Below are 143,497 nucleotides of genomic sequence, written 5' to 3'. Positions count from 1 at the left end.
TCTATTTTATTTTCATTCTATCTATTTGTATTGTTTATGGAGAGAATTATGTAGCATTGCTTATTTTGTCATTCTGTGCCAATGTTATTTTATTTGTTGATGAGTGGCAAATTGATACACATTTTGATAATGTACAGTATTAAACAGATTTTTCAGCACCTAGTTTAATCAGTTCAGATTTGTCAAATTGTTATTGATGGCTACCACAGTAAACTACTATCTCGGTCAAATCTTTATAAGTGCATCCTGTAACCAATCATATGGCAATGTTTTTTACTCCTTGTGTATTTGTGAAACAGTGAAATGTACCATTTCTAGCCTGTTACCTGCTGACCCAGTAGACATAAAGTCTATGTTTATGAAGGAAAAGTAAAGCCAATACATATTCTGAGGCCAGAAAACTCCCTCCGGCCCAATATCTGATGAATTATTAGTGGGGGAAAATGCACCAACTAATCAACCTGAATTCTGGATTTATGTATGTAATATGAATGTATATTTACCCATAGAATCACAATTATTTTATGAAGGGACATAGCTCTCAGTAACGTGATAGGCTACATCCCAAAATAAATACTGAACAAAAATATAAACGCAACATGTAAAGTGTTGGTCCCATATTTCATGAGCTGAAATAGAAGATCCCAGATATTCTCCATATGCACAAAAAGCTTTTCTCTCAAATGTTGTGCACAAATTTGTTTATATGCTGTTAGTGAGCATTTCTCCTTTGCCAAGATAATACATCCACCTGACAGGTGTGGCATGAAGAAGCTGATTAAACAGCATGGTTATTACACAGGTGCACCTTGTGCTGGGGGCAATAAAAGGCCCCTGTAAAATGTGCAGTTTTGTCACACAAAACAATGCCACAGATGTCTCAAGTTTTGAGGGAGTGTGGAATTGGCATGCTGAATGCAATAATTACTTTCTCTACCATAAGCCACTTCCAACATCGTTTTAGAGAATTTGCGAGTACGTCCAACTGGCCTCACAATTGCAGACCACGTGTAACCATGCCAGCCCAGGACCTCCACATCCGTTTTCTTCACCTGCAGGATCAACTGAGACCAGCCACCCGGACAGCTGATGAAACCGTGGGTTTGCACAACCAAAGAATTGCTGCACAAACTGCCAAAAACCGCCTCAGGAAAGCTCCTCTGCATGCTCTTTGTCCTCGCCAGGGTCTTGACCTGACTGCAGTACAGCGTCGCAAATGCTCACCTTTGATGGCCACTGGCACGCTGGAGAAGTGTGCTCTTCATGGCTAAATCCCAGATTCAACTGTACCGGGCAGATGGCAGACAGCGTGGATGAGCGGTTTGATGATGTCAACGCCCCATGTAGGCGGTGGGGTTATGGTATCGGCAGGCATAAGCTATGGACAACGAACACAATTGCATTTTCTCGATAGCAATTTGAATGCACAGACATACCGTGATGTGATCCTGAGGCCCATTGACGTGCCATCACCTCATGTTTCAGCATGATAATACATGGTCCCATGTTGCAAGGATCTGTACACAATTCCTGGAAGCTGAAAATCTCCCAGTTTTTCCATGGCCTGCATACTCACCAGAACATGTCACCCATTGAGCATGTTTGGGATTCTCTGGATCGACATGTCCAACAGCGTATTTCAGTTCCCGCCAATATCCAGCATCTTCGCACAGCCATTGAAGGGGTGTGGGACAACATTCCACAGGCCACAATCAACAGCCTGATCAACTCTATGCAAAGGAGATGTCGCGCTGCATGAGGCAAATGGTGGTGAAACCAGATACTGACTGGTTTTCTGATCCACACCCCTACTTTTTTTTTAAAGGTATTTGTGACCAACAGATGCATATCTGTATTCCCAGTCATGTGAAATCCATAGATTAGGGCCCAATGAATTTATTTCAATTGACTGATTTCCTTATTTGAATTGTAACTCAGTAAAATCTTTGAAATTGTTGCATGTTGGGTTTATATTTTTGTTCAGTGTACTTATTACTTTGATCAAAATGCCTATCTTTGTGTTCCAAAAATGTACTACCTTGATGGATTATTTTGCGGTTATGATATTTAAAATATAAGCGAATACACATTTAAATAAGTTTTACAGAAATCTTGTGAACCATACGCTGTTCGTACCCATTTCCTATATCTTTCATATTTCACTATTATTTGTAAATCTGCTCGATACTGTTTCAATACTGTTGTCCTGCTCCATCTTGTCGACCATGTGTGATGGGTTGATTTGCCAATTCTGTCTTCGCTAGGCATATATTTGTTGTATCTTCACTGGGGAGCACCATGCCATAAAGATAAACAGCTGTAAACTGTTTACACTTTAAACCGCCAAATAAAAAAGAGAATCCTGTTTATCAGACTATTTCATAGAAACAGAAAGATATTTTATATTTTTAAGGAGAATGGAGTATCAGTATTTATTTATGACTTATTGATCCAGTGGGAAGTAGAGAAGGAAGATGGAGTGACATATCCACAACAGGATGTCTCCCACAGAGAGCAGGTACAGGTGCATTTATATCTAATTTATCTTGAAGATATGTATCTTTAGTCTTCAAAGAATAAAGGGTAGACAACATCTGGAAAAATGCCTTTCATGTTCTATTTAGATATCTAAAACCACTGACATCTGAAGTGAAAGATGAAACATTTCTCTAAACAATGAAATATGTTGTCAAACACCACCCCCTAGTGGCGGTCAAATGGCACAGACCAACTACAGTTTACCATTGCCTGGTGAGGATAGGTTGGATAGCTAACCATAAGTACTTCAGGGACTTCACAAAGACTGAACATAACTATTTATCAAATTTAAATATACCCCATTGATAGCTAGATTTATATTACATATTGCAGACGAAAGCTATCTCTGTATGCCTGTAAATTAATTGTATTTTTTCTCCAGTGCATGTCAAATGATTCGATTTGTACGGAAGAGTTTTAGGGCCAAGTGAAGAGAAGAAAAAAAATGGCAAAAAATGGTGGAACTTGGATTAAAAGTGGCAATATTTCGAGAATAAACTCGAAATGTTTTTCGAGAATAAAGTCAAAATGTTGAGAATAATGTCGCAGTTATATTTCAAGATTAAAGTATGGGATTTGGTTAACAGCATGTCTCCCTGGCTTCTTGGTGCTTTGCGCGCCACCATTGAAATTGCCTGCAGTTATACGACCTGGTGAAACTATACTTAGGACATCCTTTCTCTTTTAACACATAATAACCATATTATTATAAAATAGGCCTATTAGGACCTGGAAGAGGTTGTGCCACATATTATTTTCAGAAGGAGAAACCACACGGATTTGGATGAGGTATGCTGGTTTGCGCATGCAGGAGTGGAGAGTTGGTCCTTGAGTTTCCTCTCCTCCCACAGACACTTGATTAAAATCCTTGCTGCTTCATTGTTCATTCCTCCCTCAAGCTTTGGATAAACCTATAATTGACTTTAATTTGCCCACTGTAATGTACGATTTGCCTACAGGTTATGGTACTCAATCTAGTGGGCAGCTATAGCTTTATAATTGGCTGCAAAATAGAGGTGTAGTAGCGAATTTGGAGAGCAGCTTGACATGGGACATACACACGCATAACCCCCGGTCTCCGGCATCCTAAAATAACTCGGTTTTATTGGGTGTGCTCACGTAGCCTACTAGCCGTTAAAAGCATAGTTGTGATAAGAGGGAAAAACTCTGTTAGTAAAGCACCATGGATAAAGTTGTTACTAGTGCCCATTATACATAGATTTTTTGCAAGGTGTTCTGCTACGAAGTAGAACGTTGTTGCGAATTCGGAGGGCAGACTGACAGGGACCCCCCCACTGGTTCGTGGTAATGTCTGAAGTAGAATGGTATCAAACAGGTATTTTTTGGTCTGTTCCGGCCATTATTATGAGCGGTACTCCGCTCAGCAGCCTCCACTGCTAATGACACTTATGTATGTAACCACGGTTCCTCCTTCTGAAAATAATCCGAATACATAATAATAGGGTTATTATGTGCTAATAGAGCACAGATTTCCCTCTAATAAAGCCAATTCTCAAGTATTGTTTCACCAGGTCCTGAGTGGCACAGTGGTCTAAGGCACTGCATTTACTAGAGGCGTCTTTACAGCCCCTGGTTTGATCCCGGGCTGTATCAGGGGGTCCTGTGACCGGCGTCCCATATGGCGGCGCACAATTGGCCCAGCGTCGTCCAGGTTAGGGGAGGGTTTGGCCGGGGTAGGCCGTCATCGTAAATAAGAATTTGTTCTTAACTGGCTTGCCTAGGTAATTTTACTCAGGCATTTCAACGGTGGTGGCGCACAGTAATAGGGAGTCAGGCACATATGCCTTTCACCAAATCCCCAATGTTAATCTTGAAATATAGCCAAACTGCTACCTTATTCTCGAAATTAAATGTCGAGTTTACTTTCGAAATATTGTCACTTTATTAACTACATTTAATTTCGACTTTATTCTCGAAATATTGCCACTTATTTTAAAGGACTATCATGCAAAAAAAATATCCAAGTTTCACCCCATGTCGCAGTTTTTTAAATGTTTCTCTTTACTTGGATTTGATACTCTTCCGTAGATTAGAGCACACCTCTAATACTTTGAAATTTAAATCTTACTCCGTGAGGCATTGGCATTACTCCGTGAGGTACAGGCATTGTATCGGGCAGCCCTATCACCGGTAAGAGGTTGAGTTAGGACCCAGCATGCCAACCCAGCAGAAGTGTTGTTCTTTAGTGATATTAGATTATTCTTGCGGTTTAATCAATTGAAGTTTCATCACAGAAATGGAGACCGATATTATTGACTCACTGGAAGATCTGGGGTAGGTTTAAATAGTTTTCTATGAGAATAGTCTTTATTTAGTTTCTGATTATATTTTAACTAGCTAGCTCAACTGGTTAATTTAGCTAACGTTAGCTGATACGTTGACTGTCTGTCATCGGACTACTGTCACAGCCAGAGACAGCTGAGCAGTAATCTAAACTCTGCAGGCTCTTTCATACATTTTTGTGGCATCTAGCTAGCTACTATACATACGGCTTTATGACTTACTTTAGATTATATTGTGAATGTAAAAGTGACCTATCTATTTAGTCTGAAATTACCTATCATGCCAACCGTTTGATGTTTATTCAGCCGGCACAAACAGAGGACAGGCACCGCCTTAGTGTTATGAATACACTGAAGCTGGAAAGGTCCCACTTATCTCATGACTGGTTGCTATTCACAGTAAAAATCAGTTCAATAGAGCTCGCCGGTTTGTAGTCGTAAAACCGGAAATTAATTAGCTACGGCTGTTTCGTTCAGCCATTCATATGGGGGAAAAGAATGGGGTTTTGGGATAAGCGCCGAAAATAAAGTCTGAGATTAACAGAGGATATCTTGTACGTTTTGTTCTATGAGATAATATCAGTCCTTTAACATGACCTTTATCAATTCTGAAGACGTTAGTTATGTGCTTTATGTAATTTTATTATGTGCTTCAAAATTCACAAAGTGACGTTAGTTGATGTAGTGATGCAGTGATGCAGATTATCTCATAGAACAAAACGTATACGATCTCATAAACCTGAGTTTACCACAGATCTTATAATAAAAAATAAAATAAAACATTTATCAAAAAAACAAACATTAATTTTCCCATAGGCTTTGTCCAACGAACCACGACGGAGATAGTGCCTACAAAAAGACGCCATTACTTGTCAATTGAAACAGGGCATTTCCATAGAAAAGGACCCATGAGCACCAACTTGTGAAGTTCATTTAAGTGTATAAAATTGGGTGTCAAATGAAAGATAAGAGTCGCTATATTTTTGGGAAATGAAGGCATAGATACATTTAGTCAAGTAAAATACTATGCTTTCAGGCTAAACAGATGGAAAGGGGGTCTTAGAAAACATCTACCAGAAAGTCTTAAAAGGTATCAGAAATACATCAAATCACAAAATTGTTGATGTAAAGACCCGTGTCAACTAATATCAACACTTATGTTTAGTTTGGGAAAACTGTATTCTATTGTACTGTGCTCTGCTCTGTAACGCTGTGATGTCAAACTTGTGAAAAATTAGAATGACATTCATATAATTATACATTTATGTGTATGTAACAGTATAACTTTAGTCCGTCCCCTTGCCCCGACCCCACCCACGAAGCATCTTTACCCGTCGCTCCACAAAAGCCGCGGCCCTTGCAGAGCAAGGGGAACCACTACTTCCAGGTCTCAGAGCAAGTGACGTCACCGATTGAAACGCTATTAGCGCGCACCACTGCTAACTAGCTAGCAATTTCACATCGGTTACACTCACCTCCCGTTTAACCTCCTCTTTTTCCGCAGCAACCAGTGATCCGGGTCACGGCACCAATGTAACAGTATAACTTTAGTCCGTCCCCTCGCCCCGACCCGGGCGCGAACTAGGGACCCTCTGCACACATCAACAACAGTCACCCACGAAGCATCGTTACCCATCGCTACACAAAAGCTGCAGCCCTTGCAGAGCAAGGGGAACCACTACTTCAAGGTCTCAGAGCAAGTGACGTCACCGATTGAAACGCTATTAGCTTGCACCACCGCTAACTAGCTAGCCATTTCACATCGGTTACATGTATTACAGATTATGGGACACATGATGTAATTCTGTTACCGGGTGTATATCCACTTCACATACTGTAGTTCAATCATGAAAATAGATTTCTTCAAACTCAAGGTGCCATGTCATAGCTGACACCCCATTCTTTCTGCAGACATCTTTGAATCTTAATTCGGAGCAGATATTTAAGAGTTTTGGGATAAACCTAGTAGCATAAAAATCTGAGAGACATTTTACTATTATCCTGTTACCAAAGTTTTAATTTACACAATTTCTCCATTATATTTGCTTTTGTACAATTTTCAGGGGGAAATTGTTAAAAGTCATCTTTGTGCATAGAGTTGTATGGTTTGTTGAACTTTGAAATCAATAGTTTTTTTGTTTGGCATACATTTTTAAAGTGACAAAATGGAGTAATTCTGTTTCCGTCGAATTGCCCAGCATGCACAGCTCCTTTTGATAGGTACATTTTTGGACTTATACGTTAATAATAATATCTGATGGGGTATGACAGTTGAACTAAGCTCATTATGTATCCATTTATTCTTGAAGAATATAAAAGAAGCTCATGAGGCATTTACAACTGTCGTACCCCATCAGAACCCCAAATATAACTTGTTTTACTTCCAATGTTTCTAACAAAGTAAATGTAAACAAATAATAAATACCCTCAAAAATGATTTGTTGGTCTGATGTGATTTAATGAGGAGCATTCAGACGCTGCACTTGATGAATTTATGAAATTGCTTCTTACAACTATTGATAAACATGCACATGTTAAGAAACTGACTGTAAGAACTGTTAAGGCTCCATGGATTGATGAGGAATTTAAAAACTGTATGGTTGAAAGAGATGGGGCAAAATGAGTGGCTAACAAGTCTGGCTGCACATCTGACTGGCTTACTTACTACAAATTGAGAAATGATGTGGCTAAACTCAACAAAAAGAAGAATGAACTGTATTATGAAGCCAATATCAATGATTTAAAGAATGATGGAAAAAAACTTGAGTACTTTAAATGAAATTATGGGCAGAAAGACATTCAACTCCATCTTACATTGAATGAGAGCTTATTCATCTCAAAACCATTTGATGTTGCCAATTATTTTAATGATTATTTCATTGGCAAACTTAGGCAGGAAATGGCCAACAACAAACTGTGAGCAATTGTATTCATGCATAACAAAACAAATAATGAAAGAAAAGCATTTCAAGTTAGAATTTTGTAAAGTTAGTGTGGGATAGGTGGAAAAATTGTTATTGATCAATAAGGACAAACCTCCTGGCATTGACAACTTAGACAGAAAGCTACTGAGGATGGTAGCTGACTCTATAGCCACTATTATCTGTCATATTTTTAATCTGAGCCAAGAGGAAAGTCTTTGTTAGGCCTAAAGGGAAGCCAAAGTAATTCCACTACCCAAGAGTGGTAAAGTGGCCTTTGCTGTTTCTAACAGCAGACCTATAAACTTGCTGCCAGCTCTTAGCAAACTGTTGAAAAAAAATGGTGTTTGACCAAATACAATGCTATTTCTCTGTAAACAAATTAACAACAGACTTTCAGCATGCTTATAGAGAAGAGCACTCAACATGTAATGCACTGACACAAATGACTGATGATTGATTGAAAGAAATTGATAAGAATAAGATTGTGGGAGCCGTACTGTTAGATTTCAGTGCAGATTTTGATATTATTGACCATAACCTGTTGTTGAAATTACTTATGCGTTATGGCTTTTCAACCTCTGCCATATCGTGGATTCAGAGCTATCTATCCAATAGAACTGAGGGTTTTCTTTAAGGGAAGCTTCTCTAATGTCAAACATGTAAAGAGTGGTGTACCGCAGGGCAGCTGTCTATGCCCTCTACTCTTTTCTATTTTTACCAATGACCTGCCAGTGGCATTAAACAAAGCATGTGTGTCCATGTATGCTGATGATTCAACCATATATGCATCAGCAACCACAGCTAATGAAGTCACTGAAACCCTTAACAAAGAGTTACAGTCTGTTTTGGAATGGGTGGCCAGTAATAAACTAGTCCCGAACATCTCTAAAACCAAGAGCACTGTATTTGGTACAAATCTATCCTTACGTTCTAGACCTCATCTGAATCTGGTAATGAATCATGTGGCTGTTGAAAAAGTTGAGGAGACTAAATAACTTGGCCTTGCCTTAGATTGTAAACTGTCATGGTCAAAACATATAGATTCAATGGTTGTAAAGATGGGAAGAGGTCTGGCCGTAATAGAGATGCTCTGCTTTTTTGACACCACACTCCAAAAAGCAAGTTCTGCATGCTCTAGTTTTGTCTTATCATGATTATTGTCCAGTTGTGTGGTCCAGTGCGGCAAGGAAAGACCTAGTTAAGCTGCTGCTGTCACAGAACAGAGCGGCACATTTTGCTCTTAATTGTAATCAGAGGGCTGACTTAAATATTATGCATGCCAGTGGCTAAGAGTTTAGGAGAGACTGACTGCATCACTTCTTATTTTTATATAAGAAACATTAATGTGTTGAAAATCCCAAATTGTTTGCATAGTCAACTTACACACACTTGTCCCACCAGACATACCACCAGGGGTCTTTTCACAGTCCCCAATTCCAGAACAAATTCAAGAAAGCATACAGTATTATATAGAGCCCTTATTGCATGGAACTTCCTTACATCTCATATTGCTCAAATAAACCGTAAACCTGGTTTTAAAAAGACAGATAAAGCAACATCTTGCAGCGCAACGCCTCTCCCCTATTTGACCTAGATAGTTTGTGTGTATGTATTGATATGTAGGCTACGTGTGCCTTTAAAAAAACAACTATGTAGTTCTGTCCTTTAGCTGTTCTTGTCTATTGATGTTCTGTATTATGTCATTTTGTATTAAGTTTTGTGGGGACCCCAGGAAGAGTAGCTGCTGCTTTTGCAACAGCTAATGGGGATCCTAATAAAATACCTAAGCATGGTTAAAACTATAATTTTTATATCAATGTTTATATCATTGATGGTCAGTCCTTGCACCATAGCTCTATGAATTTGATTGGTTACATTTTTCCAGCTCCATCCCTCAGCTTTTTACCAAAACAGGGGTGGGGAGGGGGCTTTATTCTTTCAACTGTTGATTGCTGCTTTAATGACTAGCTAGATTAACTGGTAAGTATAGGTTTTTAGTGAAAGTCTTATGAGGTTACTGTCTTTATTTTCTCAGGTACCAAGGCCCTCTGTTGGAGGATGGAGCACTGGAGGCTGCGGTGAGCGGGGGAGCAGCAGCACCAGAGTTCACCAAGGTGTGTGCCTGGATCGTCTCAGAGCTCAAGCTCTACTGTCACCTGGAGGAGAATGTCCATGCCACCAACTGTGAGTCGGTTTTATTCTTAACTCATCTCAGTGCTTGTGAATTGAATAATAAAAGAAAATTGTATTTCTCTGGGTTGTCATTGCACCAACTCTCCATCTACCCCACCCAGGTCCCAGTGAGGCAGAGGGGTTCCAGCTCGAGATGAGTGGTCTTCTGTCTGAGCTGGCCTGTCCTTACAATGTCCTCACCACAGGAGATGTCACCCAGAGGCTGCTCAACAAGACAAACTGCCTACTGCTCATCAGTATGTGAACAGCATAAGTCAACCTTCTCCCTGTGTTGTCAGTTTCCCTATCATTTATAGAATTCATATTAATACAGTATGATAATTGCCATTTGAATGATATGCTCTCTCTCAGCCTTTCTGATCTCGGAGCTGGAGGCCTCCAGGATGATCCTGGTCAACAAGCCTCAGAAGGCAGCCCAGGAGGCCGGAGGCAGTGTTGTCTTTATGGAGCTGAAGGGAATCTGTGTGTCCCTGGGCATGTCCAAACCCCCAGCCAACATCACCATGTTCCAATTCTTCAGTGGGATCGAGAAGAAGGTCAGTCCATGTCACACCAGGCTATGTCAGTATTATGTTATGATAGGTATGTGTCTTTTTGTTGAATACAGCTATACTTTAGCTAAGGTTTAGTTCTCTCAACATTAATATTCTCTCCTTTTTTCCTCAGCTGAAAGAAGCTCTAGCCAAAGTGCCATCAACTCATGTTGGGAGTCCTCTGATGAAGAAGGCACTTGGACCAGTTCACTTTGTAATACCCTTAAAAACAATAAAGATGTGCATAGCGGAATACATTTCCCACTGCAAACCAAAATATATGTTACATTCTTAAGCAGCGTACTATACTGCAGTCCACTTTGTCCTGCATTGTTGGAGCTCGAATCTCCAAGAATTTCACTGTACCCTGTAATTACATCTGCAACCCTGTACATGTGACTATTAAACGTTCTAATTCACATTTCTCTTTTACAGGAAAAAATCGAAGCCATCAATCAAGCACTTGTGAATGAGTATGAAGTCCGAAGGAAGATGTTGTTGAAACGTCTTGACGTGACAGTTCAGTCCTTTGGTTGGTCTGACAAAGCTAAGGTGAGAACTCTGTACTGGGAAGATTGTTATAATTATTCAAAGTGTAACTGGTTGTGGTTGTAGTCTGTGTTATTCATTTACAGCATATTTGCAATCACAATGCATTTGTACTGTAAACAATTGAGTACTGTATGTAGAAATTGAATTTCTATTGTTACACAGAAACATGCTGAAAAGCTGGCCAATGTATACCCGCCTTTGCGTTCAACCCTCGCCACAAAGAGCAAAGTCTCGGTGGCTCACCTCTTTGCTGCACGAGAGGACCTCTCCAAGATTATGCGCACAAGTAGTGGCAGGATAAGGGAGAAGACTGCTTGTGCCATTAACAAGGTAGAGAGCAGATTTGTAATTCTCCACTTGCTAACTTTTAACGTTTATCTCAATACTACCTTGAGAGCTGCTGTCACATTCTGTTTTTTCATACCTCATGTCAAGAAAATATTTTTAAACTACTTTGGCTGTGCTGTCAGAAAACACCCCTTGGCTTGTACACGTTCTGTTGATGAACTTTTTTTATTTACATTTTTGTTGTGCAGGTTCTAATGGGACGTGTGCCAGACAGAGGTGGGCGACCCACTGAGATTGAGGCCCCCCCACCAGAGATGCCCACCTGGCAGAAGAGGCAAGACGGTCCACAGGGAGGTGGACAGTATGGCGGTGGTGGACGAGGAGGCAGCAGGGGGGGCTACGACCAACACTCTCAGGGGGGCCGAGGGGGTTACGAGCGAGGAGGAGGAGGGGGTTATGAAAGGGGCGGGAGGGGTGGAGGGGGTGGCAGAGGGGGCAAGGTGCAGGGAGGCTGGTCGGACGGAGGAGGAGGAGGTGGTGGTGGTGGTGGTGGTGGTGGTGGTGGTGGTGGTGGTGGTGGTGGTGGTTACCAGGGTCATAACCAGGAAGGAGGTGGCCACCAAGGGGGTGGGGGGAGAGGAGGTTACGGGGGTGGAAAATTTCAAGGGGGCTTCCAGGGCCCTGGTTACCCTGCAGGAGGGCATCAAGGCGGAGGAGGTGGTTACCAACATGACAACCACAATCAAGAAGGAGGTCGCCACCAGGACAGGGGTGGCAGAGGGGGTCGCGGGGGTAGAGGAAGAGGTGATAGTAGAGGAAGAGGTGATGGTAGGGGAAGAGGACAGGGGGGAGGTTGGCGAGGGGGTCAGAATTTGAACCAAGGAGGACAGTTTGAACAGTTCTTCCAGCAGGGTGGCCAGCAGTACAATCAAGCAGGCTTTAGCCAGGGGAGCAAAAACTACACTAGTTGAAAAGAAAGTGCAGGCCACTGAAGCAGGGATCATGCAAGAGCCATGAAGTGAAAACGCCTTATTTTCTAAATGTGAATATTAATATAAAGCATGGTTATTATAATTTCTTCCCTAAACCGAATAAGAATGTGGAGAGTGACCATGTCTCCAACAGAAGAGAAAAAGTCCCAAGTCATGCATGACATGAGAGCTCAAACAAACCAGACTTTTCCACAATTCCATGGCTGTTAACAAATGACTGTTCCCATGTGTTCTTTTGCATATGTGAGTGCTTGTGTTTATGCTGTGTTCCACTATCTTGCCACATGAAAGTTGAAGCCAATGTTTGCCATTGTAACACCTAAATTATAAAGCCTTATTTTGAAGATTATTTGAAAAAGGAGTTGAATGTCATGTAACTACATATGATAAGGTGACAATTGTGGAAGTATTGTAGTCCATCCTTAGTTAATTTAATTAATACTTGAAAAGAAACAAGCTTTATTTCTCCAGTGGTTTTTTTGTAAGCTTTGGTTTACATTATTGTTACTAGGAATGGGTTAAAAATAAGCTTGAGCCTCAAAAATGTTTTGCTGTTGCAAATAGTTTTGACTGGTATCTCCTCTATTACTTATTTAAAATATGCCACCTAATGATGCTTATAAACAAAATTGTGTACATACTTGGATGTAAGAAAGACTACTTGGAAGTGTGAATGAATGAGGTGAGCAATAAAATCTAATTGATTTAACATGCCTGTCATCTTTATTTGGTCATACTTTCAGCTTAATTGTGACCACCAGTATTTTGTACACAATTTGAAAACCAGTGGACCCACATTAGCTCCGCATATCAATTAATGCTTGATCATAATGTAATCAAAGATTATAGTTTAAAAACGTGCTGTAATGCTATTGCTAATCCTTGGTGGGCTTTTATTTTGAAATGCAGGATACCGGATGTTGTACACTTTACAGCTTGAAGGTCTTCCGCTTTCATTCACCCGCCAGCTACTTCAAAGCAAGCGAACTAATGAGTAAATGTTTGTTTTGACATTCGGGGTTTCCCTGATAAGTCTTGATATCTAGCATTAATGTAATTGCCGTCATCATTTGACGGCTACAATGTTTCGTGGTTTTCACCATCCCGGAGAACTTCCTCGGGGCCCTGCTCCCTTAGGCCACCCATCCCATGTACAGCCACCCGGTCCCAGCTACGGAGGGCCCTTTGGCCCGCCACCCCACGTTCCAATGCCTGGACACTTACCTCCTGGATCTTGTCATCCTTTCTTACCTCCCGGATCGGGAAGTGAATACCTCCACAGGCCCATGAGGGAACATTATATCAATGTACGTAGCTAACGTTGTCAGCTAATGTGCTTCACAACAAATCCATAGCTAGTCGATATATTCTTTAGTTTGTTCCTTGATAAAATGTATTAATGCTTAAACTAGGATACTGGTGCACTCAGCCAAAACACCATAATGTTAATGATTACAATGGTCAGCTATATAGTATGCTGATATTTACATGTTGTTTGTACCTCAACCAGACTCCACACTGCAGCAGTTACTCCATTGACCGCAGCACAGTGATCAGTCTGGGTGGTCAACAGATTCTCCCACCAGACACACAGCATCTTCAGTTGCCACAGTGGCCCGCCAATCCTTTGGAATCATGTCAAAGAGACAAGAGGTGGAGAAATGTCAAGATTCAAGGATTTTGTGATACATAGCCTAGTTCACAACCTCTTTCAGCTATGGCTAATCTAAACAGTTTTTACTTGTATTTCAGTGAGAACATGACAGCTGGGGAAGAATTCCTCAGATGCCTTGCAGCTAATAAGCCAGTCCCTGACTTCCTCAAAGGAGTCAACCTGTTGGACGCAGGGAAGGCAGTCAAGACTCCAGGTGTACCAGAAGACCGGGGTTATGAGAGGCAGAGACTCCGGAGCAAATCTCGCAGTCCAGCGAAGGAAAGCAGGGGCAGGAGTAAGAGCCGAGCAAAGAGCCAGGTAAGAAGCAAGAGCCGGGCAAGAAGCAAGAGCTGTCCGCGCAGCAGAAGTCGTACCCGAGGGAAAAGCCGGGCAAGAAGCAGGAGTCGCAGTCGTGGAAAGAGCCAGGTCAGAAGCAAGAGCAAGGCTCGTAGTAGGAGCCGGAGCCGAGGGAAAAGTCGGGTGAGAAGCAAAAGCAGATCAAGGAGTAGGAGTCGCAGCTATGGAAAGAGCCGGGGCAGAGTGGATCATCATTCCGACCACAGGGAAAAAAGGAGCCCCATTCGGAGCTGTAGCAGCAGGATCAGTAATCACTCCTCCGTACACAATGACCTGCTCGAGGGCCTGAAACGGGTTATGAACAGCAAGCAACTGGAGGACAGTATGCCTTCCATCAAGAATGCCATTCTCACAATACAGGTATAGTATGAGAAAGTCATGGGTTGTTATGGGGTATGTTTAGTTAATGATGTTCTACAAACATGGTGAGACCCATTTTTTATTTATATCTGCAGTGAAGACTAGACAATCTAACAAATGTAAAATCAAACCTCAATAAAACCCATTGATGTCTTTTGTGTTTGTTCCATAGGCCAATAACTTTAGCAGAGATATCCAGAGCAGCAGAGCAATCCAGAGCAACTGTCTTCCATGTGGACCAGTCTTGGCCAGCAGACAGGAATTTCTTCAAGCCTCAGATGGGCCCAAGCCAATCAGCAGGCAGGAGGAGACCGACAGCAATCTTCTCCCCCACGAGAGAGTGGGCTGTGACTTCTCCTGGCTGCAGGGCACCAGGGAGGTCTCGCCTGTTCAGAAGCTGGAGGAGGTTGAGGATGAGGAGAACTTCCTCTATGGGAATGAGGATAACCAGTCAAAACAACGCCCTGCCACCCTGCTTTTTGCACCGTCCACATCCATTACCCAGCAGAGCGATGCAGAGATCTCCCCAGCAGGCCCACCCTACTATCAAAGCCAGCCTCTGTTCGGGAACCATGGTGAAGTCCTGGAGTTCAAGATGCCTCCTCAACCGGTCCAGTCCAGTGTGAGGCCTGAGCAGAGGGTGCAGCCTGTTCCTGATGTGAAGCCCGCCCCCACTGAGAAGGAATGTGAGGAGTTCAAGACCATGTTGAAGAACATTGGACTGAATCTGGGCACATCAGAGATCAGTAAGATGATGGTCAAGCTGCAGCAACAGAAGGAGGGGAAGATGCCAGAGCAGAAGAGGGAGGAGAAAGTGCCATCACCAGCACCAGTGCTGCCTCTTCCTCTTGTAATTGGGGCATCACAGGAGCCCAGACTTGCCTCGCCAGCACTTGGGACAGCACCAATACGACAAGCATTGGAGTCATTACAGTTCATTATTAAAGGTTAGAGCAGTCATATATAAATACATTTGTTTTGATGTATGTACTTTATTTTTTAAATAAGCATTTTGTGCATATGGAACATTTCTGGGATCTTTTATCTCAGTTCATGAATTCATATGTTATATATATATATTACATACACACAAAACCCATTCACTCTTGCAGGAAAAAAATTAATATATACTGAACAAAATATAAATGCAACAATTTCAATGATTTTACTGAGTTGAAGTTCATATAAGGAAACATGTCAATTAAAATAAATTCATTAGACCCTAATCTATGGATTTCACATGACTGGCCAGGGGCACAATCATGACTGGGCCCGGGAGGGCATAGGCCCACCCACTTGGGAGCCAAGCCCACCCACTGGGGAACCAGCCAATCAAAGTGTTTTTCCCCACTGAAGGGCTTTATTACAGACAGAAATACTCCTCAGTTTCATCAGCTGTCCAGGTGGCTGGTCTCAGATGACCCCGCAGGTGAAGAAGCCGGGTGTAGAGGTCCTGGATTGGCGTGGTTGCATGTGGTCTGCGATTGTGAGGCCCGTTGGCCCAAATTCTCTAAAATGACATTGGAGGCAGCTTATGGCAGAGAAATTAACATTACATTTTCTGGCAACAGCTCTGGTGGACATTCCTGCAGTCAACATGCCAATTGCAAGCTCCCTCAAAACTTGAGACATCTTTGGTATTCTGTTATAATCTCCACCCCACATAGCCTGGTTCCTCTCTAGGTTTCTTCCTAGGTTTTGGCCTTTCTAGGGAGTTTTTCCTAGCCACCGTGCTTGCTGTTTGGGGTTTTAGGCTGGGTTTCTGTACAGCACTTTGAGATATCAGCTGATGTATGAAGGGCTATATAAATACATTTGATTTGTTGTGTGACAAAACTGCACATTTTAGTGGCCTTTCATTGTCCCCAGCATCTGTGTAATGATCATGGCTTTTAATCAGCTTCTTGATATGCCACACCTGTCAGGTGGATGGATTATCTTGGCAATGGAGAAATGCTCACTAATAGGGATGCTTCTACACCTGCATTGCTTGCTGTTTGGGGTTTCAGGCTGGGTTTCTGTACAGCACTTTGAGATATCAGCTGATGTAAGAAGGGCTATGTAAATACATTTCATTTGATGTATGTCCTTTATTTTTTTAAATAAGCATTTTGTGCATATGGAACATTTCTGGGATCTTTTATCTCAATTCATGAAACTTGGGACCAACACTACATTTTTGTTCAGTATATATTAAGGATGCGACTAATTGCATTTTTCTTCCTTTCTTTAGCAACAAGGGAGAAAAGGGCCAATAGTGATCCACATGATGGCAACCATTCCCAAAGGAATTCAGACAAACAGAAGGTAACATTTACTTGGCAGTGTCATTCCAATCACACTCTTTTTTTCCTCTGAGACAGACCTCACTATTACTGATGATAATTACTCCTGATGTTTGTTGTGTCACAGCATGTTGTGATGTCTAAACTAGAAAACACTGCATTTTTACAATGTGATGAAATGGGACTTTCTAGAGCAAAGATGACGAGGAGAGTCAGAGGAGATCGAGACATGACCAAATGAAAAGGAAAGAAACTCTTGTGAAGGAACTGGAGGAATTGCTAAAGCAGGACGGTATAGTATTGTTCATTATAGATCTGTCTTTCTACCCAGTCATTCTCTATCTACATAATATAAATGACTGGTAGGCCATCATTGTAAATAAGAATTTGTTCTTAACTGACTTGCCTTGTTAAATATAAATAAATATAAGCGTTATTTTTGTTGCCATCATTACTTGGTAATAGAATGACACCAAATGCCTTTTCATTCGTATATTCAGGGTCTACCTTTTTGATTCCGGTCATCGGGTTCTACTGTCAGAGGTGTGAGGAGTTCTTCGGAGACCTGACCACTGCTGAGGGCCATGCAGCAACCCACCGGCGGAATGAGCCTAGCATGGCATGTACCTAGCTACATTCTCTCGCCCCACACAGTAACCCAACTGTATACACTGCATTGACCAAAGAAACAGCATAGTTAAACCATTGCGTTGTTCAACCTAGATCACCCCTCAGTGTAAACTTTAGGTTCCTTTCCAGTCCACTTGTCTTCGGCATCCATAGAAAAGTCAAATTCCCCAAAAGATTTGTGGTATTATAATCAAACTGTAGCTACTTGTTTCACCTTGTCTATAGCAGCAGCATGGAGACAGACGACCTGGAGAGGACCGAAGACACCCTAGCCATTACATTGGGCACCCCCTGGGTCCAGAGTGGAGGGACCAAGGAGACCCAAGAGATCAGAGGTTTTGCAAACTAGACGAGGGCCCAAAGGGTTACAGGAACGACAGGGAGAAGATCTACGTGAAAGAGGAACGCCCTGGAAGCCCCAGGATAAAGATGCCGATGGTCCGCGGGCACACCCCACCAGGTCTGCAGAAGGCCAGGGGGAGAGAGGAGGGGAGGGTGGATAAGGGCTCTTGTGCTGCTTCCTCTGGCCATGCCAGTGGGAAATATGGTAGGGTCAAACTGGAGGTAGTGGAGACTAAAGGAAAGCCCAACGTGGAAGTATGTGACAAAAAGGACAAAGATAAAGGAGAAAGCAGTTCTAACAGTGATGACGAGAAAGACAAATCTCCTAAAGGCAACAAAAAGAAAAAAAAGAAGGAGAAAAAGAAGAAGGAAAAGAAGAAGAAGAAGAAGGAAAAGGGTTAGGAGTAATAGCTGCTGTACTGCATGTCCTGGTTTGATTGTACTTTATCTCTGGAGGACCTGGCCTTGGGTCATTGTTTGGCATCATTGCAGCTGTTTTCAGAAGTTGGTGCTTTTAATGTTAAAAAGAAGCAGTATTCCTCTGATTCGTTCTCTCCATTTGGGGTTGTCTTGTTTTTCAACAAACTGTGTTCCTCTGTGTTGTAGTGGATAACAGCACATTGTCATTGAATGCTGTTGGAGGACAGGCCGTTCCAGGGTGCATATGCAGCATTTATGATGTCCAGAATTGTTTTGCTGCCAGCCACTGATCCTATTGTTCAGACCTTTAGCTACTGTAGATGTTTATTAAATAACCCTCTTTATATTGGGCCATGTTTGTGTATATTTCACCCGGTACAAACTTGATTTAGTGCTTTGAGTGTTATCAAATGTACTTTTTCCATTTAAAGGTCAACTGCCATTTGAAGCGTGTGCTGTTTTTCTTCCTAATGTTAAACCGATGAGATGGAATTATTCTGTAATGAAGACATTCTTATACATTGTCCTCTTATAATCTAGTTCTCTGCAATTGATGGCACAAGGCTATTTGCAAGCGCACATGATCTTGCCAAAGTCATTGGATCCTATCAGGATAGGAACAGTTGACATGTTTTTGTAAGGTGATCACTTTTTTTTCTGATTATATACATTGTTTTTGTCTGCTGTTACTTACTCTGACTTCCTCTTTCTCACACATTAGGCATTTCCATTGATCCAGGTTTATTTGACAAAAGCAGGGGGGAATAATATTCTGACATAATAGAAACGGCAGATATGAGACATTTTAAAGCTCGACAACATTTTTATCCGTTCAATAGGGTTCTATTTTTCTTTTGTTGAACTTGCAACTAATTTTTTTTATTTTTTATTATTTCACCTTTATTTAACCAGGTAGGCTAGTTGAGAACAGGTTCTCATTTGCAACTGCGACCTGGCCAAGATAAAGCATAGCAGTGTGAACAGACAACAGAGTTACACATGGAGTAAACAATTAACAAGTCAATAACACAGAGAAAAAAAGGGGAGTCTATATACAATGTGTGCAAAAGGCATGAGGTAGGCGAATAATTACAATATTGCAGATTAACACTGGAGTGATAAATGATCATGTACAGGTAGAGATATTGGTGTGTAAAAGAGCAGAAAAGTAAATAAATAAAAACTGTGGGGATGAGGTAGGTGAAAATGGGTGTGCTATTTACCAATAGATTATGTACAGCTGCAGCGATCGGTTAGCTGCTCAGCTAGCTGATGTTTGAAGTTGGTGAGGGAGATAAAAGTCTCCAACTTCAGCGATTTTTGCAATTCGTTCCAGTCACAGGCAGCAGAGTACTGGAACGAAAGGCGGCCGAATGAGGTGCTGGCTTTAGGGATGATCAATGAGATACACCTGCTGGAGCGCGTGCTACGGATGGGTGTTGCCATCGTGACCAGTGAGCTGAGATAAGGCGGAGCTTTGCCTAGCATGGCCTTGTAGATGACCTGAAGCCAGTGGGTCTGGCGACGAATATGTAGCGAAGGCCAGCCGACTAGATCATACAAGTCGCAGTGGTGGGTAGTATAAGGTGCTTTAGTGACAAAACGGATGGCACTGTGATAAACTGCATCCAGTTTGCTGAGAAGAGTGTTGGAAGCAATTTTGTAGATGACGTCGCCAAAGTCGAGGATCGGTAGGATAGTCAGTTTTACTAGGGTAAGCTTGGCAGCGTGAGTGAAGGAGGCTTTGTTGCGGAATAGAAAGCCGATTCTTTATTTGATTTTCGATTGGAGATGTTTGATATGGGTCTGGAAGGAGAGTTTGCAGTCTAGCCAGACACCTAGGTACTTATAGGTGTCCACATATTCAAGGTCGGAGCCATCCAGTGTGGTGATGCTAGTCGGGCATGCGGGTGCAGGCAGCGATCGGTTGAAAAGCATGCATTTGGTTTTACTAGTGTTTAAGAGCAGTTGGAGGCCACGGAAGGAGTGTTGTATGGCATTGAAGCTCGTTTGGAGGTTAGATAGCACAGTGTCCAATGACGGGCCGAAAGTGTATACAATGGTGTCGTCTGCGTAGAGGTGGATCAGGGAATCGCCCGCAGCAAGAGCAACATCATTGATATATACAGAGAAAAGAGTCGGCCCGAGAATTTAACCCTGTGGCACCCCCATAGAGACTGCCAGAGGACCGGACAACATGCCCTCCGATTTGACACACTGAACTCTGTCTGCAAAGTAATTGGTGAACCAGGCAAGGCAGTCATCCGAAAAACCGAGGCTACTGAGTCTGCCGATAACAATATGGTGATTGACAGAGTCGAAAGCCTTGGCAAGGTCGATGAAGACGGCTGCACAGTACTGTCTTTTATCGATGTCGTTTAGTACCTTGAGTGTGGCTGAGGTGCACCCGTGACCGGCTCGGAAACCAGATTGCATAGCGGAGAAGGTACGGTGGGATTCGAGATGGTCAGTCACCTGTTTGTTGACTTGGCTTTCGAAGACCTTAGATAGGCAGGGCAGGATGGATATAGGTCTGTAACAGTTTGGGTCCAGGGTGTCACCCCCTTTGAAGAGGGGGATGACTGCGGCAGCTTTCCAGTCCTTGGGGATCTCAGACGATATGAAAGAGAGGTTGAACAGGCTGGTAAATAGGGGTTGCGACAATGGCGGCGGATAGTTTCAGAAATAGAGGGTCCAGATTGTCAAGCCCAGCTGATTTATACGGGTCCAGGTTTTGCAGCTCTTTCAGAACATCTGCTATCTGGATTTGGGTAAAGGAGAACCTGGAGAGGCTTGGGCGAGGAGCTGTGGGGGGGCCGGGGCTGTTGGCCGAGGTAGGAGTAGCCAGGCGGAAGGCATGGCCAGCCGTTGAGAAATGCTTGTTGAAGTTTTCGATAATCATGGATTTGTCGGTGGTGACCGTGTTCCCTAGCCTCAGTGCAGTGGGCAGCTGGGAGGAGGTGCTCTTGTTCTCCATGGACTTCAGTGTCCCAGAACTTTTTGGAGTTGGAGCTACAGGATGCAAACTTCTGCCTGAAGAAGCTGGCCTTAGCTTTCCTGACTGACTGTGTGTATTGGTTCCTGACTTCCCTGAACAGTTGCATATCGCGGGGACTGTTCGATGCTATTGCAGTCCGCCACAGGATGTTTTTGTGCTGGTCGATGAGGGAAACTGATTTTGAATAAATGTTGATTGTAAAATACTTTAAGGTATGCTGGGCATGTGATGTCATCACATAACTAGGCTCCACTCCTAAATGCCTACTGCTTGCAAAATAAGTTCATTTTAAGCTAACATGGAATTGTTTTAAGATGGTCATACCATGGATCATTTAGCTATTTGATTTGGAATTTTATGACCCCTTTGGGTATCAAAAATATTTAGTGATTTGATCAAATATTTAATTTCACCTCTATTACTATAGCACATAGAAACACATTGAATAACACATTAATAAATTGCATAAAAGACAGTAAAAAAAATAGATCACATGGAATAAGGTTTTAAAGTGTCTGTCCTAGATATACGAAAGCTCAAGAAATAGTTTAGTTTAGAAAGTATTCATTCCCCTTGACTTATTCCACATTTTGTTGTGCCTGAATTAAACAAAACAAAAAATTCTCACCCGTCTACACACAAACCCCATAATGACAAAGTGAAAACATGTTTTTAGAAATGTGCAAATGTATTAAATTAAATACAGAAATGTCTCATTTACATACACTACCGTTCAAAAGTTTAGGGTCACTTAGAAATGTCCTTGTTTTTGAAAGAAAAGCACTTTTTTGTCCATTAAAATAACATCAAATTGATCCGAAATACAATGTAGACGTTGTAAATGACTATTGTAGCTGGAAACGGCAGATTTTTAATGAAATATCTACACAGGCGTACAGAGGCCCATTATCAGCAGCCATCACTGCTGTGTTCAAATGGCACGACTCCAGGATGCTGGCCTTCTAGGCAGAGTTCCTCTGCCCAGTGTCTTGTTTTTCCCTTCTTAATCTTTTATTTGCCAGTCTGAGATATGGATTTGTCCTTGCATTTCTGCCTAGGCCAGCATCCCTGAGTCGCCTCTTCACTGTTGACATTGAGACTGGTTTTTTGCGGCTACTATTTAATGAAGCTGCTAGTTGAGGACTTGTGAGGTATCTTTTTCTCAAACTAGACACTAATGTACTTGTCCTCTTGATCAGTTATGCACCGGGGCCTCCCACTCCTCTTTATATTCTGGTTAGGGCCCGTTTGCTCTGTTCTGTGAAGGGAGTAGTACACAGCGTTGTATGAGATCTTCAGTTTCTTGGCAATTTCTTGCATGGAATAGCCTTAATTTCTCAGAACAAGAATAGACTGATGAGTTTCAGAAGAAAGTACTTTGTTTCTGGCCATTTTGAGCCTGTAATCGAACCCACAAATGCTGATGCTCCAGATACTCAACTAGTCTAAAGAAGGCCAGTTTGATTGCTTCTTTAATCAGAACAACTGTTTTCAGCTGTGCTAATATAATTGCAAAAGGGTTTTCTAATGATTAATTAGCCTTTTAAAATGATAAACTTGAATTAGCTAACACAATGTGGCATTGGAACACAGGGGTGATGGTTGCTGATAATGGGCATCTGTACGCCTATGTAGATATTTCATAACAATCTGCTGTTTCCAGCTACAATCAGCATTAACAATGTCTACAATGTATTTCTGATCAATTTGGTGTTATTTTAATGGACCAAAAAATGTTTTTCTTTCAAAAACGAGAACATTTCTAAGTGACCCTAAACGTTTGAACGGTAGTGTAAGTATTCACACCTGAGTCAATACATGTTAGATTCACCTTTGGCACCGATTACAGCTGTGAGTCTTTCTGGGTAAGTCTCTAAAGGCTTGTTCACAAACAGTTTGAAGTGACTCATCCGTTATTTTTCCTGCAGTCTGAACAGCCAAAAAGCACATTGGAATTGGATATTTCAAGCCACACAAGGGTAGTATTAAGTCAGAGAAAATGGATTCCTGGCCATGTGACTTGTCTGAATGGTCAAATCTGATTCATTTCTGGTTTTTAGAATGCTATTCAGCATATCTTGTTGATGTTTGCTACTCTGTTGACAGTTTGACAAGAACATGTGGTAGCTAACTAGCTTGATAATTGTTTACAACAAATTAGTGAATGTGCTTTATAGCTAAACCGCTGGCTAGCTAGTTTACTACTGTGGCTAACCAAAAAGGACTTGTTTTGAAAGTTGAATCATCTTATCCATTGAGGCTTTAAAAATGTTCTTACCCCATGATTTTGAAGATTCAAAGCAACTGGGAAATGTCCATGGCAGGCATTGTTGTCATGTTAACTTGCTGCATAACTTTTGAGTGACAGGAAGCAAAAGCACAACCACCAATCAGCCTGCACCACTGCACACCTGGCTAACTATGATAACTAGCCTAGACTTGTTTTTATTTAAATTGTTTCTATTTAACCTTTATTTAACTAGGCAAGTCAATTAAGAACAAATTCGTATTTACAATGATGGTATAGCAAGGGTCAAAAGGCATCCTGCGGGGACGGGGCTGGGACTCAAATAAGAAATGTAGTATAAAACACAAGCGACAACACTACATAAAGAGAGACATAAGACAACAACAGCATGTCAGTAACACATGACAACAGCACGGTAGCAACACAAATATAGTACAAACATTGTTAGTCACAGGCAAAAGGGTAGAGACAACAATACATCACATGAAGCAGCGACACGTGTCAGTAAGTGTGTCCATGATTGAGTCTTTGAATGGAGAGATGGAGATAAAACTGTCCCGTTTGAGTGTTTTTTTACAGCTCGATCCAGTCGCTAGCTGCAGTGAACTGAAAAGAGGAGCGACCTAGGGATGTGTGTGCTTTGGGGACCTTTAACAGAATGTGACTGGCAGAACCGTTGTTGTATGTGGAGGATGAGGATTGCAGTATGTATCTCAGATTGGGGGGAGTTTTATAAATAAGCATCAACCATTTGGTCTTGCGTCAGGAATACAGATGGCCAGTTTAGAGTATAGAGTGCAGTGATGTGTCCTATAAGGAGCATTGGTGGCAAATCTGATGGCCGAATGGTAAAGAACATCTAGCACCCTTACCTGCCGATCTATAAATTACATCTCCGTAATCTAGCATGGGTAGGATGGTCATCTGAATCAGAGTTAGTTTGGCAGCTGGGGTGAAAGATGAGCAATTACGATAGAGGAAACAAAGTCTAGATTTAATTTAGCTTGCAACTTGGATGTTTGCTGAGAGAAGGACAGTGTACCGTTTAGCCATACTCCCAAGTGCTTGTATGAGGAGACTACATTAAGCTCTAACCCCTCAGAGGTCGTAATTACACCAGTGGAGGGAGGGGCGGGGGGATTCTTCTCACCAAACGACATAACCTTTGTTTTGGAGGTGATCAGAACAAGGTTAGGCGGATGCATTGAAATTGAGATGCAGCCCATACAAAAAAAACAGATAGAGCTATCTTAAACCAAAGATGATGGATATACTGACAAGATATACATGTCTCTCCACCCTAACAATGAGAGTTCTTGTACACAAAGCGGCACGGCGGGCTGTCTAACTCCCACCCATCCTTTCTTTAGATTGGTGGATACATCTCATTATTGTAAACCTTTTTGAATTTTCGATGAGGGCTGTTGACGTCAACCGCCTGTAATTCAAAGGAGAGATATGCTATGCTACTAGCCTCATACCATGAATATGCATAGCCATATCGAGACAACTCCGATATGAAAGTGTTTTTCTCAAAGTTGGCGGGTTGTCACGTGTCCTACTTATATCAGTACACTCATAACTTAAGCATTCCGAAACGTATATTCGATAAAATAAACCTCACGTAGCAAATAAACCACAAATGTATGTTGTTGACCAAATTCAACACTCGTTGACCTCCATACAAATACTCTTTGCTTGGTGGGCGAAACAACAACAAAAAACACCTGCTGGAGGAAGACAGATTTTCAGAAGAGTTGGGTGTCTCTACCTCTACTTAAACTGAATTATTTAAATGAATATTCATTAGATTGATGCACGGGTGAGTCAATAGACTCATAAGGATGAATTATTTTGTGTCGATAAAAACAGCTGGATGTAATGGCGTCACACCTATAATAATAATAATAATATATGCCATTTAGCAGACGCTTTTATCCAAAGCGACTTACAGTCATGTGTGCATACATTCTACGTATGGGTGGTCCCGGGGATCGAACCCACTACCCTGGCGTTACAAGCGAAATATACATTTTTCACATAAACCTACAGACAAATAAAAATGTTGTGTTTTTGAAGTGTTTCCATGACTCATTTAGGCAAATTGCACATTAATAAATTGATGACAGTCTGTTTGCCCTCCCACCTATCTGTTTCATGTCTCAGGTAGCCTGTGTGCCCTCCCACCTATCTGTTTCATGTCTCAGGTAGCCTGTGTGCCCTCCCACCTATCTGTTTCATGTCTCAGGTAGCCTGTGTGCCCTCCCACCTATCTGTTTCATGTCTCAGGTAGCCTGTGTGCCCTCCCACCTATCTGTTTCATGTCTCAGGTAGCCTGTGTGCCCTCCCGCCTATCTGTTTCATGTCTCAGGTAGCCTGTGTGCCCTCCCACCTATCTGTTTCATGTCTCAGGTAGCCTGTGTGCCCTCCCACCTATCTGTTTCATGTCTCAGGTAGCCTGTGTGCCCTCCAACCTATCTGTTTCATGTCTCAGGTAGCCTGTGTGCCCTCCCACCTATCTGTTTCATGTCTCAGGTAGCCTGTATGCCCTCCCACCTATCTGTTTCATGTCTCAGGTAGCCTGTATGCCCTCCCACCTATCTGTTTCATGTCTCAGGTAGCTTGTATGCCCTCCCACCTATCTCTTTCATGTCTCAGGTAGCCCGTAAAAGCCAACATGTATAGAATGCAATAATTTACGAATATTTACCTAATTCTCATGTGCCAATGTACTGCCATGGTCCGTGCCCTGGTGAAACTTGCACTCCTGTATATCTGAAATAATTGGATAGTAAAACATGCAGTGGTGTGTATTCATGGATGCCAAGGGAAGCCAGGCTTCCCCTCCAAATGTACCAATAAAAAAATACAAATCTCTGGGTTTCATAGTTTTCCTTCAATTCCCGAGAGGCTGAATGTATCTCACTGGAGAAAGCATCCGAGCGAGCGAGACAGCGTCCCTCTGTCTCTGTATGTGTAGCCAATCTAGCTGATGTTTTTTGGTAAAAAAGAATATGATATTGTTTCCGCCCGTAGCATTTGGCCTCCCTTGTGAATGGTCCTGCCACATCCAAAAAAGTGTCAAGGGAAGACAGTTTGGATTTGGCTTCACACCAAAAAATACAATTGTTGCATCTAGTAGTAGTGTTGTCCTCCGGTGACTAGCTCGCTAGCTAAAATTGGCCCTTTCCTAAATTAGTCATCAACGGAGACAGGGATTTGGACTTATGGTTTTACTTAATTCTCTATAGTGGCCAATGATTATAATGGCGATTCTGATCCAACCATAAATGCATACATTGTGCTGCTGGCCTGAGAGGATGGAAGTTCTATATATAGCTAAATGTAGTAGGCTAATGTTAACTAGCAGGCTAATCGTTGCCCAAGAAAGGAAGTTAGGCTAGCGAGCAAGCATTTTAGCCAAGTAGCCTAGGACCACTAAAACTAAAAGCTTGTACTGTATGACAGTCATAGACCATTTCGGCAACATGAAAGAGAGGGTGGCATTGGCGTTTCTCTCCAAGTAAGTTGAGTCAACACGTTATTTCTATTTATGCACAAACACACACACACACAGAAATCCGTACCATGCAGTGGCGATTTTAGCATGTAAATCTTGATGGTGCTAACTCCCACTTTTTTTTGACACATGCCAGCTATGCCACTACACAACGTAACACTAAACAATACATTAATTGTACTATAATGGTGACAAACGATGACCACAAACTGTTAGGGCCTACATAAAGCTGTCCCAAAAGCAGAGCTTTCATTCAGAACCATGGAGTGAATCCTTACCACCGCTACACCTGACTATCAGCGGAGCCTTGTCTGGCAGAAAAACAGTTAATTGAGCCTCATTTACTGCCTTAAAAAAAACAAAGCTCACAGTATTCTCCCGGTACACCAAGTTAGAACTGTAGGATAAATAAAGGGGGCACATAAGCAGACAATATTCAATGATTACGTTTCTCTCAAGACAACTGGGAACACGGGAAAAAACAAGGTTGAATCATGACGTCAGTGATCTTCAGGTCGGAGCTCTAGAAAGAGGCATAAGTACCTGACTTGGATTTCAAAGTTGGATGACCTTCAAAACGTAATTTTCCCAGTCGGAGCCCTGAAGTCTGAGATATCCTACTTCCGAGTTTCAGTTATTTTGAAAGTGGCAAAAGCCATGCTGGATTGACAGCATGGCCAATGAATTCAATCTTTTCTAGCCCATGGCATGTGAATGTTTATCATTTTAAGCTTGGTAAAGAGACCCATAAACCCAGACTTGGACCACAACGCTTGCAGTTAGCCGCAGATTCCTTCCAAACCCCTAATTTTTTATTTGCGATTTCCAACTTGTGTAATGTTTATGTTCAATTCCATTGTTAAAAGAGAATAGTCTTAAATTTAGAACAGTGCTAAGGTTGTCTATCAACTATAAAAATGTAGCGCAACAGAACAAGTTACAACTGAAGTATCTGCTCATCAATGAATTCGACAAAAAAAATGTGTTTAACACAGTAGCCGCATATCATCATGTAGGCCTTTATGCACTTGTAACCTTTTTTCATTTGGGAAACTATCATTTTCTAATTTATTCTATTTTATGATATTCCATGATATTGTTGTTAATTTTTTTTATTTGTGTTGACTGTGATTAGGGCATGGGAATATAAGAGCTGTTGAAATGTATAACGTCATAGTGACAGAATCACACATTACTTTCCATTAGATGTTTTTCAATCTTAATAAGTTAACAAGGGGTTGCCTATGCTTTTAGTCATTTTCTTTAACAAAAGCAACAGTTAACTCATCTACCACCTCAATTCGAGCCCTGGTTCTATCTTAACACACTGACATGAAGATATTTAAGGAGTGCATGGTGACATGGCTAACAAAATCTATGGATAGTAGACTATAAAGTCAAAGAGGTAGGACTACCTCTTATTTCTTGAATAAGAAGAAATATGCTCCAACACAAAGCCCTCTTAGTGTTAGGAGCCTAAAGTCAAATGAGCTGTTTAAATGAATTAGACCTTCTCGAATTAGCCTACTTTCAGCACCCATGCGCTGTCCATCTCTGCGGGCGCCGTGTCATAATAAAGTAGCTTATGTAAATTTCTCGAATAGGATTTATTGTGAGGTCAATAACTCTGATAAATAGCTTCATTATGGGCAACAAAACATTATTTTTTATTGAAATCAATTGAAGCAGAAGCAAGTTTAAACTCCGGTCCTCATCTTCACGCTCTCCCTCTCAAACTGAACATGACATCATTAGGCGCGCACAGATGTTGCATTTTGTTTTTACAAATGTTTAGATTTTTTCAGAAGAAGCCTTTGACTTTCCTCTTGAAGTTCCACTGTGAGGCCGTCGGTAAAATTGAATAAAGGCAGAGTCAGGCGCAGGACACAGTTCTGAGTAATAATCCACGATTTACTCAGTAAATGGTAAGATTCCAACAAGGACCATATACAATAAACTAAAGCACAAACAATTAGAACCCACATGACAAACAATAACGCACAAACAGAGAAGGAAATCAGAGGGTTAAATAATGAACATAATTAATGGAATGGAAACCAGGTGTAAATAATCAAGACAAAACGAAAATTAACGCCACGTTACACCACAGACTGTCCTCATCAGGAGCATGCCCAGGCGTTGTAGGAGGTCATACAGGCACGTGGAGGCCACACAGGACATTACATCAAAGTTGGATCAGCCTGTAGTGTGGTTTTCCACTTTCATTTTGAGTGTGACTCCAAATCCAGACTTCCATGGGTTGATCAATTTGATTTCCATTGATCATTTTTGTGTGATTTTGTCAACTATGTAAAGAAAAAAGTATTTAATAAGAATATTTCATTTAGCTCTAGGATGTGTTATTTTAGTTTTCCCTTTATTTTTTTTGAGCAGTGCATATATACACACACACTGATTTTAGCGTTGGCAAAATGGCTTCGTCTCATTGTGAGAAGCCTATAAAACGTTGCTAGATTCACAAACATATTTTTTGCAATTCTGAAATGTATTGGAATAAATTACCAAACTATAAAACTAGCTAGCCAGCTACGGGCAACTGTAGCTATACTGTAATGACCTGACTAGATCATAAAGGAACAATTGTCCAGACAGAGGCTTGAGTTTACGAATTGGCGGTTTATTAAACCAACTTTATACAGGTTACTGTTTGGCCGTAGCCCACGCCAAATACATGAAAGATAACCCACAAGCCAATCGTGACCTTCTCTTGTGAAGCCCAGACGTAAGAGAAAGAACAAAGGCATCAACCTGGTCTTAACTTCCAATGCTCCATCCCCCCTCCACGCCAACCACTAGGATGCCCGGCATCAGAACATTCCAGGCATTCCCGTGATTGGCAGATAGCAGGTTGATTGGCATGTCGGACCCCGCGAACACTGGGTACTGGTAAGTACAACACAACCACCTACTAGCCTAACACATAACACACAGCTGTCTGTGCGGGTCGCTACAATACGTTAGCTCACTAGGTACATTAATAGCTTTAGGTTGGTTGTTTTTAAACCCAACTTCAAGATTTCCGCCAAAGACGTTGCCTCTGACCATCACTTTCCCTCGCTTGGGCAAGGGACATTTAAGGTACACTCGGATGTGTCGATGTTAAACGTATTTCAAGTGGGCTGAGGGTTTAGGGCTGAGAGCTGTCTACTTTGAGTTTGAAACGCAGCCAATGAGTGAATAGCAGTCAATTGGGCACTAGCTAAAAATTCAAAATTAATTGTCAACAATAAGTACAACATTACAAATATTTTCCAATAGATAATTAACTTGCTATCTATAATATTGCATAGCTTTGGAATCGTGACTTTACATACATTGGCATTCCCTGATTTTGAGAAGAGATTACGTGACGATAGGCTTAGCAACCACGTGACGCAACATGACAACGTGAAAGCCATTGGTCGACAGTGTGCTGGGGGGCGTTATACGTTCCTACGTCAATTGTCCATTGGGATTTCTATCTCCTCCTTTCTCTAATATCTCTGACTCTATTTTTGTCACGAAGGTCCCAGTCAGAAATTCATAGCTGTCCGGATGAAATCATTATAATGTCATTTTTTTCTAGGTGAATGCAATTGCATTTAAAATATTTATTGTTTTTACCTGTGTTTTGTTTTAGACATGTTTGACGTAGTGGTGTAAATTGTTGATTGCTGATCATTTGTATAATACATATATTTGTAATTTGTAATTAAAATAAAATAGCTGTTCTGATGTTAACTCGCAAATAGTCCACCCATATTTCTTATGATTATAAAACATGCGTGATTTCTACCAGTATGTTATATCAATTGTATAAAGTTGAATAAATTGAAGAATCCTCTGCTTCTGGCATTTGTCCACAATTTCGAACAGGCAACATCTTGGACAGCTCCGTATAAAAATCTGAAGTTTCACGTGGAGTACAAACTCGTGCTAACTGTAAATACTTTTGATCTGTTATCTACAATCGTCGTTGCTTGTTCATCAACTGCTATGTACGATTATTACAAAAGGTACGTGCCTAGAATTAAACGTTATCTGTTTAGAGTACATACACAGACAATCCTATGGTATAGCGACACTGTTAGCTAGCATCCTACTGCTAGAGACATTAACGTCTGCACATACTTCCCCTTTCATCCCACTGAGGTAAATATATCGGTTTCATCTAGCTATACTACTTTAGCTACTGGTAAATATATATTTTTCCCGAGATAAACTAATGCTAGTTAATGTTTGCAGGTGACAGGAGACATGAATAACAGACGTTGCGGAGTGGACAACCGACTCAAACAGAGAGTTGAGCAGGTACATTTTTAGTCTACTTATTGACAGTATCCACCAACTGTCGCCTGTCATATTGACTGATTTCTATTTTGTAACACGCTAGCTAACATAGTAACACATTACTGTCATTTTTGGGGGGATCTGTTCAAATTTGTCTGATAGTATTTGAGTAACCAGAGTGGCCAGTATGTGGACATTACTTCAATGGCACATGATCTTCAGAGACTCTACAGGTGAGTTTGATTTATCATAATTTCCCCCTGTATTCTTTCTACAGCCTTTCTGAAATCCTTCAGGGTTTATGCATGCAGCTTAATATTGTATCTTCCTCAGAATGGACTATGGCAGGCGAAACAAGACTGCATTCAGGATTCAGGTGGAAAAAGGTGAGTAAAAACTGTTACAAGTACCTCATTTATCGCCATGTGCAGTCCAGCAACAAGGCATCTGCCAATCATTTCACTTGTTATTAAAGCATGTTAGCCGGTTTCTCCAAGAGCAAACCAGATCCTACAATTCCTTGTGCATTTTTACACCTTCAGTCCATGGAGTGATATGCGATGAATCTGGACTGAATGATCTGGAGAACAAGCACTTGGCCAAGAGAGCGAGACACACTGACAAGGATGCTGGGTAAGGGCCACGCCATCTGCTCATAATCTTTTGTTTTGATTTGTAAATGCCCCGGAGTTGAGTGATTATACAGTGCATATTCTGGTCTTTTACAGGGATGGCAGCAGTAACTTGGATGACACTACTGATAGTGATGAGGACCTTCCTGAACAACCGGTACATCATTCTCTACTACCTCTTTCCACACATTAATTTGTCAGGTTTACCATCCTTATGTGTTGCTTATTACCATGTGAGTCATTGTAATATAATACATGCTTCAGAACAATACGCTAATAGATTAAACTTGTTTTTACTTCTGATTATCCTTTAACAGCCCATCAACCTCATGAATAACTCCCTGATGTCCCTGTACAAGAAGGGGAACCCAGAGAGTGGGGCATCTCCCAGGAGGGACAAGTCTGCATCAGACAGCCCTGCCCCTGAGGCTCACTCCACCCCTCAGAGTGTTGGTACCAAGGTGTCTGCAGGGGGCTGGTTCATAGACAAGGGCAGAGGCCTGGAGCATGACAGCATCCTCATTGACCTGTGTGAAGAGGAGGCAGCCAGTCCTGCAGGAAATGTATGTCTCACATTTTCTATGTTGTCTTTTGTCAGTGGTGGATGACTACATCTCTCTTTGTCTAACAATTCGCTACAACAATTTGAATGCTTATATTGACTTCACCAGAAGCAGACAGATGCCTCAATGCTTGAGCCTGAGAAGACACCAAAAAAAGGCACATTTAAAAAATCTAAACGGCAGAAAGAGGGAGCGTCAAAGGGCAATGATGGTGACATCGAGGCCAGTATCATGAATAAGAAAGGTAAACGCTGCTTCCCACCTTGCTTTGCTGATGTTTAAGAAGTTTAACATTGCAACCAGTCAAGGACACAAACAATATAAATTAAACAGCCCTCAAATTCAAATCTGGACCACAAAGCCAGTCCCACTGCTTTTTTTGTCTAATCGAGGACTGATTTACACGTAGGACACCAGGTGGGTGTAATTAAATATCAAGTTGATCAGAAAACCAGCAGTAGTCCTGACCTCGTAGGGAAAGATTTGAATACCCTGTTTTACAGTATCATTTGAAGTCAGAATGGTTTGTGTTTTGTAAACTAAGTTTTCCTCTGATCGTTCTAGCGAGGACTAAATCCATTGAACTACAGTATTCAACATTAAAGTTTGAAGATGTTGGAGGCAATGAGGACACATTGACGGTACGCTTGTTACATTTACATTTCTGTTTGGTCAGTTTTAGTGTTGTCAGTGTTCTTAGCTGTCAAACCTCATTTAGATGTGTTTGGTATGCACGAAACGGGAGAAAGCAGACGAGCTCATACCTGAACTTGTCCAATAAGAATACTCCTATTCATTTCCCGTTTTTGAAAATGTTTTTTACATTTTTTACATTGTATCCTGCTGAACATGACCTATGCACTGAACTGTAATGGCTTGTAGATTGAATTCTTATCTGGCTCTCTGTCACTGAAGGAGGTGTGTAAGCTGCTGATACATATGCGTCACCCAGAGGTGTACCAGCAGTTGGGGGTGGTCCCTCCACGGGGGTTCCTGCTCCATGGCCCCCCTGGCTGTGGAAAAACCCTGCTGGCCCAAGCTGTGGCTGGGGTGAGTCTGGATGGTGTCTATGATGGTATCCCACTTTACATATAGAGAGTTTTTCCTCACTAATCTTATTCCACATTTTTCCTCACTGACATGTTTCCACCTTTCCTAATTTAGACAAGTTTTTTTTTCTCGGTGAAAAATACTTTATTAATTTCCCTCTGTATGTTAAGGAGATGGAGCTGCCCATGCTGAAGGTGTCGGCGCCAGAGCTGGTGTCTGGGGTGTCAGGGGAGTCTGAGCAGAAGCTGAGAGAGCTGTTTGAGCAGGCTGTGGTAAGTGTCACTCCTACACAGGTCGCTGTGAAATTAAATGAATAACATTTGATAAGAATGCCCCCTCAAGGACATCTCGCTCAAATGAACCATTCTGGTCCTGTTACCCTTGCAGTCCAGCTCCCCTTGCATCCTGTTCATTGATGAGATTGATGCCATCACTCCTAAGCGAGAGGTGGCCTCCAAGGACATGGAGAGACGGATTGTTGCTCAGCTGCTCACCTGCATGGATGGTAAGAGATGTCATTTTAGCAGACTCTCTTGTCCAGAGCAACTGAGCGCACACACATTCGTCCTGGTCCCCCGTGGGAATTGAACCCACAACCCTAGCATTGGAAGTGCGCCATACAGGACCCACGGGATGTATGCTCGTGCAACACATCTGGTTGATTTCATGACTTTTGCGTTGATGATTACGATACATCTATTTTATTTATTTATAGGAATATCTCCTTTGAGTACTTAAGATGAAGAAATCAATTGAATATATTTTGTTGGCAGGGTTGGGAGATTATCAATTCACCTTCTCTGGTACTATTGGATAATGTTAATCTTCACTCTGTCATCTATGTGATTCTCTAGACCTGAACTCATTAGCGGTCACAGCCCAGGTGATGGTTATTGGTGCCACCAACCGGCCAGACTCTCTGGACCCAGCGCTGCGCCGGGCTGGACGCTTTGACAAAGAAATCTGTCTGGGGATACCTGATGAAGCAGCTCGTCTCAGGTGAGTGGGCTTGTCTCCTATAATAATAGTGGTGTTGACATTAATGTGGTTGCTAGCTCTGGTGTTGCAACCGTGTGTTGATTCCTGCTCTCAGAATTCTGAAGACCTTGTGTCGGAAGCTGAAGCTCCCTGAGGACTTTGACTACCGGCAGCTGGCGCGTCTTACCCCGGGGTACGTGGGAGCTGACCTCATGGCGCTGTGCCGCGAGGCCGCCATGAGCGCCGTCAACCGGGTCCTGCTGGAGAGGCAGGACAAGAACCAGGGGCTGGTCCCCATGGCGGAGGAGAGAGCAAAGTCCGAGGGGCCTCAGGGCGCAGGTCCTCTCCCACAGGGCCCAGAGAGATTCCAGGCCTCAGCAGACACAGTGATCCAGGAGATGACAGACCTTAGCCACGGACCACAGGGAGACGAGCAGCAGCTGCCTCTGGCTACTGAGACAACCTTCAGGGTGATATATTTGATTCCATCAATGTATGCTAGCTGTGTTTTTCACTAGGGAAGTATGCTGTACATGGTCTTGGATCTACTGTTCCCTCTGAATCTGGTGAACATCCCACCTTGATGGTCAGTGGTGTGAAAATGTTCCACTTCTGTCTTTACCACAAGGGGGAGCTTTGTCGCCTGCTGTCCCTGCTGAAGAGCAGTGAGTCGCTGTCTGAGGAGCAGCTTGCTGGCTTGTGCATCCTCATGTCAGACTTCCAGGGTTCCCTTGCCAGCGTACAACCCTCTGCAAAGCGTGAAGGCTTCGCCACGGTGCCAGGCGTCACCTGGGAGGACGTGGGGGCCCTGCATGACATCCGCGAAGAGCTCACCATGGCCATCCTGGTGGGTATCGCCTCAACACAGCTGATGTTCTATCTGATATGTTGGGCTCAGTGTTAGCCACTGCAAAACAACATAAGGATTTGGACTTGTTGTATTATAATTTGGGCCAGGAGTTTCTTCTGTTCAGGTCACGTGGTCAGGAAAATTATAATTGACCAGTTCCTTTTCTCTCGTAGCATTTAAGCTCGTAGAATAACCTCTATCACGGTTAAGACATTAACTATTTATTCCAAAAACGTAACACCATACAACAATTGTTCCCACCCTAAACGTATTTTGTCATCAGAAAATGGTACCTGTTGTGTGATTGGAGCATGTCATTCAGAACAACAGTGGTTGATTGTAGGAACTTAACCATATATAATAGACTACCATGTTGTTGGTAAGGAAACCTGACTCGACTGCTATGGTTGAATAAGTAGCAACACAAGGAACCAGGTTTTCTTCAGGTTAATTTAACAACAGCATGATGTGTCAGTCAATGTACACTGTCAATGGCCACAGAGTTACTCTATAACATTTACAATGTGCCATTAACGTTGTATTTCTGTCAGCTCTATCTAACTCCAAACTCATCCAGATTCAAACTGGATCGTAGGGTGTACTTTGTTGACTTCAGAATGAATACTGCCATTGTGCAGCTTAGATGAATAAGGGCTGTGTGTGTATGTGTCCTCAGGCCCCTGTGCGTTCTCCTGAGCAGTTCAAAGCTCTGGGTCTCAGTGCTCCTGCAGGGGTGTTGCTAGCTGGGCCTCCCGGTTGTGGAAAGACCCTGCTGGCCAAGGTACTATTCGCCAGCTGCTAAAATCAGTGGAATGTTGAAGACTTGTGGTGGTTTTAGTAATTCATCAGTTACAACAGTATACCGTGCTGTGTGTCCCCGATTTCAGGCTGTTGCCAATGAGTCAGGACTTAACTTCATCTCTGTCAAGGGGCCAGAGCTGCTGAACATGGTGAGTCAGCTATACAGATTCCTGGAATGCCTCGACATGACTTTGCCCTGTGACACGTTGCCCAGTAATATTAACTCTGTGTTGGTAGATCTGCTGAAATTATATTTGTAACTGAAGTGCCCCACTGAAATCATTGCGTTCTCATAGACGGTAAGCACAAGTGATCCAACAGCCCTGTGCATTATTTACTTGGCGAGGGCTCAGTTACCTTTAGTCACAGCTATCTATACCCTTAGGCATTATATCAGACCCTTCACACTGTGAGGTAACACTCCTAAATCACTTGGATGCATTTTAATGGCCACAGACTTTATATAACTTAAAACACAAAAGAAACAGACTTTGATTCTGGGGGCCTGAATGATTAATTTAGCATTATGTAGGTTAGACATATGTGTGTCTGTTTTTCGAGCTGTGCGTTTCGACATGTTACACAGCTTCGTGTCTCTTGTTCCTCAGTATGTGGGAGAGAGCGAGCGGGCCGTGCGACAGGTGTTCCAGAGAGGACGGAACTCTGCCCCTTGTGTCATCTTTTTCGACGAGATCGATGCACTGTGCCCCCGCCGCTCCGGGCATGAGGTGAGAAGGGCTAATAATCCGCGATCTGAGGGTCACCATCTGAATGAAATGGAGGTGAATGATGATGATGAGAATAGTATTGTTGACATGAGGTTAATGGTGGCGGTGTGTCCTCAGTCTGGAGCCAGTGTCCGTGTGGTCAACCAGCTGCTTACTGAGATGGATGGACTGGAGACCCGGCGGCAGGTCTTCATCATGGCGGCTACCAATAGACCAGGTGGGCTCCTCGCATCATTTCACTCCCTCGTTGACATAGATATTCACCAATCGCAAAACTTGAGGGAGATTATTTTTCAATGTTATGGTTTATGTTGACGCATACAAATCTGTGAAGTTATTCACCATGGTTGACGCTGTCCCTGTAGATATCATTGATCCTGCTGTGCTGAGACCAGGTCGTCTGGACAAGACCCTGTATGTGGGCCTCCCACCTCCATCAGACCGGCACGCCATCTTACTCACCATCACCAAGGTAATGTGGAATGCCATGGATGGAAGCTCACAATTCAACAGTCCATGAGCCTCGTCTAATGTCTTAGTTAGTGGCTGGTGTTGCTGTGAGAAGGGTTGTTTCATGATTCTGTCTCATAGGGGGGCAGCAGGCCTCATCTGGAGCAGGATGTGAGTCTGGAGGAGATGGCCCATGACGTGCGCAGTGACTGCTTCACGTGAGTGTCCCAGAGAAGGAAGGAGCAGAATCAATCTTAACCTACAGAGCTCCAGACGTAACCCTTTACCCTTGTGCCATTGTTGCCACTAACATTTTCAGTTGGTGGCACCAGCCCATGATATGGTCACACCCAAATGCTGCTGAGGGGTCACACAATAGAAAAAACGAGTAATCCTCTTATATAATCATTCCCAGTGCTACTGAGATAGATAAAACAACTTTTATTTCTTTAATCATACTAACATGTCAAGCAGCAGGATTATTCATACATTTTGGGATGACAATTAGGCTATTGTTGCTAAATCAAAATGGCTCTAGAATTGGTCTCTGGTTCAATAGAGATTAATTAGCTTACATCTTTGTGTACTAGCATCACATAGGCTAATTCATTCGGGGCTAATTTGAGTTACAAGTTTTTATTGTCACATGCATAGGATACAGCACAGTGAAATGCTTAACTTGCAAGCTCTTTCCAAACGATGCACAATAGAGGTCGTAATATAAGTAAGAAATAAAACACTTGAAGTGTGAGAGAATAAATCAAATGAACAAGAGAATGTAGTTCTATACAGGTCAGTGCAGTACAGGTACCGTTAATACAATGTGCAGGGGTGCTGGAGTTATTTGTTTTTCAGGAAGGAATGTACATGTAAAAGTAGCAGGATAAATACTAATGCTAATAATATAATCTTAATAAACAATATAGCAGCAATGAATGGTAATATTTATCACTATAATCAATCAAGACAGCAGCATATGTGGTGCTTGCATGGTAATGAGAGTATATGTCAGGTGTCAGTATGCGTGAATGTGAAGAGTGACCATGTGGCTGAGTGGTGAGGATGGGAATAGAGTCCATGCAGATAGTCTTTGGGAGAGAGGGAGGGCTGGGGTAGTTGACTATTCAACAGTCTTATGGCCTATCCACCATCTAAGGAATTGGAAACTCAAAACTCATTAGCTAGATAGCTAAATAGAATATACTGCTAGTTAGCTGTATAACTGATTCATCTAATAGTAAATTGAATTACCTAAACGTTGCAGCATACTACCCAAGGATGTCACTATAGGCCTATGCAATCAATGCCAATGGCCTTCTCTTGCTTCCCGCTCGCCTTATCTCAAAGCAATACCAATTACTTTGGTTGTGTAATGGTGCTAGAGAGCTCAGTATTGGGAGTTGAGAAATAAATATCACACCTCCAGAAAGCGGAGGCCCTCTTCTCAGCTGTTGTTGCTTTTAAAACAGTTTTTACACCCTATTGCATTTAAAAAAATAGTTTGCAATCAGAACACACATTTTTTGGGGGGGGAGAGGGGGTACACGCGTGGCTCGCTCATCACAGCTCGAAACAACCACAGGGGCAGGCCCTTTGATTGCAGAACTGTACTCTTTGACCAAATCAAAACCTTACAGATGTTCCCGTAGAGCCTGCAACACAGTGGATATTGTGTGTTTGTTGTTTCATGCAGTGGGGCAGACCTGTCTGCGTTGGTGAGGGAAGCCTCTGTCAATGCTCTGAGAGCCTACCTCCTGACCCAACCCAACCCATCTTACACAGGTAATACACAGCCTAAAGACTTCTAGGTCTTCTCTGCCTCTTGACTCTTTAACAGAACACTGCAACGTTGGTTGATTGCTCTCATACATTTAATTTATCAAGATGGATTTCTGTTTACACTTTCTAAGGCAAGATAAGTACCATACCCAAGGTCATAGTAATTGTACAGTATCCTCCACCAGGTTGTCAGTCCACTTCCTCTCCATCTGAGTCTGTACTTATTAACCCCTCAGGTCACAGCTACTCCAACGGCCCTGTGGCCGACATCCGGGTCAGCAAGCAGAACTTTGAGGACGCCTTCAAGAAAGTACGGCCGTCTGTGTCTAAAAAGGTGAGATGCATTTTGGGACGTGGACAAATGAATGACTGCATGTAACCAAACCCTGAATCCCCGTAGACAGTCTGACATGTATCATTTACCCAGTGAGTGACTCGCCTCAAATCCAAATGGTTAGGAATTAGACAAGTCTTAAGTATTTAGGCATGTTTCCAGAATCCAGTGTCTGGTATTGGCTTGTTTTGATTTGCCTCAGTTGTCATTGGGAGCAGCATTGTTGTATGTGGTAATTAATAATGACGTAGGTTAGCACATGATTGCCCCCCCCTGTCTTTAATCTCTCCCAGGTGAACCAGTCTTTCTTGTCCCTGTCAGTAAACACTGCATTCTCATAAATATAATCTTTAATTTATTTGTTGTGTACACCGATCTTCCAGGTGTTACAGCAAAATGCTTATGTTAAACATGTAGGTTCCCACACAGCCTCAGGGGTTTATGGTCACTGGGCACTAACTGTTCCACCATTACTATTTCCATCCATATTTATTATTTCCATCCATATTTGCATGCTAATGTAATCCTAAATTAAGTCTAAAGTAAACCGGGTCTAGTCATAGTCAGATAATGAAGTTGTGTGCTTTTATTTGCTCATTCGCCAGTTGTATGGTGTTACGGGTTTGTGTGATTGGTTGTAGATAGGAGCAGGGTCCCTTTTAGGCTTCACTACAAAGAGGAAGAGACTGAACAACAAACAAAGCATGTAAGGATTTTGAATGACTCACACAAATGCTCTTCATTTCCCCCTCTACAGGACCAGCGTATGTACGAGCAGCTAAAGGAATCTCTTACAAGGTGAGAGGATTTGACCGGTCCTTCAGAATGAAGGATATCAATGCTGATAAGAAGACCAATATCTCAATCTACAATAAACATTTATCAGACAAGAGTCCAAATTCTGAGTGATGTTTCAAAGGTTAACTCTGCAAAGATTTACCAGCGGAATACATGTATGCATTCAATACAGTGCGGTGTCCACTTACACCCTTGGCTCTCACTCCCTCCCTTCCACAAAGATGTACTTCAGTACTCATTACCAATGATCTCTCTGTGCGTATCACAGGACTTCATATCAGTCAGGAGAGGTGAGTTATTGGGAGTAGACATTAAGACAGACTATTTTGGATTGTTTTGTAGTCCAAACCACATTAAGACATGTTTATATTCGTATAAAATAAGTAAACCTTGTGAATTAAGTAAATGTATTACTGTATCTATTGACTGTTTTATTAAAAATATGGAGATGTATGATTTGATTACAATTTGTTCTCATTGATATGGGATTATAATGACTTGAGTTTGAATGTTGTGGTTGCACATTGAGATTAGTGGTTGCAAGTACGATTCTTCAATTTTGCAAGTTTGTATTGTGTGAGACTTAACGGTTGCAAACGTAACTTGACATGAATACATTCAATGAGATCTGCAAGTATAATTTATTTTCAGAATAATTGGAATAAGTCCACTTACGAGTGAATATCCTGCTGTGAATCAAAAATACTTAAGATATTGAATCTGCGCGTACTTGGAGTTCTGTCGTTTTACCAAGAGATTTGTACAATTTTAATTAATATGGAGATGGTCCCCCCCCTTGCTGCTATATCAGCCCCAACGCTATCATGAGGCACTCTGTTCACAACATCAAACCACTTGTCCACACAATGCCATACATGCGGTCCGCCATCTGCCCGGTACAGTTGAAACTGGGATTCATCAGTGTCTCAGTTATGACACTGAACTGCAGTCAGGCCAAGACCCTGGTGAGGACTTTTTTTTTCTTCTAATGCCTTAAAGTAGTCAAAGTAACTGAATGTAATCAGATTGTTAATTTGGGTAATCTGTTACATTAATGATTACACGTGACAGGTAACTAACGGATTACATAAAAGTAACCTACCCAACCCCAGCCTTAATGCAATTACCAGCTCTAGCCTATACCCGATAGATCTGACCTGCTATTCCATTTTATGACAGGACCTTATAGTTAACCATCAAAAAGGATGAAACAAAACAAGGTCAATTAGTTTAATAAAATCATATTGGATGCAGTTATGCAATCATGACTCTTGCTGCAGAATATTCCAATTTAAAATGAGTTGAATATAAACATTCTTTCACCCTTAGCATGAGTTCAGTTTGTTTAATACTGATGTAGATGTAACCAACAACTCCTCTACCTTGTCAGAGGCCCCCTGAATCGCAAATCAACCCTAGATACATCTGTAATAGATTGGATAAGTGTGGCCATATCGAATAGACCTAATCTCCCTCCACGCCTATCAGAGGGCAAGATGGAACTATTACCAATCCAGGTCTACATGGAGTATAAGGGTCAATTTGTGATTCAGCACCAATGTCAGCAAGTTTCCAATCCACTTTGGACAATATCTATCCACATCATGGTTTGGCTATGTGATACACCAATTGGCTTTCTCTCCCTCAGTGGTAGCTACTTTAAAGTGACATATTTGAGAGGCTTTCAAACTCAATGACTAAGGGTGTGGCCCGGTTCTTGAGGTCAATCATCTTAAAATAAGCTATTTTGTCTCACAAATTAGGCTACTTACGTCATTGCAAATGTTAAGGACACAATTGGAAATAATCAACTTTCAGAATCTAGTGGAATTGTAACAACAATCATACTGTACATGGAACAAAGGACAGACTTAAGAGTTACTCTTATCTAGATTTGGTTTCAATTCATTTGGCCTTTGGGTTTTCATAAGAGACTGTCAGAATAGTGATTGTTGAAAGACTCATTGTCTAAAAACAAAATTTGCTATAACATTCAGATTTTTGATGTGCATTTAGAGTTTTTAGTCCTGACAAGTTGGTGTTGAGCGCATACATAAGCTATAGGCTAGTCCTTTTGTATTTCCACCATCTGACAAGATATGAACGCAGCATCTGCATTACAGTCATTTACACATAAGGCCACATTGTCTTTCCATAAAAGGGGCAAACATAAATTAAACAAAACAAGTGAATGTTTGATCTAATGCCATTCTATCTCCCAATTGTGTCAAATTAAATGTAAAATTGGAGCAATAACCGATTCAGACAATCAGCTATTGAACAGAGGTGTTGGCAAGCACAATACAAAATGGCACTCCAATCTAAAAAAAACTAAAATAAACTCAACTTTAGCCAATATGTTCATTCTACACACACTGTGATATGGTAAGTGTAGTAGTCTACAAGAAAGGACAGAACTCAATATTTTACGAGTGAAATGAGAACATAACATTTCTAGCATGGAATTTACAACTCCCCTCAGACACGTAAGAGAAGTGATAAGCTAGGCTTCTAACCCCCCCCCCCCCAAAGCAGCAAAAAAACTGTTTAGGTGGCCTGATCTCATAACTTGTGCAAGAGTATCCTCCACCCTTTCCAATAAAACTTTTTCACAATAAGATGTGGTTGTATATTGCTACACCTCTTTCAAAGAGATTAAATAAAACTGATCATAAAATAAACTATACAAACAGGATCTCAAATATTCAACACATTCAGCAACTGATGCTGAACTCCTAAGTCAGAGTTAAATTATTCATATAAATAAAAAATAAACATTTGTGAATAGAAAAATATTCAGACTTGCCGTCATCCCTATTACAGGTTTCTAAAATGACCACAACTGCAATAAATGGGCTTTTCAGGAAAAACAAATAGGAGAAATTACAATCTTGTGTAATAAGGACTAATTGGAATGCAAGCAGTAATGGTTGTAATTCTGCTAGAGAAGACTATATATTTCAGTTGTTCCTGAGGAGGAAAACATTAACACATACATGTCACACATACTGTCCACAGACACTACACATTCTGTTCAAATGTCTATTCATATGCAAAAGCTGTTAAGTCTTGGTGGTTAATTGGGGCTAGTGTCAATATACTTCAGTTTTTTTGTTAAGAGTAAGAGAGAGGGTGGGGAAGGATTTACTCCAGCTTGACAACTCCCTTTAGCCTCCTCTTCACACGAGAGTAGGGGCTGAGCCGGTCGTCCATAATGAAGTCATACAGGACCTTCACCCATGATGTGTACTGGGGCAGGTCATCGTAGTACTCCGATGCGATTTTCTTCACCTAGGTGAAGGGAGAAAACAAACAGTGTGTTCAGCATAAAGCTGCAATATGTACCTTTTTGGGTCGACTAGACAAAAGCCACATAAATTGAGTTCTAGAGCTGTCAATTCTCAATGAAAGCAAGTCTAATTAGGTACATTTGTTCTGTCTGTGCTATTTCTATGCTGCCCATTCTTAGGTGTAGTTTTTGCATCTTTTACTTTTGGTTTTGTACAGCTGCTTTAAACAGCTGAAAATACAATAATTTTGGTTATATAAAATATATTTCAGTGATTTAGATGGTACTGGGATTCTCTACACAATGACTGCTTGTTTTGTCACAAACTGAAATTAGGGAAAACTATTAGATTTTTTTGCAACAAGGAAATGGTTGGGCGATTGATGCATATTGCATCGTCAAGCGTTTCTCTAAGTTCCAATCAAAGCAAAATTGCAGCGTCCTGAATCAGAAGAATAATCAATGCAACAGTTTTCCCCACAAACCAACATATAGGCTAGACGTTCTTTGTACAATGATAATCTTTTAAATCATTTACATCTCCAAACATAGAATGTGCAATGAAATAGAGCTAGAGTCAAATGCTTTTCTGCTGCGCCTAGACGTTGGAACAGTCTGCCTAAACATATTTGGAGGAATATGGTTGTTTTACAGATGTCCTTATTTTTATTACCCCTTTCTTTATTACTTAACCTGTTTCACCATGCACTTCTGGCTGCAAATGTAAGCTGTATACAAATAAAAGTTAATTACTAAGCACTTCAATAAAGGAGCTATGGAACTGTCACTAAGACTATTACAACTACTGCCCCTGCCCCCAAATACCAATTGCCTATTGTTTATTTAACAGTTAGAATGCTAAAATTGATTCGATAACATGTCTTTCCTCTCCATAAAGCCCCAATGTTTTCAACAGCTATATCGTACCAGAGGTAGCCTACGTCCTGGGATGCTGGGGAAGTCGTGGTGCTCGTTGTGGTAGCCCACGTTGAAGGTGAGCAGGTTGAGGGAGCCATAGTACGAGTACGTCTCATGGCCCTTGAGGAACATGTAGTGCTCAGCGATGAAGTGTCCAGAGATGGGGTGCAAGCCCATTCCCAGCAAGGAACCTGCCATCATGTAGACCACAGGCTTGGCTCCACACAGCCAGTAGAGGGCCACATTGAAGGACAGCTGCACAGCCACGTTGGCCACCTCCAGCCTGGTGATGGGCTTGGGGTTGATGCAGAGAGGGCGGATGGCGTAGAACAGAGGCTGAAGGATGATCCAGACAAACTTACGGAAGCGTGTGCAGAAGAACCAGCCCTCAAATTCAGTGGGGATGTCCACGTCCACGCCATCTCCTCCCAGGTAGCGGTGGTGGTCCAGGTGGTAGCGCTTAAAGGAGGCAGAATACGGCAGCCCGATGGGCAGGTTGGCAAACATGGCAAACCAGCGGTTCCACATGGCCCTGCTGTTGCCAAACGCCGTGTTGTGGGAGATCTCATGGATGGCCAGGGTCATGGAGTGGTTGATACAGCTGCCAAAGGCATAAGTCCAGAACAAGACCCATTTCCAGTCTAGGTCTTTGACCAGATAAAATGCTAAAAACTGGATGAGTACCATCATGCAAACAATCCACTTCAGCCTGGGATCAGGCCCCATTAGGGTCTTTATTTCTGGGTACTTTGCTGTTAGAGAAGAGAAAGAATATCATTTTGGTTAATTTATTTGTTAAACGTTGCCTACTTATTTGGCAAAGCACTAATCAAAAAAACACTGATACACAACTCCTTACGTCATGTCATTCTAATTCATAACTTTAAATTGTTACAATCACAATATAAAAGACTATCAGCCATTTCCTACAATTTGTAACTGTTTGCAAGCCCTCAAGCACTAAAGTTTTGCATCATTGCTACTTCTGTCAAATGGTCCCTTAAAAAGCTCAGTCAGGACAGGCCCAGAGGTACCAAACTGTCAACCACAAACACCATTGATAAAAAAGTGCCTGCAGGAATGGTCTGGCAATTGCCATTCAAAACAGCACTAAGTTATACTGGTATCTTATTTGACTGGCAGCCACAGCAGGACGAGAGACCATAATGATTCATGTACTTTTAAAGAATAAGGGCAATGCAAATAAGATGACCAAATCCACCCTCCATTTGCAAATAAATCAGTCTGCAAGTCACAATTTACATTTTGTGACAATGTCATGTCACCTTGAGAACTTATCTTAAATCTCTCCTGACTAAAAAGTAACCTAATGTGCACAAAGGGTGGTTTCAGGTTAGGCCTAGGTCCACTAGGGCCCAGCCAATGAGTGACAAAATCAAAGAAGATGGTTTGGCCTACAGCATGATCAAAGTTATCACACAGCATCAAAATAATGAAATGCTGGTTGATGCAGGCCTATCAGGTTATGTACCACCTAAATAGAATTTCACCAATATGGGTTAAGGTAAGCAACACCAAAAAAACACTGTCATCCTTATGACTACCTTGATTTCTCAGCCGATGGAGAATGGGTGAAATGTGGGACTTTACCACCCTCTCTTCCAAACCAGTTAGAAAAGTTTTGGACGGGGCCTCCCGAGTGGCGCAGCGGTCTAAGGCACTGCATCGCAGTGCTAGAGGCATCACTACAGTCTCGGGTTTGATCCCAGGCTGTATCACAACCTGCCTTGATCGGGAGTCCCATAGGGCGGCGCACAATTGGCCCAGCGTCATCTGGGTTTAGGGAAGGGTTTGGCCGGGGGGGGCTTTACTTGGCTCATCGCGCTCTGGCGACTCCTTGTGGCGGGCTGGGCGCCTGCAGGCTGACATCGGTCGTCAGTTGAATGGTGATTCCGCCGACACGTTGGTGCGGCTGGCTTACAGGTTAAGCGAGTGGGTGTTGGCGGGTCATGTTTCGGAGGATGCATGACTCACCCTTCGCCTACAAGGCCATTGGGGAGGTACAGCAATGAGACAAGATCAAAATTGGGGAGAAATAATCAAATAAAAAACACATTTTGGACACACAAACATGGGGGTGTACAAAGGAATAGGGAAACCTTTATCAGGTAGGTGGAACAGTCAATTGTAACAATGCACATGGTGATATAGCCTGATCCAATCACAATTGCTGGGTCCCATACAACATTACCAGCTTGTAGTGGTCTACTTTAAAACGTTTGTTTAGGTGTTAGTAGCACCTGCAGTGGGCAGAAGTTGAGTATTGTGTGTGTAGGCCTATATTAAAATCACTGGGATTTATTAAACTAGGCTATAAGCTAGAAAGTGAAAACCAGGCCATGTTGACCTTGAGTTTACTGTGTTACTTGTAATGGATTTGGTGACAGACAGGACTCATGTGGACAGACTGTTTAGCCTGCGACTCACTGACTGCTTCTTGACTAATGACCATTCACCTTTCTAACCATGGGAATGGGTGGTTTATCAAGGCACTATTATAACCAAATCATACTCAACAATTGAAGTTGTTGGCTTTCTGTCCTATCACAGCATAACACACTTTGGTTAGTTTCATCAATGCTACTGATATATAAGGATGATAAAGGCTGACAGAGAGGGAAAAAATAAATCAGGTGGAAGGTGGCTATAGCTGACAATAGTCCAGCACTCTCATCCAATTGCACAACTTGTCACTTTGTGGAGTGATCAAATCAATAGTTAGATTTTGGAGTGATGTCTGGAGTAATTATTATAAAGTCGGCTTAATTAATTTTACAGACAAAGAGCCCACCTTTTGTAGCATATTTTGTTTTGTCGACATTTGTGAAGTTTACCGACAAATGTGCTGTTTCCATCAGGCCTGTCGTGACATTTTTCTATCCGACATGTACATCCCTCGCATTAAAAGTTTGGATGGAAACCTGGCTAGTGACAAAGGAATCTTATCCTGTCTGAATAACTTGTAAGCTATGGGAGTACAGTCGTAACCAAAGGTTTTGAGAATTACACAAATATTAATTTCCACAAAGTTCGCTGCTTCAGTGTCTTTAGATAGTTTTGTCAGATGTTACTATGGAATACTGAAGTATAATTACAAGCATTTCATAAGTGTCAAAGGCTTTTATTGACAATTACATGAAGTTGATGTAAAGAGTCCATTTTTGCAGTGTTGACCCTTCTTTTTCAAGACCTCTGCAATCCGCCCTGGCATGCTGTCAATTAACTTCAGGGCCACATCCTGACTGATGGCAGCCCCTTCTTGCATAATCAATGCTTGGAGTTGGTCAGAATTTGTGGGTTTTTGTTTGCCCACCCACCTCTTGAGGAATGATCACAAGTTCTCAATGGGATTAAGGTCTGGGGAGTTTCCTGGCCATGGACCCAAAATATCGATGTTTTGTTCCCCGAGTCACTTAGTTATCACTTTTGCCTTATGGCAAGGTGCTCCATCATGCTGGAAAAGGCCTTGTTCGTCACCAAACTGTTCCTGGATGGTTGGGAGAAGTTGCTCTCTGAGGATGTGTTGCTACCATTCTTTATTCATGGCTGTGTTCTTAGGCAAAATTGTGAGTGAGCCCACTCCCTTGGCTGAGAAGCAACCCCACACATGAATGGTCTCGGGATGCTTTACTGTTGGCATGACACAGAACTGATGGTAGCGCTCACCTTGTCTTCTCTGGACAAGCTTTTTTCCGGATGCCCCAAACAATCGGAAAGGGGATTCAGAGAAAATGACTTTACCCCAGTCCTCAGCAGTCCAATCCCTGTACTTTTTGTGGAATATCAGTCTGTCCCTGATGTTTTTCCTGGAGAGAAGTGGCTTCTTTGCTGCCCTTCTTGACACCAGGCCATCCTACAAAAGTCTTTGCCTCACTGTGTGTGCTGATGCACTCACACCTGCCTGATGCCATTCCTGAGCAAGCTCTGTACTGGTGGTGCCCCAATACCGCAGCTGAATCAACTTTAGGAGACGGTCCTGGCGCTTGCTGGACTTTCTTGGGCGCCCTGAAGCCTTCTTCACAACAATTGAACAGCTCTCCTTGAAGTTCTTGATGATCCGATAAATGGTTGATTTAGGTGCAATCTTACTGGCAGCAATATCCTTGCCTGTGAAGCCCTTTTTGTCCAAAGCAATGATGACGGCACGCATTTCCTTCCTTCCAGGTAACCATGGTTGACAGAGGAAGAACAATGATTCCAAGCACCACCCTCCTTTTGAAGCTTCCAGTCTGTTATTCGAACTGACATGATGTCAGCTGGTCCTTTTGTGGCAGGGCTGAAATGCAGTGGAAATGTTTTTGGGGGATTCAGTTCATTTGCATGGCAAAGAGGGACTTTGCAATTCATCTGATCACTCTTCATAACATTCTAGAGTATATGCAAATTGCCATCATCCAAACTGAGGCAGCAGACTGAAAATTAATATTTGTGTCATTCTCAAAACTTTTGGCCATGACTGTACAGCAGCACCAGGAGGCACAGAGGGACACTGCTAGTTACTACTGTTGAGACTGGCTAGTATTGCAGTCTGGTGATGTATTTTAGGGTTTATCAGTGTTGTTTTCCCCTATATTAACTGCAATCCTTATGGCTTCGCCTTCTCAGTAAGTAATACAACAATACAAACCTAAGCACTCTTGAAATATGAATAAAAGCACAGTATGATTTCCTAGAAGTGAAAATGAAGCTGTTTCCCAGCACTGGCAGAAATAGCCCTAAGGTAAATATTTTGTAAAGGTGGCTCTGTTTTGTCTTGGAGATTCCTCAAATTTCTCACACATTCTCTCTCCCCGGAGGAATTGTGAATTCCCAGATCTTATCAGGTGAACAGGTAAAGCAGACTTCATAATCATTACTCCAGAAGTGAAAACGAAACTCTGTTTCCCGGGAACTGTCAGAAATAGCCATATGGTAAATATTTTGCAAATATGGCTCTGTTTTGTCTTGGAGACTACTCAGATTTCTCGCAGATTCTCTCTCCCCAGAGGAATTGTGAATTCCCAAGAAGTGTCAGGTGAATAGATTAGCGAGAAATAGTGGTGTAAATGCTTATGCGCAAATATTTATATAATAACCATCATATTGAAGTAAACTTCAGAGTCACATGATGATATGTTGTGTGGTCGTTCCACATGCCGTTTATTCCGGATGCAGTTGATTAGGCTACAGCTGAAACAAGTTATGATGAACTTCACAGGGTGGGGAAAGTGTTCCGTATTTTATCTAACGGGTGTTATCCATAAATCTAAATTACATTGCACAACCTTCAATGTTATGTCATAATTACGTAGAATTCTGGCAAATTAGTTTGCAACGAGCCAGGCTGCCCAAACTGTTGCATATACGCTGACTCTGCGTGCAATGAACGCAAGTGACACAATTTCCCTAGTTTAATATTGCCTGCTAACATGAAATTATTTTATTTAAATATGCAGGTTTAAAAAGATATACTTCTGTGTATTGATTTTAAGAAAGGCATTGATGTTTATGGATAGGTATTGATTTTAAACCTTTATTTAACTAGGCAAGTCAGTTAAGAACACATTCTTATTTACAATGACGGCCTGGGAACAGTGGGTTAACTGCCTGTTCAGGGGCAGAACGACAGATTTGTACCTTGTCAGCTCGGGGATTTGAACTTGCAACCTTCCGGTTACTAGTTCAATGCTCTAACCACTAGGCTACCCTGCCGTATATTTGGCAGGGTAGCCTAGTGGTAATGGTTTTGATGGTAATGGTTAGGTACACATTGGTGCAACGACAGTGCTTTTTTCTCAAATGCGCTTGTTAAAAATCTGGAGCTGTCATTTTGTGACTGATGCTTGTAAACATGTTGATTGCTAGGCATACAAATAAGATTATTTCTTGATGCATTTGAAACGAGGTCTAGGTGTGGCCGCAATCGGACTAGATCTTGCACAACTCTTGGCGAAATGCATTGCTCGACTGCCGTGAGGGTGATAAGCACAATATCGTTTGTGAACTGTATCCCCCCCATGTGTCCATTATAGCATTCATTCTTATAGCATTCATTCTTATAGCATTCATTCTTATAGCATTCATTCTTACAATGAATTATCAGTTCTCAACATGTTGTTCTCCTCCATGCTGCCAGCAGCGTGATCTGCTTTCCTTTGAGCATATATAACAGACAGTTGTTGGTCGGAGCATGTCTCATTGGAGCCGCTGAGCCGAGAAGTGTGCAATTGCGACCCGCAATTTGGGCATTCCCTTTATCTGCAGGAAGCCCTCCTTATACTTCCAGGCGGGTGAGCTCAAGTACAGTAGGTGGCATTAATGCACAATAACGGTGGATGCCAGCCGCCAATAAGCCCCACAGAAGAAGCGGTGACAACGGTAGCTAGCTAGTTGTACACCGGTAAATAGTGCCTTTTGCCCTCGCCTGTCTGGCTCACTTTTCCTGCAGGTTTGTTAACGACGGCAGGTGTTCGGCAGGCAGGAGCGAAGGACACTGTGTGCTAGCTTAGCTGGCTAGTCCTAAGCAGAACTCCGGTACACAGCAGGCGGGAGTGAGACCGAGTGCTAGCACACAGTGACGCGAACTATCAAACTAGCTACAGTGGTTCTTCCTTTAAAACTTGCATCATACTGCGCCACACCTCGTGCATGCTGCCGCAGCATTCTGTGGCACGTCATTTAATTCTCAGGCATTTTTTCCTGTTACTGCAAGTTATAGCTAGTTTGACCACCAGATGGTATCTTTGAGAATCATTTGATCATCTTCCATATTGCAGACGCGCCGGAGACCGGGGTTCAATCCCCCAATGGGGAGGAAGGAGCAGGATGTTCTTGTAAGAATGAGTTCTTAACTGATTCCATGTGTGTTATTTCATAGTTGTGATGTCTTCACTATTATTCTACAATGTAGAAAAAAGTAAAAATATAGAAAAATCCTGGAATGAGTAGATGTCCAAACTTTTGACTGGTACTTGCTTAATTAATATTATGGTGTTTTTATTCCATAAAAAAAACACAAAACCCTTTGGTTAAATTCAGACCGTTTTGCTCCCGGAGCGCACATTGGACGTTCGGGCTGAGGCAGTTAAGCACCCAAGCTAATGTTGGCTACCTTGCTAGCTACTTCCAGACACAAATGAGACTACTCTGACCATTTTACTCACCCTAGCAGAGCTGGTTAGGCAGTTTGTGTTAACCAAAGCGTTGGTGACTAACTGTGCTGCTGGAAACAATTTAATTATGCTTTTTTTTGCCCATGTTTACTGTGTGACGACCCTCCCACTGTCTGCCATATTCTCTATTTGTTCTTGTTTGTTTATTAGGATGCCGGTGGGCGGAGTTGGGAGGGTCGTCAGGTACATGGGAAACACCTGGGCCCGGTGTGTCCCAGGATAAATACACCACTTCCCCATTCATGGAAGAGGCTCTCTCCATGCAGACACCTTTACATATTTTGTTGTGTATTTTGGTGGCCTTTTTGTGTTTCTTTGTCATAATTATTTTTTAATTGGTGATCTTTTTGGTTGTTTGCATTGGCACCTTTCAACACCCCGCATTATCACATTCATGCATGCAAAACACTCACTTACACTATTGATTACACACACCATTGTATATTGTACTCAGTTTACTTTATTTAATAAATATATGTTTTGTTACTCCTTATCTCCACGTGGTCTCCCTTTTGTTACGGGCTTTGAGCCGGTTCGTGACAAGTGGGAGCTCATCCGGGATCTTTGAACGTATTGGTTTGGGAGAACGTGGAGGTAATGTTAAATTCTGTATGTGTTTGGTTTGCTCATGCATTTGTTTGAGTTTGATAGGCCCAGTATTGGTTGCCTTTGTTGTTTTGGTTTGTGTGCTGCATTTTGAGTTTAATGGTTAGTTTCCAGGCCCTGCCCAGCCTAGAAACTCTTCTACTTTCCGTTGGGACATTGGTCTGAGGATGTGAGTAAGTCGGTTGTGTACCTTGGTGGGAGATTTGGGTAGGGTAGTGGAACTTGCTACCCGGAGCTATAGCCTTTTTCCCCTGATAGGCTTAGCGACGTGTTTCATTTTTGGAATATGTTGGGCATGGTTAATGTTTGTTTTTGTGTGGTGTCTGGACTGAGCAGTTGTCTCGTGGCCACATCCGTGGCTTGGTGGAATTTTCCAGCATGCTGGGGAGTTTTATTTCCTTGCTAGCAGGCTACAGTGTGTAAATACCCACCGCAAATCCGCACAAAGACTAGGGTTGAGTTATTGTAGGTTTTGGGGAAGCTCCGTATCTCATCTCTTCTGTGGTACTCAGGGTGATTGTCATTTCTCTGGTTGTGGTCTGATGTGCTCAGCAGAGGTGTTGAGCAAGATTATTTACTTATGACTATGGCGTCTTATGTAGATTAGTTCATTCGCTTTCCATTAGAGGAACTGTTAGAATGATGTATTAAAGAACAGCTATTGAAGATGAATGATTGAAAATAGTGAAATTCTGTTACGTTGGGAAGTGACTATGAATCGTTGGGAGTTGTTGAAAAATTAAGGACCCTGATGTTCTTTTCATTTGAGTTTCTAGCTGATTCAGTCTCTTATGCCCTGTTCCTGATTCTTTACGTGACTGGCCATTGTTTGGTGTTGTCATGTTCTATCTTTCCTGTATGTTCCCTCCTGGTCTTGTGTTCTTCTTTCCTCTTAAACATTGCTTCCTGTGTGCAAAGGTTGCTGAGGTCTGGGGAGGAGGTTGGCTGGTGCAAGTGGCGGTGTGAGCACGTAACCCTTCATCAATTTGGGGACGCAGAGGCCGGTATGTTGTTCCGGTGTTATTGTTGGTCCCCAGTTTTATGGGGGGGAGATGTGACGACCCTCCCACTTGTCTGCCGTATTCTCTCTTTGTTCTTGTTTCTTTATTAGGATGCCGGTGGGTGGAGTTGGGAGGGTCGTCAGCTACATGGGAAACACCTGGGCCCGGTGTGTCCCAGGATAAATACACCACTTCCTCATTCATGGAAGAGACTGTCTCCATGCAGACACCTTTACAGATTGTGTATCTTGGTGGTTTTTGGTTGTTTGCTTTGGCACCTTTCAACACCCTGCATTATCACATTCATGCATGTAAAACTCACTTACACTACTGATTACACACACACCATTGTATATTGTACTTGGTTTACTTTATTTAATAAATATGTTTTGTTACTCCTTATCGTCTCCCTTTTGTTACGGGCTTTGAGCCGGTTCGTGACAACTGACACCGGCCATATTCAACGGGCCATATTCAGAGCTCGTAAAATGAATTATTCTGCACTCAGACGAGAGTGCTCTGAAATCAGAGTAGATGGCCAGAGCGAATTTACGAAAGCACCCGAATGTCCATTGAGGACACACTCCGACTAAACCATTTAGCTAAGCTAAGAATGACAAACGTTGGGTAGTTAAGAGCCTATAGTTAATATTTGCAATCAAATATTTTGTAATAGAGCGCAAAACTTTATGCATTTTATTCCCCAATTTATTTGAAAACAAAACTAATTAAATTTGACTACCATCCTCCATTTGGCCATTTTTTTTTTTAGTGTCAGTTTGGCTACAACCAATACTGTTCAGCCTTTCTTTCAGACAAAAGGAAGTCATAGTGGACACCGAAGAAGGACTGTGCAATGATGGCATCTCAGGTAAGCAGCACTGGGCGTTCTTCCATCCAAGCTTTACATAGCTCCTACGATTCAGTGTCGGTTCATAACATTGTACTATATTACATACATACCGTAGAATGATAAATCATGCAATTAAAGCATTTAGCTACGAATGCCTGTTCTCGTCATTTTCAGTTGCATTAATCTAACTTTCTTTCATGGCAACTCATAAGCAGGCCATGTCCTATTTGTTTCATAGTCAATATAATATTTCATGACAGTGTGACGGTTAGCTTTGTTTACAGAAGGATGAAAGAACAATGTCTGTCAGGGAATGCTATTCTGATATGTCAGATGAGTTATACCAGAAAGTCAGCACCATTAAGGCAAGGATGCTCCATGGGGGCTTATAATGGTCAAAGGAAGTCTCAGAGCAATGGCCCATTGTGTACAATGGCGAAGAATCTTTGCAGCGTGTAGATGGTGCAGGTATCATTGCCAGAATGATCAAGCTTCGTTACATTGCTCGGCAAAAATACTCTGCACCCGTCTCTCGTCCACATTGATACAAATAAATTGATAAGGTACTAAGATGTATAATGTCTCCAAATCTAAAAAGTTAACTTTTTCATTCCTAAACAAATTTTCAATGTATGAAACTGGAGTGTTTCTTCAACTGGTAATACATAAATAATGAAGCAGGTTAATAGGTTAAACATTTCACTTTTAATTCCAATGCTTTAAGATACAACTGGTAAGTATATTATTTTGTATACATGTTGCATATTTCCCCATCCCCTAATGAACCACAATACCAGTCTGGTGTTAAGCTTTGTGCTGTTTTGACGTCTCCTGAAAATGACATTGCTGCTTTAGATTGAACAGTCATCTCAGTTATTGTTTTCATAGCTACAAAAAAAAGCTATTTTCTTTACTTCAGAGTGCGAGCTGATCAAGGGGTCAAATGTAGATAATGCCAGATGTTCACTGTGAGGATCAGGCCGTGGAAGCTTTATTGCTGGAAAAAGAGTCCATAATCAGAGGTAATTAAACTGTTCGGTGTTCTTTTTCCTCTTCCTGTCTTGTTGTACATGGAACCTGTCTCACATGCACAGTTTGGAGGAAGAAGGATACCTTGACCTGTCATTCTATCCACTTATGTTCCTACCTCGTCTGCGGGTAGATCTGAAACATTTCAGAGTTAGAATAATCACCCTCTGTACTTAGAGGCAAACCTGACACCTCACCAGCTGTGGCATATCAGAATGCTCCAAACACCTGTGCACATTGGTTTTGCCTTAGCACTATACAGCTGATTCAAATGATCAAGTCATCAAGCTTCAAGTGGTATTTATGTCTAATAATGACATTATCTTCTATTGTTTGTCTGCATGTCTGTTTTTCAGCATAAACTACTCTAACCACAGTGTGGACACCAAGTGAGACCACACACACACTTACTTCATCCCTCTCCCCCTTCTCCCTAAACCCTCTAGGTTATATCAGCTGTGTCGGTGAACCCCTCCCTCATCTGAACTGGCTGACAGAGGGCACAACATGATCATAGGTGAGAGGTCCGGTCAACAGGAAGCATTATTAAAGAGGTGCTTTAAATTGAAAAACAACTGCCTCGTCTGCAGGTATGTTTTGATGCGAGAGAGGAAACCAGTCCCATCAGCCACCTCACCCGCTCTGAAGATAACCTTCGGTCCAACTGGGGGCACAAGGCTGGTTAGGAGACACCTATAGAGACTAACTGAGAGAATATTCGGGTAGCACTGTAATTCATTAATCATATGCTGTCTGCCTCTGTTCATACCTCTTTCCCTTTCTGTCTTACATTTACATTTAAGTCATTTAGCAGACGCTCTTATCCAGAGCGACTTACAAATTGGTGCATTCACCTTATGACATCCATACCCCTCCCCACCTCATTTCTTCTACATTTTATAATGCACACCATATGTGCATTGAAGTACAGATTGAACTTCTATTTATAAAACCTGGATAATGAACTTATTTCAATTAAGTGTTTCACATTCTCCACTGGTTGAAATCTCATTGAAATACTATCCTGTGTCCTCAGATTAATGCAGATGAAGGGTTAGATATGCATAGTTTTTTTTAAGTGTACATGCAAACACAGCATCGTTCAAAGAATGGAGTTTGATACACCTGCTTTTGGATATGACTAAAAAAAGAATGTCTCAGATTCCTACCTGAACCACACCTTTATTTGCCAAGGAAGAGTACATGATCAGTGAATATATTCAATGTACAGGCTACAATGTGGGGATCTCATTAACGCCATTCAGACTTGAAGGTGATACAACAACTATGATAGCTGAGGATCATAGGTTCTGAACTAATATTCATACCAAATGTTTTACACAGATCGGCTACATACTGTAGCTAGCTACACAGCCATACAGTTATTTTTATCCTCCACTACACAATAAGCAAGTAAATAGCTAGCTATGTTACTTCAGCTGCATTGCAAGGCATGCTTACACAATTGTACATTCAATTTGCAGTAAATGCTTTAGCTAGCTAGATTCTCTACATCCACTGTTTCCCAGGAGTTCCTAAAACATTAAACATGAATTACAATGTCATACTGTACTCGTGTCATAACACCAGCTAGCTGGCTAATATTAGCTAGTCAGTTAATTGCGATTTAGCAAGTTTGTCAATTAACTTCAACAAAAAAATATGCACAATCGTTTGTCTCTACATTAACGAACATATCTCTCAATTATACATTTTTAGCTTGACTCGTTATTACATTTGCTTCCCCAGTAATGTTTTGTCAGCCAACTTTGTTGAAAACCACCAGGGACAGGTGGCTAGCGTCAAATTCATCCTTGGAATCACTCGATATTATTGGTCATATAAAAACCTTGGGACCCAAATGCATAACGAGTGCTCTAACTCCCCCTTGTGGTGGTCTGGAACAGTGACGCTGGGTACCTCTAAGCCCCGCGGTGTATGCTCGCAACTTTAAAAAGGAGGAACCACTGTAGTACAAAGTGTCAACACAGACCGAACAATGAGCCAGATATTTCACTGGATGAATAAATTTGTAGTATCCAGTTGGCGTTTCCACTCACTACCAAATATGGAAATGAGATGTGGCCAGCAGTGGGAGAAGGCTGGAGAGAAATGGATGTTGGTCGACATTCAGCTAATTTTCTCATCGATTAAACATTTGATCTCCATACACCTTGTTTCCAAAGCTAGAATCTGTAAAAAAAAAAAAAAACAGTGGAGTGCATTTTGTAGACTTTACCCTTTGCCAAAGTTAATTTTATTTTTTAGGTGTGCAAGGGCAAATTGTACATTCACACTTCAGAGTAGGCGTGCCCTAACAGAAATATGCAAATAAATGCTAGAACGTGCCAATCAGACCTCACTAGCTTGAGCTTGGCTCTGCACACCTCTTGCTTGCTCTACACACTATGATTAATTTGCTCCCATTGGAAATGACAGGCTCTGGTCTATCTTGGGTTCGTTATTTTAAAAATCCTTGGCATTGGACCGGTAGACAGTTTCCTCTGCCCCCGCCTGTTGGGCACGGTTTCCTCCGGTACACTGGAGGCGGGAGCGACACTGTGTGCTTGCTATCTAGCAAGCTAGCAAGCACAGTGTCGCAGCCTCCCGCCTGGTGTGCTAGCGGTATATAATTGGTCTTTCGCCCTGCCTGTCGGGAACCGTTTTCCCCGCAGTTCTGTTGATCTCTAGGGTAGGGGGCAGCATTCTGAATTTTGGATGAAAAGCATGCCCAAATTAAACTGCCTGCTACTCGGGCCCAAAAGATATGATATGCATATAACTGGTAGATTTGGATAGAAAACACTCTAAAGTTTCCAAAACTGTTAAAATAGTGTCTGAGTAGAACAGAACTGATTTGGCAGGCAAAAACCTGAGAACCTTTTTTTGTTGGTTTTGTAGTTTTCTATTCAATGCCATTACAGTATCCAGTGACTTAGGACTCAATTTGCTGTTCCTATGCCTTCCACTAGATGTCAACAGTCTTTAGAAATTGTTTCAGGCTTGTATTCTTATAAATGAGGGAGTAAGAGCAGTCTGAATGAGTGGACTCTGACATGTCACAGAGCTTTTTCATGCACAATCCCGAGAGAGTGCATTTCTTGTTTACCTTTTATATTGACGTTATTGTCCGGTTGAAATATTATAGATCATTTAGGCTAAAAACAACCCGAGGATTGAATATAAACATCGTTTGACATGTTTCTATGAACTTTACGGATACAATTTAGATTTAATTTAATATAATTTAATTTATTTTGACTGCATTTGAGCCTGTGGATTACTGAAGAAAATGCACAAACAAAACTGAGGTTTTTGGATATAAAGAGACTATCAAACAAAAGGAACATTTTTTGAGGAAATGAATGTCTTCTGAGTGCCACCATATGAAGACCATCAAAGGTAAGGGATGAATTTTATCACTATTTCTGAGTTTTGTAACGCTTCTCCTTGGCTGGTTACTATTTGTAATAACTTGTCAACTGGGCTATGTTCTCAAATAATCGTACGGTATGCTTTCGCCATAAAGCATTTTTAAATTATGACACCGTGGTTGGATTCACAAGAAGTTAATCTTGAAACCTATAAAATAGGTTTTGTTTTCTGAATTTTAATAATGAGTATTTCTGTATTTGAATTTGGCGCTCTGCAATCTCACTGGATGTTGGCCAGATGGGACGCTAGCATCCCACATACCCTAGAGAGGTTAATGACGGTGAGGACAGGTGTTCGGCAGGTGAGAGTGAAGGACATGGAATATCGGTGTCGCTCCTGCTAGCAACCAAGGAGGACACCGGGAGGTGGGTGCGAAAACTCAAATTTTATTTCCCTTTTGTCCCACATTTTTTTTAAAGTGTGTCACGACCATGAAGATGTCGAACTCTACTGAATGCCTAAATGAAGGAACACCCTGAATTGCGGAATGCAGTTGCACACCATTGGCTGAGCTGGAGAAGTGTGTATCAATCCTGTTATATAGGATTCATAGCGACCAGTATTGGGAATTTTCCAGCACGTGTGACATCTTAAGAGTAAAATAAGTGCACTCTGAGTGTCTAGGTCATTAGGCACCATTAGACATGCACCTGTCTGGGGAGTGGGCATGTCGGTTAATTTTTGCACCATTACTATGGATTAATGTTTCTAAGCCCTAATGGGAAACCAAGCTAAAATTAGTGCAAGGCAAAAAGATAATGGTGACTAAATGCCAGAGGGGATGAATCATTATCATAAAGAGGAATTACTATGTGTGTGACGCAAGGATGAAACCTATATAAAAAGTGTTTGCCAAGGCTGGAAAGGGAGTTGCTTCATGAACCAGCTCAGCTTCTGTTACTTTGTGATAAAGTCTATTTGAACTCACAAGATCCAATATTTGAGAAATATTATTGACGGAATATTTCCATGACACCAGCAGGTCAAAAGGAACGACTGAAATTAACGAGTCACTCAGAAAACTAAAATCGTAGTTAATTAAAGAACGAAGCAGTTAAACTTTGGCATGGTGCTTTCCATCTCGTGGTCACTAACTTTTCAGATGTAACTAATTATTTTTAAAACATTATCCTCATCACCATTTTTCAATTCTAAACTTTCAAATTCAGATATTACACACGTCAGTGTTTCCGCTGAAATAATTGTTACATATGAGTTTCATAAGGCCTGGTTATTTATGTAATAAGGTATCTGTTTTACATTTTTGCAAACATTTCTAACCCTGTTTTCACCTTTGTCATTATGGGGTATTGTGTGTAGATGAGGGGGAAAAAACTATTGAATCAATTTTAGAATAAGGCTGTAACATAACAAAATGTGGAAAAAGTCAAGGGGTCTGAATACTTTCCAAATGCACTGTACTTGAGGCACTGTTCGTTCAGATAGGAGAGAAGGGCCATTGCCTGTTGCGCACTGCAACATCACCCACCTTTGAAACCATTTAACCATAAACATAATTGTCATTTTATTGGACATGTTCCAACCATAGGAATGTTAAGGGGATTATTTTATAAACACTTCCTCATATGCCATTGAAACCACTCTCTCTCTCATGTTCTCAACTTTCTTTCATTATCCAGCAGCCAAAGATACAATCCTAGTCATATTAACAACCCATGTTTGTTGTTGCATCATTAGATCCTCCCCACTTTTAAAGGATATTTTCATCTCTGTTATAATATGAAACCACTTGCAAAGACACAGTCTACAGGTCGCCCCTTGCTAGCTAGTACACACTGAGGTAGAGTGTACTTCGCCCCCGCCTCCCACCCACTGTGTACCGGAGAAAACTGTGCTTGACAGGCGGGAAACCAGTACCCGACCAGTGGGAGCGAAGGACGCTCTACCCCGGTGTGTACTAGCTATAGCTAGCTAACGTTGTTCCCCACCCCCCTCTTGTGGGGTTTATCGGAAAAGCTGACAACGACTCCATTTTGTTGCTCCCTGCCTATAGACAGAGACTAAAACAGGAAGCTCAGGTCTGTTCAGCGCTGGTCCGACCAATCTGATTCCACGCTTCAAGATTGCTTCGATCACGTGGATTGGGATATGTTCCGCATTGCGTCAAACATTGACGAATACGCTGATTCGGTGAGCGAGTTTATTAGCAAGTGCATCGGCGATGTCGTACCCACAGCAACGATTAAAACATTTCCAAACCTGAAACCGTGGATTGATGACAGCATTCGCGCGAACCAGGGCAAGGTGACCGGAAACATGACCGAATACAAATAGTGTAGCTATTCCCTCCACAAGGCAATCAAACAAGCTAAGCATCAGTATAGAGACAAAGTAGAGTCACAATTCAACGGCTCAGACACAAGAGGTATGTGGCAGGATCTACAGTCAATCACGGATTACAAAAAGAAAACCAGCCCCGTTGCGGACCAGGATGTCTTGCTCCCTGACAGACTAAACAACTTCTTTGCTCACTTTGAGGACAATACAGTGCCACTGACACGGCCCGTGACGAAACCTGTGGACTCACCGTTACTGTAGCCGACGTGAGTAAAACATGTAAACGTGTCAATCAATCCTTATCCCAGTCTGCTGTTCCCACATGCTTCAAGAGGGCCACCATTGTTCCTGTTCCCAAGAAAGCTAAGGTAACTGAGCTAAATGACTACCGCCCGTAGCACTCATTTCCGTCATCATGAAGTGCTTTGACAGACGAGTCAAGGACCATATCACCTCCACCCTACCTGACACCCTAGACCCACTCCAATTTGCTTACCGCCCCAATAGGTCCACAGACGGCGCAATCGCAACCACACTTCCCTAACCCATCTGGACAAGAGGAATACCTATGTCAGAATGCCTTTCATCGACTACAGCTCAGCATTTACCACCATAGTACCCTCCAAACTCATCATCAAGCTCGAGACCCTGGGTCTCGAACCCGCCCTGTGCAACTGGGTACTGGACTTCCTGACGGGCCACCCCCAGGTGGTTAGGGTAGGTAACAACATCTCCACCCCGCTGATCCTCAACACTGGGGCCCCACGAGGGTGCGTTCTGAGCCCTCTCCTGTACTCCCTGTTCACCCATGACTGCGTGGCCATGCACGCCTCCAACTCAATCATCAGGTTTGCAGACGACACTACAGTGGTAGGCTTGATTCCCAACAACGACAAGACGGCCTACAGGGAGGTGGTGAGGGCCCTCGGAGTGTGGTGTCAAGAAAATAACCTCATACTCAATGTCAACAAAACAAAGTAGATGATCATAGACTTCAAGAAACAGCAGAGGGAGCAGCCCCCTATCCACATCGACGGAACAGTAGTGGAGAGGGTAGTAAGTTTTAAGTTCCTCTGCGTACACATCACAGACAAACTGACTTGGTCCACCCACACAGACAGCGTGGTGAAGAAGGCGCAGCAGCACCTCTTCAACCTCAGGAGGCTGAAGAAATTTGGCTCGTCACCAAAAGCACTCAAACTTTTCAAACTTTTCAAACTTTATCACCGCCTGGTACGGAAACTGCTCCGCCCACAACCGTAAGGCTCTCCAGAGGGTAGTGAGGTCTGCACAACACATCACCGGGGGCAAACTACCTGCCCTCCAGGACACCTACACCACCCGATGTCCCAGGAAGGCCATAAAGATAATCAAGGACAACAACCAACCGAGCGACTGCCTGTTCACCCCGCTGTACTGACCTCATCCAGAAGGCAGTACAGGTGCATCAAAGCAGGAACCGAGAGACTGAAAAACAGCTTCTATCTCAAGGCCATCAGACTGTTAAACAGGCACCACTAACATTGAGTGGCTGCTGCCAACATACTGACTCAACTCCAGCCACTTTAATAATGGAAAAATGTATGTAAAAAATGTATCAAGAATAAAGGTATGACTCAGTACATAGGCGGGAGGCGCTCCAGTACAGTAGATGGCCGTAATGCACCATAACATTAAAGAACCACTTTAAACAATGTCACTTAATATGTTTACAAACCCTACATTACTCATCTCATATGTATATGCTGTACTCTATACCATTACTGCATCTTGCCATCTTTATGTAATACATGTATCACTAGCCACTTTAAACAATGCCACTTTTATATGTTTACATACATTACTCATCTCATATGTATATACTGTACTCGATACCATCTACTGCATCTTGCCTATGCCGTCCGGTACCATCACTCATTGATATTTGTATGTACATATTCTTCATACTTTACACTTGTGTGTATAAGGTAGTTGTGAAATTGTTAGGTTAGATTACTCGTTGGTTATTACTGCATTGTCGAACTAGAAGCACACTCGCATTAACATCTGCTAACCATGTGTATGTGACAAATACAATTTGATTTGATTTATCAGTGGTTGGTGTGGGATTCTGTATTTTACATTGTAGCCATTACCATATATATGATTACATATTATCTGATGTTGGTTGTGTGAGGTGTCTGCACATGTGCACTGGAGCATCATTATGTGATTAAACAACTGCTTGTTTAATCCAATGTTATGGTGCATTACGGCCATCTACTGTAGCGCCTCCCGCCTATGTACATTTAACATTTAACATTTAAGTCATTTAGCAGACGCTCTTATCCAGAGCGACTTACAAATTGGTACTGAGTCATACCTTTATAATGGACGATATAAGTATAAAGAGGGGTTCCTGTAGAATCGATTTACATAACAATTGGTCTGGCTAGCTAGCTAGATGACGAATAGTGTAGGTAACAACAGCAATGGTTGCAATTAGATCAGATGCTATCCAACTCTCCCTGCCTGCCTCACAAGGAAACTAGCCAGCCACCCATATGAAAAATGTATGCACGCATGACTAAGTCGCTTTGGATAAAAGTGTCTGTTAAATGGCATATATTATTATAGTTATATATTATTTAGCTATCTATCTATCATTAGCTAGATAATTATATATTAATCCGTGGCTGCAGTGAGCAACTACTAGTTACATAGCATATCTGAAAGGGAATTATAGTTAGTTAGCTAGCCAACTTTAGCTAGTTAGCAGCCAGCTTTGATGAAAGACAAAAGGAACACTTATAGCTAACAAGCGAAATCATTCATGACCAGCAATACAAACTGACAAGCTAATGTTAGCTTCTATTGCGGTCTATGAGGAGAAAGGAAAATACTCACCCAAAATGTCTTTCCTCCTGTCTGCGTGTGGCTGATCTGTATAAACCCATTCGTAATCCTCACGAGGGACACGGTTCCCCATATTTATTTGGTGTAATGAATCTCAAACCATTTATATTACTAGCTAAAAGTATTAAATTAACTTCAACTTCTCGGTTACCTAACGGACTCAAGCCACCCTGCCTGGTGTCAACGCAGGATCTGATTGAAATAGAGATCGCATACACCGATCTGCGTAACAAACAAACGTTTTGGATGCTGATTCGCAGATTCTCTCACATAGTGCGCTCAGAGCACACGTCGTAAGGTATGGTCGACGAGTAGGGTTGATCCGAGCGTTCTGACCTCACAACAACGGTAGTCAAGCAAGCTAACTGGCCAAAGTTGGCTAGTTACTTCCAGATACAAATGAAAGAACACCTCACTCTGACCATTTTACTCGCCCTAGCATAGGTGGTTATGATGTTTTCATGTTGTCTAGAGCGTTGGTGACTGTAATAGATGTGAGTTTGAATTCCATGAAAATAGATATCATTGTGGGTGCGGCAGAACGGTTCCTGGGACTGAAATAATTATTTGCGGAGGAGTTGCATGGAGTATTGTCACAAGACGTACCACCCTCTGAGGTCATATAGCCTGAGAAGGGAGATATAGAGATTGAAGGAATACGTGGGAGTTTTGGGGTTTAGGTTTTGTCAATGTGGTGTTAATTGTTTTATTTTAGGTGGATTAAGTTAGATTGTTATTTTTAGCTTTTTTTCAACCTAGTCCAGTTGGTGGCAGTAATGCACATTTTGTGGTTGTAGTCTGCCGTAAAAGCCACAGAAGAAGAAGAGTTTGAATCAAGCGGTGCTTCTAGCGAAGTTGGTGAAGATGAATGTCCTAAATGGACAACAGCAGAGTCAAAAACTGGAACAAAAAAAGGAAAGCAGATGATACATCTATGAATGATAATGAATTACTTTTTGTTGGGATGCGTTGGTTGAGTAAAGATGCGCTGGGAAAAGTGGATTCGGTAAGAGGGGTATTATTTTGATTAATTAAATTTCTGAAGAACAGGAAGATTGCAGTGGGCCTCAAAATAATCCTGACAACATAAGTTTCTTGCTTTGAATTTGGGAGTAGAGCACCTTTTAAAAAATATATATTTTATTTATTAACAACAAATCAATACATAAAGCACATGAGGGAACACAAGCATACATAGATTACAAACAATGGACAATCGAGCTAGGGGGTACAGTATCACATTACAATTACACAAGGACCTTAAGGGACATGCATATACTTACAATTCTAACAGCTTTTTTGTTAGTAGAGCATTTAACCGTCTTAAAATACAGTTCAATTTCTTTTTGTAGGATACGAAAATGTGGTTTTCTGTTTGTAAATTTACATTTATGTATATGAAATTTGGCCAAAAGAATAATGAAATTAATTACATTAAAATGATTCCGCTTATTTCTATTGTATGTAAAGAATCCAAACAGTACATCTCTCCACAATAGTGTAAAATCTTCATAAATGTGTTCAATTATAAACCTACTGATGTCTTGCCACAGTTTTCTTACATGCATACAATGCCAAAAAAGATGCACAACTGTTTCTGGGTGGTCATTACAAAAGGAGCAATTTGAGTTGATGTTTTCCTTAAACTTCTTCATATAGTGGTTGGCAGGATAATATTTATGAATAATTTTAAAGGAAACTTCCTTAATTTTGTTAACAAGTAGGTATGTTTGTGGCAACATCCAAACTTTTTTCCAACATATATTATCAATAAATCCATTCCAATAAGGCATGACATAAGGTATAGATACAACATCCTGCTGAAACAAGGGTCGTATCGCTCTGTTGTTGAATGGATCAAAAGAGAAACAAATCTTTCCTACTGATGAGTCAACAGGGTCAATAGAAGGTAGGCTCTGAGGGTCAGGTCTTGACATGTTCCTGAATAACATAGCAACACCTGAGGGAATGGCATCTCAAACAATTGCAAAATCTTTCGGTGTTACAGGGACCTTGTAAAGTGATAAGAATTCTTTATAACTGAGTAAAAGACCCTCTGCATTTACCAGGCTCACCAATAGGATATTATTTCTGAACCAATATTCTAAAAACAGAGAGGTATTTTTATACAATATATCCCGATTATTCCATATATAATATCTGTGTGGAGAAAAATTGTGTTTATAAATTAAGGACCATGACAAGAAAACCTGCCGATGAAAAGCAGAAAGTTTCACTGGAACTTTGTCAATATTATAATTGCAAAACAACATGAAGTTAAGGCCACCAAAAGTGGAGAAGACATGATGAGGAATAAAATTCCAGATAGAAGTGGGTCTTCTTAGGAATTGTTTTATCCAATTGATCTTGAAAGTATTATTTGAAGTAGTAAAATCCAGAAAATTCAGTCCACCATTCTCATAAGTGTTCATTACAACAGTTTTCCTAATGTAATGGGTACGGTTTCTCCAAAGAAAGTTGAAAAGCATCTGGTCTATCTCCTTGCTTATTTTACGGTCAAGATATAAAGATAGAGCACCATATGTTAGTCTAGTGATACCTTCAGCCTTGGTTATTAGGACTCTACCTTTTAAAGATAAGTCCCTCTGTAGCCATTGATTTAGTTTCTTCTGGGTTTTTTTAATAAGAGGGTTAAAATTTAGTAAGCCTCTAGACTTCTGATCCTTTGTAATGGTTATGCCTAAATATGTTAGTTCTTCTTTTACTGGAATACCATAATATGAAGGTGTCACACAATCTTTGACAGCCATGAGTTCACATTTCTTAATGTTAAGAAATAGACCAGACGCTTTGGAAAAGGATTGTATCACATTGATCGATATGGGAATTTGGTTAGCGTCTTTCAGAAAAAGTGTAGTATCGTCAGCCAGCTGGCTTATAATAATTTCTTTACCAGCTATGGAAATACCTTGTACAGGACTATTATTTAAAGAATTTGCAAGAAGTTGGGTGATTAATAAAAACAGGTACGGAGAGATAGGACAACCTTGCCTAATTCCTCTCTTTAACTCAAATCTAGGTGAGGTGCCATATTTCAATTTGATAGAGCTGTTACCATTTGCATAGAGAGTCTTAATAGCCTTACAGAAAAAATAGTAGAGCACCCTTCAAAGGGGTCATCTCAGGGGTGACGACAGATGTTCAGGTTGAATACATAAAGATAATTCCTGGTGTTGTTGGTGCTTGAAAAGGCTAACTATGTATGTGAAGCTTGGTTATGTAAGATAGGCTTTAAGAGCTTTCTTTCCATAACCTACAGTAAGAACTGTAAAGGATGTGGCGATGTTTCAAGTATGCTCACATGGACGCATACTGTTTTTGTAGAGAATCATTGTACCATCTAAACCGCTGTGAAATATATTTTCCATAACCAAAAATATTGCATAGTCAGCTGTTTGAAGTTGGTGTGCAAAGTCGAAAGTTAAAGATGCAAAAATGAAACTTCAGAACGGGAAGCATAGAAATAGGACACATGGAACAGATCTTCCGCTTCTTAGACTTGCTTTCAACGGGAATGAAAGATCTATAACTCACATTTATATGTGAATTTGGCAGGTCGCCCAAAAAGTTACATATTGTCACGTTAACGGCCTAAACATTACAAAACGTGCATTTGATCAAATAAGCCTCACATAATTTGACATTCTTAGATAGGTGGGTTTTGTTGCTAAACGTTTAGCAACAAAAACTACGGGCTTAGATGACATGTTTTCAACAAACTATACTGAACAAAAATATAAGCACAACAATATAAATGCAACATATGTCGATCCCATGTTTCATGAGCTGAAATAAAACATCCCAGACATTTTAATTAAAATGTCTTTAAAATTTTGTGCAGAAGTTTGTTAGTGAGAATTTCTCTTTGCCAAGATACTCCATCCACCTGACATGTGTTGCATATCAAGAAGCTGATTAAACAGCATGATCATTACACAAGGTGCACCTTGTGCTGAGGACAATAAAAGGCCACTCTAAACTGTGCAGTTTTGTCACACATCACAATGCCATAGATGTCTCATCCGGCCTCACAACCGCAGACCACGTGTAACCACTTCAACCCAGGACCTCCATATCCGGCTTCTTCACCTACGGGATCGTCTGAGACCAGCCACCTGGACAGCTGATGAAACTGAGGATTATTTCTGTCTGCAATAAAGCCCTTTTGTGGGGAAAAACTCATTCTAATTGTTAGTAAGACAATCATGCAGTACAGTGTACAGCAAGCAGTTTTGCAGTTACACCGGCAGGCAATAAATTAACAAAACCAAAAGCTTACCTTGACTTGGAAGAGTTCCAGTGTTGGATAGCCTTAGCCAGCTAGCTAACATAGCATCCCTCTCTGTTTGAGTTGAGTGTTTGAGTAGGCTAAATTAGCTAGCTGCATTCACTAAGTGAACATGAAACAAATACAACCAAAATAATAGCTAGCTCTCTCTCCCTCTTGCTTCTCCTAAATGTTTGTATAATGAAATTTGTTCAAAACTGTTCAACTACTGTTTTTCTCTTTGAGTCAACTACTCGCCACATTTTATACACTGCAATGCTGGCTAATTGTAGTGTATGCTTTCAGTACTAGATCAATTCTGTGATATTTTAATTGGGTGGACAACATGTCAGTTCATGCTGCTCTGATAGGTTGGAGGACGTCCTCCGGGTAGTCGTCATAATTACTGTGTAATTCTATGGAAGGGGGTGAGAACCATGAGCCTCCTAGGTTTTGTATTTAAGTCAGTGTACCCACAGGAGAATGGAACTAGCTGTCTTCTGGCTACACCATGGTGCTACCCCAGAGTGCTGTTTAGTCTACTGTAGACCTTTATTGCAAAACAATGTGTCCACTGTTCCCCGGACGACAAAGACAGGGATGTAGATTAAGGCAGCCCCCCGCACCCCTCTGATTCAGAGGGGTTAGGTTAAATGCGGAAGACACATTTCAGTTGAAGGCATTCAGTTGTACAACTGACTAGGTATCCCCCTTTCCTTTTCCCTTAATCAATTATTTGGTGACATTCCCCTCTTTTATACCCAGAACAGCCTCAATTCGCAAGGGCATGGGCAAGGGCACAAGGTGTCAAAAGCATTCCACAGGGATGCTGGGCCATGTTGATTCCAATGCTACCCACAGCGGTGTCATGTTGGCTGGATGTTGTTTGGGTGGTGGACTATTCTTAATACATATGTGAAACTGTTGAGCATGAAAAACCCAGCAGTGTTGCAGTTTTTGACACATACTGGTGTGCCTGGCGCCGATCCTACTCAGTTCAAAGGCCCTTACATGTTTGTGTCTTGCTCATTCACCCTTTGAATGACACGGGTACACAATCCATGTTTCAATCGTCTCAAGGATTAAAACTCCCTTCTTTAACCTGTCTCCTCCCCTTCATCTAAACTGATTGAAGTGGATTTAACAAGTGACATCAGTAAGGGATCATAGCTTTCACCTGGATTCACCTGGTCAGTCTACGTCATGGAAAGAGCAGGTGTTCTTAAATGTCTTGTATACTCTGCGTATGTCATACAGTACATTTCCATAATTCTTCCTGCATACGGCTGTGTAAACTCAACTCAGTCTTCAAAGCAAATAAACTTGGTCTTGAATACAACACATGTCTACTTATTTCCTACATTGACAGACTAATCTACTATTTCATTGAAACATGTTTACTTGACAACAAATTAAAGTAGTAGTTACTTCCAAAAACATTTTATGAGTTTCACAAACACTTTATTGATTTCTGATGCAGCTAGAATCATTTAGTCACTTGTCAATACACTTGTAAAAAATATGATATAAATCATCTAATATGAAAGATATGTACAAGAGCAATATACACTACCGTTAAAAAATTTGGGTCACTTACAGTTGAAGTCGGAAGTTTACATACACTTAGGTTGGAGTCATTAAAACATGGTTTTCAACCACTCCACAAATGTCTTGTTAACAAACTATAGCTTTGGCAAGTCCGTTAGGACATCTACTTTGTGCATGACACAAGTAATTTTTCCAACAATTGTTTACAGACAGATTATTTCACTTATAATTTACTGTATCACAATTCCAGTGGGTCAGAAGTTTACATACACTAAGTTGACCGTGCCTTTAAACAGCTTGGAAAATTCCTAAAAATTATGTAATGGCTTTAGAAGATTCTGATAGGCTAATTGACATCATTTGAGTCAATTGGAGGTGTACCTGTGGATGTATTTCAAGGCCTACCTTCAAACTCAGTGCCTCTTTGCTTGACATCATGGGAAAATCAAAGAAATCAGCCAAGACCTCAGAAAAAAATTGTAGACCGCAAGTCTGGTTCATCCTTGGGAGCAATTTCCAAATGACTGAAGGTACCACGTTCATCTATACACACAATAGTATGTGTATAAACACCACAGGACCACGCAGCTGTAATACCGCTCAGGAAGGAGACGCGTTCTGTCTCCTAGAGATTAACGTACTTTGGTGCAAAAAGTGCAAATCAATCCCAGAACAACAGCAAAGGACCTTGTGAAGATGCTGGAGGAAACAGGTACAAAAGTATCTATATCCACAGTAAAACAAGTCCTATATCGACATAACCTGAAAGGCCACTCAGCAAGGAAGCAGCCACTGCTCAAAAACCACCATAAAAAAATCCAGACTACGGTTTGCAACTGCACATGGGGACAAAGATCGTACTTTTTGGAGAAATGTCCTCTGGTCTGATGAAACAAAAATAGAACTGTTTGTTCATAATGACCATTGTTATGTTTGGAGGAAAAAGGGGGAGGCTTGCAAGCCGAAGAACACCATCCCAACCCTGAAGCACGGTGGTGGCAACATCATGTTGTGGGGATGCTTTGCTGCAGGAGGGACTGGTGCACTTCACAAAATAGATGGCATCATGAGCCAGGACAATTATGTGGATATATTGAAGCAACATCTCAAGACATCAGTCATGAAGTTAAAGCTTGGTCACAAATGGGTCTTCCAAATGGACAATGACGCCAAACATACTTCCAAAGTTGTGGCAAAATGGGAGTGGCCATCACAAAGACCTCAATCCCATAGAAAATTTGTGGGCAGAACTGAAAAAACATGTGCGAGCAAGGAGGCCTACAAACCTGACTCAGTCACACCTGCTCTGCCAGGAGAAATGGGCCAAAATTCACCCAACTTATTGTGGGAAGCTTGCGTAAGTCTACCCGAAAAGTTTGACCCAAGTTAAACAATTTAAAGGCAATGCCACCTAATACTAATTGAGTGTATGTAAACTTCTGATCCACTGGGAATGTGATGAAAGAAATAAAAGCTGAAATGAATCATCACTCTACTATTATTCTGACATTTCACATTCTTAAAAAAAAGTGGTGGTCCTAACTGACTTAAGAGAGGAAATTTTTACTTGGATTAAATGTCAAAAATTGTGAAAAACTTGAGTTTAAATGTATTTGGCTATGGTGTATGTAAACTTCCGACTTCAACTGTACATCTGCATCAGATAAAATGCCTGATACTAGTTCTCATACTACAGCTACCCTTTATGAAAATGTTATGGATATGAAGAACCATATCCGAGGAAAATGCCACATACAATACCAGTCAAAAGTTTGGACACACCCACTCATTCAAGGGTTTTTCTTTAATTGTACTATTTTCTACATTGTAGAATAATAGTGAAGACATCAAAACTATGAAATAACACACATGGAATAATGTAGTATGAAAAAAAGTGTTAAACAAATCAAAATATATTTTATATTTGAGATTCTTCAAAGTAGCCACCCTTTTCCTTGATGACAGCTTTGCACACTCTTGGCATTCTCTCAACCAGCTTCATGAGTTAGTCACCTGGAATACATTTCAATTAACAGGTGTGCCTTGTCAAAAGTTAATTTGTGGAATTTTTGTCCTTCTTAGTGCATTTTAGCTGTGTTGTGTTGTGCTATGGTAGGGGTGGTATACAGAATAGCCCTATTTGGTAAAATACCATATTATGGCAAGAACAGCTCAAATAAGCAAAGCGAAATGACAGTCCATCATTACTTTAAGACATGAAGGTCAATCTGGAAAATTTCAAGAACTTTGAGTTTCTTCAAGTGCAGTCGCAGAAACCATCAAGCTCTATGATGAAACTGGCTCTCGTGAGGACTGCCACAATCAGGCCTTCATGGTCGAGTTGCTGCAAAGTAACCACTACTAAAGGACTCCAATGAAAAGAGACTTGCTCGGGCCAAGAAACACGAGCAATGGACATTAGACCGGTAGAAATCTGTCCTTTGGTCTGATGAGTCCAAATTTGAGATTTTTGGTTCCAACTGCTGTGTCTTTGTGAGACGCAGAGTAGGTGAACAGATGATCTCATGTGTGGTTCACATCGTAAAGCATGGACGAGGAAGTGTGATGGTGCTTTGCTGGTGACACTGATTTATTTAGAATTCAAGGCACACTTAACCAGCATGGCTACCACAGTTTTCTGCAGTGACACACCATCCCATCTGGTTTGCGCTTAGTGGGACTATCATTTGTTTTTCAACAGGACAGTGACCCAACACACCTCCAGGCAGTGTAAGGGCGATTTGACCAAGAAGTGATGGAGTGCTGCATCAGATGACTTGGCCTCCACAAGCACCCAACCTCAACCCAATTGAGATGGTTTGGGATGAGTTGAACCACAGAGTGAAGGAAAAACAGCCAACAAGTGCTCAGCATATGTGGGAACTCCTTCAAGAATGTGGTAAAAGCATTCCAGATTAAGCTGATTGAGAGAATGCCAAGTGTACAACGCTGTCTTTGGTAAAGACGGGATACTTGAAGAATCAAAAATATATTTTGATTTGTTTAACACTTTTTTGGTTACTACATGTGTTATGTCATAGTTGAGTTCTTCACTATTATTCTTCAATAAAAGAAAAGCCTTTGAATGAGTAAATGTCCAAACTTCTGAATGGTACTATATGTTCCTCATTTGGATCGTGCTTTGTCACAATGCAGTCAGGAATTAGCACATTTTAATTACAGTAAATAAAGTTATACAAAACTAAACACAACGATATCTGGATATGTTAACTTCTTTTAATGCTTCATTTGTAACAGTAATGTGTGTAACAACCCATACAGTTAACCCCAAATAGGCCAATTTACAAGATTTGTCTTAATACATACAATAATGCAATCTACACTTTTGAAGTACATGAATTTTACAGTACACTCATTTCTAAACTGAGACGCAGTCTCAAATTAAGCCACTAGATAAGTGTTTCCTGCCCAGTGCATTTATAATACACACTTGAGTCCACTCAGTTGTGAACTGCATTACCCAGTATGCCTCAAAAGTTTCATGCCACAAGTAGTGGTCACTAACTAATTTCCAGCCGCAATATGGGCTCACAAGCTAGCCTCACAAAAAATGAAAACCTTTTCACTCCACTTCGATACAGCTACGACCAGAAGTTACTTTTTCGTAGCAGGTTAAGAGAACTTACGCAGGTTAGGATAATTAAGGTAGCATGTTAGGACAATGAGGTTAAGGGTAGGGGGTATAGCAAAAATGTCCTAATCGGCTACGAAGAACAATACCGGTCGTAGCTGTATCAAAGTGGTATGAAAAGAGTGTCCCCAAACCTCACGAGGCAAAAGAGAACAGTGAGTGCAAAAATATCTTAAAATGGGATGGGTGATGTTGTGCAAGAGAAATGTACTTTTTGTAGCAATTATGGAGTAAACTAAGACTTAAAATCCTTGTCACTTTGTTGAACTCCTTTCACAATTTCTTTAGTAGGGCTTCAAACATCATTGGTAAACCTCAACTGTAGTTTTTTGGCAAATCTGAATGCTTCTTAAACAGATTCATCTTGGTGTTACATAGGACTCAACTTTTTTGGTGTACAAAGATAGCATAACAATGAGTTCAATATACAGATGCTGACCTAGATGACAACTGCAAATGACACACTGGAGTGGAGACATTGTGCCAAATTTACCTTTGACTACTAAGACAGAACCACCAGTCTGGTCAATTGATTCAGGTGGCAATTTCAACTCCTTACATAAAGCTTTGATTCATCTTCCCCAAAGAGAGCAGATACTTGACTGCATACAATTCCCCTTTTACACAGACTAGTATAAACATGGGGTTAGTATTTGAGCTAGCATAATTTCAGCCATTTGATCGATGAAAGTAATTTCAAAAACATAGTCAATGGTGGAGCAAAATTACTGTAGCACTGAAGGAAAAATTATCTCTGAAAAGTATAAGTCTTGTGGGCTCCTATAGCAGTCCTTCCATTGCCTAATGTAAAGAGTCCCTTTCCTCCATTTCCCAGGCACCATGGCTTTAGAGACGCTACCTCGGCTGCATGATCAATCTACACATTAGCCTGCCTGTCTTCAACTCAACAGGGCGTGCTAAAGACAGCATATGTTCATGTGGAACACAGGAATGCATTTCAAATCAACGGCGTTTTCCTTTCCCTAACTGAACACTTACAACAGGAACCCCTCAAAAAACCTCTCCATTGCATTATGTGAAATCTCACAAACCAGACTAAAATAGACAATTTGCTCTGGGCAAGATGATATTTTTTGGGGAGAGTTAACTTAAGTAGTATTAAAAATAAAGAATAACTTCCTTAAAAAAGAAAAAAAAAAAAAACATTTTATTGCACCATATGTTCAATGGGAAGGGCAAGTAAATGTAATATCCCCCCCAAGGCAGGAATCAAATCCTTTTTTAAAGGGATGGTGTAAGATTTATGTCCCTGCGTGCAGTTTGAAGTTAAAGATAGCTTCTCGAGCCATTGCAAAGTAGCGTTAGCGTAATGACGAAGTCTAACAGAACAGCTAGCTTGTAAACTACCTTAAAACTGCACGCACACAAAAATGGTAATTGCCAAAATCTCACAATCTACTAATTTAGCCGGTCTCAGAAAATAAAGAAATAAGATGGTATCCCTATCAGGGGACAGTAAAGGGTCAACATTGAGCAAGGATATTTTGAAGCAATCCAACCTGGCAAAGACAGAACAAAACAATTAGAATCTTAAACTAAAAAATGTTATTGGAGTCAACCAAATTGGTTCAGAGGCAGAACACCCCCACGAAGTGATCTCGTCTAGACAATATTTTCAATGCATTTTCCCCACCCAAAGTCAACCTCTACAGTGGTTATTCAATGCACATTAGAAAACTCTGATTACTTCTCATCTTCACAGCAAAGACTCTTTCCTGACTAGGAGCCAAAACCCTAATGTGGATTGATTTTTGTTGATGGACAAGCAAGAGTGAACACAAAGATTGAGTGTTTTAGACTTTAACCTAACCCTCACCCTTTAACTAATGTGCAAATTCTTAGTGGCTTTAGAGTCAGTGGTTAAACTGTGGAGACTACAAGCACTCTTGCCCAAATATGCTGGTCTAATCAGCATAAAACATGTCCATGGTTGTTTGTGTGAATTTGAGAGGGCAATGACAAGGGGGATACAATTACCAGGGACACAGTGACTCTGGACTTCTTTACCATGACCCCGCTTTCTTAAAGACATTCCAAACAATAAGAATTAAAATCATGTCACAGGACATGGGAGGGCCAATCAGACTGAACCCCAAATCACATTGAGCGTCCTATTTCTTGCTACGCAGACGTTTGGACTGACGCAGGAGGTCTGAGCTCTTCCTGGTGCGTTTCAGCGGCGGGCTGCCCTCCATCTCCACCGCTGCGGCCATGGCACTGGCTGCCGTGGTGACAGCAGCAGAAGACGTGGCGACGGCAGCTGAGCCTGTTGAGGAAGAAGCCGAGGAGGTGGAGGCTATGGCTGGCCTGCCCCCTCCCCCCACCGTACTGTCCATCAGTTCCCTGAGCTTGTGCTCCAGCTCAGCCAGCCGGGCATTCTGCTCACCGATAACCTGAGTCTGCTCCAGCAGCTTCTGCTCCTGGTCCTGCAGCTGCTTCTGCTGCTCCAGCTGCTTGACGCGCACCTCTTGCATCTCCCGCCGCAGCGCAGTCATGGACACCCCATTCACCTTCACCTGCTGTTGCACCTTGGTCATCTCAGAGCGTGACGGCGTGTTCTTGGCCAGCAGGGACATGGTGGTCAGGGAGGTAGAGGGGCCGGCCACTGAAGGTAGGCAGAGAGAACTATGATCTTAGGTACAATCTTAAAATGGGTAGCCAAGCTATACAATAAAGATATGAATAAAATTAACATGACTAAGTTACATGGGCGTCAATACATTACAGGACCTTTATTGGCCATGAAGGGTCAGTGTAGTTGTCCATTACCTGGGGCAGATCCGATGAGGCGCCCTGACAGGTCGGCCCCAGGAAGCCTCTTCTTCAGGATGGGGACAATCTTTTCATCAAAGTACTCCATGGCCATGGAAGAGATGTCCCGCAGCTCCTGCAGCACCTCGTGAGCTCGCTGGGGAGCGCGTGTAGAGTTCACATAGCGCAGCACACGGTAGATCTCATCAATCACCTTAGGGAAAGACAGTCACATGCTGGGAACCTTATACAATTTATCCTAAACCTCATTTGGCTTAGAATGTTACAAATTTGTGTGTTATGTTGTTGAGGCTAAGACTTTGCAAGTTTGAGGAAGTAGCTAGTATCATCATATTGGGATAGAACTGGTCTTCTACTTAAAATTTAGATTCTGCTTTCATCATTTACCCAGACCAGATTATTTCCCTAAACTATCGTCAATCTAAGAGCAGGAGTGCCATCTTGTGGCCAAATAGAGCTAAAGCTGGTTGACAATTTAAAAAAATTAAGAATACCACAAAAATACCTGAAATTAACATTTCCTTCTACTAGTTGGCATATATTGTGCCAGATAGATAGTGACTGGTAGGTTACAGAGGATGTAACTAGGTACCTTGCCAGGGATGAAGCAGCAGAGATTTGAGTCCACATATTTCATGAAGGTCATGTTGAGTAGGGAGAGGCGCGTTTCTACAGCAGCCAGGATGTCAGCATGACGGGCCAGTGAGTGGTTCCTCCGCTCTGACTCCCGCCTGCCACAACACAAAACTCACTAAATATACACACGGGACCAGATAGAGACCTTCATGATCCAAGTAACCTTTATGTGTCAATGATCAGTTTCCAAAGATCATCCAACAGTGAAGATAATGAATGATTTGGAATAAAAGAATGAGGTGAAGCAATTCAACAAAAACATACAGTAAATGCGTTTTAGCTTCGAGGCATGAGGTAATCACTTCTGTAATACACTGGTGCCTCTGACAATGGGGTGAGTAGCACATTTAAATGGGCCGTTTGTCCCCAGCACAAGGTGCACCTGTGTAATGATCATGCTGTTTAATCAGCTTCTTGATATGCAAGGTGGATGGATTCTCTTGGCTAATGAGAAATGCTTACTAACATAATATAAACAAAGGTGTGCACAAAATTAAAGAGAAATAAGCTTTCTCCATATGGAACATTTCTGGGATTTTTTTTATTTCAGCTCATGAACCACAGGACATGTTGAGTTTCTATTTTTGTTCAGTGTATTTATTATTTAATTATCCCAAAATAATCCTCTTGTTACCAGGATAGAAACACATGGGCCTGGCTTAAAGTTACAGATTTCACAAATGTGCTTTATACCAATCTGTGGTTCCTACAGAGGTCAAACCATTCAGCACTCCTGGTTTCATTGCCTCTACGCAGTAGGCCCATTAAATGATTTGCTTCAGGACATAGGCCAAGCTATAAAAACCACCTGTATTCAAGTAGCATTCTATATAATCCCCTCCCTCCAATGGTGTTGATACTGACCTTGGCAGCTGGGCTTTGACCTGCCTCTGGCACAGGCTGTGGTAGCGCTCCACCTTGAGGAAGCCTTGGTTCAGCATGCGCTGACAGATCATGTCCATGCGCTTGCATACCTGGGAAAATAACAGGGGCGGGAAGGTATGTTTGAATTAGTGGCTATTGGGACTCGTCTTTTACAACACCTCCAACCTCTCCATGCCCTTGCATGACACTTACTGCCCGTGATGCTCAAACAAAGTGGCCAGATCAAAAGCATGGAACTTAAAAATAGCCTACTTCTCCACACAGATATAACTCCAACATCCATCGAGTTCTCTGGCTTCCCTGGAAAATGTACTATTTTGATATCACATTGAAATTCCTTGAAAGTGATATCAAAATGTTAAATTGGGCTCTTGTACCACTTTCTTTCAGATGCAAGTAAATTAAAGGAAATACTTGATTCACTCGGGATAGCAGAAATGCCAACTTCAAAATGTGTAGCTAACTAACGTTACAGTTACTGTAGTCATACAGAATACACTTTTCCAAAATCTAAAAACATACTAGTGCTAGCTAGGTAACGTTAAAACATTTAGTAAGATGAAAACAAATACCAATACAGTTCATTAGACAATATTATACCCATGTTAATATGCATTTGGCAAGTTTGCCACGAGTTCCATCCAGGAGACCCCTACTAGCGCGCTATAGCAACCTGAAATGGAACAGGTGTGTTGTTGACAAAGCTGGTGCAAATAAACTTAGCTTAGCACGTTCGGCACCATATTATTATTCAGAGTGGGGAAGATAATTTTGTTCAAACATATAAGCAGTGAATCAATGCATTTTACGACTTAACTAGGGAAGGAACTTATTAGCTATCTAATAACCTCACTTGCTACTCACACTAGCTACATAACGATAGCCGACAACGTCTCTGACATAGCTAGCAACAACTAGATTAGCCAGACGCCGCATTGCCATTTGCTTCGTGGTTTGTTTTTGTTCCCTCTCACCAAGCGTATGAGGCTGATTTCGTCGTAAGACAGGAAATTGAAAACCATCTCAATCGCCACAATGGGAAGTCCTAATAGCGGGTTGTTCTGGTGTGGTTGATCCGGAGGTGGTGTAGACAATCTCGGTAACACCGAGTCGCAATCCAGGGCTTCAAAACCTCGCTCTACTCCTTCTACAACGGCAGCCATCTTAATTTGCTACGGATAGGGGAAATGACGTTTTATAGGGAACGTATAGGGAACGTTCTCTCTCTGAACTGTGCTCGAAGAAAGTCTTGCAATATTGTACACAACCATTTCAATTCACTTGAGCAAAGAAAGGAGCAGTCTATGTCGCTGCTGTCGTCCGTGCAAGGAGCTGTGTCCAGCGCTAGGCCTGGTTTCCCAAAGGCATGTTAAGGCTAAATTCATCATTACATCTCCGAGTTGTTTCCCAAAACCATCTTTATTAACGTTGCACTTGAAAAAGCTTGTAACAATGCAACGATGCACACCTGCAACAGCGTCGTTTGATGTTTTTTTGACCACTTAAATACACAGATTTCCACTAAACATGGAATCACGTAGTTTATCCCCCTCTCCGTGACCGGTAAATAACAAAGTTGAGTACAAAATAAAAAGTTGCCATAGTCTTTCAATTGATACAAACCAGCGACGTATAAAATAAAGCTTCAGATTAAAACCAATATGACTGCATTAAAATAAAAATACAGTAGGCTATATGCCTATTCAATCATATTTAAATACATTTAATGTTCAATCAATTAAGTTATTTTGCTACGACCAGTAGGCTAATTTGTCTCAATACATTTCATATGTAGCCTAACATCGTTTGACCTTCCAAATACAAAGGCGCCCATTTCTTTGCATAACAAGCGAAAGATAAACGCTTCAAATGAAAACCGAGATGACTATTACAAGATAAATACTGTATAGGCCACACGTGCCTATATATTTGAAAAAATCATGTGATTTCAATAGTAGTAATTTAGCTATGTGTGCGCGCAGTGTAATTTGCCTCAATGTATTTCATGTGCGCGCAATGTGCCAAATCATTAGTGCTTTATTATAGGGTATGCATTAGAATAAGCCGCCTCAATATTTGTGACAGGGAGAACGCTGATCTGAAAGCAGTGCATAATTTATTTCGATCAGTAACGACGCACTTAGCGAAATTCTTGGGAAACGCATGTTGCATCGCTATCGGGAAACTGGGCCCAATGCATACCCTATCTTGTTTCAAGACACCTTCAAACAATGTACACACTGGAATAGGACTGATGGAAATACACAGACTTTGCAATATCTAGAGTAAAATGTAATATGCTTTACTTCTGTCGCACAAGGTCTATACAGTACACAAAACATAACTGTACCTCGCTGTGTACTATATGCTTAAGAGTTACCACCCTCTTCATTCAGTAAATACTAAAAACAAATTCTCTTGTAATGGTTTTACCTAAAAGGATGGAATTCAGGCACAACTCTACAAATGGGCTAATGACATGAACCATAAGGATTTGCAAGTGACATAAATATGAATTAGCATACAAAATATAGTACATAAGTGGCACAACCCTTATTGGGGATGACAAACCATCTCATGCTGGGTACATATTTTGACAAAGGTATTCAAACTCAAGTTAATCTAGGATGGTAATAAAAAAAAGCATCCTCAGTATTTCTACAGGGTGCTTTTATTCCAACTGGTATTGTCCAAAGCAGGGATGGGCAACTTCAGACCTCAAGGGCAGAGTGGTGTCCCACTTTTCTTCCCTATCCCTTGCAAACACAGCTGATTAAACTAATTGCATTCTGAACTGAAGATCATTAGTTTATTGGAGACGGGCGTTAGATGGGAGAATAAAGTATGACACCAATCAGGCCTCAAGGACTGGAGTTGCCCATTCCTGGTCCAAAGCATGTTGCACACAGACTCAACACATAGGTTTCACCCCTGTAGTGGATATTTACATGTGGTCCAACTTAGTTGCTCTTATTCCATCTCCTTGGAGTCGAGCTCACTGAGGAATCTTCGACACTTGGTCATGAGAACTTTGATGGCCTCTGACCAAAACATCAGGTGCCAGGATGCCAGTGGATTCTACAGAAACTTTATGGGAAAGAGGAAACACAGGATGGATGAGTGCTCACGCGCAGAATGCCAAACTATACTACTATAAACAAAGTAAAATAATCAGAGGAAAAAACAAGTCGGTTTGACAGTGCAACAATAGTTATGGGCTATGTACTGTACCACCAGACATTATTACTGTACATTTCACAAATTCAACAAGCAGGAAACAGTGATTTCTAAATTCACTGGGTACATAGATGAAATGGTCCCGCACTCTTGCAAGCTTTACAGCGTTTGAGGTCGTCATGTCAGAACCTCCCTACAGCAGGTATCTAAGCGACTGTTCACCACCTTCGCAACAACCTTTCTGGGACAGAAGATTAAAAACACTTGTTAAATTATTAATATTAACCTTTATTTAACTAGGCAAGTCAGTTCAGAACAAATTCTTATTTACAGTGACAACCTACCAGGGAACAGTGGGTGAACTGCCTTGTTCAGGGGCAGAACGACAGATTACCTGGTCAGCTCAGGGATTCAGCAAACTTTCGGGTACTGACCCAACACTAACCATTAGGCTACCTACCCCCCGTAAAGGTTGTTTTCAGAAGTGGGATTATAAGATACATGGATCATAAATAGCTACAGTGTAAGTACACTTTAATACTTTGGTGGGTGCTTATATTTGTCCTGTTTTACACATGTACAAGTGCTTATTATACTTGTGTTAAATAAAACATTTTTTGCTGTTGCATATCCCAACTCCCCCTGAGAGACCCTAAGAGAGTGAGGTCATGGCGACTCTGGAGCAATTAGGGTTAAGTGCCTTGCTCAAGGGCACATCAATTTTCACCTTGTCGGATCTGGGATTTGAACTAGCGACTTTTCAGTTCCTGGCCCAATGCTGTAACCCCTTGGTTACCTGCTGCCGGTAAAGGTTGTTTTCAGAAGTGGGATTCAAACCCACGCCTCCAGGGGAGACTGCGACCTGAACTCAGTGCACTAAACCCCCTCAGTCATCCTGACATAATGCTTCAAAATGTTATAGTTACTGTTGTACCCCCATGGTTCTCCACCTCAATGACTCCAGGGGAGAAGCAGCGTTTTAGTCGCTCTGCTTTCTCCCCCTCCACTGTTCCCATTAGTGTGATTTCAGGAAGGAGTCTAACTGACTGTAGCCACAGGTGAAAACTTGGCATGGTCTTGACCTGGAAAGATACATAGGATTGAGCCATCAGAACAGGAAAGAAAGCGATCACTTATGTCAACATCATATGACGGAGAGCAGTAGTTGCAGGAAATGGTGTAGTGAGGGTATATTAATGTAAACGCTTTTTTATTTTGCACAAGCGTTAACCCATCTCACAAAGAAATGCATTGAAACTATAGGAAGCATAACTTAATTCACACCAGATAGCAAACACCCACCTGTTATAAATATTTTACCACTACTTCATTGGTTACAGGGATAGAGAAAGCTTTAGGTTAACTGTAGTCAGATTGCCATTGTGCAGACATTATCACATTTTTCAGAGAAAGTCCTCACCAATGCCTTTCACGCAGTGCATGACTATATCCAGCTCCTGTCCAGGCCGGAGCTGTGCCAGAAGGATGTCCCCATGTATTGGATCGATGTCGATATCTGCAAACACATCAGCTTGGTTCCCAATAAGGACCCACTTCATGTCCTTGGAGTACACTGAGTGCAACAGTCTTCTTCCTCCTCTGATGATGTCACGGCAGATTTCCTCCTCTTCCGCTGAAGAGGTGAAACAAGGATCGGACCAATACGCAGTGTGGAAGGTGTCCATGGTTTTTAATACAAAAAACTCAACATGAACACAAATACAATAACCGTGACCTAACCGAAACAGTCCCGTGTGGCACAAACTCTGACACAGGAAACAATCACCCACAAAATACACAAATCATATGGCTACCTAAATATGGTTCCCAATCAGAGACGATAGACAGCTGCCTCTAATTGAGAACCAATCTAGGCAACCATAGGCATACAATTTACCTAGACAGGTTCAGCCTCATAAAGATACAAACCCCTAGACAAGAAAACACATAAAACCCCCATGTCACACCCTGACCTAACCAAAATAATAAAGAAAACAAAGATAACTAAGGCCAGGGCGTGACAGACGAGGAGTAGTAGGAAGGATCGGAGGACCAATGTGCAGCATGTGTTCATGATTATTTTAATAGAACACTGAAAAATACAAAATAACACCGTATAATAACAAAAACCAAAACAATTCCGTGTGGAAGACACAGAAAATAATCACCCACACGGGGAAAAGGCTACCTAAGTATGATTCTCAATCAGAGACAAGTAACGACACCTGCCTCTGATTGAGAACCATACCAGGCCAAACACAAAAACACCACATAGAAAAAGGAACATAGACAACCCAACCAACTCACTCCCTGACCATACTAAAACAAAGACATAACAAAAGAACTAAGGTCAGAACGTGACACTGAAAAAAAACAAAGACATTACAGGTTAAATGGGCACCTCTGCACAGACTAGAAAAGCTTTAATTATTCACTTTAATGAGAATGTATAATGTATATGTATAAAATGTCAGATTTATTGCCGTGAATTATTTTCAGGCAAAAATGCTTGATTTTGCTGAGGCAATTCTTCCATTTTGCATGGCTATATGCAATATTTTTCCCAATTTGTGGCGTAAATGCAGTCACGAGGGAAAAAGTTGGTTGACGTTTGGCTTGATTGAACATATTACACAGTAAATGTGTGGTGATTGTTTGAAATTGCTCTCTTTTTGTTCTGTGGTGAGGGGTCCGTTTTATGCAAAAATATTGCATTGATTTGACTGTTTTATTTGTAAATAGTGTGTCGATTGGTCTAGCCCTTTCATAATATGCAGGGAATTATTGATGTAGCAAAAAATGTGGTTGCAGATTTGCGGAATCCTGGATGGACTGTTTAATGTCAAATCAAATAAAAGTTTATTTGTGACGTGCTCTGTTTGAGTCGTGCCTAACCATGCAGTTGTGGGTGAACAGGGAGTACAGGAGGGGACTGAGCACGCACCCCTGAGGGGCTCCAGTGTTGAGGATTAGCGTGGCAGATGTGTTGTTGCCTACCCTTACTACCTGGTGGCGGCCTATCAAGAAGCCCAGGATCCAGTTGCAGTGTTTAGTCCCAGGATCCTTAGCTTAGTGATGAGCTTTGAGGGCACTATGGTGTTGAACGCTGAGCTGTAGTCAATAAATGGCATTCTAACGTAGGTGTTCCTTTTGTCCAGGTGGGAAAGGGCAGTGTGGAGTGCAATAGAGATTGCATCATGTCTGATCTGTTCGAGCGGTATGTGAATTGGAGTGATCTAGGGTTTCTGGGATAATGGTGTTAATGCGAACCATGACCAGCCTTTCAAAGCATTTCATGGCTACGGACGTGAGTGCTACGGGTCTGTAGTCATTTAGGCAGGTTACCTTAGTGTTCTTGGGCACAGGGTGGTCTGCTTGAAACATGTTGGTATTACAGACTCAATCAGGGACATGTTGAAAATGTCAGTGAAGACACCTGCCAGTTGGTTAGCACATGCCCAGAGCACCTGGCCTGGTAATCCGTCTGGCCCAGCGGCCTTGTGAATGTTGACCTGTTTAAAGGTCTTCCGTACGTTGGCTACAGAGAACGTGATCACACTGTTGTCCAGAACAGCTGATGCTCTCATGCATGCCTCAGTGTTGCTTGCCTCGAAGCGTGCAAAGAAGTGATTTAGCTCATCTGATAGGCTCGCATCACTGGGCAGTTTACGGCTGTGCTTCCCTTTGTAGTCTGCTAGTATAATAGTTTGCAGGCCCTGTCACATAAGACAAGCATCGGAGCCGGCGGTGTAGCACGATTCAATCTTAGTCCTGTATTGGCACTTTGCCTGTTTGATGGTCCATCTGAGGGTGTAGCAAGATTTGTTATAAGTGTCAGGGTTAGAGCCCCGCTTCTTGAAGGCGGCAGCTCTACCCTTTAGCTCAGTGGGGATGTTGCCTGTAATCCATGGTTTCTGGTTGGTGTATGTATGTACAGTCACTGTGGGGACTGCTAGTCATCGATGCACTTATTGATGAAGCCAGTGACTGATGTGGAGTACTCCTCAATGCCATCTGAGGAATCCCGGAACATATTCCAGTCTGTGCTAGCAAAACAGTCCTGTAGCTAGGCATCCGCATCATCTGACCACTTTTTTATTTACCGAATCACTGGTGCTTCCTGCTTTAGCTTTTTTTCTAAGTAGGAATCAGGAGGATGGAATTATGGTCAGATTTGCCAAATGGAGGGCGTGGGAGAGCTTTGTATACGTCTCTGTGTGTGGTGTAAAGGTGGTCTAGTTTTTCTTCTCTGGTTGCACATTTAACATGCTGATCGAAATTAGGTAAGACTGATTTCAGTTTTCCTGCATTAAAGTCCCCGGGCCACTAGGAGTGCCGCCTCTGGGTGGGCGTTTTCCTGTTTGCTTATTTCCTTATACAGCTGACTGAGTGCGTTTTTTTTGCCAGCATCTGTCTGTGGTGGTAAATAAACAGCCACGTAAAATACAGATGAAAACTCTCTTTGCAAATAGTGTGGTATAAAGCTTATCATGAGATACTCTACTTCAGGCGAGTATAGACTTCCTTAGATTTCGTGCACCAGCTGTTGTTTACAAATATACACAGACCGCTCCCTCATCTTACCGGAGTGTGCTGTTCTATCTAGCCGGTGCAGCGTATATCTTGCCAGCTGAATGTCGTAATTTTCTATTTTACCTCTATTGAACATGGCAAGTCAGTTAAGAAAAAAATCTTATCTTCAATGATGGCCTAGGAACAGTGGGTTAACTGCCTTGTTCAGGGGCAGAAGGACAGATTTATACCTTGTCTGCTCGGGGATTCGATCTTGCAACCTTTCGGTTACTAGTCCAACACTCTAACGACTAGGCTACCCTGCCGTCATTCTGCGACGATTCAGTGAAACATAAGATATTCGTTTTTTTCTGTCCCATTGGTAGGATATTCGTGATCGTACCTCGTCTAATTTATTGTCCAATGATTGTAAGTGGCAAGTAATATTGATGGTAAAGGCAGATTTCCCACTCGCCGTTGGCAGATCCTTACAAGGCACCCCGCCCTGTGTCCTCTATACCAGCGTCTCTTTCTCCTGCCAATGACGGGGATATCGGCCTTGTCGGGTGTCTGAAGTACATCCTGTGCGTGAAATCTTTGTCTAATCCGAGGTGAGTGATCACTGTCTTGATATCCAGAAGCTTTTTTTTTGCAGTAAGATACGGTGGCAGAAACATCATGTACAAAATAAGTTACAAATAACATGAAAGAAAAACACATAATAGCACAATTGGCTACGCCGCCCGTAAAACGGCTGCCATTTCTTCCGGCTCCAGTTCATGTAATGTTTATTACCATTTTCATTATTTCAGTTCACTTAGTCCTGCATGTTGGGGCTCGGAGCCTATGATTTGCACTTTACTCTGCAATCCCACCTGCAACCCTGAACATGTGACTTGTAAACACTGAATCTGAAGTCATGAGAAAATTATGTTCAGCTTCTCATAAGAGTGTGGCCACTCTTAGACACATGAACACGGATAAAATATTATATGACGTACATGATTGACAATTTTTTCCCCAGCCAAAAGTACAACTCACCTCTACCATACTTTTCCATAAGAGTTGCATATGTAAAAAGACATACCATTTGTGTTTGTTTGTTGTACATCTCCATTGTCATTAATCCAGCAATGGATGACTCCCACTCCCATTCTTGGACACAAACTCCCAGTGTGTCCATAGCCTTACCTACCCATGTGGTTCAGGTAAAGTTCCCGGGGGTCGGCAGAGTCTTTGGTGGCTCTGAGGTTCCTGGTGCATTTGATCTTCAGTTGAAGTTGAATTGTGTCTATTTCTGTGCCTTCCTCATCCCCTGAGAAAAGCACAAATTACTTAAACTTGTACAAACAAAACTGATGTAGCTGGTGGTGGCCCTCTACATGACACTTTGTTTGGCCATCGTCAGTGGGGACAGGCAAGGTAAGCATTATAAACGTACCCGCGTTTCTGTACTCAAACAATCGTGAGTCAGCCTTGATAGGGATCAAGTCCAGCCTGTGGGCAAGGATCTCATCCTGAATTATGGATGTGTTGTTGTAAATGAACACCTTCTCGACAGCCATAGTATGGACCTAGGAGAGGGCGGATTAATACATGTTATTTTGTTCTGTGCCATCAAACACGGAGACCACCTCGTATGCTGCTTTCATTGGCAGGATGCTATCTAAGTAGAAGCTACCTCTGCGAGTAATATCCGTCGAAAGGCATTGGCGATAGCTGCATCTTTGCCCACCATGTCGAACTCCAGAGAAATCTCATTCATTTGCACCACGTCGATTCTGAAATTCTGCAATAGATATATTATAGTGTACTGTGTATATATGGGCATGACACGCAACAGATCTGAATGTAAAATCTGGACAGCATAATAGTTTGTTGTGTTAGCTAGCTAACGTTACCTTTTGGAATTTCTGCAAGCTCCATGTGTCCTCGTAGCCTGGATAATTGCCAGGGTAATCGGTTGTATGAACCTATCAAATACAGGAAATATTTTTTACGACAAAACTGCATGAGAACGGTGTTGTATTTTCTACTGTACTAGCTAACTTGTTAGCTGCACATTATGATGTTAGCTGACATGCCCACCAGTTTATTCCAAGAATACCTGCCCACATATTCTGGTCATAGACAGCATCTCAAATTATTGGTTTTTAATGGATAATCTTACACCACTTACACCTTTTACATCAAATTCAGCGAATATTACTCTATCCCGAATTTCATCCATGTTTCTCATGGTCGCTGCCATTTTACCAATGTTTTCATAGACGCCACAAGCTTCGGGTTTATTCTCCTTAGTTGGGGTTTTACAACAGACTACATCCAAAAGTTTTATTGCCGCCATCTACTGTGCTGGATGAAAATAAAAGATCCACAAAATTATGTGGATAAAAATACTGACTACCAGAAAGTCACTCAACATGCTCCTTGCCTCTACTGTTAACATAAATAATACGTGTTAGATCCCTACACAGACTCAGGAGCCTGTTTCAGCCATTACAATGAGCCCCTCCTCCTATAGCTCCTCTGACCAGCCTCCTCCGCTCCACAAACTCTGGGTCATGATCCCCACCACAATTGCAACATGGCAAATAATTTTTCTTTAATGAGTCCGACGCGAAGGATATACTGCTTTGTCAAGACAAGGCCCAAATTCCAGTCATCAACCTGAAGAAAAGATGGACGAAAAGGTGGAGGAGGGTGGGGTGCCATGTAAGAATTTTCCAACGAGTAGGTAACCTCCACTACCCTCCGTATTATTGGCCAACGTGCAATCAATGGTAAACAAGCAGGACGATTTACGATTTAGACAACAGGACATTTAAAACTGTAATATCTTATGTTTCAGAGATGTGGCTGAACAACGACACGGATAATATAGAGCTGGCTGGCTTCTCCATGCATCGGCAGGACAGAGCCGCTACGTCTGGTAAGATGAGGGGCGGGGGTGTGTGTCTGTTTGTCAATAACTGCTGGTGCGCGATGTCTAATATTAAAGAAGTCTCATGATATTGCTCGCCTGAGGTAGAATACTTCATAATAAGCTGTAGACCACACTATCTACCAAGAGAGTTTTCATCTATATTATTCGTAGCCTTCTATTTACCACCACAAACCGATGCTGGCAGTAAGACCGCACTTAACAATCTGTATAAGCCCATAAGCAAGCAAGAAAATGCTCACCCAGAAGCAGGGCTCGTATTTTCCGGAGATTTTAATGCAAGCAAACTTAAATCCATTTGACCTAATTTCCACAAGCATGTCACATGTGCAACCAGAGGAAAAAAACTCTAGACCACATTTACTCCACACACAGAGACGCATACAAAGTTCTCCCTCGCCCTCCATTTGGTAAATCTGACCATAATTTTATCCTCCTGATTCCTGCTTACAAGCGAAAACTAAAGCAGGAAGTACCAGTGACTCACTCAATATGGAGTGGTCCAATGATGCGAATGCTAGGACTGTTTTGCTAGCACAGACTGGAATATGTTCCGGGATTCAGGCCAACATTCACAAAGCCGCGTGGCCAGACGGATTACCAGGACGTGCACTCAAAGCATGCGAGGACCAACTGGCAAGTGTCTTCACTGACCGAGTCTGTAATACCTACATGTTTCAAACAGACCACCATAGTCCATGTGCCCAACAAAGCGAAGGTAACCTGCATAAATGATTCCCGACCGTAGCACTCACGTCGGTAGCCATGAAGTGCTTTGAAAGGCTGGTCAATGCTCACATAAACACCATAATGCTGGAAACCCTAGACCCACTCCAATTCGCATAGCGCCCTAACAGATCCACAGATTATGCCATCTCAATCGCACTCCCACACTGCCTTTTCCCACATGGACAAAAAGAACACCTACGTGAGAATGCTGTTCATTGACTACAGCTCAGCGTTCAACACCATAGTGCCCGCAAAGCGCATCACTAAGCTAAGGATCCGGGTCTAAACCCCTCTCTCTGCAACTGGATCCTGGACTTCGCGACAGGCCGCCCCCAGGTGGTAAGGGTAGGAAACAACACATTACTGAGGATAATAGCAGACGATATTGCCACTGATATTTGCCACATATTCAATTTAAGTCTACTAGAGAGCGTGTGCCCTCAGGCCGGGAGGAAAGCTAAAGTCAATCCACTACCCAAGAATAGTAAAGTTCCCTTTACTGGCTCAAATAGCCAACCAATCAGCCTGTTACCAACCCTTAGTAAACTTCTGGAAAAAATTGTGTTTGACCAGATACAATGCTATTTTACAGTAAACAAATTTACAACAGAATTTCAGCATGCGGGGCGGCAGGGTAGCCTAGTGGTTAGAGCGTTGGACTAGTAACCGAAAGGTTGCAAGTTCATATTCCTGAGCTGACAAGGTACAAATCTGTCATTCTGCCCCTGAACAGGAAGTTAACCCACTGTCCCTAGGTAGTCATTGAAAATAAGAATTTGTTCTTAACTGACTTGCCCAGTTAAATAAAGGTAAAATAAAACATAAAAAAATAAATGCTTATAGGGAAGGACACTCAACAAGCACAGCACTTACATAAATGACTGAGAGAAATTAATGATAAAATGATTGTGGAGGCTGTCTTGTTAGACTTCAGTACAGCTTTTGACATTATTGATCATAGTCTGCGGCTGGAAAACCTATGTGTTATGGATTTACTCCCCCTGCCATAATGTGTATAAAGAGTTACTTGTCTAACAGAACACAGAGGGTGTTCTTTAATGGAAGCCTATCAAATATAATCCAGTTAGAGTCAGGAATTCCCCAGGGTAGCTGTTTAGGCCCCTTGCTTTTTTCAATTTTAACTAACAGCATGCCATTGACTTTGAGTAAAGCCAGACTTTATATGTATGTGGATGACTCAACACTATACACGTTAGCTACTACAGCGACTGAAATGACTTCTACACTCACCCACTCTGAAACTGCATTTAGTTTCATAGTGTGTGGCAAGGAATAAGTTAGCCCTAAATATTTCTAAAACTAAAATCATTGTATTTGGAATAAAACACTCACTAAACCCTAAACCTCAACTAAATCCTGTAATAAATCATGTGGAATTTGAGCAAGTTGAGATGACTAAATTGCTTGGAGTAACACTAGATTGTAAACTATCATGGTCAAAACATATTGATGCTGTAGTAGCTAAGATGGGGAGAAGTCTGTCTATAATAAAGCGATGCTCTGCCTTCTTAACAACGCTGTCAACAAGGCAGGTCCTACAGGCCCTAGTTTTGTCGCACATTGACTACTGTTTAGTCGTGTGGTCAGGTGCCAAAAGAAAATTGCAATTGGCTTAGAACAGGGAACACAGCTGGCCTTTGGATGTACACAGAGAGCTAATATTAATAATATCCATGCCAATCTCTCCTGGCTGAAAGTGGAGGTGAGATTGACTTTGTCGCTACTTTTATTTATGAGAGGTATTGACATGTTGAATGCACCGAGCTATCTGTCTAAACTACTGGAACACAGCTCGGACACCCATGCATACCGCACAAGATATGCCACAAGAGGTCTCTTCACTGTCCCCAAGTCCAGAACAGACTATGGGAGGCACACAGTACTACATAGAGCCATGACTACATGGAACTCTATTCCACATCAAGTAACTGACGCAAGCAATAAAATTAGATTTTAAAAAACACATTAAAAAACACCTTATGGAAGAGCGGGGACTGTGAAGCAACACAAACATTGGCACTGAAAGATTAGTGGAATCTGTGTGGGTTGCTGGACAGGTAGGATGACTGACAGTGAAGGTGAACAGGTGGTCACGTGTCAGGTGACAGGGGAATGGATGAGACTGAGGCAGGAATTCCTTTAACCATAAAGTGGTATATTTACTGAGTAGTCTGTGCTGCATCACAAAGGAAACATGTATCCAATCAAATTCATAATCAAAGATCAAATCATATAATTCATTATTAACATAATTTAGGGAATTCAACAGTCCAGTTCATTAAGAAGTCAATAGTAATCATCCGCGAGTCATTTAGGCTTGTAACTATTTATCATAAATTATGAAAGAATACAAACAGTGAATGGTTATACAATCTATAATCACCATTATCATAGTCAATCAGTTAGCAAACAATGAAGTTTCTCATTTCACTCTTTCAATTGTCTTCATGTGTACATATAATTAATTTCAATACATATGAACCATATCAACTGCATAATTGGCCTATGAGGATCCGTAGGGCCGTGATCATTGACAATTCACATTATACAATATGTTTGAAGCATGCGCTCCAAGCCACGCTCCATGGTAATAACTATAAACAATAACTGATGGCCCATCTCTGGATCGCAACAGATAGTTCAGATGAAAGGTAACAGAGTCGGTGGACTTACGTGGATTCATGGACGCACAGAACTTCTGGATCAGATGGAGTTAAGGAAGAGAAAGCAGCGAGATCAGGCGATGGCAATTTCCTCCTTTTATGGAGTTGAGATCTGTCGGACATTTCCACCTGACCTAATTAAAGCGCCCCTGGCCCAGCTGAGTAAATGGCAATGAATTAAAGGATTATTCCACCAACTCCATGGGCCTTTTCTACAGGCACAGACACAGACACATGCATACACACACACACACACACACACACACACACACACACACACACACACACACACACACACACACACACACACACACACACACACACACACACACACACACACACACACACACACACACACACACACACACACACACACACACACACACACACACACACGGTAACATACGCACTATACATACTGTTAGGTTCTTATTTTTCAGAGTAAATAACCCACGGACACTAGAGAAGCTTTAACCAAGCTTATTCTTCCCAAAGGTTCTGTAAAGCTGAAATCAGACAGCAAAACATTTCAGACATCACAGTTTATATACATCTCACTTAAGACACTCCTCTGCCTCTCCAATCCTTACATTTTATGGCTCTACAGAAAGCTAACAAAGAGGGTAACAGGATTCCAAATATTTATTACTCTCTTAAGAGAATCTGTCCTCACCTCCTGACCTCAGCCCCTCTCATCTAATACACAGATGTCCATCTGTCTTCCCTATATCAACCCATGGCTCTCCTCAAACACATTCCAAAGCCTTCTGTCTTTCTTCAGAGAACCATTAACTTCTAACATAACACCCAGTCTCTTTCATTTCCTATCATTAATTTAATATCTCAATGTTCAATGTTTAGCCAATTCCAACAATTCCAACACATGGATTTAATACTGTAAATATGTGGTAGTGGTGAAGTAGGGGCCTGAGGGCACACAGTATGTTGTGAAATCTGTGAATATATTGTAATGTTTTAAAATGGTATGAACTGTCTTAATTTTGCTGGACCCCAGGAAGAGTAGCCGCTGCTTTTGCAGCAGCTAATGGGGATCCATAATAAATTCAAATACAAATACATCTGCCACGCTTATCCTTATCAACACTAGGGCCACTCAGGGGTGCGTGCTTAGTCTACTCCTGTACTCCCTGTTCATCCACGACATCGTGGCCATGCTTGACTCCAACACCATCATTAAGTTTGCTGACAACACAACTAACTAACAACGATGATACATTCTATAGGGAGGAGGTCAGAGACCTGGCCGTGTGGTGCCAGGACAACAACCTCTCCCTCAACGTGAGCAAGACAAAGGAGCTGATCATGGACTATAGGAAAAGGAGGACCGAACAGGCCCCCATTAACATCGACAGGGCTGAAGTGGAGCTGGTCGAGAGTTTCAAGTACTTTGGTGTCCACATCACCAACAAACTATCACGGTCCAAACACACCAAGACAGTTGTGAAGAGCGCACGAAAACACCTTTCCCCCTCAGGAGATTGAAAAGATTTGGAATGGGTCCCCAGATCCTTAAAAAGTTCTACAGCTGCACCATCAGGAGCATCCTGAGCGATTGCATCACCACCTGGTATGGCAACTGCTCGAAATCTGAACATAAGGCGCTACAGAGGGTAATGCATGCGGCCCAGTACATCACTTGGGCCAAGCTTCCTGACATACCAGGCGGTGTCAGAGGAAGGCCCAAAAATGGTCAAAGACTCCAGTCTCCCAAGTCATAGACTGTTCTTTCTGCTACCGCACAGCAAGCTGTACCGGAGCACCAAGTCTAGAACCAATAGGCTCCTTAACAGCTTCTACACCAAAGCCATAAGACTGCTGAACAATTCATCAACTGGGCACCTCCGTCTGTTTCTACACTGCTGCCACTCGCTGTTTATTATCTATGCATAGTCACTTTACAAATTACCTCGACTAACCTGTACCCCTGCACATTGACTCGGGTACCGGTACCCCCTATGTAGCCTCGTTATTGTTATGCCATTTTCTTGTGTTACTTCTTGATTTTATAATTTTTAAAAAACTTTAGTTTATTTAGAAAATATTTCTTAGCTCTATTTCTTGAACTGCATTATTGGTTAAAGGCTTGTAAGTAAGCATTTCACTATAAGGTCTACACCGAAGACGTGGATGTTGATTATGGCAGCCCAGCACCTCTCTGATTCAGAGGGGTTGGGTTAAATGTGGAAGACACATTTCAGTTGAACGCATTCAGTTGCACAACTGACTAGGTATTCCCCTTTCCCTTTCCTTACCTGTTGTATTCGGCGCATGTGACAAATAACATTTGATTTGGATTGATAATTGGACTCATTCTGTCATTTCTTGAATTCTTCTTTAGATTTTTGATTGTGTCTAAAAAGAAAAATCCTTTATTTAACTAGGCAAGTCAGTTAAGAACAAACTCTATTTACATTGACGGCCTACCCCGGAACAATTGTGAGCCGCCCAATGGAACTCCTAATCACAGACGGATGTGGATATCATGGATTTGAACCAGGGACTGTAGTGACACCTCTTGCACTGAGATGCAGTGCCTTAGACCACTGCGCCACTCAGGAGCCTAAAACTCTTTATATTGTATTTATGAACATTTCTACTGCACTGTTGGAGCTGGTAACATAAGCATTTCGCTGCACCTGCTATAACACCTGCAAATCTGTGTACGCAGTAATGAATACTCAGGAAGAAAAAGGTGTAGATTCACACAACGAGCGTGAGGTGTTTATTTCAACTTTGCAGAAGGCAGGAATCGTGGTCACAGGCAGGGAATGGTCATACACAGGTAGGCAAATAGGCAGGTGAATCAAAACTAGGACTGAAGGCTATAATTGGTTCTCACAAATGAGCTAGGAAAAGGCTTAGTGGAGTCAAAATGAACAATACCTCACAAAGGCACAAACAGAATGAACTGAACTAAATAAGGAGCTGATTAGACCATGTGAGTAACTAACACAGGTGAAATCAATTAACAGAAATGAAAGACAGGGCTACGTTCAAGAACACAAAGAAACAGGGCTAAGTTCAAGAATTACAACAAAACAGAACACAAGGTTGACTAAGAAAATAAATACAGAACCTTACATACATGACCAATAAACTTTGATTTGATTTTACCAAGTATGTTTGGATGTGGAGTGTGTGATGGTGTGTTGTGTGTGTCAGCTGGGTGATTCCACGCCAGGGGAGCAGAACAGATCTGTGGTATCTCAGATTTTTCTGGCTATTCTCACATAGAAACTTCATTGGAAGGAAGGATGTTTGACAGGATTTTAGAATTTGTATCACAAACCACTTTTGAGAAAATCATTATGAAAGTGGCAATTTGAGGCCCTTTAAGGCCTAAAAAAAAATATTTTGGGGTATTGCTGTCATGTTTGTCACTGTGTGTATGCTATTGTGTTCACTAGGCAAGGTCTGCTGCGTTGGTCCGAGCCTTCCTCACGATCTAAGCCAGCCGCATACCACCCTGCATCCCACTGATGCTTGCTTCTGAAGATAAGCAGGATTGGTGTCATGTTTTGTCTTATTTTGTCTTGTCATTTTGCTTTTCCCTCTGTTCGTTTTCCCCCTGCTGGTCTTTTTAGGTTCGTTCCCCTCTTTCTCTCTTCCTCTCTCTCTCTCTTCTCTCTATCGCTCCGTTCCTGCTCCCAGCTGTTCCTATTCCCCTAATCAATCATTTAGTCTTCCCACACCTGTTCCCTATCTTTCCCCGTGTCTGAGTCTGCTACGTTCAAGTGCCTTCCCGAGGCAACCTGCAGTTATGATCGAGTCTCCAGTCGGTTCTCGTCATTACGAGTGGAATTATGCTTTATGATTGTAGATTTACTTTACTGGATTAAAGACTCTGTTTTCGCCAAGTCGCTTTTGGGTCCTCATTCACCTGCATAACAGAAGGATCCGACCAAGAATGGACCCAGCGACTATGGATTCTCTCTACTCTACTCTCGAGTTCCAGGGAGCGATGCTCGGCAGACACGAGCAGGAATTGTCTGCTGCTCGGCATGCCGTTGAGACCCTGGCCGCTCAGGTCTCCGACCTCTCAGGACAGTATCAGAGTCTTCGTCTCGTGTCACCAGCTACTTCCGGTTCTTCCGAGCCTCCGGAACCTAGGGTTAATAACCCACCATGTTATTCTGGGCAGCCCACTGAGTGCCGCTCCTTTCTCACCCAGTGTGATATAGTGTTCTCTCTCCAACCCAACACATACTCAAGAGAGAGAGCTCGGATTGCCTACGTCATATCACTCCTTACTGGTCGGGCTCGGCAGTGGGGCACAGCTATCTGGGAGGCAAGCGCTGAGTGTACTAACAATTATCTGAACTTTAAAGAGGAGATGATAAGGGTTTTTGATCGCTCAGTTTTTGGGAAAGAAGCTTCCTGGTCCCTGTCTTCCCTATGTCAAGGTAATCGATCCATAACGGATTACTCTATAGAGTTTCGCACTCTTGCTGCCTCCAGTAACTGGAACGAGCAGGCGTTGCTCGCTCGTTTTCTGGAGGGACTCCACGCTAAGGTTAAGGATGAGATTCTCTCTCGGGAGGTTCCATCCAGCGTGGATTCTTTGATTGAACTCGCTATTCGCATTGAACGACGGGTAGATCTTTGTCACCGAGCTCATAGAAGAGAGCTCGCGTTAACTGTGTCTCCCCTCTCTCCGACACTACCGTCTTTCCCCACTGACTCAGGTGTTGAGCCCATGCAGCTGGGGGGTATTCGCATCTCGACTAAGGAGAGGGAACGGAGAATCACCAACCGCCTCTGTCTCTATTGCGGTTCCGCTGGTCATTTTGTCATTTCATGTCCAGTTAAAGGCCAGAGCTCATCAGTAAGCGGAGGGCGACTGATAAGCGCTACTAGACGGTCCTCTCCGTCAAGTACCTGTACTACCTTACCGGTCCATCTACGCTGGACCGGATCGGCAGCTTCCTGCAGTGCATTAATAGACTCTGGGGCAGAGGGCTGTTTTATGGACAAAGCCTGGGCTCGGGAACATGACATTCCTCTCAGACAGTTAGGGGAGCCCACGGTCATGTTTGCCTTGGATGGTAGTCCTCTCCCCAGTATATTATATGAAACACTACCTTTAACCCTCACTGTATCTGGTAACCATAGTGAGACCATTTCTTTTTTGATTTTTTGTTCACCTTTTACACCTGTTGTTTTGGGTCATCCCTGGCTAGTGTGTCATAATCCTTCTTTTGATTGGTCTAGTAATTCTATCCTTTCCTGGAACGTTTCTTGTCATGTGACGTGTTTAATGTCTGCTATTTCTCCTGTTTGTTCTGTCCCCTCTTCTCAGGAGGAACCTGGTGATTTGACAGGAGTGCCGGAGGAATATCATGGTCTGCGCACGGTCTTCAGTCGGTCCAGAACCAACTCCCTTCCTCCTCACCGGTCGTATGATTGTTGTTCTGATCTCTTCAAGAAGCGTTTTGCATCCGCTCCTATCCTTGTTGCACCTGACGTCACTAAACAGTTTATTGTTGAGGTTGACGCGTCGGGGTGGGCGTGGGAGCCATTCTGTCCCAGCGCTCCGATACTGACGATGGGGTCCACCCTTGTGCGTATTTTTCTCATCGCCTGTCACCGTCGGAACGTAACTATGATGTGGCTAACCGCGAACTGCTCGCCATCCGTTTAGCCCTAGGCAAATGGCGACAGTGGTTGGAGGGGGCGACCGTTCCTTTTGTCGTTTGGACTGACCAAAAGAACCTTGAGTACATCCGTTCTGCCAAACGACTGAATGCGCGTCATGCTCGTTGGGCGTTGTTTTTCGCTCGTTTCGAGTTCGTTATTTCTTATTGCCCGGGTACTAAGAACACCAAGCCTCATGCTTTATCCCGTCTCTTTAGTTCTTCTGTGGCTTCTACCGATCCCGAGGGGATCCTTCCTGTTGGGCGTGTTGTCGGGTTGACTGTCTGGGGAATTGAGAGACAGGTTAAGCAAGCACTCACGCACACTGCGTCGCCGCGCGCTTGTCCTAGTAACCTTCTTTTCGTTCCTGTTTCTACTCGTCTGGCTGTTCTTCAGTGGGCTCACTCTGCCAAGTTAGCTGGCCATCCCGGCGTTCGGGGTACGCTTGCTTCTATTCGCCAGCGGTTTTGGTGGCCTACTCAGGAGCGTGACACGCGCCGTTTCGTGGCTGCGTGTTCAGACTGCGCGCAGAAGAAGTCTGGTAATTTTTTTCTGCTTCTGCTCCTGGTCTTGCTGGGTCTGTCTGTTCCCTGCCATCGCATCTCTCCTGTTCTTGTTCCTGCCCTTGCTGTGTCTCAGTCTGTCCCTAGTTGTTACTCTCCTGGCCTGTTTGGTCCTGTTTGCTCTAAAGCTTTCAGTTCTCTACCCGTGTCTCATTTTTTTTTTAGAGTAGTACCCTAGTTTCCCTTTTTATCGTTTTTCGTTACGGTCCTGAGGAGAGGAGTTGGGTTCTTTCTCGGGACGTGCTGGACCGTTTGTGATCTATGATTTCCTCCGTTGCCGCCAGTGTTCCTCCTCGAGAGCGCCAGGAGGCGCTCGGTGAGTGGGGGGTACTGTCATGTTTTGTCTTATTTTGTCTTGTCATTTTGCTTTTCCCTCTGTTCGTTTTCCCCTGCTGGTCTTTTTAGGTTCGTTCCCCTCTTTCTCTCTTCCCTCTCTCTCTCTTCTCTCTATCGCTCCGTTCCTGCTCCCAGCTGTTCCTATTCCCCTAATCAATCATTTAGTCTTCCCACACCTGTTCCCTATCTTTCCCCCTGATTAGAGTCCCTATTTCTCCCCTTGTTTTCCGTTTCTGCCCTGTCGGATCCTTGTCTATTGTTCACCGTGCTGTGTCTGTGTATCGCCCTGTCGTGTCGTGTTTCCCTCAGATGCTGCGTGGTGAGCAGGTGTCTGAGTCTGCTACGTTCAAGTGCCTTCCCGAGGCAACCTGCAGTTATGATCGAGTCTCCAGTCGGTTCTCGTCATTACGAGTGGAATTATGCTTTATGATTGTAGATTTACTTTACTGGATTAAAGACTCTGCTTTCGCCAAGTCGCTTTTGGGTCCTCATTCACCTGCATAACAATTGGTCCTGTTTGGTCCCTGGATGGAAGACTAGATGCTGCTGGGAGTGGTATTGGAGGGCCCCAGGGCAGTGATTGGGGATGTTGCCCTGTGTAGGGTGACCTCTTTTGGATGGGACATTAAACGAGTGTCCTGACTCTGTGTGTTCACTAAAAGATCCCATGGCACTTATTGTGTCTTCCCCAATAAAACATTTCTAATGCAGATCATTAACCTGGAGTACAGGAACAGAAAACACACACTCACACAAATGATAAACAACGTGTAAGTACATCAAAGCTGAGACAGAGAGATTGAAAAACAGCTCTATCTCAAGGCCATCAGACTGCTTAACAGCAATCACTAACTCAGAGAGGCTGTTGCCTACATTGAGACCCAATCACTGGCCACTTTAATAAATGGATCACTAGTCACTTGAATAATGTTTACATATCTTACGTTAGTCATATCATATGTATATACTGTATTTTATACCATCTATTGCACCTTGCCTATGCTGCTCGGCCATCGTTCATCCATATATTTATATGTACATGTTCTCATTCACACCTTTATATTTGTGTGTGTTAGGTAGTTGTTGGGGATTTGTTAGATTACCTGTTAGATATTACTGCACTGCCGGAACTAGAAACAGAAACATTTCGCTACTCTCGCATTAACATCTGATAACCATGTGTATGTGACCAATAACATTTAATTTAATTTGATTTGACACAAAATCCATCTTTATCCTATCTCAATTTCCATTCCTTATTTTTCTACCCCGTATTGTAGTCCTGGTACCATCCCTACGGTGATGCATGGTGGTGGCAGCATCATGCTGGGGGGGATGTTTTTCAGCGACAGGTATTGGGAGACTGGTCAGGGTTGTGGGAAAGATAATCGGAGCAAAGTTCCAGAGCACTCAGGACCTCAGACTGGGCAAAGGTTCACCTTCCAACAGGACAACAGCTATAAGCACATAGCCAAGACAACGCAGGAGTGGCTTTGAGACAAGTCTCTGAATGTCCTTGAGTGGCCCAGGCAGTGCCCGGACTTGAACCCGATCGAACGTCTCTGGAGAGACCAGAAAATAACTATGCAGCGACGCTCCCCATCCAACCTGACATAACTTGAGAGTATCTGCAGAGAAGAATGGGAGAAACTCCCCAAATACAGGTGTGCCAAGCTTGTAGCGGCATGCCCAAGAAGACTTGAGGATGTAGTCGCTGCCAAAGGTGCTTCAACAAAGTACTGAGTAAAGGGTCTGAATACTTATGTATTTGATATATATATTTTTTTATTGTTAACAAATTTGAAAACATTTCTGAACATGGTTATCGCTTTGTTAAAATAGGGTATTGTGTGTAGATTGATGAGTAAATGCGCTTTCCGAATGCACTGTAGATATAGAGAGGGAGAGACTGAAAGAGAGAGAGGCAGACTGAGAAAGAAACAGAGAGAAGGAAAGAACAGGCTGAACCCAGAGCTAAATCGGTGGACAACCAGCAGCCACCTGCTTATGTCCCTCACACACCTACCCCCACCCCCATACACACACACGCACGCACACACACACACCCTCGCCTGCTGCAGTTGGTCACACACGGCCAGAGGGCTGCAGTAGTTGAGTCAGTCAAGGTAGTTCCACTGTCTAGGGAGAATGTCAAAGGGAGAGCAGCAAGACCTGGTGGCTATTAGAGAACTAGAGTCAATCCTGGAGTCCTGCAAGCTTGAACTGACACCACTAGATGAGGTCTGGCCTAATCTCTACATCGGAAACGTGTAAGTTTTTGTTTTCTTTTCCAAATTCCCTTACCCCTGCCCCTGGGTTGGATGGGTTTTAGAAATACGGCAATAGAGATAATAATAGATGAAATATATTGGATCCCCCTATCCAATCCTTTTGGTTCTACAGAGGTATGAGTAAGAGCTAAAAAGTAGAGGCTAAGGGTCAGAGGCTAGAGGTTGATTTGGAATTCAGCATCTCAAGTTCCTACAGTGGACTCTATTGCCCTATTGAACTCTGCTGAACACTACTAAACCTTACAGAACACTGTTGAACACATACTGAACATGGAATTACTGAATATTGCTCTTTTTTTAAACTACTGCATTCATTTTTTGCCTAAATCTTGTCTATATTATTCCAGGCTGGTCACTGATTAATCCGTTCTTTGCATGTTATTTCTGTTCAAACAGTTATGCAATCTCACATTTCACACTTCTCTCTCCCCATATATTTCACCCTCTGTCTTTCCCTTAGTGCCATAGCTCAGAACAGGGGTGCATTAAAGAAGCTTGACATCACACACATCCTGAACGCAGCTCACTTTAAACAGGGCAGCATCGGTGACCAGGATTACTATGGAAACACCTGTGTGTACTGTGGCTTCCCTACAGAAGACTCATCCCATTTTGACCTCAGCCAGTACTTTAAACCTGCAGCTGACTTCATACACAAGGCCCTGAAGACTAAAGATGGTAGGGGCACTTTAATGCAGGTGTTTACTTCTGTATAGTTCATTTAAGACTGTCTCTAGGGACATTTGAGTTCCTTCATCAAACTCTGCCTCTCCCTTCATTCCCTCCTTTTCTCTTTATTCCCACACTCTCCCTATCCTCTCCAGGGAAGGTGTTGGTGCATTGCATCATGGGTATAAGTCGTTCCGCCACGCTGGTGCTGGCGTTCCTGATGATGCACTGTCGTCTGCCGCTTCGCACCGCGCTCAAACATGTGACCCAGCGACGCGCCATCTACCCCAACAGACATTTCCTGTCACTACTGCTCACGCTCGACACACAGCTCACACGCAAGAGGAGACTATGTCCTCTTCTCTGACAGTCCTTCTTTCATCCCTATCTCCTCCCATCCCTCGCTCGTCTCACCTAATATCTATCTATCCATCTCACACACAATCCTTTATACTGGTTGAAAATATGTAGTTGTAGGACTTTTACAGTAGGTACAAACTGGTATTAAAGCACAGCATGTTGTATATACTGTATGTTGTATATACACAGCATGATGTATATACCATATAATGCGGTAGCAGGATTCCATGGAGATAATGTCGATGCTCAATGCCCTTTAAAATCCAAAATATCTAAAGAATTTGAACTTTTCAACATCCCGGTGTTAGCCAGTGGTGATAGTTGAACCTGCTGTGAGTTGTGCAGCTGAACATTGTCTCCTGGGAATCTATCAGTTGAAACACTAATAATGAGATTACACAATTAAAAAGGCACTTTTTTTCCAGTTTGGTGTCTGTTTTATTACTTTCAGATGTCTATTACAACTATGGTATGAACAATAACTCCTCTACATTTTGAATAGTGTCAGCTGTCCAGTAAATTCTGGAGGATGTTTTCGTCATTGGTGAGGAGGTTTGGAATTACAAAGGGTTAAAAATGGAAACTAACTGCAGGTGTGTGTGGGAAGAGGAGCAGACACAGTGAGAGGAGGGACTATGCTGCCTGTCAAAAGTAAGTTGACTTGGATCAGAGGGGAAAGATGTTTTATTTGAAATTGTTGACCTGATCAGATTGTTTTCTGTTATGCTCTGGTTTGTCTGTCACTGTGACACACACCTCCTCTCCAGACTGTGTCAGCATGTCTCTGAGGGAGCGGTGATGTGAGTGTCCGTCTGCCTGAGCGGTTGGAGATCCTGCTAGCCAACCAACAGCCCACCGGCCACCTCAACCGCTACATCGGCAACCAGTAGGTACACACACACACACGCACGCACGCACGCACGCACGCACGCACACACACACACACACACACACACACACACACACACACACACACACACACACACACACACACACACACACACACACACACACACACACACTGGTCTCTGCCCCAGCAGTGGTCTGTCAGCCTACCAAGAGGAAACATTCCATCTGTCAGAGTTGTGTCAGATTTTATGGACCAATAGGCAGCCTGTAGGACCTAGTCTGACCCAACCTCTACATCGGAGTGTGTGTGTGTGTGTGTGTGTGTGTGTGTGTGTGTGTGTGTGTGTGTGTGTGTGTGTGTGTGTGTGTGTGTGTGTGTGTGTGTGTGTGTGTGTGTGTGTGTGTGTGTGTGTGTGTGTGTGTGTAGAATTATAGTTTATAGAACAGTGTGTAATATGCAGGGCTGTGGCTCGTGATAAAGCCCTGTTGTCATCTCTGGGTATCACCCACATCGTAAACAGTACGGACGGCTGTCACCGGATCATCACTGGCTCAGGTTACTATAGCGACCTGCCGGTGGAGTACTATGGTGTGGTGGAGGCTCCAGATGACACGGAGTTTAACCTTCTTCCTCACTTCAACCCCACTGCAGATTTAATTTATACCACCATGACTCAAGACGCTGAGTGCAGTCACAAACACACATATACACCGTTCTGAAACAAAATGGTTATTAAGGTATAATACTATGTATGTCCTGGAGTCAAGGTGTTTGTCCACTGTGCTATGGGCATCAGCCGCCGTGATGTTCTGGCGTATCTGATGATATACCTTTCTCTGGTGGATGCCATAATGGACCAAACTCTGGCTTCCTGTACCAACTCATACAGCTGGACCTTCTCCTCAGGAGCAGAGGACACACACACACACACACACCCACACACGCACGCACACACACGCACGCACGCACGCGCGCGCGCACACACGCACGAACCCACACGAACCCACACACACACACACACACACACACACACACACACACACACACACACACACACACACACACACACACACACACACACACACACACACACACACACACACACACACACACACACACACACACACACACACCACACACACACACACACACACACACACACACACACACACACACACACACACACACACACACACACACACACACACCCACACGAACCACACACACACACACACACACACACACACACACACACACACACACACACACACACACACACACACACACACACACACACACACACACACACACACACACACACACACACACACCAATCAGTTTCATTTAAAGGGGCAATCTTCGGTTGTTACGTATTTTTTAATTTGATTTTTTATTACTGATATACATCCATTGATTCTTAAGGAAAATAATGTATAAATGCCTCATGAGCTTAGTTCAACTGTTGTGCGCCATCAGAACCCAATATATAAGCTTGTTTTACTTCCTTGATTCTAAATGAACATTGTATAGCCTCAAAACATGGTTAAAACTATAATTTTGATATCATGCATGGTCAATGGTTACATTTACCAAGCTCTCAATTGCAGATTGAACCTTCCGTAGTCTAAAAACATTTGTCATTTTGTGAATTTTGCCACTCCAGTGACATTGATTCTGATACAGCAAGAAAAAACATGTTTTTTATGTGTAGTGACTGCATTAGTGTCACCAGAGGTCCGTTTAGGCTCCATAATACAGAGGGGGGAAACAGTTTCCTAGACGTCACAAATCACAACTTCATCTAAGATACTTTATTGCTGATATCAACAGTAGCCTAGAACACATTATCTGAGACATACTGTATATTGACCCTTCATTTGTGGTATTACTGGGTTTGCCAAGTTACAAATCGACTTACATTGGACATAACAATCAATACAGATAACCATCAATACAGATAACCATCAATACAGGTGGGTGTTTTAAAGACTTGATAACAGCAGTAATATTCTACTGATAAGGACTCCTATTTAACCTGCCATCTGGTCTCACGGCCTCCAATAGAAACCCAACAATACTGAACAACCTGTGCTAACTGCAGGTGTGTGACCTGAAATGGCAACTTTGTGATTATTACTAAAGTAGGATGAAAAAATTGTATTCAAATTATACTGTAAAAAAACTAAAGAGCCCTTTAATGCCAAGCTTGGTCATTATTTAATAAACATCAATAGCTTTCTTCAACATTATACACCTGATATCATGATTAAACAATTCTTCCTGCATTGTAGCCACAGTAAAAATCAACTTTAAATCAGGTTACAGCACCTGTTGTGATTGGTCAAAATCTCTCGCGAATGCAATATGTTGTAAATGACATACTTGACAGGTTTATCAATCTAACCGGCTAGTTGTAACTCATCCATTTTACAATACCAATGCAGTACATTGCTATGGCACAGTAAATTGACAAGATACTGTTACAGTAGTGATAGAATTCAGACTCAGAGTAGAGGTGTGGGTCTTTTCAGTGATTGTTATTTGATAAACAACATGACTGTTTACTGGTTAACAGTTCACTTTTAACCTTCTGGTTAGATATATGACTAAAATAATTATTTGGCTGTGGTTTTGAGTCCACAAGACAATCATCACACAGAACATATACATGAAAGCACCTGTCAAACTCATTCAGGGCTGAGTGGCTGCGGGTTCTTGCTTCCTCTCTTGTACTTCATTGTTTAATTAAGGCCACTGATTATGAGGAGACCTTGTTGTCTAGGTCTTAATTAACAGGGACAATCAACAACCAGCAGACACTACGTCCTCCATGGGATGAGTTTGCCTACCTGGCATTAAAGGGTCAAACGCAATAACTGTTTATATAAGAGAAGTTGAAAAATGGAATGAAAAATGTATTCACAAACACGCCATTTCACCTATTGTTATGTGCATTAATATATTGTATGATGTGATGATGCATGAATCATCGGAGCTCAGTTTAAGTCTTGCTCTATGCTAGTCTAATGACGTACTGTAAATTCAGAATTGTTTTCTATATATATATATATATTCTCTATATATTTTCTATGTGAATACGGAGCGGTAGAAGTGATTGTGAAAAGGTATACATTTCTGTGGTCTCTACCATGTTCTAAATCCTATACAGTATACGGTATGTTTCAAACATTCACACAGAATTGGACTAAATCATAGCATCAGAAATGAGAGGAGGATAGACACATATTTCTAGCCATAGTGATTTGAAGTCTGTCGTGTATTGGAGCTTCCTTTTCCTACACTGTGTTGTTTATACCTTTATGCATGGTCATTTACAGAAACCCCTTGTTCAGATCGAGTTAACCCCCCCCCCCCCAGTAAATAAAACATTCTTAAATGAGTAAGAAAACATTATATCACTTTGTATGACTGTTATGGCAGCACTCTGTTCTATCACTTGGCATTTACGGTGATGATGAAGGTACCGTCACCAATCAAATCCATCCAAATGGAACCTTTCACTGTCTTTCCATTCACCTCTTTCAGCAATATGATGGTAGGTTCTTGTACACTTGCCATGATTCTGACAGCCACACAGATTCTCTTAATCCAGACCTAATCCAGACACTACCTCTGGTGAATTGGAGTCACATTTGATGTGTAATAAAGCAACTGCCATCTTCACCATGGAACCCAGTTTTCAGGTTTCCCCTCTCAGTCCACGGCCGTGCTGGAGCGTGCGCAGCAGGCTGGGGTTCTGATATAGCCCAACACCCCGCTCCTCTTCCTCCAGCCAACGGCACCACCAATGCTCTTCCTGGATGTAGCTGGATCCTGGCGGGACAGCTTGGCAGCGAGGCCAGCAGTCTCCTTGATCTGCAGCTCCAGGTGCTTTTGGATGGCCAGACCCAGCTCCTCAGGATCCACAGAAGCCCCGTACACCTCCCATGTCATCCCTTCCGCATCCCACTTCACCTCCTTCACTGGGGGCTTCTGGGACGTGTCTGTCTCATTCCCGTTCTCGTTCTTGTTCCCGTTCCCGTTCTCATTCCCGTTCTCCTCTACCAGGCAGACCTGAGGGAACACATGGGCCCGACACGTCTCGTGGACCTGGCCCGTCTGCACCCCCACGTCCCTGAGCTCCCTGGGGGACATCATGGTTCCTGTGTCCCTGGTGGCTCCATTGTTGCTGCTCATACAGCTATATTTCTGAATGTCCTGCTGCAGGGCTCCACTAGGGTGTAGAGTTTTGGCCCAGGAGCAGTTGAGGTTACAATTGAGGTTGCAGCATTGCAGCAGGCGCTTGGCATCCAGCCCTGTCTCACTGACGGAGGACATGAGGCGAGGGAGGGAGAGGAGGGTAGGCGCCAGGTGAGGCGGGAGCACCCTCTGGTGCCTGAACTCGGCTTCTGTGCCCGGAAGGTGTGGCAGCAGCTGGGCAGGGGTGGGAATGGGTTGGGGGTGGCAGTAGGCCGCAAAAGTGTCCTTCAACGTCCCGTGGGGGTGGACGAAAGTGCAATAGCAGATGGCCTCCTCACATGATTGTAGGCGATGGGCCTCACCGCCGACCTTAGCGGCTGTGTTAGAGGGGCTAGGGGCACCGAGCCTGACACACCCGGCCTGAGGCTGCTGTGTGGGTCTGCCTCCCCCGCCATTTCCCCATCTGCAGGCAGTGGGGTTGGTTGTGGTTGTATTGCAGTGCTGGAGCTGCAAGGGCTGCTTGCAGGCTAAGGTGGAGAAAGCCTTACGAGAGGCATCCTGGGAAAGGTAGTCTCTCCCTGGACACGAAGGGCAGCTGGTTTCACTGTGAGGTGGAGGGGCAGGGACCTCCCTGAGCATGTGGAGGGGATCTGAGTGACTCCTCTGGACATTCAGCCTGGATTGATCCAGTCCTCCCAGGTCTCTCTGTGATGATGATAAGGGGTGGGGCGCCTGGCTCTCTCCGAAGGCTTGGTGACCATGATTGGTGACGCCCTCCTCGTGGTGATGGGCTGTGTGAGGGCGGACAGCATTCCTGAGGTCCACGCGGAGAGATGTGTCCGGTTGGATGTTGTGCTGGACGACCTGAGAAGGCCCCTGTCTGCCCGTTTCTTTGTCTCTTTGGGGGCATGGAGCCGTATGCTCACTGGAGCCCTTCCTGAGTTCCTCCTGAGGACCTGTCAGTCCATCTGTGGTGCTCTTAGAGAGAGGCAGGAGGGGGTCGGTGCAGAGGGCAGAGTCAGGGGACACACTGCCCTCTGGTGGGTATACTGCTGACACGGGATGCCCACTCTCTGCCATGGGAAAGCCCTGGAACACAATGGAAACAGACAGGGACATAAGCTCTTATTTATGTCAATGGAAGCTTACTGTACACAGTCTATGCATGATGAAACCAGTGATCTGGTACTATGCTAATTGATTTATTATGAGATGACTCATCATCCTGCTGGGAGCTAGTGTACTGTAACGACAGACTTGACAGCTAGAATTTCAATGTTTTTTAAATAATTGAAGTCAAGTCGAGCCCAAGTGTTTTGACACGTTATAGGAAAACTCCACACCAAAACTATCTTTTGGTATTTGTTTCATTAGTTCATGTTGATATAGTCCCAAAATGTTTAGCATGTCAGCAGTCAAGTTTCTATATTCTTCAAAATACAGCCTGTATAATGTGTTTTGTAAATTCGTACACATTGTAAATATGAAAATGGAATGCATTATTTCAGAACAGGACCTACTGCTTGCTTATCAATATATTGACTTTTGTGATGATGCAAAATATGATGCTAAATGCATCTTACTGGCTGTATTTCTGTATTTTGAATGTTATTTATCTTGAAATCTTGATTGCTGACATGCAAAACATTTTGGGACTGTATCAACAATAGACTAATGAAACAAATACCAAATTATATATTTTTTGGTCATCTCTGTATACCCGTCGCAAGACCCACTAGTTCATGCTTATTTATAAAACGCTCTTAGGCCTCACTCCCCCCTAGCTGAGATATCTACTGCAGCCGTCATCCTCCACATACAACACCCTTCTGCCAGTCACATTCTGTTAAAGGTCCCCAAAGCACACACATCCCTCGGTCGCTCCTCTTTTCAGTTCGCTGCAGTTAGTGACTGGAACGAGCTGCATCTAACACTCAAACTGGACAGTTGTATCGCCATCTCTTCATTCAAAAACTCTCTTACAGACACTTGTGGCTGCTTCGCATGGTGTATTGTTGTCTCTACCTTCTTGCCCTTTGTGCTGTTGTCTGTACCCAGTAATGTTTGCACCATGTTGTGCTGCTGCCATGTTGTGTTGCTACCATGTTGTTGTCATGTTGGGTTGCTACCATGCTGTGTTTTCATGTGTTGCTGCCATGCTATGTTGTCTTAGGTCTCTCTTTATGTAGTGTTGTGGTGTCTCTCTTCTCGTGATGTGTGTTTTGTCCTATATTGTTATTATTTAAATGTTCTTTAATCCCAGCCCCCGTCCCCACAGGAAACCTTTAGCCTTCTGGTAGGCCGTCAAAGGTTAAATAAAAAGAAAGAAAGAAATTGAGTTACGAAGTACAATCACATCTGTTACACCGTGAGCAGACTGACCAGGTATCCGTCACTCACAGTGGCAGAGACTAGCCCGTCAGATTAGGTCTGGATCAGCCCCTCAATGTTCTATAAGATTACAGGAGAAACACAGGATTGTCTGTGTCTTCTTTGAGAGCATTACGGGATGTCTCTAAAGCTTTTGTACTGGATGTGTTAACTTGTGACATGGCGTGATGATACGATGTCGGCTACAGTGCTAAACCTCGGTCACATAACCTTTAAGTCAAACACCCTTATACTGTATACACGAAACTGGTTTCACTTAACCAACGACAAGCTTCCCAACACAGGAATGATGATTAAAAGGATGTTTTGCTCAATCTATTAACATGCATTATTTTTTTATGTATTTTATTACTTGTATTTATTCAGGGGAGCCCAATTGAGACCAAATCAAATCAAATCAAATGTATTTATGTAGCCCTTCGTACATCAGCTGATATCTCAAAGTGCTGTACAGAAACACAGCCTAAAACCCCAAACAGAAAGCAATGCAGGTGTAGAAGCACGGGTCTCATTCTCAATAGTGCCCTAAGAACAAACAATTCACAAATCAACATGCTAATTCAATAAAACAGCAAAAAAAATCAACTACAAGATATAGCAGTTACAGATACTGTCACGCCCTGACCATAGAGAGATTTTATTCTTTATGTTGGTTAGGTCGGGGTGTGATTTAATTGTGGGTTATCTAGGTGAATTATATGTCTATGTTGGCCTAGTATGGTTCCCAATCAGAGGCAGCTGTTTATCGTTATCTCTGATTGGGGATCATATTTAGGTAGACATTCTCCCATTGTGCTTTGTGGGATCTTGTCTATGTTTAGTTGCCTGTGAGCATTATTATAGCTTCACGGTTTGTTTGTTCTTTGAAGTTTTCTATTACATAATACAGGATGGAAATATACCACGCTGCTTCTTGGTCTACTCCTTATGACGAACGTGACAGATATACTACATTTCACAAAGAAATTATTTAAACCAAAACACACTCAGACCTCAGTGAATTCATTCCTCATCAGTATTCTAAGCTGCCCTATTGGCACCAGGGATTCAAGATGTAATGAGGATTGTAAATGAGGTGTTAGAAATAATCGACCTAGGTCGGTAGAGACACAACAAACCTCAAGTTAACCAACCCTGTGAGCGGGTTTGGTGCCTCATATTTTTCTACTTTAACAGAGAAGTGAGTTGGAAACTTGTGCAGCATAGCTTTGTAAACAAAAAGGTAGAAATGAAGTCATCTACAGGAATTTAGAGAGGTCCAGCCGACCTCCTGATTAATGATGCAGTGATGAGTATTTAACCTGTTACTGTGATAAAGCGAAGCACACTATGGTACAGTGTATCCAGGGGTTTTAGAGTAGTGGTTGCTGCATTCTGATAAATGCTGTCACCATAATCAAGAGCTGGCAGGAAGGTTTTCTTATTTACTCTTATTTAGACTCTTGAAATATTTGTTCTATACAGCCAAAATGTACCCTTAACATGTAAATGTAATTACTCTCCTGTGTAAGACTGCAAAGATACATTGTGTATGTATGGTGCATGTTTGTTATGTGCTCTTCAATAAAAGAAGCCTGCTTTAAATCTCCACTTCTTAATTAGCTCATTCATTTTTTTAAACCTCACATTCTCAATCCAAAAGCCTAGATATTTATAGGCTGGAATCCGCTCGCTGAGAGAACCATCGGAAATATTTGTATGAGAATTAGAAAACAACAAACATTTAGTTTTCCCCGCATTAAGTACACATTTGAAATCAACAAGGGCTTTCTGTAAGGCAACAAAAATCGGATTGCAGCGCCAACAGCCTGGTCAGCAGTAGGAGCAACAGCATACATGACAGTGTCATCTGAATGCAGATGAATGTTCCAGGTTTTTGCAGATAGACCAATATTATTGATATAAATAGTAAAGAGGACCGGTCACAAAATCATCCCCTGCAGGACACCTTTAGTGATATTGACTTGACACCATCAGAAAGCACACAGTGTCCTTTTCTGACAGCGCCCAAACCACTTGCGAGACATCTGGCCATTTCAGACAACCTTTGAATGAGTAGGGGATGGTCAACAGTATCAAAGGCCTTGGGTAGGTCTGTAAATAAAGCAACACAGTGATTCCTATGATCTAAGCAATTTAACACGTCCTTTAAGTCGAGCATAGCTGCTGAAAAGATGCTATGTCCTGGTCTAAAACCAGACTGGTACACATTAACAATAGAATTTGAATTTGGCCTTTCTACATACCCTTCTATGGGCTTTTTAAAATGGCGCATTTCATTCCCATTTAGTGTCTTGTTATTCTACTTCACATAAGAGGCCTCTAGGGTCAGTTTAGCTTTAAAAGCATCACCAATGAGCCTGCTCTACCCTGGGAGCCTAATGCCCCATGGTAGCTCTCCATCCCACCCCAGTCCCATGGTACACCTCCTCATTAGTAACGTGTAGGGGCTCTGTGAGGGCTTTACAGACTGAATAAGAAAGCAGTTGCAACAACATGAACAATCTTTTTGGGATAACATGCATGACATGTGTTGTTCAATGTATTTCTTGAAGTCATCTGTGTTGACAGCTCAAAGCTGAGTGTTTTCACAGTCAATTACAGCATTATGTGTTTGTGTAAGTCGTTTAACATTGTGCAATGGAATCACTGTAGGGCCTGGTGTCAGTGGGCAAGCTGACCTGAAGTACAGAGCACAGAGTAACACTTTTTGGAAAGTCCATCTGTACATGCTCTACAGACCATCTACAGACCATCAGTAACATTTCAACTATCTACTAAACCCTGGCCCTTACCCTAACCTTAACCCTTACCCTAACCCCAACCTTAACCTTAGCAAGTAGTTGCTTATGAACAGATAGTTGACTATCCGGACTATCCAAATAAAGTGTAACTAAGCACATGTAACAGTATAACTTTAAACCATCCCCTCGCCAATACCCGGGCTCGAACCAGGGACCCTCTGCACACATCAACAACAGTCACCCACGAAGCATCGTTACCCATCTCTCCACAAAAGCCACGGCCCTCGCAGAGCAAGGGGGAACTACTACTTCAAGGTCTCAGAGCAAGTGACGTCACCGATTGAAACGCTATTTAGTGCCCACCACCGCTAACTAAGCTAGCTGTTTCACATCCATTACACTCACCCCCCTTTTGACCTCCTCCTTTTCCGCAGCAACCAGTGATCCAGGTCACGGCACCAATGTAACAGTATAACTTTAAACCGTCCCCTCGCCCATACCCGGGCTCGAACCAGGGACCCTCTGCACACATCAACAACAGTCACCCACGAAGCATCATTACCCATCGCTCCACAAAAGCTGTGGCCCTTGCAGAGCAAGGGGAACTACTACTTCAAGGTCTCAGAGCAAGTGACGTCACTGATTGAAACGCTATTTAGTGCGCACCACCGCTAACTAAGCTAGCTGTTTCACATCCGTTACACACAGAGGCACAACAAGTCATCTATCTCCTATAAATTGGTTATGTCTAAGCTGGTAAAATCAGAGGTTAGGTCACTTCTGGAAATAGACAAAGCAGGCAGGTGATATGGCCTAAAGGTTTATAGGAGCATGCGACCAGTCAGTAATAAAGAAAGGAATACCAACACTTTGCCCACAACACCAGAACACAACACCTGATGTGTGGTAGTATGAAAATGGAGGTGTGAGAAGTCAGATAAATGCATTAGTTGCCTTTTTTTATTTTTACATAAATGCTTCAAAATTTCAGAATGTACCTCACGCAATGCAACAACGGGATATTCCTGCTACTATAGACACACCTAAACAATACTAATGTGCCAGGTATCTGGAGTGTGTATGAGACCAGGGCCAGATGGTGACTGACTGACTCACTCAAGGCCTGCATTCATCCCCCCAAATAACCTGTAAGTAAAATCCCCACTCCCAATCATGTACACACACACACACACACACACACACACACACACACACACACACACACACACACACACACACACACACACACACACACACACACACACACACACACACACACACACACACACACACACACACACACACACACACACACACACACACACACACACACACACAACAATATTTCTACACCTCTGGAATGCAGCGATTTCACTTTTTTCAACCTGAAAGGTCTCTGTTGTAACCCCTGCTTACCTTTTAGAAAAAATACAAGATCCTTATGTTCCTCTTCTTTATTTACTCTCTCTCTCTTTCTTTGTGTCAGAGTCAAGTTATCCCCCAAGATCCCAGGATAAACCCCTGTTAGTCCAGGTTGTTTGAAAGGAAAGGAAAGTGGTTCTCTACAGGTGACCTCCTCTCGCCACGCACCATCCACAGAGCCCTCCCTCCTCTCCAGTCTCTTCCTCCTCTTCCTCCTCCGTCCCTCTATCCTGGCCGGGAACAAGATTGGGCAAACCTTGAGATAATCCTCTCTTTCATCTGATTACAAATGAGAGGCTGCACTTGTGAATCTTCAAATCGTATCCCAGGAGAGAGGGGTAGTGTGTGTGTGTTTGTGTGTGTCTGTGTGTCTCTATATGTGTGTGCGATGGTGTTAGTGATCGGTGGTGGTAGTTGTTTGGCTCTGTATGTGGTGGAGAGGGGGATGGCAGATAGGACTAGGGAAATGGATGTAGAGAAGGGAGGGGGAATGATAATGAGGAGATGCTCAGTCAGGCAGACAGCTTCATTGCCACTCCATCCACCTGGAAGAAGAAGAGAGAGAGGAAATTGCATGAATGAATGCTCTGGCAAAAATAGAAGGTTTGATGGTGAAAAAAACACCCCCTCACACAGACATTCTGTCTCTCTTGCATCCTCCTCTCTCTCTCTCATCCTCCCCTCTCTCTCTCTCTTCCTCCTCTCTCGCTCCCTCTCTCATCCTCCTCTCTCTCTCTCTCTCTCTCTCTCTCTCTCTCTCTCTCTCTCTCTCTCTCTCTCATCCTCCTCTCTCTCTTGCTCCCCCCCACACACACACAAACACACACACACACATTATTTCGACTTCTACCTCACCTACTCCCTGTCACACTCCCCATCACTCTCGACCACTCTCCATCACTCTGTCCCTGTTGCTATGGAAACTGCAATACTCAATGGGACCCGGATGAATGTTCATTTTCTAAGTTGCTGGGTGCCGACAGACAGTGAAAACATGTCCACCTGGAATTGACAGTGCTCATAGTTGTCAAGTTACAAGAGAACAATGTGATTTTAAGTCTACTACTTCTGCATGGATGTCACATGCCATGGTACTGTATGTCCGTCTTTGCATGACAGCCAATGAAAAGCATGAATGTAATTTGCTTGAGTTGGCATATTAAGATGAAAAGTAATGGGAATATGGGAGTATTGTAGTACTATGTGTTAGAATGGATTAGATAGATATGACACTATAAAACAGTACTTATTGTAATTCATAAGGTTTCCCTTCAGCACAGATCTAGGATCAGCTTACCTTTCCCAAATCATAACCTTAAAAATTGGGAATGCATAACTGACTGTAGATAAGTATCCAGGGGCAACCAACATACTATATCCTGCTTTGATAACATGTGAATCAGAGACTTCTGGACAACATTCAAATGCAACAGTGTGAGTCCATTGGCTGTGCGAGAGAAGGGTAAAGATCAGTAAGGGACCTATCCTCACCGCGGTAACTGGTGAAAAACACAGGCAGGGAGGGTGTTTGATTGGAAGACAGAAAATGTGTGATCAAACAAAAGGCAGTCATGACAAAGTCTATCAGACATATCAAATGTCCTTGTTTGTGATATCGTAGTTGTGCATGGAGGGTCAAATTAAATAATTATATTTATCTAGCAGAGGGAACAAAAGTAACCTTTGATCTTCAAAATTAGCTGTGCATAGTGCATGCTGCTGAGATAGATACAAAAAATATTGTTGTTTATAGCCCAGGTGATATGTGCCTAATTTTAGGTGATATGTTCACTTTTTCATAAAAGCATGAACATTTTCAGAAAGGGAGCCATCGCAAAACGCATAAAAAGCCATACAGCTGCTGTCTTCTTGCTCCTGGTTATGAAAGTGGATATTGTGTGACGCTGCTTAAATTTACAGAACACAGGAAGGGCATTTGATTGGTCTGCACCCAGGGAGCTCATGGGGTGATTTCATGGGCAGGTATGTACCTCAAGCGATTGCTGGTCCCAAATGCCACTCACCACTCCTCAGCTTATATTTCTGAACAGAACATTTTCATTTTTGAACACTTCACAATTCTCCTTTATGACGGCACTAGCAGTCAATATAACATCAATTAAGCTCATTTCACATCACATCAAAATCAATGAAAACAAATGTCATTTACATAGCGTTTTTCACAACAGCGATTTTCACAGAGTGCTTTACAACAACCTGGCCGAGACCCCAAAGAGCAAGCAGCAGCTATGTGGCTGGAAGAAACCTTCTTTAGCTGTACATAGTAAAAGGTTGGAGTGTGAGCTGTGACAAGCTGTCATTTTAGGCAAGAAAGTACAGCAGAGTACATCTGACCACCAGATGTTCATTTAGGCAAGACGAGTTATAATAAGTACATGGATGACCAACAGGGTCATAGTAGATCAGAGTGTACAAGACCCTAGCCTGAGATTTGTCTCCAAACACGGACAAACACATACAATACAACTGATTTGACATTGCTGTTATATAGGGGGTATTTGTTTTGACGCTGAATTGATCAAATCTCCAGATGGGATGAGTTGGGCATATGCACAGTGTGAGGTTTTTGGTTAAGTTTAGAGATCTTCCATCTGGGAAAACAGGGTCCACTGAATATCTCTGGGTTTGTAGTATGATGTGGTTTTGGTCATGATCCAGTCAATAGTAATAAGGAAGAGGATCTGAGAGATGATGGAACCCTGTCTCACTCCAGACTGCACAGTGAACTGCGCAGACTTGCCCATAATGACACTGCATTCAAAGTGGTCAAAAATTGTGTTTTTTTATTTTATTTCACCTTTATTTAACCAGGTAGGCAAGTTGAGAACAAGTTCTCATTTACAATTGCAACCTGGCACAAAAATAGTATACCTTGATTAGTGTATATTGAATCGGATCTCAAGATCTTCCAGAGAGTTTTACCATGTATACTAGCAAAAGCCTTGACGTCTATGAAGTGAGAATGGGGAAGTGGGGGGGTCATACATCCTTGTCCCAGAATCCTGCTTGTTCCTGCCTTAGCTTGGTGTCAATGGCTGACTCCATACATTTTTGGTGATGCAGAATCAAAAATGGTTGACTAAAAAATGCTTGATGGCATTACCCCCAAACTGAGCTTCACTTTCCAGCATTATGTATAAAAAATATATATATTCTATTTTGTACGTTTTTAGAAACGACCATTATATAATAATGAAAACTGTTTATGATGTTGTACTGGCAGTAATCCGTGTTCATATTACCATTGTAATCATATGAAGGAAAATGGATTGACTGGCTATGGCAGAAAATAGAATTGGCTGCCAAGAGGCGTTTTTGCAATGGCTCCCTTTCTGAAAATGTCCAGGACCCAAAACTATACAAGCGTACTACGTTTCATGCTTTTATGAAAAGGTTAACATCATTTTGGTCCTTCTGTAGCTCAGTTGGTAGAGCATGGCGCTTGTAACGCCAGGGTAGTGGGTTCGATCCCCGGGACCACCCATACTGTCATGTTTGTCATTTATTATCATGTCTTGTCCCTGTGCTCCCCATTCTATTCGTTTCCCTCTGCTGGTCTTATTAGGTTCTTTCCCTCTTTCTATCCCCTCTCTCCCCCTCCCTCTCTCATCTGGAGGGCTCTCTCTTCTCATCTATGGGGATTAAGGGTTTTCTGCTCCCAGAGTTCCTATTCCCCTAATCATCATTTAGTCTTCCCACACCTGTTCCCGATCCTTTCCCCTGATTGGAGTCCCTATTTATTCCTTTGTGTTCCGTTCCTGTCCAGTTTCAGGTTCCTTGTTTAGTATTCACCGTGCTGTGATTGTGTTTTGCCTGTCCTGAATTTCAGACTGAAATTTAGATGCACTTCATCAGATGCTGCGTGTGAGCAGGTGATCTCTGTCAACAGCCTGCGCCTAACATGCGACCTGCAGTCTTCCCGCTTCTCCTGTTATTCCCCTGCTACAGACTAGAGGATGTCTGTTATTCCCTGTTTGGCACTTGAATAAACTCTGTTTCTGTTAAGTCGTATGGGTCCTCTTTCACCTGCATGACAGAAGGAACCGACCAAGGAATGGACCACAAACAACTTCAGATTCTACACTGCAAACTATCCAAGGAGCCATGCTCAGCAGACACGAGCAGGAATTGTCTGCTCGCCATGCCGTGGAGAACCTGGCCGCTCAGGTTTCCGACCTCTCTGGACAGTTCCAGAGTCTCGTCTCGTGCCACCTGTTACTTCCTGGCCTGCCGAGCCTCCAGAACCTAGGGTTAATAACCCACCTTGCTACTCTGGGCAGCCCACTGGTGCCGCTCCTTTCTCACGCAGTGTGAGATTGTGTTCCTCTCCAGCCCAACACATAATCTGAGAGCTCTGCTCTTGAACGTCATTTCACTGTTACTGGCCGGGCTTGAAAATGGGTTCTTTACAGCTATTGGGAGTTAAATGATTGCTCTAAAAAGTTCCAGAACTTTAAAGAGGAGATGATTCGGGTTTTTGACCGTTCAGTTTTTGGTAGGAGGCTTCTAGGGCCCTGGCTTCCTTATGCCAAGGTGAACGGTCCATAACGGATTATTCTATTGAGTTTCGCACTCTTGCTGCCTCTAGTGAGTGGAACTGACCCTGCTGGTCATCGTTTTCTGGAGGGACTCCACGCAGTGGTTAAGGATGAGATTCTCTCCCGGGAGGTTCCATCAGATGTGGACTCTTTGATTGCTCTCGCCATCCGCATAGAACGACGGGTAGAGCTTCGTCACCGGGCTCGTGTAAGAGAGCTCGCATCAACGGTGTTTCCCTGCTCCGCATCGCAACCATCTCCCTCCTCTGGCTTTGAGACTGAGCCCATGCAGCTGGGAGGGATTGTGACATTCTCGATGTAAGGAGAGGGCTTTAGGATCAAACCGCCTGTGCCTTGATTGCGGAGTTGCTGGACACTTTTGTTAATTCATGTCCAGTAAGAGGCCAGAGCCCATCAGTAAGCGGAGGGCTACTGGTGAGCGCTACTACATCAGGTCCCTTCATCTAGATCTTGTACTATTCTGTCGGTCCATTTCGCTGGACCGGTTTTGCTACATGCAGTGCCTTGATTGACTCTGGGGCTGAGGGTTGTTTCATGGACGGAGCATGGGTTGGAAACATAACATTCCTTTCAGACCGTTAGACAAGCCTACGCCCATGTTTGCCTTAGATGGTAGTCATCTTCCCAGTATCAAATTTGAGACACTACCTTTAACTCTCACAGTATCTGGTAACCACAGTGAGACTATTTATTTTTTGATTTTCCGTTCACCGTTTACACCTTTTGTTTTGGGTCATTTCTAAAGATATGTCATAACTTCTAAAATTGGTTAGTAATTTATCCTATCCTGGAAAGGTTTTGTCATGTGAAGTGTTTAATGTCTGCCATCCCTGTTTCTTCTGTCCCTACTTCTCAGGAGGAACCTGGCGATTTGACAGGAGTGCCGGAGGAATATCTTGAAATGTAGATTCCTTGATGTCGGTGAAGGCCATGGCTCCCATTCCTCCTCAGGGTATGATTGTAGTATTGATCTAGCCCTTGGGGACCACTGAGATTCTCGAGTAGACTATACTCTCAATCGGCTCCCGAATAAGGTCTTTAATTATTTGTCTTTGTCTGATTTTGTCCGGTACCATAGTGCCTTCTTCTTCTCCGGCCAGGGCGGGGATTTTTGTTAAGAAGAAGGAGGATGGATGCGCCCTGCGTGGATGCATCGAGGGCTGAATGACATAACGGTTAAGAATCGTTATCCGGTTCCCCTTATGTCTCAGAAAATCGAGATTCTGAGAACAAAGGTGACTTTAAAAGTTGGATCATTTAACGCTTACCATCTGTGCGCATCAGAGAGGGGGACAAAAACAAACGAAATAGTATTGGCATTTTGAACATCAAGGGGCAGATGGTATCGAAAATGCGCCAGGTTTTCAAGGAATTAGTTAATGATGTTCTGAGAGACATGCTGAACATCTTTGTTTTTGTCTATCTGGAAGATATCCTGATTTTTTCTGTAGAGTTCAGGGTTCAGCAAACGTTTTCTACAGCGCCTTTTAGAGAATTGTCTCTACGTAAAGGCTCAGAAGTGCTTTCATGTTCCTCCGTTACTTTTCTCAGGTTCCTGGATAATATTCCGCTGAAGGCATTCAGATGGATTCTGCTGAGGTCCAAGCTGTCAGTGATTGGCCCTATATAAGAAGGGGAATTATGATCCTGGGAATTAAGGTCACGTGTCTGGAGTTGTAGATGAGCAAATGTTTGAATATTTAACAAACAGGGTCTAATGTATGATTTTCAGTCGGGTTTTGCTGCCCACTGATTCATGTCTAGCTCTTACTTCTTCATCAGGAAGAGATTTTGAGGAAATCTGGTTGGAATGGGAGCTTTTGACCTAAAGAAGGACTTTGATACAGTTAACCACTGTCTCCTAATCGTCAAACTAGACATTCTGGGGGTTGAGCGTTCCCTCTAGGCTGGGTAAAGCCATTTATCAGGAGCGGAGCAACTAGTAGAGGTTAATGGTTCATTTTTCTCAGGCAAAGCGCAACTATGATGTGGGTAACCGTGAACTGCTCGCCATCCGCTTAGCCCTAGGCGAATGGCGACAGTGGTTGGAGGGGGCGACCGTTCCTTTTGTCGTTTGGACAGACCATAAGAACCTTGAGTACATCCGTTCTGCCAAACGACTTAATGCCCGTCAAGCTGTTGGGCGTTGTTTTTCGCTCGTTTCGAGTTTGTGATTTCTTACCGTCCGGGTAGCAAGAACTTTAAGCCTGATGACTTATCCCTTCTGTTTAGTTCTTCTGTGGCTTCTACTGATCCCGAAGCATTCTTCCAGGGCGTTTGTCGGGTTAACAGTCTGGGGAATTGAAAGACAGGTTAAGCTAAGCACTTTATAAACAAACCTGCAAAACTTTTCTGACCAATTTATGATATAAAACCTGATTTTTCATTTTTCCAGCTTTTAAATGCTGTTCTTCAGTGGGCTCACTCTGCCAAGTTAGCTGGTCATCCAGGTGAATGAGGCACTCTTGCGACTATTCGAAAACAGCGTATTTAATGGCCAGTAATAAACTTGACAAAACAAAAAGCATAATGGCTGCTTGTTCGGACAGACTGGCAGACTAAGTCGAGAACTAAGGTCTCCTCCTGCCGGCACTCAGAACCTCCCCAGACTCAGACACCTGGTCTCACATCGCCTTAGACTTCATACGGAAAACAAAGGAAATAGGGACTCTAATACCGGTCTGCCTTTGTCTGCGGGGAAGACTGATGATTCTTACAGGTTGTCGATAGGTTCTCTAAGGAGGCACATTTCATTCCCCTCGCTAAACTTCCTTCCGCTAAGGTGTGGGAAGACTAAATGATGATTGAGAATGTATTAGGAATTCATGGCCTCCCGGAGACGCCGTTTCAGACAGAGGAGAGCAATTCACGTCACAGTTGAGGAGGGAGTTCTGTCGTTTGATTGGATGCGTCCGAAAGAACCTCTTCCGGGACCCCAGTCTAACGGTCAAGGGGAAGCACAGGGACAATCAGATAATTAATGACAAAACTGACGCAGCCCTTTCAGAAACCCGCGTCTTGGGCAGAACAGCTCCCCTGGGCAGAATAATCATCAATGAGTGAACGCTTCCAGCACGTCTGCTACCGGGTTAACTCCGTTTCAGAGTAGTCTGGGTTACCAGCCTCCCTGTTCTCATCCCAGCTTGCCGTGTCCCCGTCCCTCCGCTCAAGCGTTTGTCCACGGGAGGGGCAACGTTGTGAGCGCACCTGGAGTAGGGTGAGGTCTGCACTTTGCCGTTACAGGGCACAGACGGTGAGAGCCGCCAATAAACTTGACAGGATTAAGAGTCCAAGGATTGTTGCGGCCAGAGAGTGTGGCTTTCCACTCGCAACCTTCCTCTTACGACAGATTCTCGTACCTGGGAGACACGGTTCATTGGTCCAATGTGTCTCCCAGGTCGTCAATCCTTACGCTGTGCGAGGAAGGTTCTGGAAAGCCACATCTTGGTCGCGTCCATCCTGGACTCTTAATGTCTCCTGTTTAAGCCCTTTCTTCACAGTCTGTTCCCTCCCCCTCCCGTCCTTGTCAGACCGCACCCTATTTACAGGTGCATAAGATCATGGACATGCGTTGAGCGGGGACGCTGGACTCGGCAAGCTGGTGGATTGGGAGGGTTACGGTCCCAGAGAAGTTGGGTTCCGTCTCGGGAGCGTGCTGGACCGTTCACTCATCGATGATTTCCTCCGTTGCCGCCAGGGGATTCCTCCTCGAGTGCGCCAGGAGGCGCGTCGGTGAGTGGGGGTACTGTCATGTTTGTCATTTATTATCATGTCTTGTCCCTGTGCTCCCCATTCTATTGAAACCCTGCTGGTCTTATTAGGTTCTTTCCCTCTTTCTATCCCTCTCTCAGAACTCCCTCTCTCACTCTCTCGCTCTCTGCGGGCCTTCTCTCTATCGTTCCGTTCCTGCTCCCAGCTGTTCCTATTCCCTAATCATCATTTAGTCTTCCCACACCTGTTCCCGATCCTTTCCCTGATTGGAGTCCCTATTTATTCCTTTGTGTTCCGTTCCTGTCCAGTCGGTTCCTTGTTTAGTATTCACCGTGCTGTGATTGTGTTTCGCCCTGTCCTGTCGTGTTTTTGCCTTCATCAGATGCTGGAATGGGAGCAGGTGTCTCTGTCAACTACGGCCTGCGCCTAGGAGGAGCGACCTGCAGTCTGTGGCCGCTTCTCCTGTTATTCCCCTCTACAGACTAGAGGATGTCTGTTATTCCCTGTTTGGACTTGAATAAACTCTGTTTCTGTTAAGTCGCTTTTGGGTCCTCTTTCACCTGCATGACACATGCGTAGAATGTATGCACACATGACTGTAAGTCGCTTTGGATAAAAGCGTCTGCTAAATGGCATATATATACAATGTAATATATATATATATATATATTCACACATTGCCTGGAGTAGCATTGTTAACAAGTCTTATCGAGGTGTGGAAAGGGGTTGCGTTTGATCGGATGGGCTATGCTTGTGTGTCTGTATCTCAGTGGTTGTGATTGTTGTAGCGGCCTTGGGGGGAGGGGAGGGAGGAAGAGTTATTATTAGGAGCACCAGTCTCATTAAGACAGACTGAACATCTGGAGGGGGGCTGTACCAGGGACATATAGGTGGGGATTAAGGGTTTTCTTCAAAGAGTGACAGTACGCGAGGGATGGAGGATTGAGGCAGACCCATAGTGTGTTACCCTGCTGACCGACGACCTACACTGCTAAGAATGATGTCAGAACTCCTGTTCCCATTATAGTAACAGTTTCAGGACCTGAATAGAATCAGACAGAAGGGGTAATGAGACAGATTGACAAATTGCCTGTTGAATTTCAGACTGAAATGAAATTAGATGCACTACCATACAACCCTGCTTCGACAAGGGATCTCAGCAACAGCAATGCCCTAACATGGTCGTGTTATCTTCCCGGCATTGTGAGAGACAAGAAAGCCCGAGCTGCTCAGATAGAATTACCGCCAGAGAAGAGCACTAAGAAAAAAACTGTCTGAAAAGAGTATGGATGACTGACACACTCGGCTCACTGAATAGATCCCCTCCTAATCCCTGCACACACAAACAACTCTCCAATTCTATATGCAAACTATCCGTGAAAATTTGAATAATCATTACAAAAACACCTTTTATCAACAATGTCTGTGATTTTAAAAAACTGGAGCAGGCATTGATATCCGAATAAAGCTTTGTTTCAGTATGCCTCGTTCCCAACAATGACCGTCAGAGATAAAGATACACATGGGGAGGCAGGGTAGCCTAGTGGTTAGAGCGTTGGGCCAGTAACCGAAAGGTTGCAAGATTGAATCCCTGAGCTGCAAAGGTAAAAATCTGTCGTTCTGCTCTTGAACAAGGCGATTAACCCACTGTTCCTAGGCCGTCATTGAAAATAAGAATTTGTTCTTTAACTGACTTGACTAGTTAAATAAAGGTTAAAAAAATGTAAGAAAATAACAAAAAGAGATATACACCATCTCCTTGGAGTTCCATTGGCCTGAAGCAAACACATAAGAGGTGCATCAGCAGTAAAACATCTGTGGTGTGAGAAACTCTACCAGGTAGTACTGTCCTGTTGCACCCTCGACAACCACTGTGATTAATATTATCTGACCCTGCTGGTCATCTATGAACATTTGAACATCTTGGCCATGTTCTGTTATAATATCCACCCGGCGCAGCCAGAAGAGGACTGGCCACCCCTCAGAGCCTGGTTCCTCGCTAGGTTTCTTCCTAGGTTCTGGCCTTTCTAGGGAGTTTTTCCTATCCACCGTGCTTCTACATCTGCATTGCTTTCTGTTTGGTGTTTTAGTGTGTGTTTCTGTACAGCACTTTGTGACATTGGCTGATGTAAAAAGGGCTTTATAAATAAATGTGATTGATTGATTGAGTAAGGCTAGAAACTTTATAGCACTATTCAAGCATCAACTGTAGGCTAAACCTTTTCTCTTGGAAAGAGAAGACTACACCTATATGTGCATTGAACATTATCTGTCATTATAGGTCATTCTCCTCGGTCAAGTTTCACTTTACAACATTTTGCATATTCAGTAAAGCTGTTCTCCCCTTGGGGACAGTTTAATCTGCGGACCTGCACTCTAATATCCATGTTTGTGTTCACGACAGCGAACAAAAGGAAAGTGCCACATGTGCTGCCTTTGAGCTCTTGTGCTGTGTACATATTGTATATACTGTATGACAGGGAGTGGAGAGGGAGTGGACTCGCAGAGTGGAGTAATAGTATATGGAATCAGTGATCCTTTTATTACATTTTGCACAAGGAGGATTTCTAAAGATATTAGAGGACTCAAAAAAGGTTGAAAGGTGTTGAAAGGTGTTGAAAGGTTTAGGGAGGAAGTGGGTAAAACTGACTGGTCACCTGTGCTAGAGAGTGTAGGGGTAAGACAGTGCCTGGGAAGTCTTTAAATGTAGATTCCTTGATGTGGTGAATGTGATGGCTCCCATTAGACAGGTCAGGGTAAAGTAGAGATCTAGCCCTTGGTTTAATCATGAGATTCTAGAATCTATCCAATCAAGGAATAAGGTCTTTAATTAAAAAATGTTTTTGTCATGATTTTGTCCGATATAAACATCACAGAAATGAAGCACAGAGCAGGATGGATGAAGCGCAGTGCAGGATGGATGAAGCACAGAGCAGGATGGATGAAGCACAGAGCAGGATGGATGAAGCACAGAGCAGGATGGATGAAGCACAGAGCAGGATGGATGAAGCACAGAGCAGGATGGATGAAGCACAGAGCAGGATGGATGAAGCACAGAGCAGGATGGAGAAGAGCTAAGAGGGGGTTACTTTGCGGATGAAGCACAGAGCAGGATGGAGGAAGCACAGAGCTGGAGGAAGCTAAGAGCAGGATGGAGGAAGCTAAGAGCAGGATGGATGAAACAAATATGACCCAGGATGGAGGAAAAAGCTTGCTGAGAAAAATCATTTCGGAAATCAGGAACTAGGCTGTAGTAGTACAACCAAAAACAAACTAAATAGTATTGGACTGAACATCAAAGGGCAGATGGTATATGAAAAAGCAGAGGTTGCCAATGAATTCAGCAAGCTGGTTAGCAAACTGCCCACCAGTTCTGGTTTGTATGGAAGCAACCAAGTCAAGAAGTATTATGTAGAGTTAGGGGTTCAGCCAAACTCTTTTTCTTTTGCAAAGGTAGAAACAGCCAAAATAGTCAGTATGCTGGCAGAGTTTATCCAGCCACAGGCCTGGATAATATTCCTGAAAGGTTTCTTATAGATTCTGCTGAGCAAATTGGCCCTTGTATTACGCATATCGTTAAGTTATACCTCTATATAAGAAGGGGAATTATGATCCTGGGAATTATAGGCCTGTATCTATCCTCTGTGTAACATCAAAGATCCTGGAGAGAATTGTAGATGAGCATGGCGAGCAGCAGACAATTCCTGCTCGTGTCTCGAGGCATGGCTTGGATCTCGACGGCAGTGTTACGGCGTCTGTAGTCGCTGGGTCCATTCCTCGGTCGGATCCTTCTGTCATGCAGGTGAATGAGGACCAAATGTATGAATATGTTAACAAACAGGGTCTAATGTATGATTTTCAGTCAGGTTTTAGAAAAACATACTCCACTGATTCATGTCTACTTTACTTGACTGACTTCATCAGGAAAGAGATTGATGAGGGAAATCTGTGTGGAATGGTACTGCTTGACCTACAGAAGGACTTTGATACAGTTAACCACTGTCTCCTAATCTCCAAACTAGCACTGGGGGTTAAGCAGTATCCCTCTAGGCTGGGTAAAGTCCTATTTATCAGGAAGGGAGCAACTAGTAGAGGTTAATGGTTCACTGTCTCAGGCAAAACCAATGAGTTGTGGCGTTCCGCAAGGGAGCGTGCTTGGGCATCAGCTGTTTTATTGTATATTAACAATATGAAAGATGCTTGTTCTTGCTGTCTTTTTCTTTATGCGGATGACTCTACACTTCTGGTGTCTCACAAAAGTAAAACTATGTTGGAGAGCATACTTAGCACAGAGCTTACTAACATTAGCAAATGGCTTGAAGATAATAAGCTATCTCTGCACTTTATAAACAAACCTGCAAAACTTTTCTGACCAATTTATGATATAAAAGCTGATTTTTCATTTATCTGCAGCTTTTAAATGATGACTTGCTAGATATGGGGAACTAATGCTAATGTTAAGCTATCTCTGCACTTTATAAACAAACCTGCAAAACTTTTCTGACCAATTTATGATATAAAAGCTGATTTTTCATTTATCTGCAGCTTTTAAATGATGACTTGCTAGATATGGGGAACTAATGCTAATTACTGAAGTAATTCTTTTGGATCCAGACCTAAATTGTGTAGGTCGTCTGAAATCAGAGTGGAGTTAGGGGGGGAGGTGTTGACTATTAAAACCTCTGTTAGCTACTTGGGATGTATCCTTGATGGAAGCTTGGGAGGTGTGAGCATGGCCAATAAGGTGCTAGAGAAGGTTAATGCCAGGACTATGTTTTTGGCTAGAAAGTTCAAGCTGCTTGATAAGGACTCCATGAAAGTGCTAGCTACTGCCCTCATTCAATACCATTTTGACTATGCTACTACTTTCTGGTTTGGGGGCTTATCTAAACTTATGAAGGGGAAGCTCCAGATAGCCCAGAATAAACTGATCAGGTTAGTATTGTATTTGAGTCCATGTACTACTCACATAGGCAGGAGCTGCTTTCAGGAACTAAACTGGTTGCCTTTGAGGCTAGGGTTTCCCAGATTAGACTAGGTTTGGTTTACAGGAGTATTTATGGTCCTGCACCCAGATATCTAAGTGATTACTTTCCCCGTGTTAGGGATGCACACAATCACAGCACCAGAGCAGGTGTTGCTGATGTGTGCTTATACAGGTTCAGGAGTAATGCTGGGTAAGGTACTAGCTTGTATACTGGAACCCCAGAATGGAAGAGTTTCCTCTGCTTATAAAAACAATGTCCTCTCTGGGCAGCTTTAAAAATAAATTACAAATAAGTTTGATGTCTTCTGTACCCATATGAATAACCCCTATGATGTGACTGGAATGATGAGATGTTCTTCTTCTCGGTTGTTGTTGTATTATTTCACTGCCATACTGTGTTCAATCTTGTCTCGCCATCTTGTCTCAAGAGGACCACAATGGAAATAAGTCCCAGATGTTATTGTGTGTTATCCTCTATGATTTTATTCATGTGCATGTATGGCTTTTTCAGGTTTTATGTGTGCTTGTTTTTTTTAAATGGTTTAATTAAAAAAACTAAAACTAAACTAAAGGGGTTCCTGAACTTCTTTGGCCTGCGAACCAATTTTGATATTACAAAAAAAAATGTTTACACACCATGTCAAAAATGTGGCCAATGTTTACTTTTTAAATTGCCGCTATAAGTCTGTTACAAATCAGTCTGACTTTTTACAGCCTTTCAATCTGAAAGAAGTATGATTTGAAGTGACTGAAATGCATCGGAAAGGTATTGGGAAGTTCAGAAGATCATCAGGCAATAATTCTGTAAGATCTTCTATGTAGAAAAGAACGTCCTCGTTGAGGATGTTATTTTCCCCCCAGTCTGCTTAGTGCCTGGTCTTGTCCACTCTGTTTTAATGAGTCCTGCGCGGCTTGTGGGCATTGTAGAGGGAAACATGAGTGTTCCTTAGCGTCTTAGCTATCAGTGATGGGGTCATAACATTTTGTAGCTTAAACCATTCAAAAGATAGAGTCACATTTGTAGGAAGGAAACAGAAACCACTCTGTTTATTACAACCACATCTAGCGGCTACCAGAGGTTACTGAGGTAACCCCGGTTCTGTGAACCAAGCACATTTTAAAAATGGTTTATTTCATAGTTTCTATCACAACCCCATGTTTGGGAAACGCTGAAATAGGACATAATTACATGCACATAAAGGAACAGAACCATATGGCAATGGAATATACAACACACATACAACACACATACAACACACATACAACACACATACAACACACATATAACACACATACAACACACATACAACACAGCAAAACATTTGACCTGACTTTAAAATTCTTATCTGGATTCAAACCGATAACTATCTTATACAGTATAATCACCTTTCACCAACTGAAGAACACACAAAGCCATGCTTTTGAGGTATGTGGTAATTGGACAAATTGGAAGGCGTTTTAACTTGTCCTGTCCCATTTCACGAATAGTATTACCTTCATATTATTACAGGATCAGATCTATGGTGCTCCAATGCTCCTCTCTGGTTTCTTCGTTCTCTTGTTGTTTTAGCGACCTCTGCATTAGCCACAACACCAATCTCTGACTGTGGGGCTCACGCCTGATCCTGCGAAAACTGGGGATTCATTGTAGAGCGTATCAGCAGTTCCAAAGTGCACTATTGTTCATTCACAGGTGCTTTTTAGAGCTCAGTTCCTTGTATTCTGGCCCTGCAAACACGCCTACGCACACAACCCTGAGACACATCTACTCTACAGTATATCTACAAATTCAGTTTCACACACAGACTCACCTTGACCTAGAATGCATTCCTAAACCCATTTGTTTTTCCCATTCTGGCTTCACTGCCTGATAGAAGGAATCTGCATAGCATGCATTATTCTCGTCTGATGGCTTTCTGTGATTCATACAAAGCACTGTTTCATTTTGAAACCTCGGATGACATTATGAGCTGAAATAAAGGAATTCAGATCAAAAACTGGCAAATTATATTACATTGCGAGTCGCAATGTTTGTGTACGTATGCAGATTCTACAGAGTGTGACTCCTCATAAACTATAGATATTGAATGTGTTTTATTGCGGGTTGCTTCGTCATACTTTATCTACACCTTTCAGATTGACAGTAGAAGTTGTCAAAGCTTTAGGATCATCACCTATAAGTTACCATGGCCTGTAATCAACTGAGGTCAAAGGGCGAGGATCAACAGCAGCAATCTAAATTGAGATTAAAGCGATGGAGCTACAATAGACAGACAATATACAGGTGTAGGTTCTGAATTTGATCACTCTGTTTTACACAAAGGATTTGTATAAATTCACTGAAAACCTGTACTAACACAAAGTTAAATTAACAGTATTGCACTTTTCATGTAGCCTAATTTGTGCCAGCTGATGGCCTAACCAGCAGTCAAGCAACATCACATTGACGGAAAAGAGTGAATGGACTCACTAAACATTCAAATACTTTTGCTGCAGGATCGTTTTTCTGTGACAATACTGGTCAAATTGTAAATCCTACACCTGTACATGATCAGATAAAAACGATAACCCAGCATTTGTGTTTACCACAGGAGGTGAGGGATCACATACAAGCGTCTTTTGTTTCACCTTCTTTAGATTTACGCTTGCTAAGCACCCTATGAGAGCCACCATTTCTATTGGGCACAAAATAATCTGAAACACAACCAAAACAAACAGCAAATGCATCCAACAAGTTTGTAGAGTCACAAGCTTGATGAAATCATTGCGCACTAGGCATATGGGACAAATCCATTTTTTACAAATCTTTTGACTACTGTAATACACACATAAGTGAATTTGTCCTAATGATTTTGGTCCCCTAATGGGGGGGGGGGGGGGGGGCGACAACTATGTACAAATAGGGCTGTAATTCCTAAATGGTTCATTCACCCGATATGTATGAAAATACCCTCAAATGAAAACTGTTAGTCTGCACTTTAACCTCCTAGTCATTGTATTATTTCAAATTCAAAGTGCTGGAGTACAGAGCCCCAAAAATATATATATGTCACTGTCTCAATACTTTTGTAGTTCACTGTAGTTTCCACACAGGTCTCAAGTGACAGGGTTTGTCCTTGGTCTCCGTTAAGTGGGTCTTGCGTTTCTACAATACACCCCATAGTCTCTTTGTAGAGAGAAGACGATTTGAGGATGATGTTGGCTAAAGTATAAGACAGGAAATCATGCTGAGAATAACATCCCTCTGTTGACTCAGAGTTGTTTTTTAAATCTTTGCAGCCTTGAGGGCCACAAGCCAACAGAGAGACTTTCTCTGTACATCACTGGACATTCCTGTCTGTCTAGTGCTCAGAGTTTCTGGAGAAAGCTCTGCTAGAGGACATAGAAGATGTAGGAGTCATATCATTTGTATTTATTTATTAGAGCCTGAGGTGCTATCTGAGACCTGAATTCTCATAAAACATGATATATGAATGACATTCAAACATGCAATTAATACACTTGTCACGCCCTGACCTTAGAGATCCTTATTATTCTCTATGTTTGGTTAGGTCAGGGTGCGACTCTGACGGTAAAGTCTATGTTTTGTATTTCTTTGTTTTTGGCCGTGTGTGGTTCCCAATCAGAGGCGGCTGTTTATCGTTGTCTCTGATTGGGGATCACATATAAGTTGTCATTTTCCTTTTGGGTTTTGTGGGATCTTGTTTTCTGTTTCGTTTCTTAGCCTTACAGAACTGTGTGCTTCAGTTTTTTGTCTTTGTTATTTTGTTTTGGTGTCATCAATAAAAAGACGATGTACGCCCACCACGCTGCGCCTTGGTCCACTCTTCATTCTACAAACGAGAGCCGTTACAACACTTCCATAGATAACTTGGTATCTATGAAATCAAATTTTATTGGTCACGTACACATGGTTAGCAGATATTAATGCGAGTGTAGCAAAATGCTTGTGCTTCTAGTTCTGACTATGCAGTAAAATCTATCAAGTAATCTAACAAATTCACAACAACTACCTTATACACACAAATACACACAAATGTGAAGGGAGGAATAAGAATATATACATATAAATATATTGATGAGCGATGGCTGTGCTGCGAAGGCAAGATGCAGTAGATGGTATAGAATACAGTATATACATGAGATGAGTAATGTAGGATATGTAAACATGATTACATTTGCATTATTTGAAGTGACTAGTGATACCTTTATTAAGTCTGTTTATTTAAGTGGCCAGAGACTTGAGTCTGTACTGTATGTTGGCAGCAGCCTCTCTATGTTAGTGATGGCTGTTCAACAGTCTGATGGCCTTGAGATAGAAGCTGTTTTTCAGCCTCTCGGTCCCAGCTTTGATGCACCTGTACTGACCTCGCTTATAGAGTGCATCTGGGGGTGGTGCTCCCTCTGCTGTTTCCTGAAGTCCACAATCATCTCCTTTTCTTTGTTGACATTGAGTGAGAGATTATTTTCCTGACACCACATTCCGAGGGCCCTCAACTCCTCCCTGTAGGCTGTCTCGTCGTTGTTGGTAACCAGGCCTACCACTGTAGTGGTACAACTTGATGATTGAGTTGGAGGCGTGCATGGCCAGGCAGTCATGGGTGGACAGGGAGTACAGGAGAGGATCAGCGGGGTAGAGATGTTGTTTCCTACCTTCACCACCTGGGGGCGGCCCGTCAGAAAGTCCAGGGCTCAGTTGCACAGATGGGATAGTCCAGTGTGCAGTGTGATGGCGATTGCATCGTCAGTGGACCTACTGAGGCGGTAAGACAATTAGAGTGGGTCTAGGGTATCAGGTAGGGTGGTGATATGGTCCTTGACTAGTCTCTCAAAGGACTTCATGATGACAGAAGTGAGTGCAATGGGGCGATAGTCTTTTAGTTCAGTCACCTTTGCTTTCTTGGGAACAGGAACACTGGTGGCCATCTTGAAGTATGTGGGGACAGCAGACTGTGATAGAGATTAGTTGAATATATCCATAAACACTCCAGGATGCCGTCTGGGCCGGCAGCCTTTCGAGGATTAACGCGTTTAAATGTTTCACTCACGTGGGCCTTGGAGAAGGAGAGCCCACAGGCTTTGGTAGCGGGCCATGTCAGTGGCACTGTATTTTCTTCAAAGCGAGCAAAGGAGTTGTTGAATTTGTCTGGGATCAAGATGTCAGTGTCCGCGACGGGGCTTGTTTTCTTTTTGTAATCCGTGATTGACTGTAGACCCTGCCACATACGACTCTAGTTTGTCTCTATACTGATGATTTGCTTGTTTGATTGCCTTGTGGAAGGAATAGCTGCACTGTTTGTATTCGGTCGTGTTTCCGATAAACTTGCCATGATTAAAAGTGGTGGTTCGTGCTTTCAGTTTCACGCGAATGCTGCCATCAATCCATGGTTTCTGGTTAGGGAAGGTTTTAATGGTCACAGAGGGTATGACATCTCCAATGCTCTTGCTAATAAACTCGCTCACCGAGTCAGCGTATACATCAATGAAGCTCTTTCAGGGCCGACGAGGGATCTGCTTGTAATCGAAGAGAATTCTCTTGGAAGATAATGCGGTCAGCATTTGATTGTAAGGAATTCTGGGTTGGGTAAACAAAAGGACTTGAGTTCCTGTATGTTGTTGTGATTATACCAAGAGTCGTTAATCATAAGGCATACACCCCGCCCTTCTTCTTACCAGAGAAATGTTTGTTTCTGTCGGCGCGATGCGTGAAGAACCCGGGTGGCTGTACCGACTCTGACAACATATCCCGAGTGAGCATTGTTTCGGTGAAACAGAGAACGTTACAATCTCTGATGTCTCTCTGGAAGGCAACTCGTGCACTAATTTCATCCACCTTGTTGTCTAGAAATTGGACATTGGCGAGTAATATGCTCGGAAGCGGTGGATGGTGAGCTCGCCTTCTGAGTCTGACCAGTAGGCCGCTCCGTCTGCCTCTCCTGCCACGACCGCATTGTTTTGGATCAGCCTCTGGGATAAGATCGCATGTCCAGGGTGGAGGTTTGACAAAGGATTTGCTTCTGGAAAGGTGCATTCCTGGTTGTAATGATGGTAAGTTGACATTGCTTTTATATCTAATAGTTCTTCCCAGCTCTATGTAAAAACCCTTGAGATTTTCTGGGGTAACAATGTAAGAAATAATACATAAAAAAACAAATAACTGCATAGTTTTCTAAGGACCTGAAGCGAGGCGACCATCTCTGTTGGTGCCATCTTGCGACTGGGTGACTATTATAGATGTCTATTACTAGTAGGTTATGCGGTCCTAAATGTTTATCCCAAACAGTAAATACTGCAATAGAAATGGAAGCCACTGACATGAAAGGCACATTCCAGGCTGTAACTCCAATGTGAGATGTGCAGTGCGACTGCAACAAATACAACCTGGTACACAACCATAGTGATTATAGAGGAGGTTATCCAATTGGTTCAGGGTACAGAAGTGTTAATGACACACTCAGGACTCAGCTGTGCTCTGCCTGGTGTGAGTCACACACACACACGCACGCACGCACGCACGCACGCATGCATGCGCACACACACACACACACACACACACACACACACACACACACACACACACACACACACACACACACACACACACACACACACACACACACACACACACACACACACACACACACACACACACACACACACACACACACACACACACACACACACACACACACAAAATATTTTTCCCAACACCAGTTGTTAAAGGGGTGGTTTTATTGATAGCAGTCCCATGTTTTGCTGTGGTTTTCCCTGGTTCAACTGATGTTTATCTGTCTTAACAGATTGCTCAGGAAATAGCAGGCAGTTGAATGTGCAGACACAGGCACGTACAGACACACACACACACACACATCTGGGCTCCTAGCCCAGAATCCCACTCGCCGGCAGTGTGCAGAGATCAACCATTTTACAGTGCAATCTCTGAAAATCAGCCTCTACCCAATGATACACGCGCAAGCTTGTACTCACACACAGTAAACAGACACATACAGACACACACACACAAACAAACACACACCCACACACTGAGTCATGTAATTGTGTACATACTGAGCCTCATTTCAATAAAGAGCTTTGAATAAGCATTGACTGAAGTGTAAAGACAATGTTGCCACCTAGTGGTCAGAGTGGTTGTCTTCTCCGTAATGTGGCACGTTGTTTCCCTGTGCTTCTCCAGCCTGGACTTTTCACACAGTAGGTATGGATGTGAAGCACAGTATGGGCCTTTACCACCTGACTAAAACATTACCACTCCTGTAACTGTTGAGACTTTAGTTTATCTGAATATGGATGAGGCAAAATATGTTCTCCTCCCACATGGGAAAGAGGCTTAGGGAGTCTGAGACAATGTGTTTATCACCGTTCCCGGGTACGCTAGCAGAATGAGAAGGGTAACCATTGTGTTTGGAAAAACGACAAGCAGACAGCAGACCCATACTGAACTGAAAGTATTGGACTGGAGGAAGAAAATGACCAGTAGCCTTCCTCCAAATTGCTTTACCTGTCCAATGTAGTATTTTAGAGACCTGAAACACACCCACATTCAGTCATACAGTACATTCTCCAATGAACAGATAAGTTACAGGCCATTGCCAGTTGTTTCTGTAAGCCATCCTTTTTTTATTAAAACACCAACATAGTTATTTCAAAGATCAATTGAAGAGTTTATTTCCATAACGCTATATCCACACATTTTAGAGTTTATTTCCATAACGCCATATCCACACATTTTAGAGTTTATTTCCATAACGCCATATCCACACATTTTAGAGTTTATTTCCATAACGCTATATCCACACATTTTAGAGTTTATTTCCATAACGCCATATCCACACATTTTAGAGTTTATTTCCATAACGCTATATCCACACATTTTAGAGTTTATTTCCATAACGCCATATCCACACATTTTAGAGTTTATTTCCATAACGCTATATCCACACATTTTAGAGTTTATTTCCATAACGCCATATCCACACATTTTAGAGTTTATTTCCATAACGCTATATCCACTTATTTTAGAGTTTATTTCCATGACGCTATATCCACATATTTTAGAGTTTATTTCCATAATGCTATATCCACACATTTTAGAGTTTATTTCCATAATGCTATATCCACACATTTTTCACATTTGTGTTTTTGCATCAGAAATGATTGCTTCTGGTTACCTTCATGTGTGTGTAAACTATAACTATTCTCAGATTTGTATATAATAGATATTAGATGTGTATGAAAATGTGTTTATTTGCAAAACGCTATATATCCATTGTTTAGCTGGAATGGAATGTTCATGCCCTGTATATTTGACAGTGATATGTGGGTGTCTCTCCTAGCTATTTTAAGGTGAATGCACTTACTACACTTACTTAAGTCACTCTAGATAAGAGCATTTGCTAAATGACAAAAATGTCAAATGTAAATGTTTTACATACAGATCTCATATTACTGTATTGAATAACTTATTTAGAAAATTAAATACTATTGATGTCACAAAAGTATAATTTGTACATTTCTTTATTAAAAATGTAGTTATTTGTTACATATTTGTTAGCATTTTGCAAAAAAACATGAATATGTGTCTCTCTGAAATGAAAAAGTTATAGATTTTAAACAAATACATGTCTGTCATTGAACAACCACATGCCACGATTAGATAGTGAGAAAACCCACCAATCTCATTCATTCAACATTAAAAGCTAATTTACAAACTCAGCTCCCATTGAGTAGCCTATTAGGTACTAAAAGGAAAGACAGATGGAGAGCTGTTTTTCAGTTGCTATTAGCTCTATTAATCCTTTTGAAATAGCCAGTCAGTCTCTGTTGGGCTCAAGACCCCTTAACAAATTGGTGTTAAAAGGAGTTGAATCAGCAAGGCTCTGAGTGCAACATTAAAGCTCCCTTCATCACAAGCCCTTTGCTGGCCTAGCATCAACATAACATATTGATCCCTTTCAGTCTGAATTTTGGAGCTGGCAACAAGTGGGGGAGCTGCCTGACACTCTCACAGGTCTGTAATGATTATCCCCAGTGCCCACCCACCTGTGCTCTCAGATAACTAGCACTAATTCAAATGCACTTTGGTAAAATATCAGAGATATTGGCTTTGAATGCTTTTCTTGGGCTGTAAACTGTAGATATTACAGAGGGGATCTCACTATGCAAGATCCACAGAGAAGAGACAGGTCCTATTCTAGGAACATTTACATCCATGGACATTGGTCAATACAGAGTATAGATGGAACATCACATGGATAAACAGTGTCAGGCGTTAGTTTTGTGTTTTCCATTGAGGGTAAGCACATCAGATGCTATGAAACAGTAGCCATGATTAACCCTATACGCAAACGTTTCCTTTGATAATATACACTGGTCGTTATCGGAAATCATACATACAGTGAATTGATTGGAGTACTGATTAGAAGAGCTATTTCACACATAAACACTATTTTTTACAGATGGTCATGAGGACTGAACTGGGGTTGTTGTGATTCGTGTGCGTTTTCATGGGTTGGCTCATTCAGCTTGTGCTTAGAACATAGGCTATCACCTTGTTAGCGCTCTGTCAGATTGGGTTGGTCAGTCTTAATGTAGCTCTGTCCAGCTGTGCTCTCCATAGACCTGGTGAATGGAGGCCCAGGTTTGGAAGACTCAATATCTGCTTCTTTTCATGGAGAGAATGGTGTAGTCACGATAGTAGGGGAGGTTGTGGTGGCATGTGGTGCTGAGAGTCTATGGTCACATTGACCAGGGCAGTGGTCCGGGCAGGCCAGTCTAGCTGATTTCAGAAAGCATGGCCAGCACTGTGTCAGCCTGTGTGGCTACGTTGATGCTGGAGTGACCAGAGAGCTTGTTGAGCGTCTCCTTCAGGTTAAGAGATTCCATTTCTTCCTTCATCGAGCCTAAGAGGGAGGAGTATAGAGACGAAGACAAAGAGAGAGAGTAAGAGACAGAAAGAAGGAGCGAGAGAACATGCGTGTGGGTGTGGATGCACGTGCATGCGTGGGGTACCTACTGGAGTTGGCCAGGCTACAGATAAGCCCTAGGGCACTGAACTTGAACTCCACCGTCGCCACTGGGTCATCCAGCATCTTCTGCAGTGTGGGCAAGAGCTCTGCCTCTCGGAATGATTCCTGCATGGAGGCTGGAAAACAGAAGGACATGTCACAAGCACACACGCAAGGAGTGTTAGTCTCTCATTTACAGGAAGTACATTATGGTATTGAACATTGGCATGCAGGGGAATTAGTATAACCTAAAAAAGAGCTTAGAGTAATTCACCATTGTAAAATATAAGCATTATATATTATTACATGCTGACATAAAACAGTATATACAGATATTATTACAAATCTATTTATTTTGGTTTCTGTCAGTAAACCTGTATCTAGCTACGTTCTGTCAGTCCAAAGGATAGCTTTAGATGTATTGATCTTTCCCTCTTTGCTCTCAAAGGATAATAGAATCCCTCACCGATGTCAATGGCAGATGCAATCGCCAGGGCCACCAGGGCTTCATTCTGCATGATCAAGTGTTCACTGGTTGCCATGGAGATGAGGTGTCGCACCCCATCTGCTTTGGTTACAGCATTGATGACTTCCTGTAAGAGTCGGAATGGAGAGAATCAGTCTCTAGAAGAGATGAGGATTACACACATACAGTACGTAATCCTCTTACTGTGTGTATGTATGTATGTATGTATGTATGTATGTATGTATGTATGTATGTATGTATGTATGTATGTATGTATGTATGTATGTATGTATGTATGTATGTATGTATGTATGTATGTATGTATGTATGTATGTATGTGTGTGTGTGTGTGTGTGTGTGTGTGTGTGTGTGTGTGTGTGTGTGTGTGTGTGTGTGTGTGTGTGTGTGTGTGTGTGTGTGTGTGTGTGTGTGTGTGTGTGTGTGTGTGTGTGTGTGTGTGTGTGTGTGTGTGTGTGTGTGTGTGTGTGTGTGTGTGTGTGTGTGTGCGTGTGTATGCCCACGGGTGACTCACCGGGGCACGGCTATGTCTAATAAGGGCGGCCAGGAGGCGGTTGGCCTCTCCCCTGACCCCTGCATTGTCCCGTGCCTCACACCACTCCATGATCCTCGCCAACAAAACCTCATCTTTACCCAGCACTGCAGCTGCCTCCTCTGAGAGAGGACGAGAGGAGGGAGTGGAGGAGGAGAGAGTCAGAGATAGAGAGTGGGGGGTGAGAAATTGAGTGAGGGAGGAGATTAGAGATGAGAGAAAGATGGTTAGAAAGGGATAGAGAGAGACAGAGAGAAAGATAGAGACAGAGAGACAAAGAAAGTGAGGGAATGATAGAGAGAGAGAGAGAGACAGAAAGGGAGAAAAATATAGAGACAGAGAGAAGGGGAGAGAAAGAGAGAGAGAGAGAGAGAGAAATGGGGGGAAATAAACAATGAAAGGATTAGAAGTGAGAAAACAGACTCAGAGTGGTGATTCCCTTTATAGGAGTGTATTATTACCTCAAATAACTATCCTACAGTTATTATGAACAACAGCCCTGTTTCTTAGTTTATCATAAATAAAAATGACTACAACACACATTTAGTTAACTCTGCACTAGATAAATGCATTTGACCTATGTGATTTTAGTTTAGTTACATACAGTATAACCCAGACCTCTACGTTAAGCACACATCCCATTCTTCTTCACCATACACCTTTCCCACGAACCTTGTCCATCCACCATCATGCGCAGGGTGCCCAGCAGTTTGAACTGCACTGGGGGCATGTCAGAGCGCAGCAAGGTCCTTATTCTCTCTGTCACCCCGTCCTCCAGCATCCTCACCTTATTACTGGCTGAAACACCAGGGAGAAGAGGGGTCACAGTGGTCTCAGAGCTGAGAGTCCTCAGTGTAAGAACAGCTTACAAGATAAACACATTAGTCATTCATTTCCCGCAGCCACATTCAGTGGTGGGTTCAGTGGGGTCAGTTTGTGTGTGTGTGTGTGTGTCTGTGTGTGTCGGTGTGTGCGTGCCTTTGTGTTTGTGGTTATCCATCCTACTATGTACCTGGGATCGCCAGGTTTCTGAGCGCACTCAGTCCGGCATGCTGGACGGACACGTCGCCTTCGTCCACATGCTGCTCCAGTAGGGTCAGGATATGAGGAACCACCCCTAACTCCAACATCTTCACACAGTTACTGTCTGAGAAGGGTGAAAGAGAGAGAGAGGATACAGGAATTGACGAGAAGAGGCAGAGAGAAGATACAGAGAGAGAAAGGTGAAGAGAGGTTATAAGGTAATTGAATATGAATATAGACATGGGCTAAGAACATCAGAGACTGAGGAGAATCACTTCTCAAAACTAAAGCAGTCAATGCAGATAAGTCAATCTGAAGGCATTTGGTCATCTCACCGTTCCTGGCAAAGTTGGCGATGGCCAGGGCTCCAGACAGTTGCAGCTGAGTGTTGGAGGACTGTAGCCAAGAGAGTACATCCCGGTACACCACACCCGTGCCCTCGCCAAAACACTTCTGCATGGACTCATCTAATGTACCAAACACAGCACAAAGGGACAGGCAGCACATCAAACTAGTCAGTCACCAATCATCCATATTTAATTTAGCAAAGAAATCGTAACAGATAAAATAAATAAACAAGAAAACCACGTATCATCATCATCAACACATCGCATGAGCTAATTTTTATGGATAAAATGTGATTCTTAGTCTGAGAGTATCTTTGCTCGATTACATTCGGAATCAAACATCAATCAATTTGAGTGATGTGAGCTGACAGACAGTGAAGGGGTGTGGGTGAGTGAGGCATGGACTATGGGGTTAGGTTCAAGGGGAGAACCATAGAGGGATTCTGGTGCCTCCAGGTCAGGATGCGTTCCTTACCTCCCAGCAGGAGGGAAACGATGAGGTTAGAGGCAATCTTGATGCTGCAGAGGTCATGGGGGTCAGAGCCACCCTGTAGCCCCCGAATCATCTCGGACAGAGCCTCAGGAACCCCCGACTCCACAAACTGCAGCTTCAGAACGTCTGACAACAGCAGCACAGGAGGAGTGTGTTAGTCTGAGCACACATTCATTCAACCCTCTATGTGAAAAGCTTAAACCTCACTTGCAGCCTATTTAATCTCATCCGTGTCTGTATAAATGATCATCATTTGAATGACCACATTTCAGGCCCTTGCCCAGATGTACCACTCTCTCCCAGTGATCCCAGAACCTCCAGTATGATGTGTCTTCTCTCTGCGTCAGTAGCCAGTTTTAGCTGGGCCGTCAGCACCTCTGCCACACCCACCTCTACCAGAGCCTCCCGCGTCGTGTCTGCAGGGGTCAGAGGCCACATATTTGAATTGACACCTTTATCTAACCAGGCCTGTCAGTTAAGAAATAATTCTCATTCACAGATAAGAATGTGAAAAACACAATAACTGGTTCAACTCAGTATACGCAGTCTCCAAGTAAACATATGAGACAAGCACACCATTTTGGTTCAGAAATGTAACCAAAAACAAACAGGCTTTCCTCCCCACTGGCTACAGAGGTCAATTCAAAGTCTATTCCGTGTTGGTTCAACATAATGTCATTGAAATATCGTGGAAACAACATTGATTCAAGCAGTGTGTGCCCAATGGGTCCTCTCTGTGACCCTGTCTAGAGTATACTAAAGATCCTCTGGTGTTTCTCACCCATGTCGGCCAGGTTACAGAGGGCCAGCAGACACACGTTGACCAGTGGGTCGTTCTCTAGGTTCTCCCTCATGATGGCCACCAGCCTGGGGATCACCCCACACTGCACCAGCTGATCCTGCTGGGCCGCTGAGAGAGGGAGGAGGAGAGGGATAAAAGGGGAAGGGAGAGGAGGGGGTAGAGAGTAATGGAGTGAGGCTGAGATAAATACACTTGGAGAGGTGGAGGCACACCCAGCTAATCCATCAGGACAAGCATTGCGTAGTAAGATTACATATTAATTTAGTAGGCAGGTTCTGGTTCCGATTGATCCTATCACTGCAGGTAAAGCCTGATTCCCCCTGGGAAGGGCCTGCGAGAGTCAGTCCCACTCACTGTTGTCGAAGCAGATGCGTCCGATGGCTCTGCCAGTGTGGAGCAGCAGCTCCTCGTCTGCACTGTTCAGCAGGGGCACCAGAACCGTCACCAGCCCCGCATCAATGCACGGGTCCCTCACCGCCGCTGGAACACAGGGACAGCATTTCCTCAATCTCTGTTTGTACCCACAGTAAGCCTATGGCATTGGTGTGTTTGCAAACGGAGGGCTGGATCTTGGTAGATGCAAATAGAAAGTAGTCCTGCTGCTGTCAATGAGTAGCAACCAAAACCACCCCCTCATTTTTGGTTCAGGGAGCGGTTCTTACAGAATGCACATAAGTCAGTGGCAGAAGTTATGCTTTATGCATAGAAAAATGCATAGATTAAAGAACAAAGGATAGTGAAGGAAGCAGAGGGCACATCAGTAACATATATTATGCATAGATATAATCTACATAAAGCTAATTAAAATAGCACATTAGCATAACTTATTTTGAAAGGGCACTTTGAACCTCAAGTGCCCACTGGGCACACACTGGTTGAATCAACGTTGTTTCCATGTCACGTGGAATAGTAGTTGAATTGACGTCTGTGCCCAGTGGGTACTTAGTAGAGGTCATGATTATTAGTTGATAGGTAATGAGTAGGAGCAGGTGAGGTAGCACAGAGACCACTTTTCTGTCTAAACTGTCCATCAATGGTAATAGTTTGATTGCAGCCAGACAATAAAATCAACTTATTTTATTTTAATCAGTGAGTCTTTCAAACACAGTGTGAGTCAGAGTAGTAGTGATTAATGGCTTGGTTCTCTCCATTAAACTCAGATTGGTATTCATGCCCCCTGTTCCTCTGTCTTGTGGGCTGGCATCTCATCTCACCTTCCCTGGCCATTTCTGCAACCACCAACGCCACTTGGTTGGTGAGAGGACTCTTCACCCTGAGGGACTGGGCTAAGATGGGAAGGATCCCACTGGAGGCGATCTCCTCAGCAGCACCCTTCTCTGGGGACAGATCATAAACATACTTATATGTCAACTACTCCTTGGCATGGAGATACAATGGAATGGAATGAAGACAGAAAATGACAAATGGTTTGATAGTAACATAAGTCATCTTTATTGACTTATAGACAAACCAGCTAATTGTTAACCAGAAACGAATTCAGACACTTTTGCAAATGAAAGTGTCCCAGCATTAACTGTCATTCCATTTCCTGTGCCAAGTCTCATCTCTGCATCTGTTCTGTGGGTGGCACTGTGTACTCTTTTCGAAGGATGGGTCCCGGTCTCTCTGTGGCTATGGGATCCGAGGGTTTGGGGGTGGTCTGCCGGGCATTGGGATGACAACCCAACCCGGGATGAGGAGGGCTTTTAGCGGGTGGAATAGTGAGGACCAATTGGAGGTTTACTTAGTAACAATGCAAATATCATGGTACAGCTATATAGACACTCAATCATCATTTGACTTTTTAATAGTACGATTACAAACATATATTTTGATAAATAGAATTGAAACATGTGTCTCATTATGGTAAGTGGTGAAATAAGTATAGCCAGTTATAATTTAATTGAAACGTGTCTCAAACACATGTTCGAGAAGAGAAGGAATATAATATCTATTATTTACAGTTATCTCATTCAACACATTTAGATTACGTTTTGTGGAAAAAGGACTGGGGGGGAGAAATATATTTCTCCCATGGGCAAAGAAATTCAAAAGGATGATGATATTAATTGACAGGAATTTTGATCCAAATGTGCAAATTGTCCAAACAGATCATCAAGGTAGATGGATCCACGCTTCTTTGAAAATATATATAAGAATTTATTAACTCTACAAGCAACACTAGACTCTATTATTATGGTGGGGGATTTTAATACGGTTTTAAATACGTCTATGGACCGTAAAATAAATCACACTACAAACTAACTATCACCCTCAGGCACAGGAAATCATGAATGTCATTAATATATTGGAATTAGTGGATATATGGAGGCTTAAATACCCTGACCTAGTGAGATATACATGGCGGAGGCTTAATCAAGCTAGTCGTCTTGATTACTTTCTTATGTCATTCTCTCTGGCACCAAACGTTTTAAAAGTGTTGATAGGGGACAGAATGCGGTCAGATCATCACATAATTGGCATATATATTACTCTTACAGAATTTCCACGTGGGCGAGGATATTGGAAATGTACTCAAATCCTACTGGATGATAACTTGTTTATAACTAGGACAGAAGAATTTATAACTGACTTTTTCTGACATAACATAGGTACAGCAGATCCCCTTATTGCATGGGAAACATTTAAATGTGCCTTTAGAGGCCATGCAATTCAGTACTCATCTATAAAACAAAAGCAATTTATATCAAAAGGGTCCATATTAACAAAGGAAATTGAAGGACTAACAGTACAGTTAGATAGCAATAAAAACTGTCCCATAGAGGCACAGAATAAGTTAGAGGAAAAACAAAAATAAATGGATCCAGTGTAATATATTATAAAAATAAAGCAAACTGGATGAAATATGGGGGAAAATGCACCAAATAATTTTTCAATCTTCAATATAGTCACGCATGATTCACTGAATTATATTTTGAAAGAGGAAGTAAAGTAGTTTAAGAATATGTGTCATGCCTTGGTCATTGTATTTTGTGTTTTTGTTATATGTTTGGGTAGGCCAGGGTGTGACATGGGTTTATATGTTGTTTTTCGTATTGGGGTTTGCAGTATTTGGGATCGCGGCTGATTAGGGGTGTTGTATAGGCTTGGCTGCCTGAGGCGATTCTCAATCAGTCAGGTGATTCTCGTTGTCTCTGATTGGGAACCGTATTTAGGCAGCCTGAGTTTCGCTTTGTATTTCGTGGGTGACTGTTCCTGTCTCTGTGTAGTGTTCACCAGATAGGCTGTAATAGGTTTCACGTTCCGTTTGTTGTTTTTGTATTTAGTTATTTCATGT

The 143,497-nt window shown here is 42.5% G+C and overlaps 9 protein-coding genes and 1 pseudogene across 17 annotated transcripts in view; 5 read left to right on the top strand and 5 right to left on the bottom strand.

The window, feature by feature from the left end:
- Positions 1-687, top strand: part of rasgrp3 (RAS guanyl releasing protein 3 (calcium and DAG-regulated)) — a 55,889-nt gene extending 55,202 nt beyond the window's left edge. For all 5 annotated transcript variants that reach the window (XM_046358704.1, XM_046358701.1, XM_046358702.1 and 2 more), the window contains one exon: positions 1-687. This exon is cut by the window's left edge and continues 2,431 nt beyond it. The gene's annotated coding sequence lies outside the window, so the exon portion shown is untranslated.
- Positions 688-4,677: 3,990 nt separating this feature from the next.
- On the top strand, positions 4,678-13,032 carry fam98a (family with sequence similarity 98 member A). The gene is made up of 8 exons (XM_046357880.1): positions 4,678-4,833; positions 9,801-9,949; positions 10,060-10,194; positions 10,310-10,494; positions 10,625-10,705; positions 10,927-11,043; positions 11,206-11,373; positions 11,580-13,032. Exons 1-8 carry the CDS (start codon positions 4,796-4,798, stop codon positions 12,300-12,302), a joined length of 1,596 nt encoding a protein of 531 aa, XP_046213836.1. The 5' UTR covers positions 4,678-4,795; the 3' UTR covers positions 12,303-13,032.
- Positions 13,033-13,252: 220 nt separating this feature from the next.
- Positions 13,253-18,819, top strand: si:ch211-195b21.5. 2 transcript variants are annotated; one of them, XM_046357879.1, is made up of 8 exons: positions 13,253-13,630; positions 13,834-13,976; positions 14,076-14,694; positions 14,867-15,641; positions 16,928-17,001; positions 17,172-17,271; positions 17,480-17,598; positions 17,838-18,819. In XM_046357879.1, exons 1-8 carry the CDS (start codon positions 13,406-13,408, stop codon positions 18,351-18,353), a joined length of 2,571 nt encoding a protein of 856 aa, XP_046213835.1. In that variant the 5' UTR covers positions 13,253-13,405; the 3' UTR covers positions 18,354-18,819. The 2 variants fall into 2 exon arrangements, with proteins under 2 accessions (XP_046213835.1, XP_046213834.1); XM_046357878.1 differs by having other exon boundaries at positions 17,835-18,819.
- Positions 18,820-29,983: 11,164 nt separating this feature from the next.
- Positions 29,984-40,843, top strand: nvl (nuclear VCP like). Of its 3 annotated transcripts, none has more exons than XM_046358697.1 (24): positions 29,984-30,044; positions 31,383-31,448; positions 31,590-31,660; positions 31,761-31,813; positions 31,970-32,060; positions 32,156-32,216; positions 32,377-32,622; positions 32,731-32,866; positions 33,187-33,263; positions 33,538-33,672; positions 33,843-33,944; positions 34,060-34,177; positions 34,527-34,671; positions 34,766-35,120; positions 35,279-35,497; positions 36,177-36,281; positions 36,388-36,450; positions 36,910-37,029; positions 37,147-37,246; positions 37,395-37,501; positions 37,621-37,697; positions 39,173-39,261; positions 39,495-39,592; positions 40,350-40,843. In XM_046358697.1, the coding sequence occupies exons 2-24, from the start codon at positions 31,395-31,397 to the stop codon at positions 40,392-40,394; spliced, it is 2,667 nt and encodes an 888-aa protein (XP_046214653.1). In that variant the 5' UTR covers positions 29,984-30,044; positions 31,383-31,394; the 3' UTR covers positions 40,395-40,843. The 3 variants fall into 3 exon arrangements, with proteins under 3 accessions (XP_046214653.1, XP_046214654.1, XP_046214652.1); XM_046358698.1 differs by lacking the exon at positions 29,984-30,044 and adding an exon at positions 30,091-30,236; XM_046358696.1 differs by lacking the exon at positions 29,984-30,044 and adding an exon at positions 30,993-31,153.
- A 763-nt stretch (positions 40,844-41,606) lies between these two features.
- Positions 41,607-64,407, bottom strand: LOC124041288 (sphingolipid delta(4)-desaturase DES1-like). Its single transcript, XM_046358700.1, has 3 exons — positions 63,878-64,407; positions 44,607-45,349; positions 41,607-43,681 (listed from the first exon to the last, which is right to left on the bottom strand). The coding sequence occupies exons 1-3, from the start codon at positions 63,957-63,959 to the stop codon at positions 43,535-43,537; spliced, it is 972 nt and encodes a 323-aa protein (XP_046214656.1). The 5' UTR covers positions 63,960-64,407; the 3' UTR covers positions 41,607-43,534.
- An 8,532-nt stretch (positions 64,408-72,939) lies between these two features.
- LOC124041285 (F-box only protein 28-like) lies at positions 72,940-78,878 on the bottom strand. The gene is made up of 5 exons (XM_046358695.1): positions 78,663-78,878; positions 77,668-77,777; positions 76,760-76,898; positions 76,165-76,360; positions 72,940-76,000 (listed from the first exon to the last, which is right to left on the bottom strand). Exons 1-5 carry the CDS (start codon positions 78,849-78,851, stop codon positions 75,507-75,509), a joined length of 1,128 nt encoding a protein of 375 aa, XP_046214651.1. The 5' UTR covers positions 78,852-78,878; the 3' UTR covers positions 72,940-75,506.
- A 509-nt stretch (positions 78,879-79,387) lies between these two features.
- On the bottom strand, positions 79,388-87,628 carry LOC124041286 (annotated as a pseudogene).
- A 12,744-nt stretch (positions 87,629-100,372) lies between these two features.
- Positions 100,373-102,032, top strand: zgc:153981 (dual specificity protein phosphatase family protein). Its single transcript, XM_046357876.1, has 3 exons — positions 100,373-100,558; positions 101,040-101,257; positions 101,404-102,032. The coding sequence occupies exons 1-3, from the start codon at positions 100,437-100,439 to the stop codon at positions 101,613-101,615; spliced, it is 552 nt and encodes a 183-aa protein (XP_046213832.1). The 5' UTR covers positions 100,373-100,436; the 3' UTR covers positions 101,616-102,032.
- A 2,106-nt stretch (positions 102,033-104,138) lies between these two features.
- On the bottom strand, positions 104,139-128,171 carry si:dkey-191g9.7. 2 transcript variants are annotated; one of them, XM_046358694.1, is made up of 4 exons: positions 127,988-128,171; positions 114,071-114,217; positions 113,210-113,760; positions 104,139-107,747 (listed from the first exon to the last, which is right to left on the bottom strand). In XM_046358694.1, exon 4 carries the CDS (start codon positions 107,736-107,738, stop codon positions 106,173-106,175), a length of 1,566 nt encoding a protein of 521 aa, XP_046214650.1. In that variant the 5' UTR covers positions 107,739-107,747; positions 113,210-113,760; positions 114,071-114,217; positions 127,988-128,171; the 3' UTR covers positions 104,139-106,172. The 2 variants fall into 2 exon arrangements, with proteins under 2 accessions (XP_046214650.1, XP_046214649.1); XM_046358693.1 differs by lacking the exon at positions 114,071-114,217.
- Positions 128,172-134,125: 5,954 nt separating this feature from the next.
- The window catches only part of LOC124040781 (rap1 GTPase-GDP dissociation stimulator 1-like), a 23,961-nt gene continuing 14,589 nt past the window's right edge, over positions 134,126-143,497 (bottom strand). The window contains exons 3-14 of the mRNA XM_046357875.1: positions 141,414-141,536; positions 140,554-140,679; positions 140,179-140,307; positions 139,688-139,813; positions 139,380-139,523; positions 138,893-139,024; positions 138,547-138,681; positions 138,207-138,332; positions 137,517-137,656; positions 136,985-137,111; positions 136,527-136,655; positions 134,126-136,413 (exon numbers count right to left, since the gene is read on the bottom strand). Coding sequence (XP_046213831.1) covers positions 136,286-136,413; positions 136,527-136,655; positions 136,985-137,111; positions 137,517-137,656; positions 138,207-138,332; positions 138,547-138,681; positions 138,893-139,024; positions 139,380-139,523; positions 139,688-139,813; positions 140,179-140,307; positions 140,554-140,679; positions 141,414-141,536 — 1,565 coding nt within the window. The 3' untranslated portion in view covers positions 134,126-136,285. The remainder of the gene's footprint in view (positions 136,414-136,526; positions 136,656-136,984; positions 137,112-137,516; positions 137,657-138,206; positions 138,333-138,546; positions 138,682-138,892; positions 139,025-139,379; positions 139,524-139,687; positions 139,814-140,178; positions 140,308-140,553; positions 140,680-141,413; positions 141,537-143,497) is intronic.

Source organism: Oncorhynchus gorbuscha, linkage group LG08 (genome assembly GCF_021184085.1).
Source record: "Oncorhynchus gorbuscha isolate QuinsamMale2020 ecotype Even-year linkage group LG08, OgorEven_v1.0, whole genome shotgun sequence".
Taxonomy (NCBI): Eukaryota; Metazoa; Chordata; class Actinopteri; order Salmoniformes; family Salmonidae; genus Oncorhynchus; species Oncorhynchus gorbuscha.
The sequence above is the reverse complement of the archived record's forward strand: the minus strand, read 5'-3'. Positions and strand labels throughout refer to the sequence as shown.

What these genes read in the sequence shown, in the direction of transcription:
- fam98a (XM_046357880.1), top strand. Translation starts at nt 4,796, where the DNA reads ATGGAGACCGATATTATTGACTCACTGGAAGATCTGGG. An exon ending in GACTCACTGGAAGATCTGGG is followed by an intron (nt 4,834 to 9,800) that starts GTAGGTTTAAAT and finishes TTATTTTCTCAG; the next exon opens with GTACCAAGGCCCTCTGTTGG. An exon ending in TCAGTGGGATCGAGAAGAAG is followed by an intron (nt 10,495 to 10,624) that starts GTCAGTCCATGT and finishes TTTTTTCCTCAG; the next exon opens with CTGAAAGAAGCTCTAGCCAA.
- si:ch211-195b21.5 (XM_046357878.1), top strand. Translation starts at nt 13,406, where the DNA reads ATGTTTCGTGGTTTTCACCATCCCGGAGAACTTCCTCGGGGCCCTGCT. An exon ending in ATGCCATTCTCACAATACAG is followed by an intron (nt 14,695 to 14,866) that starts GTATAGTATGAG and finishes TTTGTTCCATAG; the next exon opens with GCCAATAACTTTAGCAGAGA. An exon ending in GGAATTCAGACAAACAGAAG is followed by an intron (nt 17,002 to 17,171) that starts GTAACATTTACT and finishes GGGACTTTCTAG; the next exon opens with AGCAAAGATGACGAGGAGAG.
- nvl (XM_046358697.1), top strand. Translation starts at nt 31,395, where the DNA reads ATGAATAACAGACGTTGCGGAGTGGACAACCGACTCAAACAGAGAGTT. An exon ending in AGCTCACCATGGCCATCCTG is followed by an intron (nt 35,498 to 36,176) that starts GTGGGTATCGCC and finishes ATGTGTCCTCAG; the next exon opens with GCCCCTGTGCGTTCTCCTGA. An exon ending in ACCCAACCCATCTTACACAG is followed by an intron (nt 39,262 to 39,494) that starts GTAATACACAGC and finishes TTAACCCCTCAG; the next exon opens with GTCACAGCTACTCCAACGGC.
- LOC124041288 (XM_046358700.1), bottom strand. Translation starts at nt 63,959, where the DNA reads ATGGGGAACCGTGTCCCTCGTGAGGATTACGAATGGGTTTATACAGAT. An exon ending in CAGGAGGAAAGACATTTTGG is followed by an intron (nt 45,350 to 63,877) that starts GTGAGTATTTTC and finishes CTTCTCTAACAG; the next exon opens with CAAAGTACCCAGAAATAAAG. An exon ending in CAGGACGTAGGCTACCTCTG is followed by an intron (nt 43,682 to 44,606) that starts GTACGATATAGC and finishes CCCTTCACCTAG; the next exon opens with GTGAAGAAAATCGCATCGGA.
- LOC124041285 (XM_046358695.1), bottom strand. Translation starts at nt 78,851, where the DNA reads ATGGCTGCCGTTGTAGAAGGAGTAGAGCGAGGTTTTGAAGCCCTGGAT. An exon ending in GTCAAAGCCCAGCTGCCAAG is followed by an intron (nt 76,899 to 77,667) that starts GTCAGTATCAAC and finishes GTGTTGTGGCAG; the next exon opens with GCGGGAGTCAGAGCGGAGGA. An exon ending in CCTCATCGGATCTGCCCCAG is followed by an intron (nt 76,001 to 76,164) that starts GTAATGGACAAC and finishes GCCTACCTTCAG; the next exon opens with TGGCCGGCCCCTCTACCTCC.
- zgc:153981 (XM_046357876.1), top strand. Translation starts at nt 100,437, where the DNA reads ATGTCAAAGGGAGAGCAGCAAGACCTGGTGGCTATTAGAGAACTAGAG. An exon ending in AATCTCTACATCGGAAACGT is followed by an intron (nt 100,559 to 101,039) that starts GTAAGTTTTTGT and finishes TCTTTCCCTTAG; the next exon opens with TGCCATAGCTCAGAACAGGG. An exon ending in GGCCCTGAAGACTAAAGATG is followed by an intron (nt 101,258 to 101,403) that starts GTAGGGGCACTT and finishes TATCCTCTCCAG; the next exon opens with GGAAGGTGTTGGTGCATTGC.
- si:dkey-191g9.7 (XM_046358694.1), bottom strand. Translation starts at nt 107,738, where the DNA reads ATGGCAGAGAGTGGGCATCCCGTGTCAGCAGTATACCCACCAGAGGGC.